Source organism: Salvelinus fontinalis, chromosome 3 (genome assembly GCF_029448725.1).
Source record: "Salvelinus fontinalis isolate EN_2023a chromosome 3, ASM2944872v1, whole genome shotgun sequence".
Classification (NCBI taxonomy): Eukaryota; Metazoa; Chordata; class Actinopteri; order Salmoniformes; family Salmonidae; genus Salvelinus; species Salvelinus fontinalis.
In genome coordinates, this window is record NC_074667.1 from 10,320,586 (window position 1) to 10,434,408 (window position 113,823).

Genomic DNA, 113,823 nt, shown 5'->3' on the forward strand with positions numbered 1-113,823 from the left:
AGTTGTGTCTCCAATAAACTGCCTAAGAAGAGACTGCCTGAGAACTCATTTGATCACTTTTATAAGCATGAGGTTTAAAGTTATATGGAGAATGAGAAATCAATTGTGAGTGTGACCATGCAAATCATAATGAATCCACTCTTTGTTACCCGGAACTGAAATGATCTGAGATCCACTGAGATCCATTGACAGACTGAAGATAAAACCACGTCCAGCACTCTCATCAAACACACAGCTGAGAGCTTGAGTCCAACCCATGCCCATTGTCCACTGTGGGCCACAGGTATTGCGTAACATGACTTCATTTGAGGATGTGCTGTTCTGAGCTGGATCTTTATGTAGCCATAGTCCTACATACAGGGCTATTGTGTGTGTTGAGAAGGTCATATATCTGACATAGAGCCTAATACCTTTTCTAATAAAAAAACAGACGCTATTCAAATGTTGGAGTTACATCATTATTGTAATGTTGGTCAAACTACAGACTAGATCACATGAAAAGCTATTCTGTGTCCCAAATGGCATCCTGTCCCCTGTATAGTGCACTACTTTTGACCAGGGCCCATAGGGCTCTTGTCAAAAGTTGTGTAGTACGAACCTTTATTTAACTAGGCAAGTCAGTTAAGAACAAATTCTTATTTACAATGACGGCCTACCAAAAGGCAAAAGGCCTCCTGCGGGGACGGGGGGTGGGATTAAAAATAAATTAAATAAAGATATAGGACAAAACACACATCACGACAAGAGAGACAACACTACATAAAGAGAGACGTAAGACAACAACATAGCATGGCAGCAACACATGACAACACAGCATGGTAGCAACACAACATGACAACAACATGGTAGCAACACAACATGGCAGCAGCACAACATGGTAGCAGCACAAAACAGGGTACAAACATTATTGGGCACAGACAACAGCAGAGACAACAGGGACAACAATACATCACGCAAAGCAGCCACAACTGTCAGTAAGAGTGTCCATAATTGAGTCTTTGAATGAAGAGATTGAGATAAAACTGTCCAGTTTGAGTGTTTGTGGCAGCTTGTTCCAGTCGCTAGCTGCAGTGAACTGAAAAGACGAGCGACCCAGGGATGTGTGTGCTTTGGGGACCTTTAACAGAATGTGACTGGCAGAACGGGTGTTGTATGTGAAGGATGAGGGCTGCAGTAGATATCTCAGATAGGGGGGAGTGAGGCCTAAGAGGGTTTTATAAATAAGGATCAACCAGTGGGTCTTGTGACGGGTATAACGAGATGACCAGTTTACAGAAGAATATAGAGTGCAGTGATGTGTCCTATAAGGAGCATTGGTGGCAAATCTGATGGACGAATGGTAAAGAACATCTAGCCGCTCGAGTGCACCCTTACCTGCAATTCTATAAATTACGTCTCCGTAATCTAGCATGGGTAGGATGGTCATCTGAATCAGGGTTAGTTGGCAGCTGGGGTGAAAGAGGAGCGATTACGATAGAGGAAACCAAGTCTAGATTTAACTTTAGCCTGCAGCTTTGATATGTGCTGAGAGAAGGACAGTGTATTGTCTAGCCATACTCCCAAGTACTTGTATGAGGTGACTACCTCAAGCTCTAAACCCTCAGAGGTAGTAATCACACCTGTGGGGAGAGGGGCATTCTTCTTACCAAACCATATATCTTTTGTTTTGGAGGTGTTCAGAACAAGGTTAAGGGCGGTGAAAGCTTGTTGGACACTAAGAAAGCTTTGTTGTAGAGCGTTTAACACAATTCGGGGAGGGGCCAGCTGAGTATAAGACTATCATCTGCATATAAATGGATGAGAGAGCTTCCTACTGCCTGAGCTATGTTGTTGATGTAAATTGAGAAGAGCATAGGGCCTAGGATCGAGCCTTGGGGTACACCCTTGGTGACAGGCAGTGGCCGAGACAGCAGATGTTCTGACTTTATACACTGCACTCTTTGAGAGAGGTAGTTAGCAAACCAGGCCAAAGACCCCTCATCGTCTACCGTATCAAAAGATTTGGCCAAGTCAATAAAAATAGCAGCACAACATTGCTTAGAATCAAGTGCAATGGCGACATCATCATCACCTTTCAGGTTGTGGTGACACATCCATAACCTGAGCGGAAACCAAATTGCACACCAGAGAGAATACTATAGACATTATTATTGGTAATTCTGTCACCATAGGTTGTTGGAGAATAACCTGTAGGCTAAGTAAATGATTTGTATCAGTTATTATTATTTATTTAATTCCAATTAGACCTAGGTTTTTAAGAAAAGCATTTTATTTGATCTGTATTTTTTTGTAGGCCTACATCTCTGTCATAAGGCCTATAACACTGTTATGGCCAAGTCAGGGCAAAGAGCTATGAACAGGCAGTCTATGGATGGTGGACACAAGAGTAATCAAAAACCGCTATTTAGGCCTAGGTAAAATAACACATGCTACTCAGGCTGCATAGTCGACTCATGTAGTCCAGTCTCTTGACGTGGTTGCAAGCACTTTCTCGGGAAGAGAATAGTTCAGGGTTGAATAGAACCCGAGACAATGCAAGGGAGAGTGAACTCTAATGTGCATGCTTTCACGCTCCTTGTTTCCTGTCCGCGTGGTTTGTGTTGGCTGCCTGTTTCCGTGGCAGCGACAAAGTAGTTCGTGTTGCATAGAGTGAGAAACGACAGTCAAAGGAAGAGCCCGTAGCGTTTGCTTACATTTTTTCACATCCTAATAGAGGACACCGCAACATAAAGCTAAGCCTTATTAAAGGAGACTGGTATGTGTAGGAACACAGAAGCGTGAGGAACAGCACATATTCGCCTAGCAGCCTATGCAAGGACCGACTTGACCCTCGCTTTTTTGTTGTTGTTGATAAACCTCGTTTTTTTTGTTTTTTTTGGTTTGAGAAAGCTGCAGTCTAAGTAATTTCACCGTTTTGTTATACCGCCCACTTCTGAAAGCAACATCTGCTTGGCAGATTTTCAATCGAATCTCATGTATTTCGGTGAGGCCATATCCTAGTTACGTCCTGTTTTATGCTTTTCATTACCCACGTCCTGTCCCAAATAAAAAAGGAGAGGCTCGTTTTTGAACGCTGCTCGTGAGAAATTCCTAGTTAAGATTCCATTCGTTCCGATGTGACAAGACAACTCACAGTGGTCATCTGTTTTCAAGGCAATCCACATGCATTTCCAAATTCTGCGTTTTTATTAGCTAAAGCTTTGGCGGTCATAACTTGTTAGACAGGCTACATTGTAAAGAAAAAAAGACGAGACTTATCAAAGATGTTGCTTAAGGAGTACAGGATATGCATGCCGCTGACTGTTGAGGAGGTAAGTGTACAAACATTTTTGTCTAACATTGTAACGTTAGTATGTAGTTATCTATCAATGCCATTGTTTGATGTTTAATATTTATTTTGACTTAATGAGATATTGTCAAACAACATGCAACTTGACTGTCAGTTAACTTTCTCGTAAGAGAAAAGGGCAGATAGGAAGGGCAGGGTGTAACATTTTAGAAAAATTATATGTTTTGTCTTACAGTAAGCCCGCCTAACCTATCCACCCATAGCCTTTATCGTCAGTCTATTTGAAAGTAAATTCCATGTCCATATGTCATAGGTGCCATGTGTGATGAACACACACAACATATCTTCTTATTAGACGACACCTGAGAAAAACAATAGACCGGAAGTAAATTAATCACTTATAATCTGCGATGAACATATAAACACCTACTTATGTGTTCAGCAATCTAAAGGCAATTGACTCAAACTTTATATTAAATAGTATATGAGTCTCGAGAGACTACTGTTATTTATCAATAGCTTTGATACTGTACCACTGGATGGGGCTGTTGTAACTACCGTTTTATAGCGTATAGCCTAGTAATGTATGGTGAATTAAAATCAATAAATCAAGAATGATGAAACTGTAATATTGCACCATAACCATAATCTTATAGGCGACTGTTATGAACATTCTTAATAATAGGTTGCTATCATTTGTGAACTATTTTGTAGGCCTAATGCTGTTTTAGGTTGCTGGTCTAGCATAATTCTGCTCCTCCTCGAGCGCTGTTTGGTGCACAATGCTCGTCTTTATTCAAAGGAATGAGCAGCACCTCCCCTAAGAATCTGTTTAGTTACACTTAATTCTCAGCCAGTCATCTCTGCATGCTTGTAGGTCTCGGTGACAAGGGGGGGATCATTCTTCTCTGATCAGTCAATGTGCCCGTTTGTCCTTCACCCCCACCGTTGCCGAGATAATATAGTTCTAGGCCTGCATAGCTGTCATGCCCGTGAGGTCTTCAATGTAAATTGTGGTCATAACACCTTATGTTGTTGTCACTCATGTTGATTGCATTTCTGCATTCCTCCTGCCTTCATCAATGCCACATTGTCCATTAGAAATGCTGGAGTGTTGATGGGTTTTCTGAGAACACTGCTATTCCAGAAATTAAAATGTTTCTATAAGCCTATTCCATTGCCTTTTTAGTTCAACACAACTACAAGCCTCCGGTCTTCTCAGAATTACAACCCAATGGAACTCGGGCCTCGTAAAAGAAACATGTACTTTCAATAAACTCCCTCAACATTTAATAAGGAGTATCAGCCAAAACACTTTATTTGGTATCAGCAGTTTCATAACAGAAGGACAGGTTCATAGGTTCATTGACTGAGGGCTCAGTTTCTCAGTTTGGCATGAAGCAAGACTTTGTCTTCCCGCATGGGTTCAATTCAGCACCCAGTTAGTCATTTCAACAGTCATTTTGACCTAGAGTATGGTCAAAGTGAAGACAGTGACTGAATCGTTTTTTTGGTTGTGAGCCTGGGAAGAGATTAAAAAGATAGGTTTGTTTGTTTTCTCTTCAATGATCTATTTATTACATCAGACACTAATAGCTTGCTGACTAATGTGCAAAATAGTGTCACTGAAGGCACTCAAGGTATGAAGGAGTACCTATTCCTAATAGGCCATTAGGACACGGAGCAGCACAACTATAAGATGTAAGGAAGTAACATATTTTTTATACTTGCTTCTGAACTTTGTGTGTATGGCTCAACTAACATTGAGCCTGTACTATGATATGTAAGGGCAGAGATAATATAAAGAGAGAGCTATCTTTGTCCCTTGAAGTTTTCTTGTCTCAGAGTCAACACATGTGAAGGAGACATTGGAAGGGCACATAACGTTGTCAACAATGACAGTTGGCACCCATTGTTACTACCATTCAGTTCTCACCTTGACGTCGAGAAGATTGCTTTCTTTCCTTCTCTCATTCAAAGAAATTGCGCTTATCGTGACTGCGTATTGAGTTTGGAGTCGTCCATGTCCCTGATAACATGAATGGCTGCTTCCTGACCGGGGGAGGGGTGTATTCGCTTGGGGAGGAAGTGTCCTCAGGCCAAATATCTTCTCCGGCCAAGTCTGTTTTGTCTGAAAACCCCAGGGCCACTGGGTTAATGAAGTGCGTGTGTGTGGGAGGTAATGGGGACATGCGAGGTCACCCCTCTCTTTGCATTGTCTCTTTCTGGGAAGTGATTGGCCTGGCTCCGGCCTCTAGTGACATGTTACCTCAGCATAGTGCAAATGGTAACACTGGAAATGTGACAAATTATTATTGTGGAATTTTACAACTTGTTTTTACGTCATGTTTCAATTCACGAAAGCATGTACGTTCATGTGTTACTACTGTGGGTTGAAAATGTTTGGATAACGTATAAGAAAAGTTCTGTGAACCCCAACTCCTATCTTATCCCCCATACCAATCAGATCCTGTCATCCATAGACACCGATCTTGGATCAGCTTACCCACCCCAAATCCTAACCTTAACCATTAGGGAGGAAATGCAAAATTGACCTTGGCTCATATTCTAGGTCGTTAACGTCATGCGTTTGCCATTTCCCATAGTAATTTATCAGCCACCACGCCTGTTTATTCCAGTCAGAGGATGGAATAGTGATTCATTTCAGAGGACACAGACCGACTAATGAACTATCTCTCTAGATGTCACTCCTCCCATCTAGTTCCTACAGATCTGTTGGCATTTAAAAGGGTGATGATTCATCATTCTTACCTAGGGCAACACACCTGATTTACACCATTACTCAACACTTGCTAATGTTGCAGATATGTGATACTTGTGAGTGTATGATCTTAGGCATTTAGGCCAAATTCACCAAACGCTGTCTCTTATTTCCTGAATCATTAGGAAATAAGATGAACTGACCTCAGAGCAGTGTCTAGGGCCAACTTCCGCCTACGCCAGAAACCTGTTTCCTTTACCCTGGACAGTGATTCAGGATCATGGACATCTTTAGAAAGACATGCTATGCATCCCAAACAGTATAGGGAATAGGATGCCATTTGTAATGGATCCGCAGGGAATCATTCAAACACACCTTGTGACCTCATAGCAGCCCGTTTCCTTTCCCGTTGTGAAGGTTTTAAAATAGCCCAGATGCAGTTTTCTCTATCCCTTTCGGGGATTTTATTTCATTTTTTTAAAATACGTTTTGCCGTGCTTGAAATTTCTCTGCTTTCCAGCTTCGGCAATAACTGAAGGGATTATAGCGCTGGTCTGACGGAAAAGCTTATAATCCTCACTAATGCTAAGGTTGCGGATGGCATTCATTGCAACAACAAAAAATAGAATCCAATTCCTTTTTCTGGTTTTGGGACATACGCTCGTATTCAGGACCATCTGTGTGAGTAGATGTGAGTAAAGCCCAAAGGTGTAACAATTGTCTATTTCTACCCCCTTTATCACCGACAGCCATCTCACTCTCTGGCAGAGAAGGTTATTTCAGGTCGTGGACTATATCTGTTGGAATTTGAATATGAATGGCTGCTAGCCATCACAGGGAATGTACTCTATAGAAGTGGATGATAGAAGCTCATTTGTTTTTGTGTATGTTATGTTAGTTGATGATGTGATATTCCCAAAACGGTGATATAGAAAGCGTCTGTGCCTATCAAAAGGCAATTGTAACGTTGATGAAATTCTCTGCTGACCCTTTGAGAGGTCATCTGTCTTTCTGCTTTAGTGGCACACACACACACACACACACACACACACACACACGCACGTTCACAATCACTCACTCCGTCAGTGTTGTGGGTAGGGATGTGTGATCAAACATCATCCACATGTGTTAGCTTGTCTTCTGACGATTCATCATTAGCAGTCATTTATGCAAAGTGATTTACAGTTCACACATTCAGTAAATATGTGGCCCATGTGGGAATCAAACCTCATAACTTCTGTTGGAAGCGCTACGGTCCAACCTTCAGAGCCAACAGAACCAATGCATTCCCGCTACGGTATGCCCTAATGAACATGACCCTGTCTTCATTTGAACTAACATCCCCTGAAATTAGCAAGGGGATTTCAGCTGGCTCCCATTCGGTGTGTCAAACGCTGCTCTCTGTGCCCCATCTGCTGTCTACGTTGAGTTAATCAGCCGCTCCTTTATCTGCCGTCTGAATTGGGATTTAGCCTCCCTCTCGGCAAGCTGCTGCATTTGCCTGATTGCGGTCTTGTCCCAGCCTGGCGTAGAATACGACTCCCCTGGGCATTGCCAATCAGCCCTGTGCTGATAACTAGCCACCACTTGTGAAACAAGTGTTATGTCTTCCATTGGTGCAATGTTACTGAACAAATTAAAAAGGAGTGTATTATAGGCATACAGTATACAGTTACCTCAAGGGACTACTTTGTCCAATGAGGCCTGTGGTGGTGGGGGGGGGGGGGGGGGGGGTTAATGTCTGGGAAGTAGTTCCGTGGCCTCAAGTTGCCTGATCATGATGTGTCTCCCTCCACATCAAGTTTCTGTAAAGACTTTGTTCAACTTCCTTTAAAGGCTCTTTAACTCGATGGCTTGCCATTGTTAGATCCCCCAGTCTGTTTCCATGACGCCGGGAGTTCATTTCACATCTCGCTGAGATGCTGCCGCTCCAGAGAGGCAAACAATAATAGAAACAGACATGAGGATAGAGAGAGAGAGAGAGAGAGAGAGAGAGAGAGAGAGAGAGAGAGAGAGAGAGAGAGAGAGAGAGAGAGAGAGAGAGAGAGAGAGAGAGAGAGAGAGAGAGAGGAGAGAGAGAGAGAGAGAGAGAGAGAGAGAGAGAGAGAGAGAGAGAGAGAGAGAGAGAGAGAGAGAGAGAGAGAGAGAGAGAGAGAGAGAGAGAGAGAGAGAGAGAGAGAGAGAGAGAGAGAGAGAGAGAGAATGGTAGATAGAGTGGTAGACAGAGAGAGAGGATCGTATTGAAATGGAAGTCAGTCTCTTTCATGGCTGTTGTCAGTTTACAGCACAAACTTGAAAAATATTATTGTTTACTGTCAGGGTGAGATGAGAATAGCGATATTGTGAACATCACAAGGTGTTGTCAAGCGTGTTCAGAAGTGTAAGAACCAAATTACCCCCCCCCACTACTCAAAATAGGTTGTCTGTCTTTCTCGCTGCTTTTTGGTAGTGTCTTATTTTTTTATTTAACCAGGTAGGCAGTTGAGAACAAGTCCTCATTTACAACTGCGACCTGGCCAAGATAAAGCAAAGCAGTGCGACAAAAACAACAACACAGTTACACATAAACAAACGTACAGTCAATAACACAATAGAAAAATCTATGTACAGTGTGTGCAAATGTAGAAGAGTAAGGAGGTAGGAAATAAATAGGCCATAGAGGTGAAATGATTACAATTTAGCATTAACACTGGAGTGATAGATGTGCAGATGATGATGTGCAAGTAGAGATACTGGGGTGCAAAAGAGCAAGAGGATAAATAATATGGGGATGAGGTAGTTGGGTGTGCTAGTTACAGATTGGCTGTGTACAGGTACAGTGATCAGTAAGCTGCTCTGACAGCAGATGCTTAAAGTTAGTGAGGGAGATATAAGACTCCAGCTTCAGTGATTTTTGCAATTCGTTCCAGTCATTGGCAGCAGAGAACTGGAACGAATGGCGGCCAAAGGAACTGTTGGCTTTGCAGTGAAATATACCTGCTGGAGCGCGTGCTACGGGTGGGTGTTGCTATGGTGACCAGTGAGCTGAGATAAGGCGGGGCTGTACCTAGAAAAGACTTATAGATGACCTGGAGCCAGTGGGTTTGGCGACAAATATGTAGTGAGGGCCAGCCAACGAGAGCATACAGTTCGCAGTGGTGGGTAGTATATTGGGCTTTGGTGACAAAACGGATGGCACTGTGATAGCAAACTGGATGTAGTCTGAGTAGAGTGTTGGGGGCTATTTTGTAAATGACATCGCCGAAGTCAAGGATCGGTAGGATAGTCAGTTTTACGAGGGTATGTTTGGCAGCATGGGTGAAGGACGCTTTGTTTGCGAAATAGGAAGCCAATTCTAGATTTAAATTTGGATTGGAGATGCTTAATGTGAGTCTGGAAGGAGAGTTTACAGTCCAACCAGACACCTAGGTATTTGTAGTTGTCCACATATTCTAGGGTAGTGAGTAGTGATGCTAGTCGGGCAGGAGGGTGCGGGCAGCAATTGGTTGAAGAGCGTGCATTTCGTTCTACTAGCATTTACGAGCAGTGTGTCCTGAGGCTGTGTGTATAAAGCGTCTCAGAGTAGGAAAACTGATGGTCATTTCCATGTAAAAGGATCCATGAGCACCAACCAGTTTATAGGACCATATCAAATTTGGTGTCAAATGAAAGCTATATTTTTTGGAAAGAAAGATATAGATATATTTTTCAAACATTTTTCGTTCCTGAAAATTTGGAATAAGCAAAGACTTTGATTTCTGGTCACACAAATGGAAAATGGGTCTTAAAATACTTGTACTAGATTAAGTCTTAAGGTATACTGAATGAAAATATAACGCAACATGCAACAATTTCAAAGGTTTTACTGAGTTACAGTTCATAGAAGGAAATCAGTCAATTGAAATACACGCATTAGGCCTTAATCTATGGATTTCACATGGTGCAGCCATGGGTGGGCCTGGGAGGGAAAAAGGTCCATCCACTTGGGAGCAAGGTCCACCCACTGGGGAGCCAGGCCCAGCCAATCAGAATCCCCAACCCCCCCCCCCCCCCCCCCCCCCAAAAAAAGGGCTTTATTGCAGACAGAAATAATCCTCAGAACCCCCCCCCCCCATCCCCCCACCCCCGCCGCAGACGATCCAGAAGGTGAAGAAGCCAGACGTGGAAGTCCTGGGCTGGCGTAGTTATACGTGGTTGTGAAGCAGGTTGAATGTACTGCCAAATATTCACATTCTTATTAAATTCTCTGTTGGAGATTCCTGCAGTCAGCATGCCATTTGCATGCTCCCCAAAAACCTGAGACATCTGTGGCATTTTGTTGTTACAAAACTGCAAATTTTAGAGTGGCCTTTTATTGTCCCCAGCACACGGTGCACCTATGTAATGATCATGCTGTTTCATCAGCTTCTTGATATGCCAGACCTGTCAGGTGGATTAATTATCTTGGCAAAGGAGAAATGCTCACTAACAGGGATGTAAACAAATTTGTGGACAAAATCTGAGAAATAAGCTTTTTGTGCGTATGGAACATTTCTGGGGTCTTTTATTTCAGCTCATGTTGTGTTTATATATTTTTGTTCAGTTGAGAGATATATCAAAACTCAATAATGTTGATAAAGGCACCTGCCAACTAATATCAACATTTTATATTTCATTTTGCAGAAATAGTTTGCTTTCTGTAAGTTTAAGAAATATTGCCCAGTGTCTTGTCATTCTGTTACCAAAACCCTGCATATCTTTAAGATATTTTCTAATCCTTCTCCCTCATGAGGAGGGAGGATGATGACAGTTCACAGAAGTAACAAGGAAAGGTAGACCTACCCATTAATTGTAGTGTTATATACTGATATAATTATGTTTATTAATTACTACGTGTTTAAAACGCATCACACCAAGTCGGTAACAGTGAATGAAAATCTGTAACAGAATGACAGCAATTGAATTAGCCACAATGGAGAAATCATAGTAGCCACAAACCACAGTTGCAGTAGAGTACAGTAGAGTACAGTAGAGTCGTTTTGTAGAGCTGTGGGGGGGCTGCCACACTGGGTGCCTGGAGAGATGTTGTGGAAGAATACGTGCCTTTCTCAGGGGCACGATGACAGGCAATGGCATCTAGGATTTGAACTGGCAAACCATCCGGTTGCTGGCTCACCTCCCTAATCGCTAGGCTACCTGCAGCCGACTGTACTGAGCTGTGCGGTACTGTGCTCTACTGTGCTGTACTGTAAAGTACAAACTTGTGAAACATAGACGTCTATGATTGGTCTATGATTGGTCCTGTCTGAACCAACCAAATGTGTTTTTTTTTGTGGGTCACTGCTCATTTAAATAAGGAGGATATTGCATTTTTCTACCTTTTTTGTGTACGTAATTAGGATACATCACCATGAAGAGAGTGACATTCATAATTATGCATTTCTGTTTAGTACAGATCAAGGACCCATGATGTCATTCTGCTACCGGGTGTTGATCCACTTCACTGACTGTCGTTCAACTCAAGTTGTCGTATCATAGCGGACACCCCATTCTGCAGACATCTTTGAATCTTAATTCAAAGTAGATATTTAACAGAGTTTTTGGAAAACGTGGTCACACAAAAACCTGAGGGAGATTTGGTGTTTTATTGACATTTTCAGTGGCCATTGTTAAAAGTAGACATCTGCATATAAGTGTTCAACTTTGTAATCAATGGTTTTTCCTTGGCATACATTATAAAGTGAGAAAGTGAGTTTCGGCATCACTCTGTTACCATGGAAGTGCCCTGATTTTAAGATCAGTTTGGCCTTTTAGATCATAATGAATAAGATGAAATGGACAGGGAGGGACCTGATCCTAGATCAGCACTCCTACTCTGAGACGCTTGACACACGCAGCGCCTGGTTTGAAATTGTCCATTTAATAGTTAATTGTGGATAATCAATGTTGTGTTGATGATGAGGAAATGGACCTAACATTTTTCCATGGGTGGATCGGTGCAAGACACAGTTGTCATCTGGTGTAGATGACAGTGTTGTGATTTGATAAGATGCCATTTGCTGCTATTTGCTGCTCCAGCAGAAGTACCATCATGGCTTTTGATAGTCCGTTATCCACGGACGAGGCCTCCTCTCATTTCCTCGATGGTGTGTGTTAGCGTAGCCTACGGAAGGCTGTTCCATAACCCCACTGCAACATGAGATCTTCACGCATTGCTGACAGTCACTCTCTCTTCCTTGGACAGAAGCCATTTCAATTAACTGGAGAGCGAACACACACACACACGCACACTATCACGAATGTATGCAATCTGTACAATCTGTACACATGTGAATGCACAAGTGGCCGTACTATAACGTAGCAGACACACTACACACATGTGCACACACACACATTCCATGACCCCACTGAAACATGAGATTGTCACGCATTGCTGACAGTCACTCTCTCTTCCTTGGACAAAAGCCATTTCAATTAACTGGAGAGCGAACACACTCACACTCACACACACACACACACACACACACACACACACACACACACACACACACACACACACACACACACACACACACACACACACACACACACACACACACACGTATGTTTGTACTTCAGTTTATTTAGTAAATACTTTCTTAACACTTATTTTTCTTACAATCCCTTAACCAACAAGGCAGTTTTAAGTAAGCTTTTCACTGTGAGGTTGTATTCGGCGCATGTGACAAATCCGATTTGATTTGATTCTCACAGATGCACATTCTTGTGGTTTCCCTACTCTGCCCATTCACCCTACAGTAGCTGTGGTCTGTCTTTAGCGTTTCCCTACTCTGCCCATTCATCCTACAGTAGCTGTGGTCTGTCTTTAGCGTTTCCCTACTCTACCCATTCATCCTACAGTAGCCGTGGTCTGTCTTTAGCGTTTCCCTACTCTGCCCATTCATCCTACAGTAGCCGTGGTCTGTATGTAGCGTTTCCCTACTCTGCCCATTCATCCTACAGTAGCTGTGGTCTGTCTTTAGCGTTTCCCTACTCTGCCCATTCATCCTACAGTAGCTGTGGTCTGTCTTTAGCGTTTCCCTACTCTGCCCATTCATCCTACAGTAGCTGTGGTCTGTCTTTAGCGTTTCCCTACTCTGCCCATTCATCCTCAAGTAGCTGTGGTCTGGCTTTAGCGTTTCCCTACTCTGCCCATTCATCCTACAGTAGCTGTGGTCTGTCTTTAGCGTTTCCCTACTCTGCCCATTCATCCTACAGTAGCTGTGGTCTGTCTTTAGCGTTTCCCTACTCTGCCCATTCATTCTACAGTAGCTGTGGTCTGTCTTTAGCGTTTCCCTACTCTGCCCATTCATCCTACAGTAGCTGTGGTCTGTCTTTAGCGTTTCCCTACTCTGCCCATTCATCCTACAGTAGCTGTGGTCTGTCTTTAGCGTTTCCCCTCTGCCCATTCATCCTACAGTAGCTGTGGTCTGTATGTAGCGTTTCCCTACTCTGCCCATTCATCCTGCAGTAGCTGTGGTCTGTCTTTAGCGTTTCCCTACTCTGCCCATTCATCCTACAGTAGCTGTGGTCTGTCTTTAGCGTTTCCCTACTCTGCCCATTCATCCTACAGTAGCTGTGGTCTGTCTTTAGCGTTTCCCTACTCTGCCCATTCATCCTACAGTAGCTGTGGTCTGTATGTAGCGTTTCCCTACTCTGCCCATTCATCCTACAGTAGCTGTGGTCTGTATGTAGCGTTTCCCTACTCTGCCCATTCATCCTACAGTAGCTGTGGTCTGTCTTTAGCGTTTCCCTACTCTGCCCATTCATCCTACAGTAGCTGTGGTCTGTCTTTAGCGTTTCCCTACTCTGCCCATTCATCCTACAGTAGCTGTGGTCTGGCTTTAGCGTTTCCCTACTCTGCCCATTCATCCTACAGTAGCTGTGGTCTGTCTTTAGCGTTTCCCTACTCTGCCCATTCATCCTACAGTAGCTGTGGTCTGTCTTTAGCGTTTCCCTACTCTACCCATTCATCCTACAGTAGCCGTGGTCTGTCTTTAGCGTTTCCCTACTCTGCCCATTCATCCTACAGTAGCCGTGGTCTGTATGTAGCGTTTCCCTACTCTGCCCATTCATCCTACAGTAGCTGTGGTCTGTCTTTAGCGTTTCCCTACTCTGCCCATTCATCCTACAGTAGCTGTGGTCTGTCTTTAGCGTTTCCCTACTCTGCCCATTCATCCTACAGTAGCTGTGGTCTGTCTTTAGCGTTTCCCTACTCTGCCCATTCATCCTCAAGTAGCTGTGGTCTGGCTTTAGCGTTTCCCTACTCTGCCCATTCATCCTACAGTAGCTGTGGTCTGTCTTTAGCGTTTCCCTACTCTGCCCATTCATCCTACAGTAGCTGTGGTCTGTCTTTAGCGTTTCCCTACTCTGCCCATTCATTCTACAGTAGCTGTGGTCTGTCTTTAGCGTTTCCCTACTCTGCCCATTCATCCTACAGTAGCTGTGGTCTGTCTTTAGCGTTTCCCTACTCTGCCCATTCATCCTACAGTAGCTGTGGTCTGTCTTTAGCGTTTCCCCTCTGCCCATTCATCCTACAGTAGCTGTGGTCTGTATGTAGCGTTTCCCTACTCTGCCCATTCATCCTGCAGTAGCTGTGGTCTGTCTTTAGCGTTTCCCTACTCTGCCCATTCATCCTACAGTAGCTGTGGTCTGTCTTTAGCGTTTCCCTACTCTGCCCATTCATCCTACAGTAGCTGTGGTCTGTCTTTAGCGTTTCCCTACTCTGCCCATTCATCCTACAGTAGCTGTGGTCTGTATGTAGCGTTTCCCTACTCTGCCCATTCATCCTACAGTAGCTGTGGTCTGTATGTAGCGTTTCCCTACTCTGCCCATTCATCCTACAGTAGCCGTGGTCTGTCTTTTTTCCATTACAGGTGTCCCTTTCACTCCCGCAGCCTTTCTTGTCAGACTTTAATTTAAAAATGACTTTATTATCAACCCCAATACAAACATCACATCATTCACATTTATAATTCAGCACTCTTGTATTGACTAAAGACAATCAAGCAGCCAACCAAGTTGTTATTTTACTTTACCTTAAATCACAGTCCACTTTGAGTAGCCATCTGATTTCCTTGTAATATTAAATGTGTCATACCATGCCCAATTTCATTATTTGTGCACCATGGTGAATTTTAACTGCCAACTTTCCCTAATGAATTACTGAGAAGAGTTTATAGGGGAGCTGGGAACTGAACAAGTAAACACACAGACACACACACACACACACACACACACACAGACACACAGACACACCCCACACAGACACACACACACACAGGCTGAATCCGTTGCTTTGGGATTGAAATGAATAGAATATGAGAAGACAAATGTATAAACATGTCCTCATTCTGAGAAATGTTGGCCCCAACCCGTAGCCATTGGCAGTGTAATTACAGTCGGGCTCAGCCACATCTTCAAAGAGTATTTTGGACAGGAGGGATGGGCCCTTTGGCTTGATGAGTTCATTTGGAGCGTCCATTTTGCCATTGTTTCCTCTCTGTTCTTTTGTTTTCGTTCTTGTTCTGTCTGTCTTTTTTGTCTCTTCTCGCTCATTTCTCCTTTTCTCCCTGTCTTTCTTTGCTTTTCTTTTAGGGCTGCCCCTGTTTAGTCGATTGTTTGGTCGATAGGCTGTTGGTCGACCAAGATGTAAAAAGAATTGGCATGCGAAACGCCAAACCCGGACGACGCTGGGACAATTGTGCGCCGCCCTATGGCACTCCCAATCCCGGCCGGATGTGATGCAGCCTGGAATCGAACCAGTGACTGTAGTGATGCCCCTTGCACTGAGATGCAGCGCCTTAGACCGGTGCGCCACTTGGTAGCCCAGTAGTACATTTACCGTTAATTCATATCATTTCTAATCTACAATGTTTGTTTGGTTACGGTAATTTCATTTAATACATTCAATATATTATTATTCCAGTCTTTTACCGTTATCATCGTCAGAGTGGACACGTTGTTTGCAGAGCGCCCAACCTATGCTACACTTGTGAGAAACGTTTTTGGTTTATGTCAATCCATTTACGAGTATTGCCAATTCAGTCATTGTCTTTTGTTTGTAGTGCTCATGTCAATGTTGAGTAAGGACACAGACATGATTACTTATAGAAGTAGGACTATAGGCTACCTGGCCTGCACGCAAATGTAGGCATATAAATATGCCCATATGGGGATCTGATAGTATTTCTGATTGATTTAATGCACCACCAGTAATGAGATGTGGAGCCTCTCCAAGAAATGTTTTCTTCATCTCAAACAACAAGCCAACAGAATGACAATAGATCCTCAATGTATTTGAAAAATGTCATGCTCTGGTCTAGTGGAAACGTCATAAAATACCTGATGATCTCATATCTCTTATCACAAATAGCCGACAGCTGTGTATGTCCTGAGCTCATTGGCACGGGAAACTCTGAGGGCCCAGAATATTTTATGCAAGTTTGCTAGAAGAGCTTCAGGCTGGACCCAAGTTGATAGTTGATACAATTTTTCAAGTTTATTGTAGACAACAGGCTGTATGTTGCCAATGTGATTTTTATAGGATATTTATTTTTCGGATGGTATTTTCTACCTGCAGGCTGCAATGTTTTTATTTGTTGCCTTTTTGTAGGCTATTTTTACATAGTTGGCAAAGGTAATAGAAGTAACTTTTTAGGTTTGCATAATTTTCATTTAGATTTGGATCTAATTTTGATTAACCACAGCACAATAATTTTGAGATACGAAGACGTTGTTATAAAATAAATGAAACTGTTCCACGAAAATGTGCATATGAAAACCATAACTGGCACGCAGATCGGTAGAAATGGGAAGATAAATTGCCATTCCACATGAGAAAGGTTTCAGACTCCTCGTGTAGCCTATTACTGGCAACTTCAGGAGAGTGATGGCAGAATCTGCCAAAGCCAGCAGGAGCGGCAGGAGGATGATCAGGTTGTTTCTTTTCTTCTGGTTATCTTGATCTCTGGGTCCCTCTTGAGTCATTTGTGTTTTATTTCATCACACAGTGAGCTTAACATCAGACAAGCTCAATGCATATAGTTGATTTTATTAAACAGACGACTTCCGGTCGACCAATATTATTTTTATTCGGGGACATCCCTATTTTCTTTTCCTTCCCTTTCTCTACCACCCACTTTCTATCACACATCTCTCTTCTTTGCTTTTTCTCTCACACACTTTCTACATCACATCTCTCGTCTTTCTTATTCTCTCTCACACATTTCCTCTCACTCACTTCCTCATCTCTCCCTCTACCTGAGCTTTGTTACCCTCTGCATATCCATTGTCCCCTTTCCTGTGTCACAATCACACACATACACACAAGGTGACCCATGTCTCCAGTGAGGCTGAATCCCCAAGGCTTGGTTTGTAGCACTGCTCTACTGCTGCTGTATTGTCCTGGTTAAGCTTCTCCCCACCGTTGCTAGAGGACTGTACTTGTATCTAGACCTAAGGACAGAGGGGTTATTGTTCCCCAGCTCTGGTGGAACTCAGCCCAGACCCACTCCCCACTCCTCCCCCTCCTCTGGATCTTAAAGGCTAAACCCAAGCACGGGGCTGGGTATTGTCATCGAGGCATCTTCTGGGAAATAGCCTCGCTACCCTTTCCTGTGTCGGGCTTTCATCGTGCGCGCGTGTGGTGTGTGTAAGCTTTGTCACAGTCATCCAGTGTTTCGACCTTCAGTTGGGGCGGTGAGAAAATGTTATCACTCTGCCCACGTGAACGAAACAAAACTTGGCGTCCACTGTAGCATAATACAACCATTATTCAACAACAAATGTCACATTGATCATTCTATTGGCTCAGAGTCAGCCCGAACCAATGCTTGGTCTTCTCTTCTATTTTGACACGGTGTCGACGTCAAGCTACTTGTTATGGAGTGTAGGCTACTGACTCCATTTGGTCCCCTGTTCTATCTTCGCCTATACTACCCAGTCGATTTAAAATCACGTGGTGATGGGTGTTTTGAAAGTGAAATGGGAGTGTGTTCCCCAGACTTAATGGGATTGAGAGAATCGTTGGTGTTTTTATAAGCCTCGCTGGTAGCTGTTGGTCTCCAGTTTAACCTGTGGAGGGAGGGAGAGAGAGCGAGGTAGAGGGGAGGGGGATTAGTTGCCTGCTATTCAGCTACCCTCTGTGGCTTTTCCTGCTTTTTAATCTCTCCGTCGAGAGAGGGAAAGAGATGGAGGGATTTAAGCAGATGCTCTCTAGTCTATAGAGCGACTGACAGAAAAAGGGAGGACGAGAGGGGGAGGGAAAGAGTGAGAGAGATTTTTGCAGATGCTGTCATAAATGTCGATTTACACAGAGAGAGAGAAAAGGAGAGAGAGAGAGAGAGAGAAAAAGAGGGCGAGTGGGAGAGGAAGATGCAGAGAATAAGCAGCAGTAAAAGGAGGTATTGAGCCCCAGAGCTTGGAGTGGAATGTTTGAGTATTCACCTGCCCACAGGCCCCATATCAGCTGTAAAGAACATCATCTGGCCTCTCTAGCAGCAGATGGGTCTGGCAGAGTGGCCATTAAACCAAATAGAAGCATAATTGTGAGAATGTTTCTCTGCACTCTGCTAGTGTGATGTTAACAACTGTAATGGACTCTGAGACAGTCGGTGTGTGTGTGTGTGCCGTTGGTGCATGTTTACTTTTGCGTGCGTGCGTGCGCCTGTGCAGGTTTGGGCCTTGGTCAAAAGTAGTACACTATATAGGGAAAAGGGTAACGTTTGGGCCGCAGTCAGAGTCACGCACACACAAACATACGTATGAACACACATACACACACATGACATGCTACTCTCATATGCTTCAAACCAATATATACAGTTGAAGTCGGAAGTTTACATACACTTAGGTTGGAGTCATTAAAACTCGTTTTTGAACCACTCCACAAATTTCTTGTCAGCAAACTATAGGTTAGAATATCTACTTTGTGCATGAGACAAGTCATTTTTCCAACAATTGTTTACAGACAGATTATTTCACTGTATCACAATTCCAGTGGGTCAGAAGTTCACATAGACTAAGTTGACTTTGCCTTTAAACAGCTTGGAAAATTCCATACAATTATGTAATGGCTTTAGAAGCTTCTGATAGGCTAATTGAGATAATTGGAGTCAATTGGAGGTGTACCTGTGGATGTATTTCAAGGCCTACCTTCAAACTCCGTAACTCTTTGCTTGACATCAGGGGAAAATCAGCCAAGACCCCAGAATTTTTTTTGTAGACCTCCACAAGTCTGGTTCATCCTTGGAAGCAATTTCCAAACACCTGAAGGTACCTTGTTCATCTGTACAAACAATAGTACGCAAGTATAAACACCATGGGACCACGCAGCCGTCATACCGCTCAGGAAGGGGACGCCTTCTGTCTCCTAGAGATGAACATACTTTGGTGCCGAAAAGTGCAAATCAATCCCAAAACAGCAGCAAGGGACCTTGTGAAGATGCTGGAGGAAACAGGTACAAAAGTATCTATATCCACAGTAAAACGAGTCCTATATTGACATAACCTGAAAGGCCGCTCAGCAAGGAAGAACCCACTGCTCCAAATCCGCCATAAAAAGCCTGACTATGGGTTGCAACTGCACATGGGGACAAAGATTGTACTTTTTGGAGAAATGTCCTCTGGTCTGATGAAACAAAAATAGAACTCTTTGGCCATAATGACCATCGTTATGTTTGGAGGAAAAAGGGTGAGGCTTGACCGTGAAACACGGGCAAACATGGCAGCATCATGTTGTGAAACATGGCATGAAACATGAAACATGGCAGCATCATGTTGTGGGGGGTGCTTTGCTGCAGAAGGGACTGGTGCACTTCACAAAATAGATGCCATCATGTAGAAGGAAAATTATGTGGATATATTGAAGCAACATCTCAAGACATCAGTCGGGAAGTTAAAGCTTGGTCGCAAATGGGTCTTCCAAATGGACAATGACCACAAGCATACTTCCAAGTTCTGGCAAAATGGCTTAAGGACAACAAAGTCAAGATAGTGGAGTGGCCATCACAAAGCCCTGACCTCAATCCCATAGAAAATTTGTGCGCAGAACTGAAAAAGCGTGTGCCAGAAAGGAGGCCTACAAACCTGACTCAGTTACACCAGCTCTGTCAGGAGGAATGGGCCAAAATTCACCCAACTTATTGTGGGAAGCTTGTGGAAGGCTATCCAAAACGTTTGACCCAAGTTAAACAATTTAACGGCAATGCTACCAAAAACGAATTGAGTGTATTTAAACTTCTGACCCACTGGGAATGTGATTAAATAAATAAAAGCTGAAATAAATCATTCTCTCTACTATTATTCTGACATTTCACATTCTTAAAATAAAGTGGTGATCCTAACTGACCTAAGACAGGGAATTTTTACTAGGATTAAATGTCAGGAATTGTGAAAAACTGAGTTTAAATGTATTTGGCAAAGGTGTATGTAAACTTCCGACTTCAACTGTAGGTGCATTTGGACAGCTACATTAGGTCAACCCACACCACAGACAGACGGGCTATAGATAGCTACTGTCTATGTTGCCTGGATCTGTTACCATCATTGCCGTTTCTATGGCAACCATCGGCCTTTATCCATTCCGAGAGTAGATGATAGGATTACACAGTTGATCATTTAAGACCATTTCAGGGATGTCAAAAAATGATATATTTAATAGTCTTACTTTCCCCAAAGGCAAGGATATAGTCGGGAGCTCTACTCTCCATTGGGGAGACTTGGATACAGAGTGATATCCATACTAACACTGTACCAGGTGGATCATGGAAGAGAACAGTGTTACTTATGGGTAAATTATTGTTCACATAGAGTTTTTGGCTCCTTCGACTCACGTTCTACAAAATATACATTTGTAAAAAATAAAATAAATAAATAAATAAAAATATGTATGTATTTGTCAGTATCCCCAAATACCCCATATGCTATCCAGTTTCATGATTGCCCCATGTAACAGTCCTGACCTATTTATGTTAGTTTTTATGTGTTTATGGTCAGGGCATGTGTTTTGGGTGGGCAGTCTATGTTACCTGTTTCTATGTTGGTTTCGGTTTGCCTGGTATGGCTCTTGATTAGAGGCAGGTGGTTTGCATTTTCCTCTAATCAAGAGTCATATTTAGGTAGGGCATTATCACTGTGTGTTTGTGGGTGATTGTCTCCTGTGATGTCTCTCGTGTTGTCGATGGTTTTTCACATATGGGACTGTTTGGCTGTTCGTGCGTTTTGATGTACGTTCCTGTTCGTGAGTTTACGTTTGTTGATGTGAGTTTATGTTCAGGTTCCGTTGTACGTCGTTTTGTTATTTTGTAAATTTTTGAAAGTGTTTGTTTTGTTTCGTGTTTACCATCTTCATCATTGTTAATCAATAAAGATGGCATATTTCCCTGACTCCGCATTTTGGTCCGAAGATCCTTCTCTCCTCACCTCATCTGAGGATGAGGAAAGCGACAGCTATTACAGAATCACCCACCAACAAAATGTGACCAAGCGGTATGGGAAAAATCGACGGAGCAATAAGGACTTTTGGACTTGGGAGGAGATTTTGGACGGTAGAGGACCTTGGGCTCAACCAGGGGAATATCGCCGTCCAAAGGAGGAATTGGAAGCAGCGAAGGCGGAGCGGCGCTGGTATGAGGAGGCAGCTAGGAGACGTGGATGGAAGCCGGAGATTCAAGCTCGTAACCGGAATTATGAGGGGACACGTCTTGCACGGAAGCCCGAAAAGCCCGTGAGTAACTCCCAAAAATTTCTTGGGGGGGGGCTAAAGGGTAGTGGGCCAAGGGCAGGTAGGAGACCTGCGCCCACTTCCCAGGCTAACCGTGGAGAGCGGGAGTACGGGCAGACACCGTGTTACGCAGTAGAGCGCACGGTGTCTCCTGTACGTGTGCATAGCCCAGTGCGGGTTATTCCACCTCCCCGCACTGGTAGGGCTAGATTGGGCATTGAGCCAGGTGTCATGAGGCCGGCTCAACGCGTCTGGTCTCCAGTGCGTCTCCTCGGGCCGGCATACATGGCACCTGCCTTACGCAGGGTTTCCCCGGTTCGCCTACACAGCCCGGTGCGGGTTATTCCACCTCCCCGTACTGGGCGGGCGACCGGGAGCATTCAACCAGGTAAGGTTGGGCAGGCTCAATGCTCAAGAGAGCCAGTACGCCTGCACGGTCCGGTATTTCCGGCGCCACCTCCCCGCCCCAGCCTAGTACCTACAGTGCCTATATTACGCACTAGGCTACCAGTGCATTTCCAGAGCCCTGTTCCTCCTCCACGCACTCTCCCTATAGTGCGTGTATCCAGTTCGGTGCCTCCAGTTCCGGCCCCACGCACTAAGCCACCTGTGCGTCTCCCAAGTCCTGTACACACTGTCACTTCTCCCCGTACTAGTCCTGAGGTGCGTGCCCTCAGCCAGGTGCCACCAGTGCCGGTACCACGCACCAGGTATAGAGTACGCTTTGAGAGTTCAGTGTGCCCTGTCTCTGCTCCACGCACTAGTAGGAAGGTGCTTATCATTAGTCCGGTGCCTCCAGTTCCGGCACCACGCACCAGGTCTACAGTGCGCCATATCCGGCCAGAGCCATCCGTCTCCCCAGCGCCATCTGAGCCATCCGTCTCCCCAGCGCCATCTGAGCCATCCGTCTCCCCAGCGCCATCTGAGCCATCCGTCTCCCCAGCGCCATCTGAGCCATCCGTCTCCCCAGCGCCATCTGAGTCATCCGTCTGCCAGGAGCCTGCAAAGCCGCCCGTCTGCCATGAGCCTGCAAAGCCGCCCGTCTGCCATGAGCCTACAGAGCCATCCGCCAGACAGGAGCCGCTAGAGCCGTCAGCCAGACAGGAGCCGCTAGAGCCGCCCGCCAGACAGGATCTGCCAGAGCCGCCAACCAGACAGGATCTGCCAGAGCCGCCAACCAGACAGGATCTGCCAGAGCCGCCAACCAGACAGGATCTGCCAGAGCCGCCAACCAGACAGGATCTGCCAGAGCCGCCAGCGAGCCATGAGCAGCTAGAGCCGCCAGAGAGCCATGAGCAGCCAGAGCCGTCAGAGAGCCATGAGCAGCCAGAGCCGTCAGAGAGCCATGAGCAGCCAGAGCCGTCAGAGAGCCATGAGCAGCCAGAGCCGTCAGAGAGCCATGAGCAGCCAGAGCCGTCAGTGAGCCATGAGCAGCCAGAGCCGTCAGAGCGCCATGAGCGTCGAGAGCCGTCAGCCTGCCATGAGCGTCGAGAGCCGTCAGCCTGCCATGAGCGTCGAGAGCCGTCAGCCTGCCATGAGCGTAGAGAGCCGTCAGTCTGCCATGAGCGTCGAGAGCCGTCAGCCAGCATGGACCTGCCAGAGCCGTCCAAACAGGACCTGCCAGAGTCCTTCAGCCGGGATCTGCCCCTTGTCCCGGTGTTGCCCCTTGTCCCGGTGCTGCCCCTTGTCCCGGTGCTGCCCCTTGTCCCGGTGCTGCCCCTTGTCCCGGTGCTGCCCCTTGTCCCGGTGTTGCCCCTTGTCCCGGTGCTGCCCCTTGTCCCGGTGCTGCCCCTTGTCCCGGTGCTGCCCCTTGTCCCGGTGCTGCCCCTTGTCCCGGTGCTGCCCCTTGTCCCGGTGCTGCCCCTTATTCCAGTGATGGTCCTTATCCTGGTGCTGCCCCTTGTTCTGGTGCTGCCCCTTGTCCCGGTGCTACCCCTTGTCCCGGTGCTGCCCCTTGTCCTGGTGCTAGCTGTTCATTTAGGGGAAGGTAGTGTTAGGGTGGGCATTAGAAGGGGTAGAAAGAAGAGGGGAGTGACTATGGTGGTGCGGGGACAGCGTCCTGAACCGGAACCACCACCGTGGTCAACTGCCCACCCGGACCCTCCCCTGGACTTTGTGCTGGTGCGCCCGGCGTTCGCACCTTGGGGGGGGGGGTACTGTAACAGTCCTGACCTATTTATGTTAGTTTTTATGTGTTTATGGTCAGGGCATGTGTTTTGGGTGGGCAGTCTATGTTACCTGTTTCTATGTTGGTTTCGGTTTGCCTGGTATGGCTCTTGATTAGAGGCAGGTGGTTTGCATTTTCCTCTAATCAAGAGTCATATTTAGGTAGGGCATTATCACTGTGTGTTTGTGGGTGATTGTCTCCTGTGATGTCTCTCGTGTTGTCGATGGTTTTTCACATATGGGACTGTTTGGCTGTTCGTGCGTTTTGATGTACGTTCCTGTTCGTGAGTTTACGTTTGTTGATGTGAGTTTATGTTCAGGTTCCGTTGTACGTCGTTTTGTTATTTTGTAAATTTTTGAAAGTGTTTGTTTTGTTTCGTGTTTACCATCTTCATCATTGTTAATCAATAAAGATGGCATATTTCCCTGACTCCGCATTTTGGTCCGAAGATCCTTCTCTCCTCACCTCATCTGAGGATGAGGAAAGCGACAGCTATTACACCCCATGTGAATGTGTGCTTTTTAAATAAAACAGTACAATTTAGTTCAAGTGTTTCATTAACTTCATCAGTTTGTGTTTGCTCTACGGGATGTTAGCGATAATGTCATACTGCTAGCACTATGATTCCCTATCCTTCCTAGAAAAGTCCTCGCATTCCCGATTACAGTTCCATTCCTTTCAAGCGACTGTAATCCCACAGTACCCCAGAGGCTGATGGGTAAAATGGACATCGCCACTGCAATCCCAAGTCCCTGGTTGGCTGGAGTCGTTGCCGTGTCCTGGACCCCTCTCCTGATAGGAGGGCATGTATAGGAGCTTGTTAGTGCCACTGCCTGCCTTCACAGCAGGGGCCAGCGAACCATAGCATTGTGTGTGTGTGTGTGTGTGTGTGTGTGTGTGTGTGTGTGTGTGCATCTTCACCCAGTCCCTAATGTCTTTGACAGCCAAGTGGTAGATATTATCTTCATGTCTTACACCTGAACTGTTTCTGCAAGTAGGCCATGATGGAGGTCTTGAGAATGAAATGCATCCATGCCACATTTAATCCTTTTTTTAAAATCAATCTTATTACATTTCAACAGTGAATGTTACGTTAAAAATGCTCCCAGTCCCAAATGTAGGCTACTTGTCACAAAACAAATGCCCGAGATTGGTTAGGACTAGAAATCATTACCTCCAATAGCTACAATTCATAGTCCAATTCATAGTCTTTCCTTCATCTCAAAAAAAGAATGCACACTAGCTTTCTGAACAGACGGGAGCTACAGGGGACCACTCACACTTATGCTTTTCAGTCAGGCTTCCTACAGAGAAATCAAGCCAAATTGAGTCTTACAATAACGTCAAAAGGAAAAAGTTATGCCTTTTGCTCTCGCTCTCGCCCACCTACCGTGCAGCAATTAGCGTCACAGCAGTGGTACATTTATTTCGCCCGCCGCTACAAAGCTGCCCAAAGCTCAATCGGTAAACAACTTTTGAGGACATTAGCAGTTGATGTGCTTGGATGTTTGTTGGCTCTGGGGGTAGTTTGTCAGGGTAAATATTTCCATTAGTCAGCTTATGGATGTCCTGATTTGTTCGCGGTAAAGATTGATGTATTTCGCTACACTGCCAAGCGTTTGGCTTAGATTTCTTTCACAAGGTCACAGGGTAAAGCATTGATAGAGATCTCGGTATCTGTGATAGACGCTTGGAAGGACATTTGATACAGACTGGAAGGAGAATTGGAAATGAATAGGAACAATATGCAGGCACTGACTAAAATGATTACATTAGACAGTCCCCATCTTTCCCATTCATTTACGATTGAAACATATAGCTCGATATACATATGGCTGGGACATGGACTCATCTCAATATACCCACCTTTTAAGGTCTGGGCACGTTTGTCAAGCGTTGATTTTGGAGTGAACTATCCCTTTCGACTTAGCTGTGGTTCATTCCGTTAGCTTGAGGAAAACAAATGGATTGTAACTTAGGAGCGGTAACATCATCATCTTCCTACATCCGTCCTGTCAGCCTCCTCAAATGGAGCTAATAGACTGTTAGTCTTAATTACTGCATAGCCGGGGTCACTGCATAGCCGGTCTCTCTCTCTCTGTGTGTGTGTGTGTGTGTGTGTGCGTGTGTGTGTGCGTGTGCGTGTGCGTGTGTGTGTATGTGTGTGTGTGTGTGTGTGTGTGTGTTCTCCCCTTAAGTGTCTGTGTGCTTGTGTGTGTGTGCATGTTTTCATGCTTGTCGGTCCATGTCCTCCCTAGCTGACTCAGCTGAATCATTGTCTGATTGGGAGTGTGATTTAGTGGGATTAGGGAGTGAAAACGCCTGCTAAGATTTATCGACTGAGAGGGAAGCAGAGAGAGAGGGAGCATTGCCTGTTTATTTATTCCGAAAAGAGGGGGGTAGAGGTCTCGCTAAGAAAGGTTAACTGTAAACTCTGTAGTGATCCTGTCCTTTAGAATAGTAATTTAGTATTTTATTAGGATCCCCATTAGCTGTTACGAAAGCAGCAGCTACTCTTCCTGGGGTCCACATGAAACATGACATAACACAGAACATTAATAGACAAGAACAGCACAGGGACAGAACTACATACATTTTGAAAATGGCACACGTAGCCTACATATCAACACATACACACAAACTACCGAGGTCAAATAGGGGAGAGGCCTTGTGCCACAAGGTGTTACTTTATCTGTTTTTTGAAACCAGGTTTGCTGTTCATTTGCGCAATATGAGATGAAAGGGTGACTTGTCCGAGCCAGAACGGCCCATAGGTCTGGAGCCTGTCTCCTGTTTCTGTAGCATGAGGCAGCTTGATGTACAAGTACACCCCCTGGACGCTGGTCCTGAATATAGTCAACTTAAAAAAGATCACAGTCTTCTATTGAGAATGGTTGTGGGATTCATTTTTCAGGTCCTTGATTGGTTCAGTGAGGCATGTTAGTGCCATTCCAAAGTCTTTACAACACCTTAATAAAGGCTACCTTTATATAAAGTGGTACCCAATTGTGTCAAGTACTGTCTGAGGCAGTTACTTTCTGGTGGCTTAGCTTTGAAACGGAACGGACAATGTCATTGTCTTGAAAGGCTTGGTAACCATGTTCCCATGGTAATGAAGGCAAAAAAAGTGTCTCGGGTAAATGTTTCCAGCAATCGGTCCGTGTACAGCTTGCATTTCACAGACATAAACAACTTTACGCGAGTGTGCATGCGTGCGGGTTTCTGACGAGGAAGAAGAGTTGTCCTATCTGGTCACTCTCGTTTGGGTTTGATGGATCCTTGTTGGTTCGTGGAGGAAGGATGTGTAGGCAGGAACATGCACTGTGGCGGAGAATGGGGTAAGTTGAGCCTTCTTTCTAGGAAACCATACACAAAATGTATCATTTGACCAAAAATGTAGGAAGAAGTCATCATTTCATGGAGTCTGTGAAGGATCAAACCACATGGAAAAAGTGTAATATTTTTTTTTTTTAAACAGATTGTTATATGCATTAGTTGGGGTCTCTAAAAGCTTCAATATGAGGTCCTAAACCTAGCATGAAAGTACATCCTTGTAGCTGTGTGGGATAATATAGTCAAAATGTTTGCTTTGTGCAAAGCCGCTGTGCAAAGTTGTCATTAAGGCAAAGGGTGGCTCGTTTGAAGAATCTCAAATATAAAATATATTTTGATTTGTTTAACACTTTTTTTGGCTACTACATGATTCCATGATGTGTTATTTCATAGTTTTGATGTCTTCACTATTATTCGACAATGTAGAAAATAGTCAAAACAAAGAAAAACCGTTGAGTGAGTAGATGTGTCCAAACTTTTGACTGGTACTGCATATATCTTTGTTAGAAAGAAAACTATATTTCCCTTGACATACCCTTGTAAAACTGACCATCCTACCAATCCTCGACTTCGGTGATGTCATTTACAAAATAGCCTCCAATAGCCTACTCAATAAATTGGATGCAGTCTATCACAGTGCCATCCGTTTTGTCACCAAAGCCCCATATACTACCCACGACTGCGACCTGTACGCTCTCGTTGGCTGGCCCTCGCTTCATACTCGTCGCCAAACCCACTGGCTCCAGGTCATCTACAAGACCCTGCTAGGTAAAGTCCCCCCTTATCTCAGCTCGCTGGTCACCATAGCAGCACGCGCTCCAGCAGGTATATCTCTCTGGTCACCCCCAAAACCAATTCTTCCTTTGGCCGCCTCTCCTTCCAGTTCTCTGCTGCCAATGACTGGAACAAATTACAAAAATCTCTGAAACTGGAAACACTTATGTCCCTCACTAGCTTTAAGCACCAGCTGTCAGAGCAGCTCATAGATTACTGCACCTGTACATAGCCCATCTATAATTTAGCCCAAACAACTACCTCTTTCCCTACTGTATTTATTTATTTTGCTCCTTTGCACCCCATTATTTCTATCTCTACTTTGCACATTCTTCCACTGCAAATCAACCATTCCAGTGTTTTACTTGCTATATTGTATTTACTTCGCCGCCATGGCCTTTTTTTTGCCTTTACCTCCCTTATCTCACCTCACTTGCTCACATTGTATATATACTTATTTTTCTACTGTATTATTGACTGTATGTTTGTTTTACTCCATGTGTAACTCTGTGTTGTTGTATGTGTCGAACTGCTTTGCTTTATCTTGGCCAGGTCGCAATTGTAAATGAGAACGTGTTCTCAACTTGCCTACCTGGTTAAATAAAGGTGAAATAAAAAAATACAAAAATTGACGGAGTGATGCTGATTGTAAAAATAAATGGCTCAACTTACCCCACTCTCCCCTACTGTAGAACATGTTTAAGTTGTCTATTATTCAATCCCACTTGAGTCAGTTCAGACCAGATGAATTGAACTGCAGTACATCAAAACCTAGACAGGAGAAGAAGACTTGAATTGGTTTTAGTGAACTTAGTAGCTGACAAACTGGTCAGCATACAATAGGCCTATCCCATCCCCACTGGTAGGTCCCAGTCCTTATAGAAGGTCAGAAGCAAAGAGGGAGCCTTAGCATTGCCCAGATGGCATTGGGCCTAGATTGTTCCTTGATTGAGCCTTTCATTGCGCCTCCCATTGAGCCTCTCATTGAGGCTTTTTACAAAGGTAATGAATGAAGATCCCCTATTAGTATGATGTGTATATCATGGCTTGTTAGGAGTGAATGAGGCCATGGATGACAGGAGGTGGGGGTTGGTTGATTAGTTGGTGGGCAGCTTTGAGTGGAATCATGATTGACAGGTAGAACATGCTTGGGTAGAACATGCTCATTAAAACCCAATTAAAACCCAATTCATTCGGTCAGTCTAATTCAGGACACATGCACGTACGCACATGCATACACTTGCTTGCTCGTACACACGCATCCACACACACGCACACACACACACTCACACACACTCGCAGACAAGAGAGACAAAGGCCCGGACTGACAACATTGGGGTTAGAGAGTTTGACCTCTTAACTCTTTACTGCCCTGGAAAGGCAAACAGGTGCTGCAACTGCTTAAATAGACTGCGAGAGGTCATCAATGAGGCACATTCACAACTCAAATTTGAGTCATGCTGCCCCTCGCAATGCCCTCACACAATAGGACCGCTTCAGACTGGGCTGGAAAAGAGACAAGGGGACATAATGCCAGACAGGACAGGCAGCCTAAGTAGACTGACTTATAGTACCGACAAACAGACACACACAGACAGACACTTACTCACTGAACACACCCACCAGACATACGGGATGGTGATGACGGTGATGACGGTGATGACGGTGATGATTATGACGTGGAAGGGTTGTAGTTATAGAGTAGAGATTGTTGCCCTCACATGGTTTTTTTTATGCGGTCACCGATATTGTTTGAGCAGAGTTTTTGAACGTGCCTCAGCAAACCTGCCCTTAACTCCGTCTGAGATCACAGTGACTGGCCAAAGACTACAGTTAAAAACTCTTGTTGCTGCTATCTCGACAAAGACCGGTCTTTAGACTTTCAAACCCACTGGATTAGTTACCTCATTCCAGTTGACCGCACGCACGCATGTACACACTCTCCCTCACTCTCTCACGCACACACACATACACACACTCACACACAGTCACACACACACTGATAAGACTGTAATCTGTGGTGTGCGGTTCCCTGCTCGATAGCATTTGAGATCCAAATCACTCGACAAACATTCACAGAGCCACGGGAATAGACCTCAATGCTTTGTGACGCACACGTTAAGTCTTCTAAAGCGCCTCTCAGCTCCTCTATGTGGGCCGTCTTGTTTTGAGCTGCTTTGTGTTACGATTCCAATTTATTCATGTCTGTACGTAGAAACATGACATGTTATATTATATGACAGATGCAGGGTTGTGGGTTGGAATGATAATGTGATCTAATATAGAGGTCCTGATGTACCAGTGCATTGACACAGCATGATGACTCATTAAACATTGATTATTCGGTGCAGTTTCCCGGTGCTCTCTGACCCCAAATGTATAGTTTTTGGACAATTTATTCCCTCCTGGGAGACGCTGGTATTTAAAGCCCTTGGCTCCCTGCCCAGCATGCTTAGGGGGTGTTGACCCCTCCCCCTTCTGCTTGATTACAGCCCAGCTCTCCGCTGTGTGAGCGTTGTCGTGACTACCTCAGTGACAGGCTAGCTAGCCTCCCTCCCAGACTCTCTCTCTGCAGATGTCAGCTGGGTCTCGCCACCACCCCATCATCATCCCCCCCCACCTGCTTTGTGGCAAGTGTGTGTGGGCAGGGGATGCACACACAGGCACACACATATACATGTACGGACACACACAGGGCTGTAATTATGATCCAATGGAGGGGTTTGGACACATCTCTCGCTGCCCACTTCACTCCCTCTTATTAGGGGTTGCAGGGTGGCATTGGGTACACAGCTGTGGAGCCCACCAACACCCTCAGCCCCCCACACCCATTTAACTTGTACAGAGGAGCTAATCCACTCACTTCCCCCCTTCATTTTGTGTGGCTGCTAGACATCCTCAATGGATCTCAGCCATTGGGCCCTCTGGAGAAGAGTAGGTAGAAGATGCCCCTAACCAGTAACCACAGAGCCTAGATCAGATTACCCTAGTTTGATCCTTGTGTACATCCTTATGGTTCACATGTAAACACTTTTTATGGACTTTGATCTACCAGGCATCAGTGTCCATGTCTCTGTGTTCTGCAGTTCTGCAGTATGCTTGTGTGTCTGGGATGTGTGTCTATTTAAACCTGGCAAATAAAACTGATGAGTCAGCGCTATAGAATACATCCCCTATGATCAATGGGCGGCTTTAGAGGATCTCATCCTTTGTCAATATTTACTACACTCTCCTATTGTCTCTGTCGTGGAGTTTGTTTGTGTGTGTGTGTGTGTGTGTGTGTGTGTGTGTGTGTGTGTGTGTGTGTGTGTGTGTGTGTGTGTGTGTGTGTGTGTGTGTGTGTGTGTGTGCTAGCTCCACTCAACTTTGCCCCTCTCCAATTTATCAGTCCTGACGTCCTGTCTAGTTCTGTCTGTTCGCGTCTCGTCCTTGGAAATTGTTGCTGAGAGAGTGAGTGAGAGAGAGAGAGAGCTCAGGGCTTCGACTGTGACTGTTGACTTCATAACTGCCGGGTTCTTCTCTCACTGACCGTTTTCCAAGCCAGGAATGTTTTGCTTGCTAATTAATAAGAGCTCTCCAAACAGACTCTCCCCCGCTTCCTTCCCCTGCGAACGCCGTGACGCCATCACTCCCGAGCCCGTCCAAGAAATACACACACACCCACACACACACTCGCATGTAGGGATACACAAACACACACACGTAGGGACACACCGACACACACACAGGGATTGTGGACAAGAGTCAACCTCCTCAAAGGACGTTTAAGTAGGGTGTTCTACTTATGTGGGTCAGTCTGGGTTTTGACGTCAGAGACAAACGAGACTAGACTGAAACAGCCCTTATTGGAGCCATGTGTGTGTGTGCTTGGAGGGTTTCTATGTGTTTTTGGCTGGTTTGAGTTGAAGGGGAATTTTTGAGGGCCAGAGGATATCTGACTGGCGTGACTGAATGAGTGAATTGTGAATCCCTCGCCTTTTTAAATGCCAACACGGTCGGTTAGTGTAAGGCCCAGCTGTTATTTGCGTAGACTGGCATTCCACGATGTTGGCAAAGGTTGGACATACCTGATCTAATGTAGAAAACGTTTGTGTGTGTGTGTGCGTGTATGTGCATGCCTGCGCCCTTAGTGTGTGTGTGTTCTTGGATTGTGTGTATGTGCGTCTGTCCCTGACCCGGTCAAGATGTGTGAAAAGCACATTTGGCTTGGTGTTTGCGATCGATGACGCAAGCCCCAGTTTAGGAAGTGGGAACTGGAGCTGTGTGCAGGGCCTTGTGTTACTAGTGGACGTCAGTTTATGTTCTCCTCTGCTGTGTGACATCACTGTTCCAAAGGGAGTTTGTTGTTTTAAGTTATTGTTCCTGCTAATTTGATGACGAAGATTGTTAATTTGATGACGATGAACAAATAGGAGAGAGGGCACTGAAGGTGAAGTGTGTGTGTGTGTGTGTGTGTGTGTGTGTGTGTGTGTGTGTGTGTGTGTGTGTGTGTGTGTGTGTGTGTGTGTGTGTGTGTGTGTGTGTGTGTGTGTGTGTGCCCAGTCATTCCACTGTTAATACTTTCCATTATTCTTGGCCAAAGGCCCTACAGCAGCTACTGTAACCAGGCCCCTCATATCACCTTGTCGACCCCTGGGAAGGGAACCAGGGTTGCGTTCCAAATGGCACCCTATTCCGTATATAGTGCACTACTTTTGACTAGGGCCCACTAAGGCTTTGCTCAAATGTAGTACTTTAAATAAGGAATATGCTGCCATTTGGAACGCACCCCATGACTAGACAACCAAGACCATGTAAAACACCATAGACAGAGACTCAACACCAAGGCTAGACTTACCTCTATCTCAGAAGTCTACGTACACTTTATCTCTTGGCTTAAAGGCCCTATTTTAGAGTGAAGGGTACAGTTGGCTTGTTTTTATGCACAAAGTCAACAGCATAGTGGGTGAATTTCTGCAACAACTAATTGTGTTGAAGCGCGAAGCTAAACTTCTCTGCTGTTTTGGTCCCGTACCTAGCACACCGTAACAGCGTGAAGTGAACCCGTGCACATGCGCAGATACTGTGCGTGACTGTGAGAGCGAAGTCTTGCATCACTTGTTCATCACAATATCTGCGGTGCGCCTCATGGTAAAGTAATTTCGCTGAGTCTTCCTTTTAAAAGTATACTACCATTGTCAGTTTTTTTCATGCTCGAGGCTTTAACATCAATCATAAGGCAAACATTAGTGGTCATACAGCTTTATTTCAAATCTGGCTATCAAACAGAACTCCCATATAGCCTATCTGTTTGTGCTAGCGCAGCATGGCTAGCCTCCTTTGAAGCTCTATTTGTTTAGCTTTATGACGCATCATAAAGCGCTGAATTGGCTCCCCATCATGGAAAATCAGCAGACTGTTTTGTACATCTGGCTGCCTCTGTCTCACCCACTTTACCTCAGCTTTTGGATGCTCAGTTATTGAGTTATTGTACTGCACTGCGCATTTGCCCTAAACCACAGATCTAGGATCAGATTACCTCACCCCCGAGCTTACCCTTACACATTGGGTGGACGAAAAAATATCTGACCCTGCATCAGTATCCTTACTTCCTTTCTCAGCATGGTTGCCATTTTGTTTTAGATGTATGTATTTTTTTCTCCACGGTAAACCCAGTTAGCTCTAAAGTGGGGCTGGATCTAAGATGTTCTAAATGTGAGTTTTCGTCTCAAAATAAATGTTTACCTTTTTATGTCCAGCGGTAATGCATCATTGACACACGCCACAGCGATAGTGATGAGCGAGTAACCCGACGTCGCCGCGGTTATATCCCCGGGGCGGGCGGGTTTAGGGTCATGAAATATTGTGTGGATGAAGGGCGGGTTGAATAAAGAGAAAACAATGGGGGGGGGAGACGTATTCTTGTGCATTTCATGTCTATAGGCTACAGGTTTTTCATTGTATTTATCTGTTGTTAGTGCATAAGCCTAAACGTTAGGGCCTAACTGTGCGCGAGTCCACTGAAACCTGACACAGTGGACGCTACTCTGTGCTGCAAAAGAAAGGAAGACAAAGTAGGCAATTATAGCCTCATAGCAGGACAGTGGGTACTTTGATTTTCAAAATTTTGTTGTATATATTTTTTTCTAGGCCTTTAAAAAATATATATATTCATATGCCGGTATAGGCTATTAGCCAACACAGGTGGTCTGCCTACAAGAGGTCCATTTTATTGTTTCACATTTTGTTTAGTTTCAGCTCAACTTGAGGCTACTGTTCAATAGGGCTAAATATGAAATCAATAAGTGAATAAATGTCAAAGATAAACTTCATTGTTCAATAATTGTTCAAGAGAGAAAAGGGAACTGTACGGAACATTTAGGGTCGGGTGCGGTCCTCAGATGTTCACTTCATCACACATCTAGTCGGGCAGTTGCGGATGGGTTATTAGCAATAGTGGGTGGGTGCGGGTGAACCCACCCTGCAGCACTACACAGCGAGTCTACAACAGCCTACAAACATCCAGGAGGCTAAACTGGAGCCAGCGGTCTGTTTTATTGTTTACTTGTCTAGAAGTATGGAAGGGAAATAGGTCCAGTGTACTTGGGCTTACGGTAAACAGGCTTTCCTCCCCTCCGGTTGATCCCTTGTTTTATCTTAGAGGGCGATGACGGCGTCCTGGCGTGATGATGCAGCGGGCCTGTGTGTGTGTGTGTGTGTGTTTGTGTGTGTGTGTGTGTGTGTGTGTGTGTGTGTGTGTTGTGTGGGTGGGTGGCTGTTTAGAGTTGCAGTCGTCTGCGGCGGTGGTTGTTTTGAATAGAATCTAACAAAAGTACATATTTCAAGGTCACTACTCACGAAGGCATGTGTTGTTATGGTAAAATGCATCAAACCAGAGTCTTGAAAGCAGAGTCGGGCAATTGTGTTTCTTTCAAAACACTTTTGAAATATTTTTTTACTACATCCACTCACTTTACCTGCTTGCTGCCTGACCTTTTCAGAGAATCTGTTTTGCCTTAGCCTAACGGTAGCTCTCGTCTGGAGTGTTTTGGAAACATTCTGTCCTATGCTGCCGTTTAGCCCTAGACAGAAGCCCTTTCAGTCTTATTTGGTCTGTCAACACGGCAGGGGCAGAGGTTGGACTGTTTCATATTTAGATGGTCCACAGTAGAGGGGTAGAGGGCAGGTGACTCGGCTGTACAGTGCTTGTAGCCCCAACACAGCGGGCTGACTCAGGTGGAGGGGCTTGAAGCACAGTGCTAGTCATTCAGAAGTAAATAGAGGGTAGACTCTCTCTCCCTCTGGCTCTGCCTCTCTCCATCTCTCTCTCCCCCTCCTCTCTCTCTCTCCCTGTGCGGCTTTCAATCACTCTCTTCTCTCTTCCTTCTCTCTTCTCTCTCTCTCTCCTCTCTTCTCTCTTCCTTCTCTCGTCTCTCTCTCCCTCTCTGAGAGAGCCACGTAGACAAAGCTGATATTTGCATTTGATCTCAGTGCACATTTATTTATAGTTTTATTTTGTTTCCTGTAACCTGAATTGTGACATGATGTTATTTGAAATTCTTAATTAGACAGTACAACCAGAAAATCGATTTTTTAAAAAGAAAAAAGATTTTGGCTCTGGAAACATTCTGAACAGCGCACACACCCTGTGCAGCATGGACTGTTATTCATGTGTTAAAATACTTCAACCCAGGGCCTCCCGGGTGGCGCAGTGGTCTAGAGCACTGCATCGCAGTGCTAACTGCGCCACCAGAGTCTCTGGGTTCGCCCCCAGGCTCTGTCGCAGCCGGCCGCGACCGGGAGGTCCGTGGGGCGACGCACAATTGGGCTAGCGTCGTCCGGGTAAGGGAGGGTTTGGCCGGTAGGGATTTCCTTGTCTCATCGCGCTCCAGCGACTCCTGTGGCGGGCTGGGCGCAGTGCGTGCCAGCCAAGGGGGCCAGGTGCACGGTGTTTCCTCCGACACATTGGTGCGGCTGGCTTCCGGGTTGGAGGCGCGCTGTGTTAAAGAAGCAGTGCGGCTTGGTTGGGTTGTGCTTCGGAGGACGCATGACTTTCGACCTTCGTCTCTCCCGAGCCCGTACGGGAGTTGTAGCGATGAGACAAGATAGTAATTACTAGCGATTGGATACCACGAAAATTGGGGAGAAAAGGGGATAAAAAAAAAATAAATAATAATACTTCAACCCTAAATGTATCTTTTTTTGGAACTGTATACTAATGTCTTGTAAACATCTTATATAAAACAACCCAAAAGCAAGCGAGGAATGAGTAACGTCTAGTACTGTACTTCAGTTCGCCGTGTGCGGCATTCGACAGGCAGACATATATTAGTTAGAACACCGTGGCAGCTCTGAGCCGTAGCGGGTCACGACAGAGCATGGTTCACCTGTGTTTCTGGTAATCACAAACGGGTAAAGGAAACTGATGAAACGTGACGTTAACCCGGAGAGACGAGTGTGACTGCTACTGTGTATGTGTGCGTGGTGCTTGTGTCCTACAGAAAATAGCATTTCATTGACAGCTGTAGAGCAACAGGAAATGTATTATAAAGCTTAGTGGGTTACAGTTACAAGGTACAACCAGTGCCAATACCATGTTAAGAATATTTACAATGTGCAGGGGGATACTGGAGTGGTAGGGTTAGATATGTATAGGAGTAAGGTGACTAGGCATCAGGATATATGATCAACAGAGTAGCAGCAGCGAATGTGGGCACCCGAGTGGCGCAGTGATCTAAGGCACTCAGTGCATGCGTCGTCACTACAGTCCCTGGTTCAAATCCAGGCTGAATCACATCCGGCCGTGATTGGGATTCCCATAGGGTGACGTCCAGGTTTGGCCGGGGTAGGCCGTCATTGTAAATAAGAATTTTTTCTTAACTGACTTGCCTAGTTAAATAAAGATTAAAAAGGGATTGTAAATGTGTGTGTGTGAGAGCCTAGAGTCAGTGCAAAAATCTAAAATTAAATAGAAGGGTCAATGCAGATAGTCTGTGTAGCCATTTTGTTCGCTATTTAGCAGTCTAATGGCTTGGGGATAGAAGCTGTTCAGGAGCCTGTTGGTGTCAGACTTGTAGCTCCGGCACCGCTTGTCGTGCAGGAAGCAGAGAGAACAGTCTATGACTTGGGTGGCTGGAGTCTTTAACAATTTTCACACCACGTGATATAGAGGTCATGGATGGCAGGGAGCTCGGGCCCCAGTGATGTACTGCATGCAGGGCAGTGGACCGCCTGGCTACAAGGTTAATATGGGTTAGATGTAGTCACACAGGCAAGGCCAAAACATACACGTGTGTATACGCACACACACACACACACAGTGTAAAGGTGAAGGAAAATGGCTGTGTGAGAATGGAACTCCACGAATCTGTGAGGAAAGGAGGAGGAAGAAAGAGAGGAAGAGCTAGAAGAGGAGAGAATCAGTGGTTTCAGATCATTGGTCATGGAGGAAAGGAGACAAGGAGAGGAAGCTCTACAATACTTTTTTCAGAGTGAATGGTCCACTTGTGTCAGTCATGCTATGTGCCAGTCTTCTCAAGAGGAAACAGCGGAAATTGTTGAGGATCTCGCATTAGTTTTCTCTCTGGACAGCTGAGGGATCTGTGTACAAAATACACCCTGCACACACACACTCAATCCCACCCAAATGTTACACCATGCATGCAAGCACACACACACACACACACACACACACACACACACACACACACACACACACACACACACACACACACACACACTCAATCCCACCCAAATGTTACACCATGCATACAAGCATACACACACACACACACACACACACACACACACACACACACACACACACACACACACACACACACACACACACACACACACGCTGAAGGTCTAAATGATACCCACCCCGACCCAATTGAATACAATAAATTGTGACTCAGCTCACTGTCAAGCCTCCTACAGTTTTACGTGCCCCATAGTGGACGTACTAGCATGTTGTTAACTGAGACCACAGCCAAAATCAATGAGTCATAGTCCTTCCACAGAGGCAACTGATGTCCTAGAAGAAAACACACGTCATGTAAGCATGTAAGGTGGCTCGTTCGAATCCTCTGTGTCCTTGATCAATGCACTTATTCCTCCAGGGTCGCCATTGTTAATGGTAGACCCTGGCCGAGAGTGGGATATGCAACAAAAAAAACATTTACAATTCACATATGCGTATTAAAGGTAGACTCAGCGATATGACACGGATGCATAAAGTAAACATCATAGTGGGGGAATTTACACAACAACCAAGAGCGCTGAGGCTAAACTCCTGAAAACCTGAAACCCCACCTCTTCAAGGAATACCTAGGATAAAGCAATCCTTCTGCCCCCCCCCCCCCCCCCCCCCTTAAAAGATCTGATGCACTATTGTAAAGTGGCTGTTCCACTGGATGTCATAAGGTGAATGCACCAATTTGTAAGTCGCTCTGGATAAGAGCGTCTGCTAAATGACTTAAATGTAATGTAAATGTAAACTTCTCCGCTGTTTTGGGTCCCGTGGCTACCACGGTGTGAACGGTGTGAAGCGTAAAACGATTGCACATGCGCGGATACTGTGTGCGACTGTGTGAGAGCGAAGTCTTGCATCTCGCTCATCTCATTATCTGGGTGCTGATCGTGGCACACACACAAACACACACACACACACACACACACACACACACACACACACACACACACACACACACACACACACCGCCGGTTACAGATTCATCAGAGGTCTGACAGTTCTACCACCATAGTTTCTACTCCAGGCTCCGTAGGGCAGCTGTGATTGAGGCTGAGGTGGTGTATCGATTGGTGCAGGTAGAGCTGAAAGAGTAGTATTACTCCACTAACCAACTCCTCTCCGCAGCCATTCTGGCTCTGCAGCTGGCCAGTTGCACAGACGGGGTGCCCCACAGAATGCATGTGACTGAAACTGACAGAGAGCACATGAGGAATTTCACAAGGGAATCTAGCTGCTTGGCATTCTTGACATAACTCAAGCTCACTGTCACTAATTTGCTGGCTGGGGGGGTGTATGGTTCTAGCGCTGTGCGTGCGTGTGTGTGTGCACTTGCATGTGCATGCTTCCATGTATGCCTGTGCATGTTTGTGTGTGTGTGCGCGGAGCTGAATGTGTGTGAGTGTGAATGGTGGAGTTGTTTGGTAATGAGCTGTGCAAGGTAATGGGCCCTGAAATGAGATGACACTGGACTTCTATCGCATCCCTCATCTGTCTCCAGCACTGAAGTCATTGTATCAATTTGCCATCCCTTAACTTCACACACGCGGTCGATTTTGGGAAAAGGAAATTGATTGTCGCCTCATTTCTTTCGAAAACTCAAATTGGACAATTTAGATGGTATTTCATTCCTTTCATGTGGTTCTTGTCGTTTTCGGCTGAGGAGCTCTCTCTTTCTCTGTCTGTCTGTTGTCGAAGGAGAGATGAATAAGGCACTGTTTTCAGTCTGGGTACAACACATTTTTATGTATTTTTTTCAGCGTCATATTTCTGCCATGTGTTCTTTGGTCAGATGTGGAAATTGATGATTGCATTTAAACCGTATGGATCCTCTCAGTCTAGGCCAGTGGCTTATTTTAATGTTTAGATTGTTGCTATTGATTCAGTCCTTGGCTTTTCAGGGGAAACAATTTCCTCTCTGCATCAGGAACAGTATACTCCAGAGATTAATTCAATGACCGTATGCGCTAATTGGCAAATTAGCCTTAGCCTCATTTGTGGCACTGCGATGATAGATTTGCCGTGTCAGAGAGAGGTACAGGCTTAAACGTGTCATCCATTGACTGAACTCAGACCAGTTCTTAGAATCACCTAAGAGTGACTCCATCGGAACCATTCTGAACTCAGAACAGTTCTGTGTCCCTTTTTAGTGTCACTTGTGTATTCAGGGTCGGTTTCAATTGTACTTAAAGTAGCACTTGTTTTCTGTTCTGACACTCTGGTGTTGTTGGCAACCCGGGTAATCGTTATGTCCCCATGACAACGGTCACTCCAGTGACCAAATTCCAGCCTACCAAAGCCCTTTTATTTCTCGTTACCATATTTTGATTGAAAAGGGGATTTCAGATGATACGGAATCTAGACATCTAAAACCATAGAACGTCAAAGGTTACGGCAAAAAATAGGCCTACTCTCGTTATCATAGCCATGCCACCCGGGATTGACTTTTTTATGTTCTTCCCAAGGGAAGAATGTTCTAGTGATGGGAAAGTTGACATATTTGTTCTGTCCCTGTTCTTCCCAGCGTGAGTTCCCAGATGGGGAGGTGAAGTCTTGCCCTTTGACCCAGTTCCCCTCTAAAGACCTCACCTATTTCTGTTTTTTCCTTAACGGTTTCACCCTTTCTCAGCAAAGGGAAACTGCTGCACATCCGTAGGGAATGTCGGAGGCACTAAAGAAAGACTGGGCACTTTTTGATGCATTAGGATAAGACCTATGTTGAACAAGCCCTCCCTACCCCCCCCCCCCCCCCCCCCCCCACACACACACACTGTGTCTGTGAGTCAATGAGTGAGTGTCCCACCCCTCGTTTCTGTTTAATGGAAAGCATCCAACGGCCACATGACGCAGCCCATCATCACTGTGCAGGGAAGCACTGTCAGCGGATAACCCCAACATTCACACAGATACACACACGCCGGCTAACCATCATGGTCACCAACATGTCACCGCTCTCTACCACAAACTCTCATTGGTTGGCCTAAACCAGGAAGTGAAAAGAGGATTCTTAATGGCTAATGTTTTTAGCAGTTAGCGGCCAACACGCTAACTCCTAGCGTCAAAGAGGCTAAGCAAGGTCGAACTCTTGGCTACCTGGCTAAAAGTTACTAAAGTATTTAATTGTCTCTGCTCTTTAATTCATAGCCTTTTTTCCTTACCTCCCCTTTAAAAGACTCATTATCTAGTCATTTGCATGTATCAAGGTCACCCACTTGTTAGCCGTAATGACCACGGCTTATTAATTTAATCTCTTGGCTTTTCAATAAAATCCAGGTTGTAAAACGTCAGGATGCCATTACGAGGGAAAGAGAGAGAGGGGAAGACAGGGAAAGGTAAATAAATAATTGAGGCTTTTTATGTCAGTGATCTTGGCCTTGGTCCACAGGACAGCTCACTCGGGCTCAGGCCATTTTAATGTTGTGGTAGATATTGAGCCCCATAAAATGGCCTCCAGTATAGCTGCTTGCAGTGATAGGTCTCAGGCCAACTTCATTCTTCCCCCTAAGGTCAGGTTTAAGATTTTCCCTGCCAATGGTCAGGATTGTGACTATAAGCGATGTCTATCCATGTGTTAGGGTGACTAGCTTAGTTTTGCTTATCCAATGCAAAGTTATGTTAATAGAAGCAAAGTGCAGCTCATGGTAACAGTATAAAATGTCACTGCAGGGGTTTGGGATGGGTGGGTGGGTGGGGGGCCGGGGGGGGGGAGTGAAAATGAGATGAAGTGAGGCAGGGAAGAAGGTATTGTATGTCGAGGGATGGAGTGAGACAGTGAAGTAGTGGGTGAGAGGGAAAGGCAGAGGCAGGGAGATAGGGAGGTAGATAGAGTAAGTAGGGGTAAGGAGGAGAGAAATAAAGGAGGATGGTGAAAGGGAGGGAGGATGACAGTTGCATAACAAGCCAGAGTCTAGAGCAACATGGCTAGAACATAAGACAACCTAGACTCAGCAATAATGAATGAGTTCTATGGTGTTCCAGCGTCAGTGGTACACACACACACACACACCTATCTGTTAAAGGGATACTTCAGGATTTTGGCAATGAGGAACTTTATCTACTTCCCCAGAGTTAGATACCATGGTGTTGTGGATTCCATTTTTATGTCTCTGTGTCCAGTATCAAAGAGAGGAAGTTGGAGCTAATTTCGTGAGCCAATGCTAACTAGCGTTAGCAAAATGACTGGAAGTCTACGGGTATCTGCAGCAATTGCGCTAGTTAGCAACTTCCTTCAAACTGAATGCAGAGACATAAAAATACTATCCACGAGTTAATCTGACTCTGGGGGAGTAGGTAAAGGGACTCATTGCCAAAATCTCGAAGAATCCCTTTAAACGTTTTACACGTACCAACCACGGGTGTGATCATTCCACAGTGGTCCCTGCAGAGTATGCTCAAACCGGTGTGATTAGAACGCTTATTTAGAACGTCCAGTTTCGATCCACGCAACAGTCAGTGGTTTTGATCTGGTCACACTTTTTTTTCACCGAATTTTCTTGCACAAACACAGTCCTTACAACGTTATGTTCTGAATGTGACCCAGTTTATTGTTGGATGCAGTGTTCAGACATTCACAGAAGTAGAGACAACATAACACAATTATCCAAACTGGAAAATGTAGGCTACATTAGACATATTAGCTAATAGCAATTACTATTTACAATTCACCACATCACAGGTGAGCTCACCATTGATCGAGATAATTGAGTAAAACACTTTCTAAAAATTGAAAGTAATCCGATGATGGGTAGTCTGTGCGCTCCACCATTTTTTTTTTTGTCATCCAAACATAAGAAGAGGAGACAAGATGACTTAGGTCTGTGTGCAGTATGCATGTTGAAGGGTGTGTCTTCTACCATCATTCACTTCCAGAAGTCTACTCGAACGATGAGTGAACCATCCCTTCACCTCATTTTGTTATAACATCTTTGGTCTGACAGACGTTTACGTGATACCCAGAATACATTTTACACTGTCAACAAACACGGCGCCACACATAGTTCAAAAAGTATTTTACACACATATTTAATGCATGATTTGTCACCAGCACTTGAAAACGTGAATAAAACAGTATATATGTTATGCTCTATGCTACAGTAGAAACGACAACACGATATACAGAAAATAAGGCACTTACTTTGATAGGAACGCGCACATTTGTCCAAAGTTATTAGCTATTTGTAAGAAAAACAACAATGAAGGTAATGCAAGCGCCATGCAGAAAATGTGCCAGGGGAAAACATTCGTGCAAGACTGCGCAAATGTCTGCATACTTGAACTGCGGAAACACTGGGGAAGTGCTCGGGCTCTCCTCGAAGAGAGAAGTTTGTCAGACTCAGTACAGCCTCAAACATAAATTGTCTGCAACAGTGAAATGGGCTACTTCTATGTGAATTAATGAGGAGGCGGAACATACCTCATTTCAAACTGTTGAAACATACTGCCTGCTAATTATCTATAGGCTAGCTGTCCTGTTGCGTAACCATCCCATTTTAGAACAGCGAGTGCATTCTGACATCCCACTCATAAAGAAACTCGCGCTGGGGGCGACCGTTAGAGATATTTGGAACTCACACGTGAAAGGTTAAGAATCCCAAGGTACATGCCTGCCTGCCTGAGCCCTTTCTCATGTATCATATATCTCTTTGTATCATTAGAGACCCAAGGTGAGTTATCACTGCCTAATCACGTTGCCATACACACACCATACACACACACACACACACACGCACACACTCATCATAAGAGGTAACCACCAGTCACAGCTCTGACTGAGTTCAATGTGTTGCTATCTAAATGGCCCGTTCATACAATACACAACGCTTTATTGTTGATTTTTTTTGGGGGGGGGGGAGTATTATTGGGCGTATGTGAATGCTGTGTTTGTACATCAAATAAGATAGAACAAGGTAGAATTGAATGGAGAGGATTACACTACGTAAGAGGAGGAACGTAGGCTGGGCGCCGTTGGGCATGACCATTTGTTGAGAAACCTGTTGAACTCTTGTAAAACGGGTAAGCAATGTGTTCGTTACAAGTGTGTAGTCGCTAGCATGTAATATTCGCAGCTTGCTAGTAAAACAATATGAATATACGATCTGTAAATGTTTAATGAAAGGTATAAAAACACACTGACATGTAATCATTTGATAAATCATTAGTAGATATGTAAAAATATACAGTTACAGTATGTTTCAAACATTTTGTACCTTACTGTACCAGTGACCGCAATTGCAATTACTGTAATGTTACGACCATAGACCATGTCTGCTGGGTGGGGATCACGTTGGGAGACGTTAATGTCAACAGACCATAAATCATGTCTGCTGGGTGGGGATCACGTTGGGAGACGTTAATGTCAACAGACCATAAATCATGTCTGCTGGGTGGGGATCACGTTGGGAGACGTTAATGTCAACAGACCATAAATCATGTCTGCTGGGTGGGGATCACGTTGGGAGACGTTAATGTCAACAGACCATAAATCATGTCTGCTGGGTGGGGATCACGTTGGGAGACGTTAATGTCAACAGACCATAAATCATGTCTGCTGGGTGGGGATCACGTTGGGAGACGTTAATGTCAACAGACCATAAATCATGTCTGCTGGGTGGGGATCACGTTGGGAGACGTTAATGTCAACAGACCATAAATCATGTCTGCTGGGTGTGGGATCACGTTGGGAGACGTTAATGTCAACAGACCATAGATCATGTCTGCTGGGTGTGGGATCACGTTGGGAGACGTTAATGTCAACAGACCATAGATCATGTCTGCTGGGTGGGGATCACGTTGGGAGACGTTAATGTCAACCGACCATAAATCATGGTCCTGGAGAGAGTTGTATTGTAGGGCCGTTTCTGGTCATGGTCAAGAGTGTTGACCGTAGCTGGCGGGAACTCTGCCGCCACACCGGTCTGTGTTTTAGACCTACACCACCTCATAGGGTAAGGCAGAGCGGGTCGTGGGAAAGAGGAGACAGGAGTGTGTGTGTGTGTGAGAGAATTGGTGCGTAGGATTACTGTGTGTGTGTATGTGAGTGACAGAATACATTTTTCTGTCCGTGTAAAAATAGCATCAGCCCCTGACCTCTCCTTGATTAATACAGCCCTTTGAGTCACACACACACACACACACACACACACACACACACACACACACACACACACACACACACACACACACACACACACACACCCTTGGGGATTTCCATCAAAGCTGCCATCATTGACCTTCCCCTTATACCTATGCATACACAATTTATAGCACTGACACATACACACACACACACACACACACACACTGTCAAACACATTCATACACACAGACTCTTACACAGCCTCGTAAACACACATTCTCAATTTAAAGTCAAGCACGCACAGTATAAACTATCTTTAGTGTTGAGGATGAGCCTTCTCCACCATGTAGGGATGTTCCCAATGTGAGAATCTTCACTACGTATGTAATTCTCCACATGATGTAATATTTCATGTTTAACGATGTCATGTTTTTCCATTCGCCAGCACTGAGCACGCCCTCAGGGTTAGCGTAAGTCTTCAGCGGACAGAGTTCTTTAGTGTTGCTCCCTCCCCACCAGCCACTTAAGGCTGCGTCCCAAATATCACCCTATTCCCTATATAGCGCACTGCTTTTGACCAGGGCTCATAGGGTTCTGGTCAAAAAGTTGTCCACTATTTAGGGAAAAGGTTGCCATTTGGCATGCAGCCCCCCTAAATGAAGGCCAGAGTGGTGTTATGAAGATGGCATGGCACGCTGCGGATTCTGATGTTTCTGACGTCTCTGTCTGTAAAGTACTGGCAAACCTGACGGAAACAGTTCAAGAATTGTGTGAGTGTGTGGAGAGGGGAGGGGAGAGAGGGATGGGGGAGAGAGGGACGGAGAGGGAGGGGGAGAGAGTTAAGGCTAAAGGGGCAGGGGAACAAGAGAAAGTGGTGGAACTCTGTGGGTGCAAAGGGAGACCCATGATTTTGACAAGATCTCTTGCAGTATGTCGTCACTGTTTCTTTCCTGCCTTATGGTACTTCGTGTGTGGCTGTTGTCTGTAAGCGGCATGAATTTGACACAACACCAGGGTATCTCAGGTTGCTGCTGTGGTGTACTTTTCGTCACTGTTTTCTGTGGCTGTTTGTGCTAACATTTCCAATGCCTCATTGGTGACACCTCTGAATCCAATAGCAGGGGTGATCGATGTAGCTTAGCTCTAACCACAGTGACACACAGGGGAGTTAAAATAGCAGTTTGGTCACTTGTTTGTTCGGCTCTGTATTCCGCTCTCACAACAGAGATAGTGGAGAGAGAGAGAGCGAAAGCGAGAGAGAACATGCAAGGTGAGATATACAAATGCTTCCTGACATCTATGTCCTTGACCACCTTTGGCCCGCTCTTGAAAAGACTCACATGATGTTTCTCTTATGTTGTGGTGTCCAAGCCCCTATCACAAGGTTTCCTTTATGTTGTGGTGTCCAAGCCCCATCACGATGTTTCCCTTATGTTGTGGTGTCCAAGCCCCTATCACGATGTTTCCTTTATGTTGTGGTGTCCAAGCCCCATCATGATGTTTCCTTTATGTTGTGGTGTCCAAGCCCCATCATGATGTTTCCTTTATGTTGTGGTGTCCAAGCCCCATCATGATGTTTCCCTTATGTTGTGGTGTCCAAGCCCCATCATGATGTTCCCCTTATGTTGTGGTGTCCAAGCCCCATCACGATGTTTTCCTTATGTTGTGGTGTCCAAGCCCCTATCAGGATGTTTCCTTTATGTTGTGGTGTACAAGCCCCATCATGATGTTTCCTTTATGTTGTGGTGTCCAAGCCCCATCACGATGTTTCCCTTATGTTGTGGTGTCCAAGCCCCTATCACGATGTTTCCCTTATGTTGTGGTGTCCAAGGCCCTATCACGATGTTTCCTTTATGTTGTGGTGTCCAAGCCCCATCATGATGTTTCCTTTATGTTGTGGTGTCCAAGCCCCATCATGATGTTTCCTTTATGTTGTGGTGTCCAAGCCCCATCACAATGTTTCCCTTATGTTGTGGTGTCCAAGCCCCATCATGATGTTTCCTTTATGTTGTGGTGTCCAAGCCCCATCATGATGTTTCCTTTATGTTGTGGTGTCCAAGCCCCATCATGATGTTTCCTTTATGTTGTGGTGTCCAAGCCCCATCATGATGTTTCCCTTATGTTGTGGTGTCCAAGCCCCATCACAATGTTTCCCTTATGTTGTGGTGTCCAAGCCCCATCATGATGTTTCCTTTATGTTGTGGTGTCCAAGCCCCATCATGATGTTTCCCTTATGTTGTGGTGTCCAAGCCCCATCATGATGTTCCCCTTATGTTGTGGTGTCCAAGCCCCATCACGATGTTTTCCTTATGTTGTGGTGTCCAAGCCCCTATCAGGATGTTTCCTTTATGTTGTGGTGTACAAGCCCCTATCACGATGTTTCCCTTATGTTGTGGTGTCCAAGGCCCTATCACGATGTTTCCTTTATGTTGTGGTGTCCAAGCCCCATCATGATGTTTCCTTTATGTTGTGGTGTCCAAGCCCCATCATGATGTTTCCTTTATGTTGTGGTGTCCAAGCCCCATCACAATGTTTCCCTTATGTTGTGGTGTCCAAGCCCCATCATGATGTTTCCTTTATGTTGTGGTGTCCAAGCCCCATCATGATGTTTCCTTTATGTTGTGGTGTCCAAGCCCCATCATGATGTTTCCTTTATGTTGTGGTGTCCAAGCCCCATCATGATGTTTCCCTTATGTTGTGGTGTCCAAGCCCCATCACAATGTTTCCCTTATGTTGTGGTGTCCAAGCCCCATCATGATGTTTCCTTTATGTTGTGGTGTCCGAGCCCCATCACAATGTTTCCCTGTGGGAAAAGTGCTATGGACTCACACACACATATAAACCACTTTACAGTACACACAAAAACACACACACACACATACAAACATACACACTCTCCCACCCCCTCGTTCTCTCTCTCTCTTCTCTCTTCTTTCTCTTTCTTTCTTTCAATCACACACAAACCAGGTTTTTCTCTCTAGCGAGGACAGATAGGTCTCAGGTGTGAAACAGGAGACTCGCGCGAGTGTCCCACTGTTCCCCTCTCCACTGGGGAACACAGAGCTGCTATTCAGCTGCCATTATCCTCCATGGTGAGATATAAAATGAGCTCCCTGATGACAATTGCCAGAGGAGCAAACTAGAAGGAAAGAGTGGCTGAGAAAGAAAGAGGGAATGGATGTGAGAATGAGAATAAATGAGAGTGGAGGAGGAGAGAGAAAGAGAATGAAATAAGGAGAGAACTTGAGAGGCCGAGAATTCAGAATGAATCAACGGTGAAGGAGAATGAGGGGAAAGCGAGATAATGGTAGAGAGAACGAAGAGATTGGAAGCGGAGAGAAAAAGAGAATGAAAGAACCGGAGGACAAGAGAAGGGAAAAGAGACAGTGAATAGGTTTGAATGAAAAATGAACGGGGAAGAGAGAGAGATGGTGAAAGACAGTGGAGGAAAGGAAAGTGAGACTGAGAAGACAGGACAGCATTGTCTAGTGTAATCCCAATGCAGCAGGTATCAGAGTGTCCCTGTGACACAGTGGACACACTGGTCCTCACAATGCTTTATGGCTTTTTAATGGGACTTTGTGTCCCACTAAGCGACCGGAGCATTGTCCTCGTAAATCAAGCGCTTTTTGTTTAAAGATGCAGAGGCAGCGGGCGACAGGAATGTAATGCTACTACATTTCTCTGAGGTAAATGGGTTCAGCAGCATTTGCGTCATTGAGTAGAAAGTCAAACAGAATGTCCTTTCCGTTTAATAAATTCACTCATTCTATTTTTACTTTTATCGGATTTCATTGTCAATGACATCATTGGGCTTCATTGTGTGCTACCTGATCCGACTGCAAGACGCATTGACTGACTGGTCCGTTTTGACAAAGCTCTTGAATGAAAATGAGAACGAAAAGGAGAATGGAATGGACTCAACCTACATGTCTATTTATCCTACTGTTTTTACGAAAGAAATGGCAATGATTTTGCAGAATGAATAAGCTCATAAACTTACTTAACGACAGTAATATATTTTCAAAGCCTTAGCTACTTATTTTGTTAATTCACTCGTTGCCTAATGCAGAGTATTTCGGTCATGTTTTGGCTAACACCAAATCAAGCTTAGTCCTGGATTCAAAAGCATGCCCAACGGAGAATCGCAATTGAGTTTGCTTTTTAGTCCAGGACTAGACTTAGTCTAATCTGATTCTGGGAACCCAGCCCTTAGAGTTTAATTGTATGACTAAATATGAAGAGAGTTGTGTGCATGACAGTTGTAAATTCAAAATATTCCAACTTCCACAATGATTAAATCTCCCTACAGCATAGCAGCATAGTAAACAACAATAATTTTGTGACCCAGTTGCCTTTAGTCCCTCTTGGCTCCCAGGTTCATGCTGAGGTCACCGCCATAGGTTCATGCTGAGGTCACCGCCATAGGTTCATGCTGAGGTCACCGCCATAGGTTCATGCTGAGGTCACCGCCATAGGTTCATGCTGAGGTCACCGCCATAGGTTCATGCTGAGGTCACCGCCGCTAACTAAGTTCATGTATTTTTCATCCTTCCAAATAAGTAAATCAAATCAAATCAAATTTTATTTGTCACATACACATGGTTAGCAGATGTTAATGCGAGTGTAGCGAAATGCTTGCGCTTCTAGTTCCGACAATGCAGTAATAACCAACAAGTAATCTAACATAACAATTCCACAACTACTACCTTATACACACAAGTGTAAAGGGATAAAGAATAAGTACATAAAGATATATGAATGAGTGATGGTACAGAACGGCATAGGCAAGATGCAGTAGATGGTATAGAGTACAGTATACACATATGAGATGAGTAATGTAGGGTATGTAAACATAAAGTGGCATAGTTTAAAGTGGCTAGTGATACGTGTATTACATAAAGATGGCAAGATGCAGTAGATGATATAGAGTACAGTATATACATATACATATGAGATGAGTAATGTAGGGTATGTAAACATTATATTAAGTGGCATTGTGCCACCTGGGCCTCCCGGGTGGCGCAGTGGTCTAGGGCACTGCATCGCAGTGCTAGCTGCGCCACCAGAGTCTCTGGGTTCACGCCCAGGCTCTGTCGCAGCCGGGAGGTCCGTGGGGCGACGCACAATTGGCATAGCGTCGTCCGGGTTAGGGAGGGTTTGGCCGGTAGGGATATCCTTGTCTCAGTATGTAAAAATGTAATAAAATGTATGCACTCTACTGTAAGTCGCTCTGGATAAGAGCGTCTGCTAAATGACTAAAATGTAATTGTTTAAAGTGGCTAGTGGTACATTTTTACATAATTTCCATCAATTCCCATTATTAAAGTGGCTGGAGTTGAGTCAGTATGTTGGCAGCGGCCACTAAATGTTAGTGGTGGCTGTTTAACAGTCTGACGGCCTTGAGATAGAAGCTGTTTTTCAGTCTCTCGGTCCCTGCTTTGATGCACCTGTACTGACCTCGCCTTCTGGATGATAGCGGGGTGAACAGGCAGTGGCTTGGGTGGTTGTTGTCCTTGATGATCTTTATGGCCTTCCTGTGACATCGGGTGGTGTAGGTGTCCTGGAGGGCAGCTAGTTTGCCCCCGGTGATGCGTTGTGCAGACCTCATTACCCTCTGGAGAGCCTTACGGTTGTGGGCGGAGCAGTTGCCGTACCAGGCGGTGATACAGCCCGACAGGATGCTCTCGATTGTGCATCTGTAGAAGTTTGTGAGTGCTTTTGGTGACAAGCCGAATTTCTTCAGCCTCCTGAGGTTGAAGAGGCGCTGCTGCGCCTTCTTCACAACGCTGTCTGTGTGTGTAGACCAATTCAGTTTGTCCGTGATGTGTACACCGAGGAACTTAAAACTTTCCACCTTCTCCACTACTGTCCCGTCGATGTGGATAGGGGGGTGCTCCCTCTGCTGTTTCCTGAAGTCCACAATCATCTCCTTTGTTTTGTTGACGTTGAGTGTGAGGTTATTTTCCTGACACCACACTCCGAGGGCCCTCACCTCCTCCCTGTAGGCCGTCTCGTCGTTGTTGGTAATCAAGCCTACCACTGTAGTGTCGTCCGCAAACTTGATGATTGAGTTGGAGGCGTGCATGGCCACGCAGTCGTGGGTGAACAGGGAGTACAGGAAAGGGCTCAGAACGCACCCTTGTGAGGCCCCGGTGTTGAGGATCAGCGGGTTGGAGATGTTGTTACCTACCCTCACCACCTGGGGGCGGCCCGTCAGGAAGTCCAGGACCCAGTTGCACAGGGCGGGGTCGAGACCCAGGGTCTCGAGCTTGATGACGAGTTTGGAGGGTACTATGGTGTTAAATGCTGAGCTGTAGTCGATGAACAGCATTCTCACATAGGTATTCCTCTTGTCCAGATGGGTTAGGGCAGTGTGCAGTGTGGTTGCGATTGCGTCGTCTGTGGACCTATTGGTCGGTAAGCAAATTGGAGTGGGTCTAGTGTGTCAGGTAGGGTGGAGGTGATATGGTCCTTGACTAGTCTCTCAAAGCACTTCATGATGACGGAAGTGAGTGCTAGGGGCGATAGTCGTTTAGCTCAGTTACCTTAGCTTTCTTGGGAACAGGAACAATGGTGGCCCTCTTGAAGCATGTGGGAACAGCAGACTGGGATAAGGATTGATTGAATATGTCCTTAAACACACCAGCCAGCTGGTCTGCGCATGCTCTGAGGATGCGGCTGGGAATGCCGTCTGGGCCTGCAGCCTTGCGAGGGTTAATACGTTTAAATGTTTTACTCACCTCGGCTGCAGTGAAGGAGAGCCCGCAGGTTTTGGTAGCAGGCCGTGTCAGTGGCACTGTATTGTCCTCAAAGCGAGCAAAAAAGTTATTTAGCCTGTCTGGGAGCAAGACATCCTGGTCCGCGACGGGGCTGGTTTTCTTTTTGTAATCCGTGATTGACTGTAGACCCTGTCACATACCTCTTGTGTCTGAGCTGTTGAATTGCGACTCTACTTTGTCTCTATACTGGGACTTAGCTTGTTTGATTGCCTTGCGGAGAGAATAGCTACACTGTTTGTATTCGGTCATGTTTCCGGTCACCTTGCCCTGGTTAAAAGCAGTGGTTCGCGCTTTCAGTTTCACGCGAATGCTGCCATCAATCCACGGTTTCTGGTTTGGGAATGTTTTAATCGTTGCTGTGGGTACGACATCGTCAATGCACTTTCTAATGAACTCGCTCACCGACTCAGCGTATTCGTCCATATCCCAATCCGCGTGATCGAAGCAGTCTTGAAGCGTGGAATCAGATTGGTCGGACCAGTGTTGAACAGACCTGAGCGAGGGAGCTTGTTGTTTTAGTTTCTGTTTGTAGGCTGGAAGCAACAAAATGGATTCGTGGTCAGCTTTTCCGAAAGGAGGGCGGGGGAGGGCCTTATATGCATCGCGGAAGTTAGTATAACAATGATCCAAGGTTTTACCAGCCCTGGTAGCACAATCGATATGCTGATAGAATTTAGGGAGTTTTGTTTTCAGATTAGCCTTGTTAAAATCCCCAGATACGATGAATGCAGCCTCAGGGTGTGTAGTTTCCAGTTTACAAAGAGTCAGATAAAGTTCGTTCAGGGCCATCAATGTGTCTGCTTGGGGGGAATATATACGGCTGTGATTATAATCGAAGAGAATTCCCTTGGTAGATAATGCGGTCAACATTTGATTGTGAGGAATTCTAGATCAGGTGAACAGAATGACTTGAGTTCCTGTATGTTGTTATGATCACACCACGTCTCGTTAATCATAAGGCATACACCCCCGCCCATCTTCTTACCAGAAAGATGTTTGTTTCTGTCGGCGCGATGCGTGAAGAAACCAGCTGGCTGCACCGACTCCGTTAGCGTCTCTTGAGTGAGCCATGTTTCCGTGAAGCAGAGAACGTTACAATCTCTGATGTCTCTCTGAAATGTTACCCTTGCTCGGATTTCATCAACCTTATTGTCAAGAGACTGGACATTGGCGAGTAGTATGCTAGGGAGTGGAGCGTGATGTGCCCGTCTCCGAAGCCTGACCAGGAGACCCCCTCGTTTGCCCCTTTTACGGCGTCGCTTAGGGTCGCCGGCTGGGATCAGATCCATTGTATTGGGTGGAAGGCAAAACACTGGATCCGCTTCGGGAAAGTCATATTCCTGGTTGTAACGATGGTGAGTTGACGTTGCTCTTATATTCAGTAGTTCCTCCCGACTGTATGTAATGAAACCTAAGATTACCTGGGGTACCAATGTAAGGAATAACACATAAAAAAACAAAATACTGCATATTTTCCTAGGAACGCGAAGCGAGGCGGCCATCTCGGTCGGCGCCGGAAGTAGAAGTAGAAGTAATGTTTTGAAGCAACGTTTCATTTGTTGTTGTTGTCATGCACGGGATAGACTTTAGGATGTAAGTATATTTAAATACATCCAGAAAGTCTATTTTATATAAATTAAATAATATTATTGCCTCTTAATCTCTTTTGAAAGTATATTGAAATGTGTATGTGCAGTATTAGGAGTTAGTTTGTACAATTAGTATTACAGTACAGTTAGTGGTACAGTTAGTATTACAGTACAGTTAGTGAAACAGTTAGTATTACAGTACAGTTAGTATTACAGTACAGTTAGTGAAACAGTTAGTATTACAGTACAGTTAGTGAAACAGTTAGTATTACAGTACAGTTAGTATTACAGTACAGTTAGTGGTACAGTTAGTATTACAATACAGTTAGTGGTACAGTTAGTATTACAGTACAGTTAGTGATACAGTTAGTATTACAGTACAGTTAGTATTACAGTACAGTTAGTATACAGTTAGTATTACAATACAGTTAGTATTACAGTACAGTTAGTATTACAATACAGTTAGTGGTACAGTACAGTTAGTGGTACAGCTAGTATTACAGTACAGTTAGTAGTACAGTACAGTTAGTAGAACAGTTAGTATTACAATACAGTTAGTAGTACAGTACAGTTAGTGGTACAGTACAGTTAGTATTACAGTACAGTTAGTGGTACAGTAGGAATTACAGTACAGTTAGTGGTACAGTTAGCATTACAAAACAGTTAGTAGTACAGTACAGTTAGTGGTACAGTACAGTTAGCATTACAGTACAGTTAGTGGTACAGTTAGCATTACAGTACAGTTAGTGGTTCAGTTAATATTACAATACAGTTAGTATTACAGTACAGTTAGTAGTACAGTACAGTTAGTAGTACAGTACAGTTAGTAGTACAGTACAGTTAGTGGTACAGTTAATATTACAATACAGTTAGCATTACAATACAGTTAGTAGTACAGTACAGTTAGTAGTACAGTACAGTTAGTATTACAGTACAGTTAGTGGTACAGTTAGCATTACAGTACAGTTAGTGGTTCAATTAGTATTACAATACAGTTAGTGGTTCAATTAATATTACAATACAGTTAGTATTACAGTACAGTTAGTGGTACAGTTAGCATTACAGTACAGTTAGTGGTTCAATTAATATTACAATACAGTTAGTATTACAGTACAGTTAGTGGTACAGTACAGTTAGTGGTACAGTTAGTATTACAGTACAGTTAGTGGTACAGTTAGTATTACAGTACAGTTAGTGGTACAGTACAGTTAGTGGTACAGTTAGTATTACAGTACAGTTAGTGGTACAGTTAGTATTACAGTACAGTTAGTGGTACAGTACAGTTAGTGGTACAGTTAGTATTACAGTACAGTTAGTGGTACAGTTAGTATTACAATACAGTTAGTGGTACAGTTAGTATTACAGTACAGTTAGTGGTACAGTTAGTATTACAGTACAGTTAGTGGTACAGTTAGTATTACAATACAGTTAGTGGTTCAGTTAGTATTACAGTGCAGTTAGTGGTACAGTTAGTATTACAGTACAGTTAGTGGTACAGTACAGTTAGTGGTGCAGTTAGTATTACAGTACAGTTAGTGGTACAGTTAGCATTACAATACAGTTAGTGGTACAGTTAGTATTACAATACAGTTAGTGGTTCAATTAATATTACAATACAGTTAGTATTACAGTACAGTTAGTGGTACAGTTAGCATTACAGTACAGTTAGTGGGACAGTTAGTATTACAGTACAGTTAGTGGTACAGTTAGTATTACAATACAGTTAGTGGTTCAATTAATATTACAATACAGTTAGTATTACAGTACAGTTAGTGGTACAGTACAGTTAGTATTACAATACAATTAGTATTACAGTACAGTTAGTATTACAGTACAGTTAGTATTACAGTGCAGTTAGTATTACAGTACAGTTAGTATTACAGTGCCGTTAGTAGTGCAGTACAGATAGTATTACAGTGCAGTTAGTAGTACAGTACAGTTAGTGTTGCAGTTAGTATTACAGTACAGTTAGTGGTACAGTTAGTATTACAATACAGTTAGCTGTACAGTACAGTTAGTAGTACAGTTAGTATTACAATACAGTTAGTAGTACAGTACAGTTAGTGTTACAATTAGTATTACAGTACAGTTAGTAGTATATTTAGTATTACAATACAGTTAGTGGGACAGTTAGCATTACAATACAGTTAGTAGTACAGTACAGTTAGTGGTACAGTACAGTTAGCATTACAGTACAGTTAGTGGTACAGTTAGCATTACAGTACAGTTAGTGGTTCAGTTAATATTACAATACAGTTAGTATTACAGTACAGTTAGTAGTACAGTACAGTTAGTAGTACAGTACAGTTAGTAGTACAGTACAGTTAGTGGTACAGTTAATATTACAATACAGTTAGCATTACAATACAGTTAGTAGTACAGTACAGTTAGTAGTACAGTACAGTTAGTATTACAGTACAGTTAGTGGTACAGTTAGCATTACAGTACAGTTAGTGGTTCAATTAGTATTACAATACAGTTAGTGGTTCAATTAATATTACAATACAGTTAGTATTACAGTACAGTTAGTGGTACAGTTAGCATTACAGTACAGTTAGTGGTTCAATTAGTATTACAATACAGTTAGTGGTTCAATTAATATTACAATACAGTTAGTATTACAGTACAGTTAGTGGTACAGTACAGTTAGTGGTACAGTTAGTATTACAGTACAGTTAGTGGTACAGTTAGTATTACAGTACAGTTAGTGGTACAGTTAGCATTACAGTACAGTTAGTGGTTCAATTAGTATTACAATACAGTTAGTGGTTCAATTAATATTACAATACAGTTAGTATTACAGTACAGTTAGTGGTACAGTACAGTTAGTGGTACAGTTAGTATTACAGTACAGTTAGTGGTACAGTACAGTTAGTGGTACAGTTAGTATTACAGTACAGTTAGTGGTACAGTTAGCATTACAATACAGTTAGTGGTACAGTTAGTATTACAATACAGTTAGTGGTTCAGTTAGTATTACAGTGCAGTTAGTGGTACAGTTAGTATTACAGTACAGTTAGTGGTACAGTACAGTTAGTGGTGCAGTTAGTATTACAGTACAGTTAGTGGTACAGTTAGCATTACAATACAGTTAGTGGTACAGTTAGTATTACAATACAGTTAGTGGTTCAATTAATATTACAATACAGTTAGTATTACAGTACAGTTAGTGGTACAGTACAGTTAGTATTACAATACAGTTAGTATTACAGTACAGTTAGTATTACAGTACAGTTAGTGGTACAGTTAGTATTACAATACAGTTAGTGGTTCAATTAATATTACAATACAGTTAGTATTACAGTACAGTTAGTGGTACAGTACAGTTAGTATTACAATACAGTTAGTATTACAGTACAGTTAGTATTACAGTGCAGTTAGTATTACAGTACAGTTAGTATTACAGTGCCGTTAGTAGTGCAGTACAGATAGTATTACAGTACAGTTAGTGGTACAGTTAGTATTACAATACAGTTAGCTGTACAGTACAGTTAGTAGTACAGTTAGTATTACAATACAGTTAGTAGTACAGTACAGCTAGTGTTACAATTAGTATTACAGTACAGTTAGTAGTATATTTAGTATTACAATACAGTTAGTGGGACAGTTAGCATTACAATACAGTTAGTAGTACAGTACAGTTAGTGGTACAGTACAGTTAGCATTACAGTACAGTTAGTGGTACAGTTAGCATTACAGTACAGTTAGTGGTTCAGTTAATATTACAATACAGTTAGTATTACAGTACAGTTAGTAGTACAGTACAGTTAGTAGTACAGTACAGTTAGTAGTACAGTACAGTTAGTGGTACAGTTAATATTACAATACAGTTAGCATTACAATACAGTTAGTAGTACAGTACAGTTAGTAGTACAGTACAGTTAGTATTACAGTACAGTTAGTGGTACAGTTAGCATTACAGTACAGTTAGTGGTTCAATTAGTATTACAATACAGTTAGTGGTTCAATTAATATTACAATACAGTTAGTATTACAGTACAGTTAGTGGTACAGTTAGCATTACAGTACAGTTAGTGGTTCAATTAGTATTACAATACAGTTAGTGGTTCAATTAATATTACAATACAGTTAGTATTACAGTACAGTTAGTGGTACAGTACAGTTAGTGGTACAGTTAGTATTACAGTACAGTTAGTGGTACAGTTAGTATTACAGTACAGTTAGTGGTACAGTTAGCATTACAGTACAGTTAGTGGTTCAATTAGTATTACAATACAGTTAGTGGTTCAATTAATATTACAATACAGTTAGTATTACAGTACAGTTTGTGGTACAGTACAGTTAGTGGTACAGTTAGTATTACAGTACAGTTAGTGGTACAGTACAGTTAGTGGTACAGTTAGTATTACAGTACAGTTAGCATTACAATACAGTTAGTGGTACAGTTAGTATTACAATACAGTTAGTGGTTCAGTTAGTATTACAGTGCAGTTAGTGGTACAGTTAGTATTACAGTACAGTTAGTGGTACAGTACAGTTAGTGGTGCAGTTAGTATTACAGTACAGTTAGTGGTACAGTTAGCATTACAATACAGTTAGTGGTACAGTTAGTATTACAATACAGTTAGTGGTTCAATTAATATTACAATACAGTTAGTATTACAGTACAGTTAGTGGTACAGTACAGTTAGTATTACAATACAGTTAGTATTACAGTACAGTTAGTATTACAGTACAGTTAGTGGTACAGTTAGTATTACAATACAGTTAGTGGTTCAATTAATATTACAATACAGTTAGTATTACAGTACAGTTAGTGGTACAGTACAGTTAGTCTTACAATACAGTTAGTATTACAGTACAGTTAGTATTACAGTACAGTTAGTGGTACAGTTAGTATTACAATACAGTTAGTGGTTCAATTAATATTACAATACAGTTAGTATTACAGTACAGTTAGTGGTACAGTACAGTTAGTCTTACAATACAGTTAGTATTACAGTACAGTTAGTATTACAGTACAGTTAGTATTACAGTACAGTTAGTATTACAGTGCCGTTAGTAGTGCAGTACAGATAGTATTACAGTACAGTTAGTGGTACAGTTAGTATTACAATACAGTTAGCTGTACAGTACAGTTAGTAGTACAGTTAGTATTACAATACAGTTAGTAGTACAGTACCGTTAGTGTTACAATTAGTATTACAGTACAGTTAGTAGTATATTTAGTATTACAATACAGTTAGTGGGACAGTTAGCATTACAATACAGTTAGTAGTACAGTACAGTTAGTGGTACAGTACAGTTAGCATTACAGTACAGTTAGTGGTACAGTTAGCATTACAGTACAGTTAGTGGTTCAGTTAATATTACAATACAGTTAGTATTACAGTACAGTTAGTAGTACAGTACAGTTAGTAGTACAGTACAGTTAGTAGTACAGTACAGTTAGTGGTACAGTTAATATTACAATACAGTTAGCATTACAATACAGTTAGTAGTACAGTACAGTTAGTAGTACAGTACAGTTAGTAGTACAGTACAGTTAGTGGTACAGTTAGCATTACAGTACAGTTAGTGGTTCAATTAGTATTACAATACAGTTAGTGGTTCAATTAATATTACAATACAGTTAGTATTACAGTACAGTTAGTGGTACAGTTAGCATTACAGTACAGTTAGTGGTTCAATTAGTATTACAATACAGTTAGTGGTTCAATTAATATTACAATACAGTTAGTATTACAGTACAGTTAGTGGTACAGTACAGTTAGTGGTACAGTTAGTATTACAGTACAGTTAGTGGTACAGTTAGTATTACAGTACAGTTAGTGGTACAGTTAGCATTACAGTACAGTTAGTGGTTCAATTAGTATTACAATACAGTTAGTATTACAGTACAGTTAGTGGTACAGTTAGTATTACAGTACAGTTAGTGGTACAGTTAGCATTACAGTACAGTTAGTGGTTCAATTAGTATTACAATACAGTTAGTGGTTCAATTAATATTACAATACAGTTAGTATTACAGTACAGTTAGTGGTACAGTACAGTTAGTGGTACAGTTAGTATTACAGTACAGTTAGTGGTACAGTACAGTTAGTGGTACAGTTAGTATTACAGTACAGTTAGTGGTACAGTTAGCATTACAATACAGTTAGTGGTACAGTTAGTATTACAATACAGTTAGTGGTTCAGTTAGTATTACAGTGCAGTTAGTGGTACAGTTAGTATTACAGTACAGTTAGTGGTACAGTACAGTTAGTGGTGCAGTTAGTATTACAGTACAGTTAGTGGTACAGTTAGCATTACAATACAGTTAGTGGTACAGTTAGTATTACAATACAGTTAGTGGTTCAATTAATATTACAATACAGTTAGTATTACAGTACAGTTAGTGGTACAGTACAGTTAGTATTACAATACAGTTAGTATTACAGTACAGTTAGTATTACAGTACAGTTAGTGGTACAGTTAGTATTACAATACAGTTAGTGGTTCAATTAATATTACAATACAGTTAGTATTACAGTACAGTTAGTGGTACAGAACAGTTAGTCTTACAATACAGTTAGTATTACAGTACAGTTAGTATTACAGTACAGTTAGTATTACAGTGCAGTTAGTATTACAGTACAGTTAGTATTACAGTGCCGTTAGTAGTGCAGTACAGATAGTATTACAGTACAGTTAGTGGTACAGTTAGTATTACAATACAGTTAGCTGTACAGTACAGTTAGTAGTACAGTTAGTATTACAATACAGTTAGTAGTACAGTACAGTTAGTGTTACAATTAGTATTACAGTACAGTTAGTAGTATATTTAGTATTACAATACAGTTAGTGGGACAGTTAGTATTACAATACAGTTAATATTACAATACAGTTAGTGGTACAGTTAGTAGTACAATACAGTTAGTGGTTCAGTTAGTATTACAATACAGTTAGTATTACAGTACAGTTAATATTACAATACAGTTAGTGGTTCAGTTAGTATTACAATACAGTTAGTGGTTCAGTTAATATTACAATACAGTTAGTAGTACAATACAGTTAGTGGTTCAGTTAGTATTACAGTACAGTTAGTGGTACAGTTAGAATTGCAGTACAGTTAATATTACAATACAGTTAGTGGTTCAGTTAGTATTACAATACAGTTAGTGGATCAGTTAGTATTACAGTACAGTTAATATTACAATACAGTTAGTTGTTCAGTTAGTATTACAATACAGTTAGTGGATCAGTTAGTGTTACAGTGCAGTTAGTGTTACAGGGCAGTTAGTGGTGCAGTGCAGTTAGTATTACAGTGCAGTTAGTATTACAGTGCAGTTAGTGTTACAGTGCAGTTAGCGGTACAGTACAGTTAGTGTTATAGTGCAGTTAGTGTTACTGTGCAGTTAGTGTTACTGTGCAGTTAGTGGTACAGTGCAGTTAGTGGTACAGTGCAGTTAGTGGTACAATGCAGTTAGTGTTACTGTGCAGTTAGTGGTACAGTTAGTATTACAGTACAGTTAGTATTACAGTGCAGTTAGTGTTACAGTGCAGTTAGTGGTACAGTGCAGTTAGTGTTACAGTGCAGTTAGTGTTACAGTGCAGTTAGCATTACAGTACAGTTAGTAGTACAGTTAGTTTTACAATACAGTTAGTGGATCAGTTAGTATTACAGTACAGTTAGTAGTACAGTTAGTATTGCAGTACAGTTAGTGTTACAGTGCAGTTAGTGGTACAGTACAGTTAGTAGTACAGTTAGTATTGCAGTACAGTTAGTGTTACAGTGCAGTTAGTATTACAGTACAGTTAGTAGTACAGTTAGTATTGCAGTGCAGTTAGTGTTACAGTGCAGTTGGTGGTACAGTGCAGTTAGTGGTACAGTGCAGTTAGTGGTACAGTGCAGTTAGCGGTACAGTACAGTTAGTGTTATAGTGCAGTTAGTGGTACAGTGCAGTTAGTGGTACAGTGCAGTTAGTGGTACAGTGCAGTTAGTGGTACAATGCAGTTAGTGTTACCGTGCAGTTAGTGGTACAGTACAGTTAGTATTACAGTGCAGTTAGTGTTACAGTGCAGTTAGTGGTACAGTACAGTTAGTATTACAGTGCAGTTAGTGGTACAATGCAGTTAGTGTTACCGTGCAGTTAGTGGTACAGTACAGTTAGTATTACAGTGCAGTTAGTGTTACAGTGCAGTTAGTGGTACAGTGCAGTTAGTGTTACAGTGCAGTTAGTGGTACAGTGCAGTTAGTGGTACAGTGCAGTTAGCGGTACAGTACAGTTAGTGTTATAGTGCAGTTAGTGGTACAGTGCAGTTAGTGGTACAGTGCAGTTAGTGGTACAGTGCAGTTAGTGTTACAGTGCAGTTAGTGGTACAATGCAGTTAGTGTTACCGTGCAGTTAGTGGTACAGTACAGTTAGTATTACAGTGCAGTTAGTGTTACAGTGCAGTTAGTGGTACAGTACAGTTAGTATTACAGTGCAGTTAGTGGTACAATGCAGTTAGTGTTACCGTGCAGTTAGTGGTACAGTACAGTTAGTATTACAGTGCAGTTAGTGTTACAGTGCAGTTAGTGGTACAGTGCAGTTAGTGTTACAGTGCAGTTAGTATTACAGTACAGTTAGTAGTACAGTTAGTTTTACAATACAGTTAGTGGATCAGTTAGTATTACAGTACAGTTAGTAGTACAGTTAGTATTGCAGTACAGTTAGTGTTACAGTGCAGTTAGTGGTACAGTGCAGTTAGTATTACAGTGCAGTTAGATTTACAGTGCAGTTAGTATTACAGTGCAGTTAGTGTTGCAGTGCAGTTAGTGGTACAGTGCAGTTAATGGTACAGTGCAGTTAGTGGTACAGTGCAGTTAGTTTTACAGTGCAGTTAGTATTACAGTGCAGTTAGTATTACAGTGCAGTTAGTGTTGCAGTGCAGTTAGTGGTACAGTGCAGTTGATGTTACTGTGCAGGTGGTGTTACTGTGCAGTTGGTGTTACTGTGCAGTTGGTGTTACTGTGCAGTTGGTGTTACTGTGCAGTTGGTGTTACTGTGCAGTTGGTGTTACTGTGCAGGTGGTGTTACTGTGCAGTTGGTGTTACTGTGCAGTTGGTGTTACTGTGCAGTTGGTGTTACTGTGCAGGTGGTGTTACTGTGCAGTTGGTGTTACTGTGCAGTTACTGCCCCATCCTCCTGCTGCGTGTAATGGCTGGATGTCACAATGGGAGGAGGAGAGGTGAGGAGAGCAGGGCCGGCTAATGCTTTGTTTACCTTCTCTCATGTTTCTGGGGATTTACAGTCCCAGGGCCAGCTCCCTCCCCCAGTCCATTACTCTCTTGTTCTGTCTCTCTTTCTCTCTCGTTCTAGAACTCTGTCTCTCGCTCACTCTCATTTTCCTCATCTCTCTCTTGTTCTCCCTGTTCTCGCTTTCATTTTTGTTCCCTCTTCCCTTTCGGCCCTCCACCCAAGTCTCTCTCTCCCTTTCTCCCTCGCTAAGAGTGATGTTTTTTTTATTGCCGTCTATCCACCTCCACTGTTGCTCTCCAAGCAAACATAACTTCTCCTGTTTCCCTCCATCCCCAGTTCTATTTCTTCCTTTAATGTGCTCTGGGCTCAGCTCTCCTTCTTTCTCCTGCTTCCCTCACTCCCCTCCTGTGTTGTTAAACTTCAACCCAGCACAAATTTAGGCCCCTCTTTTCACATCTTGTAATCTTTCGAGAGGTTATGAATAATTTTCACACCCCTCCTCCTATTTCTCGTTCCTTCCCTGGGTGTGTCAACTTGTGTAGCGGTGTGTGTAATTAAGTTTTGCGTGACGGTGTTACAACAAAATGTGTCCCCCTGTCCTTTCCTGTCTGTCTGCCCTTTTTAAAAGGGCAATGTTAAGGCTTTTATGAGGACGTGAGCTCACGAACACAAGCATAATTGGATGTTGAGACGTCTATTCAGCTTCGACATTAGGCAGATTCTTTTAATAGGGCTCTTAAGATTTACAAGGCCTGACAGTTTCAAAAGAGAGGAATGGAAAGTATGCATTTGCTCTTCATGAAATGGTTCTGTAATATCAATAAACAGTGAATAAATGTGAGGACAAAAGTACAAAGAGAGAAATGGTGGAAGTTGAACACAGTCCTGTCAGAGAGGTGCATTAGGGGTAATTGACTGATTCAAATCCAAAGCACTGAGGTAAACCCACACTGAGGTATTGATTTAGACATTGTTGTGACAAGTACCATGTGGACGTGTGTGTTCTGAGGCAGAACGAAGGAGTGTGTGTTAAACAATGAATGAACAAGACCACTAGAGGAAGACACTTTCTGACACAGATACACACACACACACACACACACACTGTCTCTCTCCCCACCTCTCAACACACATCCAAGAGAAAGAGAATAGACTGAGTGCATATGTCAGGGCCTCTCCCGCAGCACGGCGCCATGTTTCAGATTGCTCTTCACGCTGCTCCTGTGCGCCCAACACACCGGCCTCAACAGCTGTGGGTGTGAATTTGCAATTCATATACGCTCACTGTGACCTTCTTCTCAATGTCGACATGGCAGTCACTGCTGAGAAATATGCTTCTGATGCCTATCTGTAGAGGTTGCGTACCAAATAGCCCCGATTCACTATGTAGTGTACTACTTTTTTTTTAAACTTTTTTTTAATGTATTTTTTTTACCCCCTTTTCTCCCCAATTTTCGTGGTATCTAATCGCTAGTAATTACTATCTTGTCTCATCGCTACAACTCCCGTACGGGCTCGGGAGAGACAAAGGTCGAAAGCCATGCATCCTCCGAAGCACAACCCAACCAAGCCGCACTACTTCTTAACCACAGCGCGCCTCCAACCCGGAAGCCAGCCGCACCAATGTGTCGGAGGAAACACCGTGCACCTGGCCCCCTTGGTTAGCGCGCACTGCGCCCGCCCCGCCACAGGAGTCGCTGGAACGCGATGAGACAAGGATATCCCTACCGGCCAAACCCTCCCTAACCCGGACGACGCTAGGCCAATTGTGCGTCGCCCTACGGACCTCCCGGTCGCGGCCGGCTGCAACAGAGCTTGGGCGCGACCCCAGAGACTCTGGTGGAGCAGCTAGCGCCCGGGAGGCCGTAGTGCACTACTTTTGACCAGATCTCTATGGGCCTGGTTCTGGTCAAAAGGAGTGCACTATAATGGGAATAGGGTGCCATTTGAAACATATCCCGTGATGGGCTGCCTGGATGTATCCTCACCTTCCCTCCTGTCATTCACATACATAGTAATCTCCCTTCACAGGGTGCTTATCTAATGCAGCAATAGGTTTATGTCTAAGTGGAGGCTGTGGTGGTTTGATGGATGGAGGATGGAGGGAGTTTGTACAATCTTTGGTTTACCCTCTCTCTCTCTTAACTACATAATTATATCCCTCCATCTCTTCCTCCTGTTCCATCATCCCATTAGAATGACCACGGCCTTCGTCACAGGAAGTCATCCATCCCAGAATGCCCCTCTCCACTGACTCAGGGTGGCCTCAGCCGCCGGCGTCCCCTGGGCGCACGTATGATGACGAATAGTCAACGCTGTGACGATGAATAGTGATTACGGTGGTGATATGTTTTCTGGGCGTGCGACTCAGCTGGGATGCTTGCCACTTAATCACATTTAGGCCAATTAAGCGTGTGGAAAGTGGCAGGGCTTAGACCCGGGCCGGATCCTGGGCAGCAGGTAGACAAGTTTGGCCCTGTTTGTCTCACTCCAGCCCAGACAAGGCCACAGCCTGGTCCCACTCCACTTCTATCCTCCATCTTCCTGGGGTATCAGCTATAGTCAATTTCATGGACTGTGGGTAAGGCCTGACCAAAATGGATGTACTGGTGTCAGAGAGTGTGTGTGTGTGTGTGTGTGAGAGAGTGTGTGTGTGTGTGTGTGTGTGTGTGTGTGTGTGTGTGTGTGTGTGTGTGTGTGTGTGTGTGTGTGTGTGTGTGTGTGTGTGTGTCCGTGTGTGTGTCCGTGTGTCCGTGTCCATCTGGTGGGCTAAACCATATAAATAACCATGTCGAAGATCATGAAGCATGTCTGGAAAAGACACTATTGGCCCGCTGAGCCAGAGTGATGAATTATGGGTAGTGGAGTCATTATAGCGTTCATTGACACTGCTGTATAATGATGTCAATCCACCTTCTGCGAAGCATCTGTTGAGGCAGACTTCAGAGCCGGGTAGACTGTAAATACATATGAAGAGAACTACAGGTAATACATGCTAAATGCTCCCTTCAAACATGGGTGCTACCGTGATGTGTGATTCAGGTGGTTTGCTTGCTGTTCCTATCTGGCTCGAAGGACCATGAAAAAGAGCTATACAGTCAGAGTCGGAGGGGCCGACTGAGAGGGTTGTATACACAGGAAGTTAATTCGGGGTGGTTGTACTCTTGCGACACCAGGGTTGTGGGTTCGATTCTCATGTGTGCCATTACGTTCCATTGGATATGCTAACTGTGAGTGGCTTTGGATAAAAGTGCCTCGTTATGTTGTATGCTAATGGCTGCTTTGGCTTCCGAAACAGAGACCATATTCAAAACCCCATTTTAATAATTAATATTGGTTTCTCTGTGTTTGCATTCATCATAGACCAATTATCATCTCTCTCTCTCTCCTCTGTATTTCCTCACTCATTCTCTCTCTCCTCTCTCCCTCTGTATCCAGCCCCCCCTCTCTCTACCTCTCGCAGCCCAGTGGTGGTAGTGTTACATGAGCTGCTGGCTCAGGCCCTAATCTGGTCCTGTCATTGTGTCTGTGCTGAGGCTCATGGGATGTGTGCATTGTGTCTGAGATGAGAGGAGCAGGGCAGAGAAACCATCATCGAGAACGACTCTCAGTGCAGCTATGTTGAGTACATGAGAAAAGGGAAATGCTGTGCTTCTCTCTCTCTCATTCACTCCCTTCCTCACAAACTTAATCAAGCCTTCATCTGGCTCAGAGCACCCTCCCTACCGACATGTTATCACACTGATGATACCCTGATTTACACACACACACTAATTGAGCCCCCTGCACCTATTGACTCAGAAGCACACAGGGATAATCTTATCTTGAGAGAGCAGTACCCCCTGCGCGCTGCACAATTGATTAAATGTGCACATCAATGTGGAAGTGTATGGAATATATTGCCCATCTGAGTGAATGAGGCTGCTAGGGAGTGATGGGGCCATAGCTGAGACAGCAGTATCTGGAAGCGGAGGGTGGGAGGTGGGAGGAGGAGGGGGTTACGGTATGGCATGTCGTAAGGGGACTATCAGTGTAATCCTAGCCAGGCATTCTCCACAGGGAATAATGGGTGTTTGATGCAGCACGCCACGCCGGTTCAATGGCGTGTTGATCTCTGTGGTCAGCATGATCTATACTGTGTGTATGGAAGGGGAGGGTGTGTGTTTGGTGGGGGGGGGGGGGCGTGCTTGTGTGTGTTGTTCCAACCTGTGAGAGTGTATAGATGTGTGTGCTCTGCCACTGCCTCTCCCTCTGCAGTGGGAGCTGAGAACAGATCTCTATCAGGCTGGGGTTATCTCCACTGAGCCAGCTATATTCTCACCATGCCTTCTTTTTTTCAATGGAGGTAGGCTATTACAGGCAATCTGATCTAATCATGTAGCCTATCTCCCCCTTTTATGTTGTCTCCCATTGTGGCTTTGCTAATCCATCAGTTTAATTGTTGGCAGTGCTCATTGTTGTCTATTGGAGGGGGGTTTAAGAGGCCCATAGAGAATAAAATGAGCCGTACATTGTTTGTAGATTATCTCTTGGCAGTATTAGACTACTCTGAAAGAGAATACAAGGATTGAACTGGTTCTGATGCCTACCTTTTAGAATGTACGCTGCACCTGGAATTTCCTACACTCTCATATTCTCTCTCTCTCTCCGACTCTCTCTACCTGCTCTCCCTCTGCCGACAGAGACCCATTCAAGCCTTAATGGAGATGAGAAAACTTGAGAAATTGGAAAACAGAAATGAATAAGGAGCTAATTCATATGAACTGTCTGCCTTTGGGGCAGGGGAGAGATTTATTTTGACATTCTCTCTCTTTTGTCGCAGCTATTCTCTGGTTGGGAGCGTGTATTTTTTTGCTACCTGCCAGGGCTAGCGGTCGCGGTAATGGATTCTTCCCATGGTTGCTATGGAGCTCCTTGGGGGTCGACAATAATGTCTGGTTCACGAGGTGGAACAGCACAATTAGCGTAGCTATTATAGCGTAGCTATTAGCGTTAGCGTGAACCAGAGGGGCGCAGACTAGAGGTGTAGGTAGCGTTGGATAATTGGATTAGAGGCAAGAAGGTTCACTGATCGCCTACTTTGTAGTCTAGGCTAGTCTTCCAGTGCTTTCCGTGACTTTCAGCAATATACACACACAGACAGATACATATTCATTGGTATTCAGCAACTGTAAGACGCCATCTTTTGCAACATTATTTGCTATGTCAACAATGACACGACCAACTCTTTATTGCCTTGTGTGGGCTATTCTAGATGCATCACAAGTGTGCCTTACAGCTGTTGTGTCGTTTAAACATATTAGTGCACAATATCTCCCTTTCATCTTGAGCCCCAATATGAATATCAGTCGGTGTTTACTTTTTTAATTAAAACAACTGTTTAGATGTTCAGAAACGGGCAAGAAGACGAGTTTGGCTCTGGGCCAAGCGTCCGTTAACACACCCAATTAAAAACAAGCTGCTGGCGCTTTTAGCACGTCTATTTGTGAAGACGCATTCGACCTGGAGGCCCGTGTGTTTGATGAGCAGCGTCCAAATAGAATAACGAGTGGAAATAATCTCTGGGTAGAATTCCTCCACCCAACCCTCCCTCTTTTACCGCCCTCAGCCTCTCATTTCCCTCTCTCCGACCCAGGCGATTTATGGTGAGCCCGTCTGCCTCCGGGCTCACCATAAATCGCCTCCCTTTCGCTTCCTTGGCGAAGAGTGCCGCATCGACCCTACATCATCACCAGGGGAATTCTGATACTAGCCACCATCGATTGTTGCCGCTTTAATGCAGCTTTTGTTTATTCATATCTTCTCTGTCCACTCGGACTGTGGTTGTCTGAGAAGTAGTATAGGCCACACGACCGGACAGTTTTTCCTGGTCAAGTCACATTGTCAGGAACACTTCTGGTTAGCCCTTAGCCCGAAGGCTAGCGTCATACTGTACTCTATAACCCGATCCCATAGTTTTTCCTGGTCAGGTCACCCTGAACATAACCTGACCTCTAATAACACACGGTCTATACCGAGGTATGGTCTAGGCCTAGAGATATTGCCCAGCTGGTTGTTTTTGAATCCATGGTATTGACCGAGCAGCAGCGTTCTAATCTGGAGCCGTATTGATAAAGCTGTTGTTCAGTGACAGAGACTAATGGGGACAGTGTTCTCAGTTGCATTGTCATCAGGCAAATTGCATAAGCAGGCCGGGGTTGTTGGTTGGGGCTCTTCTGCTTATTGAAGCTTTGATTCATCTTTATTCTTTACATCTCCTGAGACTGCACAGATGCCAAAGAAACTAGGGCTGCTTTCCAAATGGCAACCTATTCCCTATATAGTGCACTACCTGTGACCATGGCCCATAGGGTACACTATAGGGAATAGGGTGCCATTTGGGATGCATCCTAGATGAAGTGGGTTTGATCAAGTAGCATGTTTTAACGCCGATTCCGTAGACTATCAAAGCGCTCCATTTTTTATTGACCGACAGAATGATGATATTGAAATGATCAACGCCAAACGTTGTTTGTCCTGCAAACAATTCCAACCAGCCTGCGAACACCACTGCTTTTCTCAGTTAATAATTCAAACCAGTGGTGGCTGGTGGGCGGAGATATCGCAGGAACGGGATCAAACATATGGAAGCCATGTGTTTTATGTTTTTGACACCTTTCCATCTATTCCATTCCAGCCTGTCCTGCTATATCTCTCCCACCAGCCTCCTCTGGTTCAACATGGATCCCCTGCCCCTCATCACTGTTTCAAATGAGAACATGGACGATGGCTTATTCAACCAATACAAGATACTGTATGCTCACTCTCTCTATATTTAGAAACTGCTGCCCCTCGTCAACAAAGATTATGAGGAAGTGAATGAAGAGGATGTGTCATTTCCAAAACACGACAAATTCGTTTTCAGACCCTTTGTGACTCTCTGTCGTCACAAGGGCTGTTGCGGTGACCTTTATTACCGTCACACCGGCAGTCCTGACCGCAGTAAAATTCCACATTCCACGTTGAATCACGGTAATCTCCTCTTATGGACTCTGGACATGTGTAGGTAGTACCCAACTTGCTAATGATCATCAGGTCACTGATGGGCTGGTTCTCAGGGCTCTGTTGTCCCTCTAACCGCTTCATGAAATGGGTTTCCATGGCCAAGCAGACGCACACAAGCCTAAGATCACAATGCCAAGTGTTGGTTGGAGCAGTGGAAACCCCTTCTCTGGAGTGATGAATCACGCTTCACCATCTGGCAGTCAGACAGACAAATCTGGGTTTGGCGGATGCCAGGAGAACGCTGCCTGCCCAATGCATAGTGCCAACTGTAAAGCTTGTTGGAGGAGGAATAATGGTCTGTGCATACAGAAAGGGTTTGTCAAGATCGGTGTAGATGAACTTGACTGGCCTGTACAGAGCCCTGACCTCAACCCCATCGGACACCTTTGGGATGAATTGGAACGCCGAGTGCGAGCCAGGCCTAATCGCCCAACATCAGTGCCCGACCTGACTAATGCTCTTATGGCTGATTGGAAGCAAGTCCCCGGAGCAATGTTCCAAAATCTAGTGGAAAGCCTTCCCAGAAGAGTGGAGACTGTTATAGCAGAAAAGGGGGGACTAACGCCATATTAATGCCCATGATTTTGGAATGAGATGTTCAATGAGCAGGTGAGAGAGAGAGAGAGACCACACTTAATGCCCCATAGATTGCAGTATATACTAAGCTTACAAATGAAATTGTTTTAAGATGGTCCTAAAATTTATTATTTACCCATTTGATTTGGAATTTTAAGGCCCCTGTAGCCTTTACTGCTATAGCCCATAGAAGCGCATTGAATATAGCACATTTGTACAAAACAGACAATCCAAAAAATAAATAATAAGGAATAAGATGTTGAAGTGTCTGTCCTATATCTGAGAGATATAAGAACTCAGAGATTTTGTTTTTTACCCATGTTTGGTCACGTTATTCTGTTCACGGATCTTCTCATTTGTAGAAAAAGACTGCTTTCACACGCCCCATGTTATGGAATAAGCACAAACTTTATATCAGCAGAAAGAGGGGATTGAGCTAAAGCCACAACGGTACGTCTGTATCTTAAACACACGGGGAGCTCTTCAATATTCAAAATGACGTCACCGTGTGATGCAGGGATGTGTCATTCGACTCATTCAGATGAAGGACATCCTCTCCGAGGATTCTCTCTGTTCCTGTCAGACATCCAGCCAGGACTGCTTCCCCACTTCCCACCCCCCAAAGGGACACTCCTTGCCCTGGATGATGACATTGCAGTGTCTCCCTCCGCCCCGTCCGCCCTGTCTGTGTGACAAGTCTCGCCCACGCGGGCGCACCGGTCTTAATAATTGATTGCGTCTCGGGCTGCAATGTGCAGAAATGTGCTACTGTAGGTGGTTCCTGGGTGCACTTTTGTGCTGAGGCATCCATTTCTGACACGAGCCCACTCTCCATAGCCCTGGGAGACCTTGGGTTCCGGCTGGTGAGGAATGAGTGAGTCACTCAGTGAGTGAGTCACTCAAGAAATGCAGTTTCCATTTTTTTGTAAGGTTAAAGGAGAAACCAGCTGACTGTGGAGGACACGGAATGGAGGGTGAGACGTGGTTGTAGTTTAAAGAGCTGTACAAAGTGGCTTCTACACTGCAATGTGAGAAACTTTCAGATTATTGCTATTGGGCAGTGTGTATCCTGAAAACTGTGACACTCGAGGACCCTTGATGATCCTTGACACCATTTTGGGCTTTTGGGGTCAATATGAGGTCAATCCTTCACAGTTTCCTCTGAAGTCACTTAACATCTTAAGTGCCAAGGCTGATGGAAAAGTTAGAAACATCAATTCCCCCCCTTCATCCACTACACCCCCCCTCTCCTCCTCTTCCATTTCCCCCTCTTCCCCCCTCCTCCTCTTCTCCAAAGCTTTATTTTGCAGCAGCCCGTCAGGTCATGTGTGGAGAATGAGTGGAGAGAGGGATGCAGTAGAGGAGTGACTCAGCAGGGGATGAGTAGAGGGCTTCACTTGTTCTCAGCTGGCCATGGATAAGAGGATTAGCGTCGTTCAGTATCATCGCAGTGTGTCCTCTACCTCTCCCCCTCTTTTTCTCGTGCTACCGCTCTCCAGCTTCACCCTCGCTTTTTCCTTGCTCTCCTGAATAATGTTCTCTTATCTCTCTTTCCCATTTATCATCCTCTCTCTCTGCCTATCCTGGTTCTACATTGATCCCCTCTCTCTGCCTCTCTCTCTCTCTCTCTCTCTCTCTCTCTCTCTCTCTCTCTCTCTCTCTCTCTCTCTCTCTCTCTCTCTCTCTCTCTCTCTCTCTCTCTCTCTCTCTCTCTCTCTCTCTCTCTCTCTCTCTCTCTCTCTCTCTCTCTCTCTCTCTCTGCCTATCCTGGTTCTACATTCATCCTCTCTCTGCCTATCCTGGTTCTTCATTCATCTTCTCTCTCTCTGCCGGCTCTCTTTTTCTCAATCCTCTCTCCCTCTTTATCTTCCCCCTCTGTCTTTCTAATGCATTCCCTCTTCTCCCAACCTCTCTCTGCCCCCTCTCTTTTCCTCTGTATCTTTCCACTCCTTTCCCAGCCACACCCTCCCTCTCGCTCTCTCTGGCTGTCCTTTCTATCTCACCCTCTCTCTCTCTCTACATTCCTCCTCCCACCTCTCTCTTTCCATCCTTTGTCTCTAGCTCTGGGACAGCAGCTTAACTCTGATCAAAAGACAGTCTTTGTGGATTAACCTTGAATTATTAAAGCCTCAATAGATTGGTCAGGAAGTCTCAGATGCACTTCACTGGTGGTCTTTCTTTCTAGTAGTCTTCAAAGGAAAGGGCAAGAGCCCAGGAAAACAATGACTTCAAAATGTTGGTGGTGACATCCTGAAGGGTGAAATTAAATCTACCTCAAACTCAACTGTTTAATAAAGCATTTGTGACAGATGAAGCGCATACAAAATAACTGTCATTTATTTGACGTTTACGTGTCATAAGAGATTATTATATCTGTGTGTTTCACTTTTGCATTGCTGTGTGGTTGTCGTTTGAACTCTTTGCTTCTGCTGCTGGCATAAGCTCACCCATCTCTGGTCTGGTCCCCCTCTCTGTTTCCTTCAGACAAATCCACTTTTCAGCACGACAATAACCTAAAACGCAAGGCCAAATATACACTGGAGTTGCTTACCAAGACGACATTGAATGTTCTTGAGTGGCCAAGTTACAGTTTTGACTTAAATGGCCTTAAAAATATATGGCTTGACTTTAATACATTTTTTTTTAAAGAATAATGGGCAAATATTGTACAATCCAGGTTTACAAAACTCTCGCAGACTTACTCTAAAAGAAACAACTGTATTGCTGTCAAAGGGGATTCTCATATGTATTGACTCGGGGTTGAATACTTATCGAATCAAAATATATCAGTTTATATTTATTTTTATTATTTTTATTACACAGTATTTTGTGTAGATCGTTGACCCAAAAAAATGACAATTAAATCAATGTTAATCCCACTTTACAACACAACAAAATGTGGAAAAAGTAAAGGGATGTGAATGCTTTCTGAAGGAGCTATATATGAGGTCATATGTGTTCTTCCTGTTCACGCCTGTGCTTGTTAATGTTTGGGTTCATGCTACAGTCATGGGCGGGTCCACCTCTCTGTTTCCTCCGTTACAGGACTGATCAGCTGTATTCGATTATTTTGTTTTAAACGGAACGTGTTCATGTTGCGATCGTCCCCTGAACATCCTGCGGTCTTGTCTCCCTCTGTTCTCTCCAGTACAGGATTGGCCAGCTATATATGATCAGCAAGCACAGCCATGAGCAGAGTGACCGCGGTGAGGGGGTGGAGGTGGTCCAGAATGAACCGTTTGAGGACCCCGCCCACGGTCAGGGCCAGTTCACCGAGAAACGTGTCTACCTCAACAGGTGAGTGAGTGACCATCATCCACCCATGTTAAAGGTACAATCTGGGATCTGTCCAATGGTTGTACACTAAAACAAGATGCGGGGCTGCTGTTTTACTGAGTATAAAATCCCAGATTGTAGCTTTAACTCTTCCACTTTTACAAGTGGACATTATTTATAGGTTTAGTGCACTATATAGGGAATAGGGTGCCTTTTTGAACGCAGGCAAAGTGTTGTTCCTCACACACTCGACGCTTCGCATGGCAGACTGCTGCTGTCATGTTGCCCCGAGTTACTTCGCCCTCACAGCTGTGCAACACACAATACTCCACCCCCTCACGTCTTGGCTCTCAGCCGTGTGTGTGTGTGACCTCTCCCAGCGCATCGCTGAGCATCCAAGGACAGAAACTTCCCAAGTCGGCAATATCTAGAGAGAGAGGGACAGAGATAGCTAGATTTCATCACAAATGCCTGCGTCAGCGATCGGGATGCCCGGGACCTAAAGGTGCTGAGTCAGCAGGGTCTGCCCTGCCGTACCGCTAATCCTTGAGAGAGAGAGACGGAGAGAGAACAGGGGAACAGTAAGGGAACAGAGGGACACAGAGGAGAGAGTGAATGGGAAGGAGAGAGAGAGAGAGAGAGAGAGAGAGAGAGAGAGAGAGAGAGAGAGAGAGAGAGAGAGAGAGAGAGAGAGAGAGAGAGAGAGAGAGAGAGAGAGAGAGAGAGAGAGAGAGAGAGAGAGAGAGAGAGAGAGAGAGAGAGAGAGAGAGAGAGAGAGAGAGAGAGAGAGAGAGAGAGAGAGAGAGAGAGAGAGAGAGAGAGAGAGAGAGAGAGAGCAAAAGAGGGAAAGAGAGACAGGCATATCCAGAAGGAGACATATTTTAACATTATCAAAAAAACCTGCTGCAGGCTCTTCAAAACAACACATCTTGGATCAGGTCTTATCACACTCTGTCCCACTTGAATCTGTCATGGCATACATGATGTTTTGTTTGAATAAGGACTGGCTATATAATAACAAATGTCACTACCCAACTCCCATTAGGGAAAATGTCACCATTCATTATTGTAAGAGAAGATGTGGACACAGTTCATCAGAGGACACAGTATGACGATGAGGGAATTATGTAGTGAGGTTGAGCAACAGCAGGGACACTGTGTGTTTTTGAGAGTGTGTGTGTTTGTGTGCATATGTTAACTCGCCACTCGTTGTGCAACCACGGCTACAGTCACCTAAGCCCCTACCACCTCTTAAACACACTCCCGCTGCTCTAGTTCTTCACAGCAGATGGGTGCCTCTCAGCCATGTGTGTGTGTGTGTGTGTGTGTGTGTGTGTGTGTGTGTGTGTGTGTGTGTGTGTGTGTGTGTGTGTCCAGCTGACTACTACAAGTACAACCTCTCCATAAACATCCATCTCAGGTTTAGTGAACCTGGTGTCTGCCTTATGTAAGGAGGGAGAGAGAGGAGGAAAGAAAGAGAGAGGGAGACTACTCCGAGACACAGTGAATCCGCCAGCTCTTCTCAACCTTCCGTGTAAACCAAGGCCTTTCTGTCATGAAAATATAAATGTCATGAAAATAATTTAAGATGAGAATAACGTTGCAAATGGAATAGAAGACATTTAGTTTAGGGCCAGTTATGTATCGTGCGTCACAACAGAACAGGACAAATATGATTTATTTAATAAAAAATACATTGGCCCTAATATTCCAAAGCAAGCAGGAAATTGAAGCCAGTGAGCATTGTGTCATGGTCCCCAGCACTCAATCACCTTTCTGATTCGCTAGATTATTGTTCTAGTGCTGTTCTGGCATGAATAGCTTGAATAACCTCTGAACTTTCAAAAAGTTTCAAGAAGTTCCTTTCCTGAGGATGGCTCACCTCTCACAGTTCTGGGTGACTTTAACCTCCCCACGTCTACCTTTGACTCATTCCTCTCTGCCTCCTTCTTTCCACTCCTCTCCTCTTTTGACCTCACCCTCTCACCTTCCCCCCCTACTCACAAGGCAGGCAATACGCTTGACCTCATCTTTACTAGATGCTGTTCTTCCACTAATCTCATTGCAACTCCCCTCCAAGTCTCCGACCACTACCTTGTATCTTTTTCCCTCTCGCTCTCATCCAACACTTCCCACACTGCCCCTACTCGGATGGTATCGCGCCGTCCCAACCTTCGCTCTCTCTCCCCCGCTACTCTCTCCTCTTCCATCCTATCATCTCTTCCCTCTGCTCAAACCTTCTCCAACCTATCTCCTGATTCTGCCTCCTCAACCCTCCTCTCCTCCCTTTCTGCATCCTTTGACTCTCTATGTCCCCTATCCTCCAGGCCGGCTCGGTCCTCCCCTCCTGCTCCGTGGCTCGACGACTCATTGCGAGCTCACAGAACAGGGCTCCGGGCAGCCGAGCGGAAATGGAGGAAAACTCGCCTCCCTGCGGACCTGGCATCCTTTCACTCCCTCCTCTCTACATTCTCCTCTTCTGTCTCTGCTGCTAAAGCCAATTTCTACCACTCTAAATTCCAAGCATCTGCCTCTAACCCTAGGAAGCTCTTTGCCACCTTCTCCTCCCTCCTGAATCCTCCTCCCCCTCCTCCCCCCTCCTCCCTCTCTGCTGATGACTTCGTCAACCATTTTGAAAAGAAGGTCGACGACATCCGATCCTCGTTTGCTAAGTCAAACGACACCGCTGGTTCTGCTCACACTGCCCTACCCTGTGCTTTGACCTCTTTCTCCCCTCTCTCTCCAGATGAAATCTCGCGTCTTGTGACGGCCGGCCGCCCAACAACCTGCCCGCTTGACCCTATCCCCTCCTCTCTTCTCCAGACCATTTCCGGAGTCCTTCTCCCTTACCTCACCTCGCTCATCAACTCATCCTTGACCGCTGGCTACGTCCCTTCCGTCTTCAAGAGAGCGAGAGTTGCACCCCTTCTGAAAAAACCTACACTCGATCCCTCCGATGTCAACAACTACAGACCAGTATCCCTTCTTTCTTTTCTCTCCAAAACTCTTGAACGTGCCGTCCTTGGCCAGCTCTCCTGCTATCTCTCTCAGAATGACCTTCTTGATCCAAATCAGTCAGGTTTCAAGACTAGTCATTCAACTGAGACTGCTCTTCTCTGTGTCACGGAGGCGCTCCGCACTGCTAAAGCTAACTCTCTCTCCTCTGCTCTCATCCTTCTAGACCTTTGATACTGTGAACCATCAGATCCTCCTCTCCACCCTCTCCGAGCTGGGCATCTCCGGCGCGGCCCACGCTTGGATTGCGTCCTACCTGACAGGTCGCTCCTACCAGGTGGCGTGGCGAGAATCTGTCTCCGCACCACGTGCTCTCACCACTGGTGTACCCCAGGGCTCTGTTCTAGGCCCTCTCCTATTCTCGCTATACACCAAGTCACTTGGCTCTGTCATATCCTCACATGGTCTCTCCTATCATTGCTATGCAGACGACACACAATTAATCTTCTCCTTTCCCCCCTCTGATAACCAGGTGGTGAATCGCATCTCTGCATGTCTGGCAGACATATCAGTGTGGATGACGGATCACCACCTCAAGCTGAACCTCGGCAAGACGGAGCTGCTCTTCCTCCCGGGGAAGGACTGCCCGTTCCATGATCTCGCCATCACGGTTGACAACTCCATTGTGTCCTCCTCCCAGAGTGCTAAGAACCTTGGCGTGATCCTGGACAACACCCTGTCGTTCTCAACTAACATCAAGGCGGTGACCCGTTCCTGTAGGTTCATGCTCTACAACATTCGCAGAGTACGACCCTGCCTCACGCAGGAAGCGGCGCAGGTCCTAATCCAGGCACTTGTCATCTCCCGTCTGGATTACTGCAACTCGCTGTTGGCTGGGCTCCCTGCCTGTGCCATTAAACCCCTACAACTCATCCAGAACGCCGCAGCCCGTCTGGTGTTCAACTTTCCCAAGTTCTCTCACGTCACCCCGCTCCTCCGCTCTCTCCACTGGCTTCCAGTTGAAGCTCGCATCCGCTACAAGACCATGGTGCTTGCCTACGGAGCTGTGAGGGGAACGGTACCTCCGTACCTTCAGGCTCTGATCAGGCCCTACACCCAAACAAGGGCACTGCGTTCATCCACCTCTGGCCTGCTCGCCTCCCTACCTCTGAGGAAGTACAGTTCCCGCTCAGCCCAGTCAAAACTGTTCGCTGCTCTGGCACCCCAATGGTGGAACAAACTCCCTCACGACGCCAGGTCAGCGGAGTCAATCACCACCTTCCGGAGACACCTGAAACCCCACCTCTTTAAGGAATACCTAGGATAGGATAAAGTAATCCTTCTAACCCCCCCCCCCCCTAAAAGATTTAGATGCACTATTGTAAAGTGGTTGTTCCACTGGATATCATAAGGTGAATGCACCAATTTGTAAGTCGCTCTGGATAAGAGCGTCTGCTAAATGACTTAAATGTAATGTAAATGTAACTTAAACATTCATTAGGAATTCATTATTTCAATGGTCTTCATTACACATCGACTCGGATGGTTTATTTTGTGATGGAATAAAGTGGGGCTACTTTGCGGACACGCAAACACCACACACAAACACACACACACACACACACATACTAGTCCACACTTTCAGAACTGTAGCGCAGATGACTGGTTTCTCTGCCAGAGTCTGTTATTACTGTGGGAATTTGTGAGGTGTGAAAAGTGTGGGATGGAGAAACCTTACCACCGCCTACAGAGCTTGGCGGGTGCAGTGTGAAGTGCCATAGTGTGCCAATGCGCACCACAGTGTATCAATGCGTGCCACAGTGTGTCAATGCGTACCACAGTATGTCAATGCGTACCACAGTGTATCAATGCGTGCCACAGTGTGTCAATGCGTGCCACAGTGTGTCAATGCGTGCCACAGTGTGTCAATGCGCGCCACAGTGTGTCAATGCGCGCCACAGTGTGTCAATGCGCGCCACAGTGTGTCAATGCGCGCCACAGTGTGTCAATGCGCGCCACAGTGTGTCAATACGCGCCACAGTGTGTCAATGCGCGCCACAGTGTGTCAATGCGCGCCACAGTGTGTCAATGCGCGCCACAGTGTGTCAATGCGCGCCACAGTGTGTCAATGCGCGCCACAGTGTGTCAATGCGCGCCACAGTGTGTCAATGCGCGCCACAGTGTGTCAATGCGTACCAATGTGTTGACGAGCATGAAGGATTGTTTAAAAGAAGAATGAGAGACATTGAGCAGATGGAGGAGTGTCTGTCATTTGCTTTTGGGGGATAGGTTGTCAAAACTTGGCCTGTCAACATTATCACAATGTTTCTTTGGCGTATCGGTTTATTTTTATATCAGCTGTCACCATGTGTTCACAGTCATGTAGCTAACTTCTTTATCAATGTGTGATCAAAGAAAATTGAATATCTAGACTTTTATCAGAAATTAAAGGCTTACATGCACGCGCGCACACACACCAATCTCTATGCTACACTGCAGACACACACACCTTTATATGCACTGTTACACTCACTAGAGCCTTTGAGTAAATGTCCCTTCAGCTTTCTCTGCCACGGCTAGTGTGCTTCTGTTTCGTTGCACCTGTGTGTAGAAGAGCTCTCAACCTCTCCAACAAAACCATGGCGTTGTAATCAAAACCACAAACCCACTGAGGTCGTGTTGCGAGGCTATAGATGGCTCTTTTAAGTGCTGCTCTCTCTTATCTTTTTCAATCTTCTTTGTTTCATTTTCAAGTTTATTTTTATACCGCCTTCAATGGATAGGGCTTTTAAACATGCCCACTCACCTTGAGAAAGAAAGGAGGGAGGGAGGGAGGGAGGGAGGGAGGGAGGGAGGGAGGGAGAAAAACGACTCAAGCTTTAGAAATTATTAATCAGACCAATTACTCAGACATGATGTATCTCTCTCTCTCCATCTCTTTCTTTTTCTCTCGCTCTCTCTCTCTCTGTCTCTCTCTCTGTCTCTTCTCTCTCACCCTCTCTCTTTTTACAGTAAATTGCCCAGCTGGGCTCGAGCAGTGGTGCCCAACATCTTCTACGTAACAGAGAAGGCCTGGAACTACTACCCCTATACCATAACAGGTGAGCACACACAGACACACACACACACACACACACACACACACACACACACACACACACACACACACACACACACACACACACACACACCGATGTGTTATTGTAGAACCTGGATCCATTCATACCAGGCACCACAGACGGTTGTGTGCGGTCAGAAATGAGCTCTGACCACGTATCGACCGTAACCCTAGCGGAGAAGTACCAGGCTAACCTCAACCTAATCTGGTTACTGTGACACAGCTCATAGCATAGCCAGGCGAGCTGAGTCACGTTATGCTATAGTGCACACAGCTAACCAAAAAAAAACGTTCCGAGAACATTCTGGCAACATTTCTGTCTGGTTATGTAAGACTATCAGTTCAGTCAGCATCAGTTCCCAGAAATGTTTCTTCAAAAGTCAATGGGAAATGTTCAGCGGCATTCTGGATGTGTGAGCTGTGTTGTTTCTTGTGTCATGTTGTGCTCCTTCACGTTTGTATCCCATCGTAACCGGTTTCTGTTTCTTCTGTGTTGTTGCGTTATTGAAGCCCTAACTGTGGTGTGTTTTCTCCCCTCGGCTCCCACGCGTCCCTCTGGGCCTGCCCCTGTAGAGTACACCGTAAGTATCTCTTCCTTTTATTGATCACAGAGTTGTGATGAGAGCCACCGCAGTTCAATAATGTACAGGGTGTCAGGATGCATTTAATGCAGCCACATGGAAGGACCAGGAAAGAACGTCACATCTCTCTCTAACCATTTTCTTCTGCTTCACTGGTTGTTTTAGTTAGACGTTACGTAAGGAGTCAGTGTTTTGGGATATGTGTATATAGAAGGCTTGGGTTGTGTTGTTTTCTTTTTGCAAATGTATTGTGTCATTTTTGGATTTATAGAAAATGTAAGTGGCTTTGTTAGAATGAAGCTTCCCCCTATGGAGACATTAGTATGGCTCTCCATAGCAACAGGTTAGCGTCAGTGTGTGTGCGCGCTTGTGCATTTCCGTGTGCGTCTTCTGAATTGCAGCTCTCTTCATGGCGGTGTATGTCTGTAGCTAGGCATGCACTCTCCAGAGATAAAGACATATCCATTCCCTTGTTTCGCTCACGAGAAGCGTCATACATTTTTACTGCCCTAAGGATTCAACTGCCTTTGAGGTGTCAAGTGATGTCCATTTGCTTTGCTTTGCTGCCATAGCCAGAGCTTTCTTAAATACTTTTCTCCGGAGCTTTCTTAAATACTTTTGACTTGGTATTAAATGCTTTTAAAGCTACAGTGTGTCACTTTTTGGGCGACCCGACCAAATTCACATAGAAATGTGAGTTATAGATCTGTCATTCTCATTGAAAGCAAGTCTAAGTAGCGGTGCTTGTTTTGTCACATAAACTGAAATTAGGCTAACTATTGGAATTTTAGCAGCCAGGAAATGGTGGAGCGATTTCTGCCTAGTTCATCTTTAAGTAACGTATTTTCACCTGTCCATATCTTTTTGAGGTTTAGGTATCCTCTATTTGTGTGGGTGGGTTTGCTGTTGTGTTTATTCATGACTCTATACAACTATTAGCTGTTAATGATGCTTATAGCAAGTCTTATAATGTGTTAGAAGGCATCATAATAACCGATGCAAGCAGTAGAATCAGATTTAAAAAACGGATACAACAAACCTTATGGAACAGGGGGAACTGTGAATCAACAGAAACATGCATACACACACACATGATAACATACGCACTATACACACACGTACACATGGACTTTGTGTTGTAGATATGTGGTAGTGGAGTATGGGCCGGGGGGCACACACTTAGTGTGTTGTGAATTCTGTAATGAACGTGTTTGTAATGTTTTCTTTAAATTGTATAACTGCCTTCATTTTGCCGGACCCCAGGAAGAGTGGCTGCTGCCTTGGGGATCCATAATATATACAAATACAAATAATGCTTTATACACTGGTAGTTCACAGCAAGTGTTTCCAAGAACTCTTTACAACCAACATCAGTCTCAACGTCGTTATCAAAACATTACTGTAGCAGTGTTTTATGTCAAAGGGTTCAAGATTGATGACGGTCTTGGAAACCTGCCGGTGGGTGCCCCCTGTAACAGACTGTCTGAAACTTCTAAAGCATTTGAGCTGTGGCATTTTGAAATTCTCCGAAAGTGATAAATGCCACCACCGTGAGTCATATGGCTTTATATAGAGAGGAGCAGCAGGAGCGGATTGAGGAGAGGAGGAGGGGTGAGGAGGGAAAGGGGGATGAGGGGGAGACATGGCTTTGACAGTGACAGAGTTTCGGGCTTGATAAAAGGCTGTGTGTGAGTCATAGGAGGGGTACATGCACGCACGCGCGCACACACACGCGCGACGCAGACACACACAGATCACACTCGGACACAGACACGAGCACATGGACATGCATACAGAGCACACTCCCATTCATTCATCTCCCCTTTCTGAACAAAGCACCAAACACATCAGTTGGTGGGGATACTGGTACAAGAAGTCTAGAGACTAAATGTCTCGATGACACACAAACAATTATACAACTAAACACCAGTTTCAGGTGACAGACGTTGTTTTCCCACCATTTTCAAATGTCTCACCTGATACGTCTCATCTGTTTTTGTTTCGCAGTGTTCTTTCTTGCCCAAGTTCTCCATTCACATAGAGACGAAATACGAGGACAACAAAGGCAGCAATGACAACGTGAGTAAAGACCGTGTGTGCGTGTGTGTGTGTGTGTGTGTGTGTGTGTGTGTGTGTGTGTGTGTGTGTGTGTGTGTGTGTGTGTGTGTGTGTGTGTGTGTGTGTGTGTGTGTGTGTGTGTGTGTGTGTTGCACTGAGGCCTTCAGTATGATAAAGTAATTCCATAATAGGGGCCTTATGACCCCCTCAGTGTCTGCCAAGTGCAGCTCTGCTAATTGAAGAGCCCATTTCATTTATACTCTGGCCTTCTCTCTCTCCCTCTCTCCCAATTCACAAACTCGTTTCTCTACAGAATAATAGTTCTACTGCTATGTTAGCATAATAATATGTTAGGATGAAGGGTGTGTGTGGGTGTGTGTGTGAGGAGTTGTCAGTCTTGGTCTTAGAATAGTCCACTCTCTCTTAATGTTGTAAGAGTGAGTAGATGGGTATCAACCTGTCTGGTCATTTATCATGGTGTGTGTGAGAGATCCACTTCCATGGCCAGACAATGTTAGTGAAAGTCCTGCAGATGTGAAAAGTAAAGGAGAGGATGTTATTATCAGACTGAATGTAAAGGAGAGGATGTTATTATCAGACTGAATGTAAAGGAGAGGATGATATTATCAGACTGAATGTAAAGGAGAGGATGATATTATCAGACTGAATGTAAAGGAGAGGATGTTATGAATGTAAAGTAGAGGATGTCATATCAGAATGAATGTAAAGGAGAGGATGTTATTATCAGAGTGAATGTGAAGGAGAGGATGTTATATCAGAGTGAATGTAAAGGAGAGGATGTTATTATCAGAGTGAATGTGAAGGAGAGGATGTTATGAATGTAAAGGAGAGGATGTCATATCAGAATGAATGTAAAGGAGAGGATGTTATTATCAGAGTGAATGTGAAGGAGAGGATGTTATATCAGAGTGAATGTAAAGGAGAGGATGTTATTATCAGAGTGAATGTGAAGGAGAGGATGTCATATCAGAGTGAATGTAAAGGAGAGGATGTTATTATCAGAGTGAATGTAAAGGAGAGGATGTTATGAATGTAAAGGATAGGATGTTATTATCAGACTGAATGTAAAGGAGAGGATGTTATTATCAGAGTGAATGTAAAGGAGAGGATGTCATATCAGAGTGAATGTAAAGGAGAGGATGTCATATCAGAGTGAATGTAAAGGAGAGGATGTCATATCAGACTGAATGTAAAGGAGAGGATGTCATATCAGAGTGAATGTAAAGGATAGGATGTCATATCAGGGTGAATGTAAAGGAGAGGATGTTATATCAGACTGAATGTAAAGGAGAGGATGTCATATCAGACTGAATGTAAAGGAGAGGATGTCATATCAGAGTGAATGTAAAGGAGAGGATGTCATATCAGACTGAATGTAAAGGAGAGGATGTCATATCAGAGTGAATGTAAAGGAGAGGATGTTATTATCAGACTGAATGTAAAGGAGAGGATGTCATATCAGAGTGAATGTAAAGGAGAGGATGTCATATCAGAGTGAATGTAAAGGAGAGGATGTCATATCAGAGTGAATGTAAAGGAGAGGATGTCATATCAGAGTGAATGTAAAGGAGAGGATGTCATATCAGACTGAATGTAAAGGAGAGGTTGTTATTATCAGAGTGCATGTGAAGGAGAGGATGTTATATCAGAGTGAATGTAAAGGAGAGGATGTCATATCAGACTGAATGTAAAGGAGAGGATGTCATATCAGAGTGAATGTAAAGGAGAGGATGTCATATCAGACTGAATGTAAAGGAGAGGATGTCATATCAGAGTGAATGTAAAAGAGAGGATGTTATATCAGACTGAATGTAAAGGAGAGGATGTCATATCAGAGTGAATGTAAAGGAGAGGATGTCATATCAGAGTGAATGTAAAGGAGAGGATGTCATATCAGAGTGAATGTAAAGGAGAGGATGTCATATCAGAGTGAATGTAAAGGAGAGGATGTCATATCAGACTGAATGTAAAGGAGATGATGTTATTATCAGAGTGAATGTGAAGGAGAGGATGTTATATCAGAGTGAATGTAAAGGAGAGGATGTCATATCAGACTGAATGTAAAGGAGAGGATGTCATATCAGAGTGAATGTAAAGGAGAGGATGTCATATCAGACTGAATGTAAAGGAGAGGATGTCATATCAGAGTGAATGTAAAGGAGAGGATGTTATATCAGACTGAATGTAAAGGAGAGGATGTCATATCAGAGTGAATGTAAAGGAGAGGATGTCATATCAGAGTGAATGTAAAGGAGAGGATGTCATATCAGAGTGAATGTAAAGGAGAGGATGTCATATCAGAGTGAATGTAAAGGAGAGGATGTCATATCAGACTGAATGTAAAGGAGAGGATGTTATTATCAGAGTGAATGTGAAGGAGAGGATGTTATATCAGAGTGAATGTAAAGGAGAGGATGTTATTATCAGAGTGAATGTGAAGGAGAGGATGTCATATCAGAGTGAATGTAAAGGAGAGGATGTTATTATCAGAGTGAATGTAAAGGAGAGGCTGTTATGAATGTAAAGGATAGGATGTTATTATCAGACTGAATGTAAAGGAGAGGATGTCATATCAGAGTGAATGTAAAGGAGAGGATGTCATATCAGAGTGAATGTAAAGGAGAGGGTGTCATATCAGAGTGAATGTAAAGGAGAGGATGTCATATCAGAGTGAATGTAAAGGAGAGGATGTCATATCAGACTGAATGTAAAGGAGAGGATGTCATATCAGACTGAATGTAAAGGAGAGGATGTCATATCAGACTGAATGTAAAGGAGAGGATGTCATATCAGACTGAATGTAAAGGAGAGGATGTCATATCAGAGTGAATGTAAAGGAGAGGATGTCATATCAGAGTGAATGTAAAGGAGAGGATGTCATATCAGAGTGAATGTAAAGGAGAGGGTGTCATATCAGACTGAATGTAAAGGAGAGGATGTCATATCAGACTGAATGTAAAGGAGAGGATGTCATATCAGACTGAATGTAAAGGAGAGGGTGTCATATCAGACTGAATGTAAAGGAGAGGGTGTCATATCAGACTGAATGTAAAGGAGAGGATGTCATATCAGACTGAATGTAAAGGAGAGGATGTCATATCAGAGTGAATGTAAAGGAGAGGATTTCATATCAGACTGAATGTAAAGGAGAGGATGTCATATCAGACTGAATGTAAAGGAGAGGATGTTATATCAGACTGAATGTAAAGGAGAGGATGTCATATCAGACTGAATGTAAAGGAGAGGATGTCATATCAGACTGAATGTAAAGGAGAGGGTGTCATATCAGACTGAATGTAAAGGAGAGGGTGTCATATCAGACTGAATGTAAAGGAGAGGATGTCATATCAGACTGAATGTAAAGGAGAGGGTGTCATATCAGACTGAATGTAAAGGAGAGGATGTCATATCCGAGTGAATGTAAAGGAGAGGGTGTCATATCAGACTGAATGTAAAGGAGAGGATGTCATATCAGAGTGAATGTAAAGGAGATGGTGTCATATCAGACTGAATGTAAAGGAGAGGATGTCATATCAGAGTGAATGTAAAGGAGAGGGTGTCATATCAGACTGAATGTAAAGGAGAGGATGTCATATCAGAGTGAATGTAAAGAAGAGGATGTCATATCAGAGTGAATGTAAAGGAGAGGGTGTCATATCAGACTGAATGTAAAGGAGAGGATGTCATATCAGAGTGAATGTAAAGGAGAGGGTGTCATATCAGACTGAATGTAAAGGAGAGGATGTCATATCAGAGTGAATGTAAAGGAGAGGATGTCATATCAGACTGAATGTAAAGGAGAGGATGTCATATCAGAGTGAATGTAAAGGAGAGGATGACATATCAGACTGAATGTAAAGGAGAGGATGTCATATCAGACTGAATGTAAAGGAGAGGATGTCATATCAGACTGAATGTAAAGGAGAGGATGTCATATCAGACTGAATGTAAAGGAGAGGATGTCATATCAGAGTGAATGTAAAGGAGAGGATGTCATATCAGAGTGAATGTAAAGGAGAGGGTGTCATATCAGAGTGAATGTAAAGGAGAGGGTGTCATATCAGAGTGAATGTAAAGGAGAGGATGTCATATCAGAGTGAATGTAAAGGAGAGGATGTCATATCAGAGTGAATGTAAAGGAGAGGATGTTATATCAGAGTGAATGTAAAGGAGAGGATGTCATATCAGAGTGAATGTAAAGGAGAGGATGTTATATCAGAGTGAATGTAAAGGAGAGGGTGTCATATCAGAGTGAATGTAAAGGAGAGGGTGTCATATCAGAGTGAATGTAAAGGAGAGGGTGTTATATCCGAGTGAATGTAAAGGAGAGGATGTCATATCAGAGTGAATGTAAAGGAGAGGGTGTTATATCCGAGTGAATGTAAAGGAGAGGGTGTTATATCCGACTGAATGTAAAGGAGAGGATGTTATATCAGAGTGAATGTAAAGGAGAGGATGTCATATCAGAGTGAATGTAAAGGAGAGGGTGTCATATCAGAGTGAATGTAAAGGAGAGGGTGTTATATCAGAGTGAATGTAAAGGAGAGGGTGTTATATCAGAGTGAATGTAAAGGAGAGGGTGTCATATCAGAGTGAATGTAAAGGAGAGGGTGTTATATCCGAGTGAATGTAAAGGAGAGGGTGTTATATCAGAGTGAATGTAAAGGAGAGGATGTCATATCAGAGTGAATGTAAAGGAGAGGATGTCATATCAGAGTGAATGTAAAGGAGAGGGTGTCATATCAGAGTGAATGTAAAGGAGAGGGTGTTATATCCGAGTGAATGTAAAGGAGAGGATGTTATTATCCGAGTGAATGTAAAGGAGAGGATGTTATTATCAGAGTGAATGTAAAGGAGAGGATGTTATATCAGAGTGAATGTAAAGGAGAGGATGTCATATCAGAGTGAATGTAAAAGGCAGCCTCATTATGGTCTCTACATCTGTAATCCAACCCCAGCCTACCTCTCGTCTATAACAACTGCTGTGGCCAGTGTCCCTGTGCGTGCACACACACAACACACACATGCGCGCTTAGAGTCATATCACACACACACACACATATTACGTACACATTTGTTGTTGCGTACAGACACACGGATGCAGACACACGTATGTGTTTGCACGCACAAGTTCCACTAAAAAGCTCCCATGTGAATCTATCCGCGGACACTGCAGCTTCAGGGCTGACCAGCAGAAGCTCTGGTCTTTTACAACCCTGTATAATCTGGTCCAAATTTCAGAGTCTCCTCTGCCAAGCTACTGTACGTTGTGAAACAATATGCAGCCCTGTGTTTCTGTGCTCACGATGATATGAAAGATAATGTCAGGTTGTAAAAATGTGTTTTCACGCTCACAATCCTGTTTCCTGACAGAGAAGGGGTTTAAATGTCTGTTTGAATGTAATGTGTGTTTGTGTGTCTGCCTGTGTGTACATCCATACAAGGAAGTGCGTCTGTGGAAATCTCTGAATTACAGAGTGTGAATGAAGTAGTGTGTGTGTGTGTGTGTGTGAGCAGACTGAATGAATGAATGGAGGGTGTGGTTAGATGATGTGATTGACAATTCAACAGTCGTAGCAGACCGTGACAGGGCAGGGCTGCCGTTAGGTTTGGAGAAGAGCCATTGCTTAAATACTGTCCCTAATGGTTCATGGTTGTCATTATCTCTCTCTCTCTCATTCTCTCACTTTCTCTCTGTCTTGTTCTCTCACTTTCTCTCTGTCTTGTTCTCTCACTTTCTCTCTCTCTCGTTCTCTCACATTCTCTCTCTCTCGTTCTCTCACTTTCTCTCTCTCTCTCTCTCTCTCTCTCTCATTCTCTCTCTCTCTGTCTCCTTGAGACTTCACCATTAGACAGTTGCATCGTTTCTTTCTCTCCCTCTGCCTCTTGCTTGTTTTCATTCATTCGTGCACGCTCTCTTTCTTCTTCCCTCCATCTTCCTTGTCCTTTCTCCCTCTCTTTCTTACTTCTCCCCTCTTCCTAACGTTCCTCCTCTCTCCCCTCATTATTTATGACACGTTCTCTCTCCCTCATTCTCTCTCCTCTCCCCTCATTATTTATGACACGTTCTCTCTCTCTCATTCTCTCTCCTCTTCCCTCATTATTTATGACACGTTCTCTCTCCTCTTCCCTCATTATTTATGACACGTTCTCTCCTCTTCCCTCATTATTTATGACACGTTCTCTCTCCCTCATTCTCTCTCCTCTCCCCTCATTATTTATGACACATTCTCCCTCTCTCATTCTCTCTCCTCTTCCCTCATTATTTATGACACGTTCTCTCTCCTCTTCCCTCATTATTTATGACACGTTCTCCCTCTCTCATTCTCTCTCCTCTTCCCTCATTATTTATGACACGTTCTCCCTCTCTCATTCTCTCTCCTCTTCCCTCATTATTTATGACACGTTCTCTCCTCTTCCCTCATTATTTATGACACGTTCTCCCTCCCTCATTCTCTCTCCTCTACCCTCACTATTTATTACACGTTCTCCCTTTCTCATTCTCTCTCTCCTCTTCCCTCATTATTTATTACACGTTCTCCCTTTCTCATTCTCTCTCCTCTACCATCATTATTTATTACACGTTCTCATTCTCTCTCATCTTCCCTCATTATTTATGACACGTTCTCTCTCCTCTTCCCTCATTATTTATGACACTGTAACAGCTGTCTTCGGGTGAAAGAGAGGAGGACCAAAATGCAGCGTGATGATAATCCATATTTTAATTAGGATATTTAAACGACGAACAAAAACAACAAACTGACAGAAGGAACCGGAAACGCTACAGTCCTGAACATGGGAACAGAACAGATGAACACACGAACAGGAACAATCACCCACAAACAAACAGTGAAAACAGGCTACCTTAATATGGTTCCCAATCAGAGACAATAACAAACACCTGCCTCTGATTGAGAACCATATTAGGCCAAACAACAAACCCAACATAGAAACACAAAACATAGAATGCCCACCCAGCTCACGTCCTGACCAACTAAACAAAGACTAAACAAAGGAAATAAGGTCAGGAACGTGACAGACACATTCTCCCTCTCTCATTCTCGCTCCTCTTCCCTCATTATTTATGACACGTTCTCCCTCTCTCATTCTCTCTCCTCTTCCCTCATTATTTATGACACGTTCTCCCTCTCTCATTCTCTCTCCTCTTCCCTCATTATTTATGACACGTTCTCCCTCTCTCGTTCTCTCTCCTCTTCCCTCATTATTTATGACACGTTCTCCCTCTCTCGTTCTCTCTCCTCTTCCCTCATTATTTATGACACGTTCTCCCTCTCTCGTTCTCTCTCCTCTTCCCTCATTATTTATGACACGTTCTCCCTCTCTCATTCTCTTTCCTCTTCCCTCATTATTTATGACACGTTCTCCCTCTCTCATTCTCTCTCCTCTTCCCTCATTATTTATGACACATTCTCCCTCTCTCATTCTCTCTCCTCTTCCCTCATTATTGCACTTTCTTCTTCTTACTACTCCCTCCCTCTTTTTTCTGTCCCTTGGCTGCGCTCATCCATGATGGCATGTCACCCCCAATGTGCCAGCAGGACTCTTTCACACAGCTTGTGGCAGAAGGGCCCCTTAGAGGGAGAGGGGTGAGAAAAAGAGCGAGGGAGAGAGGTGAAGAAGTAAAAGAGAGGATACGTAGAGGAAGAGATAAGGATAGAGAGAGGGCGATGAAGATAGGAGATGGAGAGAAGAAAGGAAGATGAGAGAGAAAAAGAGAACAGAGATGGACAACAAGATAAAGATAGAGATGACAGGAGACAGAGTGAAAGGGAGAGCAAATGTGCATGTCCACGTCTCTCTGTCTGTAAGCACTGAACCTGAGGATGTCGACCTCCCACCTCCTGAGCACAGCACTACAGCTTCACACCCTGCTATAAGTCACAGAGGGCAACCAGGCAGCGGTCAGAGTCCACACCTCAGTCGACTGTATCGATTGGAGAAACGTGTGTCTGGCCCCGATGGAGGGAGGGAGGGAGGGAGGACCACTTTACCAACCCATAAGGCATCTTGATGTTTTGGTATTTGAGACTAGTCCAAATATAGCACATGATCTGAACCAAAACAAATCTACTGATCATATTGCTTCCAAATATGATATTTAATTTACATTGTCATACAACATCATTTGACATTTTTCTTAGTGTAGATATTATACATCAATAAATAAGGTGGAAATATATTATAAATGTGGCACCATCACAGCCACTATGTTCTCGTTGGACTCCTTTTTATAATCATATTTGGCAGCAAGGCATACAATATTCATCCATAGCTACGAGCATGAAGCCTACATATCTCTCTTAGGTTGTAATCCGTGGTGTGAAGTACTCTTTTCAATGTTCTTTCTTGACATTTGTGCAATATTTATCCGTACGCTGCAGTTTCAATACGTCCGCCGGTAGCTCGAAGCATGATGTGTAACGTAGACGTTAAAACACACTTTGAAATGTTGCACTCTGCCCTGGCTGAGGATTCGTTCGCTCATCCCCTGAGGCCTAGCGTAATGGACTATTCCTCTCTCTAACCGAGCCTATCTCTCACACACACACACACACACACACACACACACACACACACACACACACACACACACACACACACACACACACACACACACACCTCTAGCTCTTTAGATGGAAACAGAGAGTGGCTAATGCTATTGGTGTCTGTTTGCCCTGCGGCTATATATGAGGTCTGTCTGTCTGTCTGTCTGCCTGTCTGTGAGTGTGAATGGGAGATAATGACAGTGAGAGTACTGTACAGTGGAAGTCAATCAACACAAGCTTAGAGCTCTCCCTTCTGGCTGCATTGCGCAATGACGTGTCCCTGCAGTAGCCTAGTGGAGTAGCTAAGTCTAAGTGGTCCATAATCAAAGATCTAAGATCAGGGCCTGTATATATCAAACGTCTCAGAGTAGGAGTGCTGATCGAGGATCAGACCCCCTCTGTCCAAGTAATTGTATTCATTATGATCTAAAAGGCTAAACTGATCCTGGATCAGCACTCTGGCTATGAGCTGCTTAGTGACTACGGGCCCTGCTAAATCAAATCAAATATCTGACCCTGTGGGTATTCTGACCACTCTGGCTGAAATAGAATAGACATTGAATAGCTTCTGTCAAATAACAAACAGATGACAAATGTCTGTAAATGAAGGGCCTCGAATTATAACACAAAGAAGATACTTTGGGAGGCCCAATCAACATCATTGAGCTGTGTAGTTTTGTAAAGCGAGGATATTGTTGATGCCTGAAGTGATAGATGACTAACTGCACCTCTGGGAATTTTTGTTTGTTTTCAGATCTTCTCAGAAAGTGAAAATAAAGACCAGGAAAGGGAAGTGTGTTTTGTGGATATCGCCTACGACGAGATCCCTGAGAGATACTATAAAGAGTCAGAGGTGAGTGCATGCGTGTATCTGCATCTCTCTCTGTGTGTGTGTGTCTCTGTGTGTGTGTGTGTGTGTGTGTGTCTCTGTGTGTGTGTGTGTGTCTGTGTGTCTGTGTGTCTGTGTGTGTGTGTGTGTGTGTTGTTTCATTAGAGCTAATGGGGCCCAGGCGTTATTGTAGCCACAGGCTGTCTCTGTAGTCAAACACTGGTGATTAGAGTCTTATTATTAGTCTAAAAATAGAACCAGCAACATAGTTCAGACATAACAATGACAGTGGATAGAAGGACATTCACCGATACTCGGTGATACTGAGTGATACTCGTTGATACTCATTGATACTCAGCGATACTCAGTGATACTCAAAGATACAACAGACTGACACCATTTCAGTCTATTGATTTTGCCCTAAGCATCCTAGTCATCCAAACTATTTCATTGGATTGGAATTTTATTCAATTAAGTTTACGTTTAGTTATATTCCCGAATTGAGTTTGTATTGCAGGTAAAGCCACGAAACACCCCGGAATACAGCTCTGACCAGATAATGCTAGCTAAGCTAACTCTAGCATCACCTTCTAATTCTCTCCCCATACACCTCTTCCTTATCTAATTTTCAGTGTTAGAAAATAGCATGTTAGCATATAGCATCTGTGTAAGTATAGTTAGACTGTTGAGTATAGTAGATGCAATAAGCGGTGGTTGAATGATAAATTGCCTCAGCCCCTGAGATTTAGCGAAGAGTCTCTGGAGGGAAGGATTCCTATTTAACGTTGGCGTTCTATTTTTAGCTTTCCCGCAATGCATTTCTCTCAGGGCACAGAGGTTTGGATTAATGACTGAGATCTACGTTTGTGTGTGTGTGTGTGTGTGTGTGTGTGTGTGTGTGTGTGTGTGTGTGTGTGTGTGTGTGTGTGTGTGTGTGTGTGTGTGTGTGTGTGTGTGTGTGTGTGTGTGTGTGTGTGTGTGTGTGTGTGTGTGTGTGTGTGTGTGTGTGTGTGTGTGTGTCCACCCCAACAGGACCTGCGGTACTTCAAGTCAGAGAAGACGTCGAGGGGCATGCTGCAGGAGGGCTGGAGGGACACCCAGGAGCCCATCATGTGCTCCTACAAGCTGGTCACCGTCAAGTTTGAGGTGTGGGGCCTGCAGACGCGCGTAGAGCAGTTTGTACACAAGGTCAGAGGTCACTCACATACGTACACACAGCCATTCTGTCCTCCACTAAACCCTTCCGCAAAAGGCTTTATACTCAGTGCGTGAGTAGTATGTGACTTAGTGTTCACTTTTTAAATAGCAAATAGCAGCCGCTTACTCCATAGATTGTGCCGGTACATTTTTGTAGATCTGCTCTGAGATCAGTGTTCTCTGACCCCCTCTATTGCCTCTCCCTATAGGTGGTGCGTGACGTGCTGCTCCTGGGCCACAGGCAGGCTTTTGCCTGGGTGGATGAGTGGATCGGTAGGTCGACAAGCACTGCTCTATTGGTCCTCTCACTAACTAATCACTGGGTAGTGTTCAGTAGGGCAATTCTCTTTGATGTGTTGAAAGTTAAAATTAGTGTTTCTTATTGGACAAGTATAGGTAGTCACTCCCAGTTTATTCTGTACCTAATGAACACACCCCAAGTTTAACACTGGGACCTATGAAGTCAGTCTTTCCTTAGAATGGTATCAATAAGAAAGGACTTCCATTTAGATTTGACTCCTTTTGGGAGTTAAGTGGTTACTGTTGATGCTGTCTCTAATCTACTGTGTGTGTCATTGTGTGTAATAGAACTAAATAAGGCATGTGAACCCCTAAACACCATCCAATTCCCCATCACTGCATCTAACCCTGCTCTATCTTATACGCTGGGTGACCTCTCAGATATCAATAATCCTACTTGGAACACGTAACCAAGGGAGCAGATTCTAAGCCCAGGTCTGGACTAAGAAGCATGCACAATGGAGAATCTCCATTGAAAGTTATTTTTAGTCCAGCAATGGGCATAATCTGTGTCTGGGAAAATCGGCCCTTAGAAGTACTGTCATGTCCAGGGTTGGTCTGTGTTCACTAGCTCACTACTTCAGTCATACACAGACAGCAGCCCCTGGACTGCAGTTCCTTCCATGTTTATCTGTAAAACCAATTCCTGCAATCCTGTGTTGGCGTTCAATCAAACAATATCCCTCCTGTACACTGGTCTGTTTCTTCTTGTGTCAGCAATATTTGTCATTCTTTTTGGCATCATGGCTTGTAAGATGTTGGCATCGATCCTTGTACGATGTCCATAGTAAACACAAATGGCTGTATTTGCTACAATTTCCTAACAAAATAATAGAAATTGCTGAAATATCAGGAGATATTACACAGAAGATATTGCACTCATTGAATCATGAAAGCTGTGTGTATGTGGGTCGTGACTGCATGGCAATAAGAGCAGCAGTAATACTAGCAGGACTCTTATTAGCACTCAGCTTTTTCCATGGCTGCAGGGTAAGTCCATAACAAGCCATTACTGCTGTAATGGGACACCGCTACTCACTCTCTCCCTTCTCCTTCACCTCTGGGGGGTAGAAAAAAATAACTTTCCCTCCTATGCACTGTTTGGATGATTCCCCCTCACCCAAATCCTCCTGACGTATTTGGGATGACCTTGCCTAGGACTGTTCTTTGGGAATGTATTTTTTTTTCCGGTGATGCTCCCAACCCTTCCCGTCTGACTCGGAGGGTTCTGGATCATTTATTTTCCCTCTCCTTTCCCTTCTCCCTCTATCCCTCCCTTTCTTCCTCTTCCTAACCCGGCTTTGGCCTGACTAGCTCTCTCCTCTCGACACCAACTCTTTTCGGTCGTGGGAAGCTAGCTCTGCCCTCTCCACCTCCTATTGATTGTGCTTGAACTTTGACCTTTCAGCCCCTCCCAAAAGCGCTAATCACCACCCAGCGCTCTCTACTCACCCACGGCGCGCTCCTCCTCACTTAACCCCTCCTCTACCTTCGTCTTGAGTGTCCTAACGGGGAGACGCCAACATCTCGACCTCCCTCCTCCCCTCTTTGCAGATATGAACTTGGATGACGTGCGGGAATACGAGAAAAGTATGCATGAACAAACCAACATTAAGGTTTGCCATGAGCAGCAAGAGCATTCCACGAACTCCCCATCACTGGATGACATAGAGATTCATGACAAAGTCAGCGTATGTGTCGTTTCATTTCCTCTTTTTCTGTTTCATATTGACGTGTTCTGTTGTTCATGTCGACGTGACTCAGGAGGGAACCAATCACTCTTTTTCTATGCGAAATGTTTTCTGAAATAAGTGGTTCGTTCTTGCAAGCTTTAGTTGTTTCTATATCGGGAAAACATGAAGAACAAAAATATTCACATCTTGAGAAAATATCTAATGACTTTTGATTTGAAAATGTTTGATCATTTTGATTATGACATAACTAGTAGTGATGCCAGGCTAAGATTAGAAAGAAGCATTAGAATGCTTTGGAGTGCTGTCTCCCCCCCTCATTCTCTCTCTCCGTGCAGACATGACGATGGATGAGGTGAGAGAGTATGAGCGCACCATCCAGGAAGCCACCAACGAGAAGATCGGAATTTTCCCCCCGTCGATCTCCATCAGCGAGATGCCCCTGTCCTCCTGCACCCTCTCTGGACCCGCCAGTGCCCCCACCACCCCCCTCTGCACTGATGCGCCCGAGTTCCTCTCCGTCCCCAAGGACCGAGCCCGCAAGAAGTCCGCCCCTGAGACCCTCACCCTGCCCGACGCCGCTACCCAGAACCAGAGTGGAGTCCCCCAGGGCTCTATGCTGGTGCCAGTTCCAAATCAAAATCACTCCCCCTGGCCCTCCTCTGACTCTGACCAGGCTGAGTTAGGGGGGGAATAGGAAGGACGGGATGTTCTTTTCCCCCATATGCCCCGCCACCTCACTGTCTTAGTAGCCCAGCAAGACTAGCCTCTACGCCCCAGTGCCCAGTCCTACAGGCCCAACTAACCATATCCCAGAGTTCAGTTCTTCTTACACATATCACCAGAGGTGAAAGGTCTAACCACCAGTTTCCAATCTCCTACATCCTCAACATAAGTCGGTTTTGTCAGCCTTCAATGGATGGCTTCCTCTTCCTGAGATCTAGCCAATCAGATGTCTGACCAACTGTGACAACCACCTAAGCTGTCCATCAAGAGAACATATCCACAAGGGGTTTTGTGTCCTGTCCTCAATTAGCGATCCCTGTGTTTGTCTTAAAATACGTTATTGACAAAATGCCAGATGATAGATACTCTTCTTTTTTTTTTATATTTCAGGTCAGCTGATGATCCTTATGAAATGTAAATGTAGTTGCCATAACACCATGAAATTAGAGATACAATGATATTAATATTGTTTTGTAAACCTCTTTCCATGGAATTCTCAGCCTACAAATATATCGAAATATCATTTTGACCTTGAAATAAATACACTTTTTAACAAACTGGAAGTAGAAGTACTGTAGTATAGTTAGATTTTATAACCACATTGACTCACTAAAAAGACACCACCTTTCACCTGGACAGAGGACAGACCATTCAAAACTGAACCCAGATCTGTGTGTGTTCACGTCTCCACTCCACACTCCTCCTGAAACAGATGCAAGATCAGTACAATCACAGAAAGAGATCCCTTCTCAGGTCTCCAGAGCTCTGCCTCAGCCCTCTTTAGGAAGGGCAGGGAACGTAACCATTCTCTCCTTGCTTTAAAACACCATTTTTATACCTGCACAGATATATCTATATACTATATCTATACTCACCTGTCTACTTAACTAACCTTTGGAACGTTTACACAACATTAGATAAGCCATGATAAAATACATATTGGGCATCAAGTTTGACATTGAGGAGTGATGCAGTCAGTTTAATCAAATTGGTATAGCAACAGAACAGATATGACTAGGAAAAATGCCATTTGGGGGATATGCTGTAAATGTAAGTGAACATTGAGCACAGTGGAGTTGATAAGAAATTCCATGCTTTCGCAGGGCACTCGCTTCAACCTGGCCTTATTCTATGTACTCGGTTACCTTTGCATTGTGCGCATTGTGTTTTTAGGAATACCGATAATGTTGCTTGCCAATGTTGGTATTGTACCTGTTTTGGTGGGATCAGAAAGTTATTTTGACGCAACAACGTTAGCGGCGGCCATCTTTTTCCCCCCCTGCGCTAGCCTCACCACAGTGTGTCATCAGAAACTTTTGGGGGGGAGAAACATTGAGGACTGACGGTTTCTCTTTGTGTAATGCTCTAGCTACTGTTTTATACAATCACATAAATGCATCAAGGGGTCTCATATGCCGCATGAAATGTTCACAAACATGTATACATATGTGTATATAAATGGCAGGATATACTGTTGATGCGAAATTGTGGAGAAAGCGAATGTGATGTTGTCCTAGGCTCTGTAGTGTAACCATTGTATAGTAAAGCGGAGTTTTAGCAGAGACTGAAACTGAGCATGTTCTGAGAAGACAACTCTCTACTCAGTGCCTCTGCATGCAAAAGTCTATATTGTCTCGTCTGTATACAAATCCAAAACATTTCAATAAAGAAAAACATCCCATTTTGTTGTAACGTTAAAGGGCAATTGCACCACTTTTCAACCTCATTTTCATGATCTCCAGCACAATGCCAGTGTCTGCATATGTGAAAATGGCACAGTTCTACATTTCGTAGAAAGAAATATAAAGTTACAAAGTTCTACCCGATGACATCATCAACTATTTAAAAAAACTGATTTTCAGACACTGAGATTCACGGTGACGTGGAGCAATATAAATACCCTCCCTCTGGCTTGAAACTCGTTTCAGGTTTTGAAAATCCCAGTTTTTCTTACTTTTAATCCTACCTTGTGATGTCACAGAGAAGCATTTAGGACCTTCTTATCTTTGCAACCACAGATCATAGAAACACAGCCTTTTCACATATCTAGACACCCATATGGTGCTGGAGATAATGAATATGAGTTTGTAAAGTGGCTGAATGGCCCTTTTAAGCCTACTATTCAATTTATTGCAATTTAAAAACAATGATTTGAAATACAGCTTCGTGTTAGTTACTTTCATCATCGAAATGTATAAGATTTTGAGAGAAATAGCTGAAGTTTGTAGTACCTGGTGACCATTGTTTTGTCCTGAAGACGTCACATTACATTACATATGTGGGCATTTGCACTTTGTGATGAGAAACCGTTAACAAACGTGTACTGACTGTTATATCTCTGTTAGGGTTTTGTTGGACCGAAGTTATACAAGCCTACTTGTTGGTCAGATATAGACCACTCTACACTATAGACCACTATAGACCACTCTACAGTGTCTAACCCCAAAATGTCTCATCTTTACACAAGATGCTCACTATCATTCTAAACTGTACTTGTCTTTGCTGTTAAATTTCCTGTGGGACACGTGTTAAATGATATTGACTATCAGGAATTAAAAAGATCCAGGGACATGTTTGAGTGCCAGTAAGCTAATGGCTATATCAAAACGAAGGCAAAATGACAAGCATAACATCCAGGGTCAGTTACTTTTCAGAGAGAAGGTCTAGGTTTTCTAAATAGTCAACTCTTTCATGGTCGGTTGCATGCTCCTCGTAAGTTCATGAAGACTTTTTGAGTGAGCTTATGTGGAGCATGGAACAGAAAGTGAATGAGTTTACTAGTTACGAAACCTAGTCCTTCACTCTGAAAAATAACCGACCCTTGAGATTATACTTGTCATTTTGCGTTCGTTTTGAGAGTGCAACTGTTTGGTTTGAATCTATAACATTTAAGGTGCAATGTCCCATTTGTTAGATCTCTTTATCGAGCTGTTGAAAAATCCACAGTAGAAAAGACCATTGTAACTACATACTGTACGTTACAACCCTATGTGCAAAATACATTTAAAAAATGTATTTTTGGTTGAAAGGACATTGAAAATAGGAATTTTTCAACATATTGTGCTCACTGTGAAAATATTTACTTTGAATTTGCAACCTCCCCATTGTAGTGTGCATCATCGACGTTCCAGTTGCTTTTGGTGATCCTATAGCTCTTTGACCTAATGACACATTATCTATAAAAACAATCTTTGAATCAATCTTTTTTTTTTTTATTATTGGGGGGACTGTGTTTACTTTTGAATTTTTACAATATACCTTGACTCGGAGGTTGGTTTTCTGTTATAATTTTCACAAGTGCTGTAGTTTGATTTTGTGGTTTGCTGTATTTCAAATGGCATCTGTTCGTTCTAAGAAAAGGACCAAGCTTTTGTTGTGTCCCTCCTGGTGCGGCTTGCCAGGCTGTCGTGCTGTCTCCCTAGCTCTGGTCCAGGTTGTCACTGCTGCTTCCTGACACTGAGCCTTTTAAGCAGGACGAGCGTTAGCAATCCACACTAACACCCTGGACCAGAGCTACTGTCTCCCTATCTGAAGTGCCATCCTTGTTCGGCTACTGGAAGTCGCTCTGGGTTCTTCCACTGATTATATTTGTTATATTTTTACTGCCCTCCTTGAGGTACATTTGGTTCTCTGTTGTAATTATTGTTTCACTTTTTTCTTAATTCTTGTAGTAAATAAAGTTTACTTGCTACTACACTTTGCCATTGTCGGTTGTCAGATGTGGTGCCTCTGAAAGTTTGTGTGTGTGTGTGTGTGTGCGCATGTTGGTGTGTGTGCGCATGGGAGTTTGTGTGTGTGAGAGAGAGTGAAAAATAAAGAGCAAGGGGAATGAACATTTTGCTATATACACTACATGACCAAAAGTATGTGGACACCTGCCCGACGAACATCTCATTCCAAAATCATAGGCATTAATATGGAGTTGGTCTCCCCTTTGCTGCTATAACAACATCCACTCTTCTGGGAAGGCTTTCCACTAGATGTTGGAACATTGATGCGGGGACTTGCTTCCATTCAGCCACAAGAGCATTAGTGAGGTCGGGCACCGATGTTGGGCGATTAGGCCTGGCTCACACTCTGCGTTCCAATTCATCCCAAAGGTGTTCTATGGGGTTGAGGTCAGGGCTCTGTGCAGGCCAGTCAAATTATTTCACACCGATCTCGACAAACCATTTCTTTATGGACCTTGCTTTATGCAGGGGGGCATTGTTATGCTGAAACAGGATAGGACCTTCCCTGTTGCCACGAAGTTGGAAGCAGAGAATCGTCTGGAATGTCATTGTATGCAGTAACATTACGATTACCCTTCACTGGAACTAAGGGGCCTAGCCGAACCATGAAAATAGCCCCAGAACATTATTCCTCCACCACCAAACATTACAGTTGGCACTATGCATTGGGGCAGATAGCGTTCTCCTGGCATCCACCAAGCTCAGATTCGTCTGCTGGACTGCCAGATGGTGAAGGGTAGTTCATCACTCCAGGGAACGCGTTTCCACTGCTCCAGAGTCCAATGGCGGTGAGCTTTACACAACTCCAGCCGACACTTGGCATTGTGCATGGTGATCTTAGGCTTGTGTGCGACTGCTCGGCCATGGAAACCCAATTCATGAAGCTCCACTAAACAGATATTGTGCTGACGTTGCTTCCAGAGGCAATTTGGAACTCAGTTAGTGAGTGTTGCAACTAAGGATGATAATTTTTAGCACTCGCCAGTCCCGTTCTGTGAGTTTGTGTGGCTTACCATTTCGCGGCTGAGCCATTGTTGCTCTTAGATATTTCCACTTCACACCAATAGCACTTACAGTTGACCGGGGCAGCTCTAGCAGGGCAATTATTTTACGAACTGACTCGTTGGAAAGGTGGCATCCTATGACGATGCCACGTTGAAAGTCACTGAGCTCTTCAGTAAGGCCATTCTACTGCCAAAGTTTGTCAATGGAGATTGCATGGCTGTGTGCTCGATTTTATACATGTGGCTGAAATAGCTGAATCCACTCATTTGAAGGGGTGTCCACATACTTTGTATAAATAGTGTATATTGAATATAACCACAGGGGCATAGACCGCTACATGCATCACACAATATTACCACAACTCAATATGAAATACCATAAACTAGTCACAGGGGGCGCTGTCTGATCTCACTGAAGTTTTTCCATCCATAAACCTTACACTGAATACTCTATGGTAGCCGTGAGTAAGTCTCGCGAGGTTTGCACTTCCTATTTTCTTCATCCAGCATGGCCACGCTGAATGAGGGATTCACGTTGTGCGGACTTGTACAAACTCCAAGTGCTTCAGATTCTGCAATTCAGGGAATTGAACTGGATGGAGACAGTGACCATGTCGTCGTCACCGATTCCACGAGATCTGTCACTTTATACAAGGTAATGTTGACCAATACAAGTGGCTGAAATGTTGAACCAGCTCAGCTGATGGGATGATGGCACACTCGTGTCCATTGACATTGCAGTGGGGGATCCGACGCGTTTCAAAATATAGCTAGCTACATATAAAAATTGCTCACTCTCTTACCAGTATTGCAATGGTGTTTAACAACTATCTAGCTACACATCTGCGTATTCAGACGGTTTACTTGAATCAATCGACGTGCACGTAGGTGGACGTTATCACACGTACTGTTTCAATGAGAACAGTGCTACTAGATAGCTGCTTGGCGTGGGTTTGTTTGGTTAGTTGACGTTGGTGCCACTGTCATAAAGGTAGTCACACTCGTCTTGTGTTTGAATATGAACTTAACTTACCGTAATAATATGACAAAGGTTGTGTTTGTGTTGAAAAATGACTAGTGTTTACGTATGAGGTGCTGTGTTGACAGGTTTCAGACCAGAAGCCTCTGGGTAGCTGGACGGTGAAACAAGGACAGCTGTTGACTTGTCCTGCAGTGTTCAACTTTCAGACCAAGGAGTATGTAGTGGTCTCCGACAACAAGGTAACACTTGTGGACACGTCCCACAAACATGGAAACTAAACGCATTTAAAACATCTGGATTTGACCGTTGGACTTGATTCTTAAAATAACGTTTCTGTCTTCATGTTGTTCGTGGTCAATAAATGTTTACTCGCTAGGTCATCAGAGTTTGGAAAGATGAAGACCTCAGTTTAGACAAAGCATTTAAAGCAACTGTGAGTATGAGCTCTCTCTTGCTCCCTCTCACACACAAACAATTTCACTTTGTCAATTATGGTGACATACTCTGCAAATTAACATGACCTGTGCCAGTGAAGTCATTGTACCATAATCAAATCAAATTATGCCATACAATTCCTTTTTATCTCAGGCTTTCCTCTGACTTTGCAGTCATTTTGCGATGTCTCGCAGTTATTGGTCTTAAAACTACTTGTGTGTCTGCATGTCTTTTAGGTATCTGCTGATGTATGGAGGGTCCACTCTGCCCCTGGGAGAGAGCCTGTGGTGCTGTTTCAGAGAGGGGCAGTCAGACTCCTGGACTCCTTACTCTCCGCCCCCCAGCAGCCCATAGAGGACATCCTGTCAGAGGAGGAGGTCATAAGGTCAGACAATGGACACTAGTCTGGATTAGCGATCCATAACCTTCGGGTTGGTTGGCTTTAGTCCCATCACTATAGAGGCCGGTTGGCTTATTCTCCTTCAGAGCCATGGATATTATATATATTTTTTTAAAGTAGTCTAAAAAAGACTTGCAACCATGTTAATTTACAGTGAGACAATGATAATGTTGTCAGTACTTGGCTCGTTTGGTTAAGCAGTATTTTATTGTGTGAGATGCACACAGTTGACAATGTCCTCATGTTACCCCATAGATGGAGCACCAACATCGTGGCTGAGAAACAACACTTTGTCCTCTTCACGACAGAGCAGGTAGAAAGAATATTCTTTCCTTGCGGTACAACGGTACACTGAATAGCCGTGTACTCAATGACCTGCCAATGAGCAGGCATAAACCTGGTGCCATTTGCAACATGCTATATTTTGTGCAAGTATGAATTCGGTGCCACACTGTCGTGCTTAACATGGCTTCCCTGTTGTCCGTCACAGAAAGGGGAGCACTTCCTGTATGCGCAGAGGTTCAACTCCAACACCCTACAGAAGTATAGGCTGGAGGGAGAAGTCTCTGGAGCTCCCCCATTGAGTTTCTCTGCCTCTCTCCGGGACAAACACATCAACCTGCTCTACCTGTGTGAGTACGGCCGTCACTTCCATACCGGAGTAGTATGTTATAAATGTTAATGTAGCGATGTTAATTCAGCTTTTAAGGTGCATTATGCAGAAATCGTTCTGGCATTTCCTGGTTGTTAAAATTCTAATTGTTTTGTCACAAACTGAAAATAACTAACTTATAGTGTAGAGAATCAATGTGCTGTGAAATGCCTTTTTAAATAACCAAAAATATTGTATTTTCAGCTGTTTGAAGCTGGTGTACAAAACCGAAAGTAAAAGACGGGAAAACAAAACTTAAGAACAGAAAGCATAGAAATAGAACATATGTACCACTTCTTAGACTTGCTTTCAATGAGTGACAGATCTATAACTCATATTTCTGTGTGAATTTGGTCAGGTCGCCCAAAAAGTTACATAGTTCAGCTTTAACGGTCCCCCCCAGATAACTAGAATACTGTTGAAATGGTAGTGCATTCGATATCAATGAAGCACTTCACAAACAATGAAAAACGGTGGTCGGTCGTCGTAGCTCCAGCCTCGTGATAAACGTATGGTTTTCCTGAGAACCTTGCTCTCTCAATTATGTGATGGTGTCATAAGGCTATGATTGACCTGACTTGCATCTCTGTCTTCTATCTCACTCTCTCTTTTCTCCAGACCCTAACGGCTGTGTGTACCAGAGTGTGGTGGCGGTGCGGGGGCCTGTGGGGCTGGAAGGGGTGCAGGACCTGCCTCGTAGTCTGCGCCTGAGGCTGCCTGTTGGGGAGGGGGAGCTGGGAGCTGCTTCGGCGGTGGCCCTGGACGAAGCTCATGTGGCTGTGGTGGGGATGCCCCATCCCTCCGCCAGGACGGGCAAAGGTAAATATCAGGGTTGGGATCAATGCCATGTCAATTCAGGAGCTAAACTAAAATGTTGATTTTCCTCATGTGGGAAATTGGAATTGTAGTTCATGAATTTGATTGAATTATGATTATCACACACATTCACCCAATCCAACATCAACCCATAGATACGTACTTTTCGAAGTTCTGATTTGATGCCGCGTAAACATGGTGATATCTTCTCCTTGTATGCTTGGGAGCTTTAATCCTATTGCTGACATCCATCCAATCCTTTTTTCAATCATTTCTTTACATTTCAGATTTCCTCTGCATCTGGAATACTAATTTCCAGACTCTTCAGGCTGGCAGGGAGATGGTGGGAAGAATTCATGGACAGGTAGGAATACTGCGAATTTTGAATGTTTGCCTCCCAACTCTCATGACTATACTTGTATCTTGCACTAAATAAGACCCGCTTCACTCCTATTTATATCAATGATCATTCCTTCATTTCCCCTCAGGTCTGGTGTTATTTAGGAAAGCTGTTTGTCCCTCATGGCAAGGCCCTCTCCGTCATTCCCTACGAGTGTCAGAAGTGCTCCCTGGCCTCGGCCCTGGGGAAACTACGATGCGCCGGGATCGCAGGTAACGCGGCATTTACTCAGTAAAACAGTCACCAGAGTGGCGTTAGTCGTCCTTGACAGTGCATGGTTGAATCTAAAATGGCACCCTATTCCCTAATATAGTGCACTGCTTTTAATACAAGCCCTGGTGTCCCTGGTCAAAAGTAGTGAATGGGAAATGGGAAGCCATTTTGTATGAAGCTATATCACTCCTGTATCACACTTCATTGCATATGTTTCCCTCACCTATCTGATGTACTAAATCTGTAAATTACTGTTGACATTTCATCTGAATTGCATCCCTTGAAATGTAAACTAGCAGTTTAGTGAGTGGGATTTTATTTCATTTGCGGTTTTGTAGTGTCCACGTCGTCAGTGGCTGTGCCCTCTTGGAACACCCTACTGCACGGGGATCAGCCACAGGGGCCCACCAAAATAGTGGATACCAGGAAGAGTGTAAGTTAACCTGACTTCGTGAATTGGTTGACCCTAACCCTAATACTTTACCACCAGAATGGAGTCATGTTAATTTCACCTGTTCTGATTGGTCCTCCCTTGTACAGAAGCTGAGACGGAAGGGCCAATCAGCGCCTGCCCTCACAGTGGACCAAGTACTGGAGCTAATCAAGGTATTTTAGATCAACTGCTCATTGTGCTCTTCTGTTTTAGTCTCAAGCAGGTTTTGATGTTGTACATTGTGAGTGAACCACAAATGACCAGTCCCTTTCATAGTATATTTATATCAAATATAATTGTCCTCGAGGAAATGTCAAGTTAGGTGTTGACTGTGGTCAATCTCCAACCCCTCCAGACTGGTCCAGTAGAGGAGGTCCAGAGGGAGGTGGAGGCCCTGGTCTCCAGAGGCGATGCCCAGGACCTGCAGCTCTCGGTGGGCCGGCTGGCCTGCCACCTGGTGGCCCGAAGCCAGGTTGAGACAGCCTTCTACGCTCCCGGGGCCTTGGCACAGCTGGTGCAAACACAGTGCCTTTGCCACAGGTGAGGGTGGCATTGGGTTGACCCTACAGCACGGGAGTATTGGTCCTTTGGAAAGGGCTATGGGCTATGGGCTAATGGGCTATGTTGGATGCATGGAAAGGGAATGTGAACAGGGTTGTCAGTTTGTAGTAGTGTTGGTGCCAGGCCAAATATATACACTCTTTTCTTGAAACAGTAATACCTGAAGTTTTGATCTATTATAGACCTGTTTGCGCAGTGGTGAACCTATAGACCTTCAGTGTGTGACAGGTTAGTACAGTGGTGAACCTATAGACCTTCAGTGTGTGACAGATTAGTACAGTGGTGAACTTATAGACCTTCAGTGTGTGACAGGTTAGTACAGTGGTGAACCTATAGACCTTCAGTGTGTGACAGGTTAGCACAGTGGTGAACCTACAGGCCTTCAGTGTGTGACAGGTTAATGATGCTGAAAGGACAACAACAATAATACCAGCACACGTAGGAGAGTGTACTTTTTGGAAAAGGGACAGTGGTGTAGTAGTTGTTGCGAATACTCCCTTAATCCCCACTGATGCAAAGTAGTGTAGTGGATGTATATACGACGTATCAATTATGTAGTACAATAGAGAAATCAGTCACAAATTAGCCTACACAATCACAAAGCACGCAAAATATATGAGTATGTTCACCCATAGCCTAGTTTCAGCAGAATATCATCTGCAGGCAGCTAGAGCACACAGTTCTCGACTGGTTTTGGCATGGAGCAGCTCAGAAGAATGACGTCGATAGCCGGTAGGGTAGGTAGGAAGGATGTTTCGAAGTATGACCTCTACCAGTAAATGGCAACACTGGGGATGCAAGCCATGTATTGGTCTGAAGCCTTGGTGTGTAGGCTATTTGTGATGCGCAGTTCAGTCGTCATGCCCTGTTTGCATCGGGGGGGTGGGCATGGGTGGACGCAGGCCCACCCAATCAGATTGAGCACAAAAATAATACATTCTTTTTACAAAAATATACTCCTCAGTACCCCCCACAAATATAAATAAATACAGTTGAAGTCGGAAGTTTACATACACTTAGGTTGGAGTCACCACTCCACAAATGTCTTGTTAACAAACTATAGTTTTGGCAAGTCGGCTAGGACATCTACTTTGTGCAGGACACAAGTAATCTTTCCACCAATTGTTTACAGACAGTGAATTATAAGTGAAATAATCTGTATTACAATTCCAGTGGGTCAGAAGTTTACATACACTAAATTGACAGTGCCTTTAAACAGCTTGGAAAATTCCAGAAAATGATGTCATGCCTTTAGAAGCTTCTGATAGGCTAATTGACATAATTTGAGTCAATTGGAGGTGTACCTGTGGATGTACACTGCTCAAAAAAATAAAGGGAACACTTAAACAACACAATGTAACTCCAAGTCAATCACACTTCTGTGAAATCAAACTGTCCACTTAGGAAGCAACATTGATTGACAATAAATTTCACATGCTGTTGTGCACATGCTGTTGTGGCAGCATCATGTTGTGGCAATGCTACCAAATACTAATTGAGTGCATGTAAACTTCTGACCACTTCTGACCAAACTTCTGACCACTGGGAATGTGATGAAAGAAATAAAAGCTGAAATTAATCATTCTCTCTACTTTTATTCTGACATTTCACATTCTTAAAATAAAGTGGTGATCCTAACTGACCTAAGACAGGGAATGTTTACTAGGATTAAATGTCAGGAATTGTGAAACTGAGTTTAAATGTATTTGGCTAAGGTGTATGTGAACTTCTTACTTCAACTATATATATATATATATATATATATATATATATATTTATTTTTTTATTTTTTTGTATTTCTCTCAGACCTCAAATGGTCTCCTGAACATCCTAGAACATCACATTTGTGTTTTTCTATAATAAAAGTTTATTTTTTATATATATTTTATTTTTATTTTGCTCATCTGAAAAATCTATAGGACAACACATTTTTCTAAATGTAGAAAACAGGGTTTTTCACACAGGGTACCTTTCCTTTGCTGGGCAGGCCCCTTGGGATTTATTTTTTAGCAAAATGTGAGTATACCCACTTTACCAGGCACCACTACCACCACCGCATAGGGCCAATGGAAAGACAGCATGATGTTAAAGGATAAACAGTCTATAAACTTGGACATAATAAGCCAGTAGGTCCCAATCATAAGAATAGGAAAAACACAAACATTACGCTAATGTACAACTATTACTTCCCATTGCGTAAAACATTTTATGTTTAGCACACAAAGTAACCAGTGACCTAAAGTTTAAATGCAACAATATTTCACACGTTATTTTCAAAGAGATTGCTAACAGCAAGCGTGGTGCAATAAAAAAAAAACATTTCCACTCACCAGATGATCATTTGAAACTTAACTTCTTGTTGAAAGTTATTCTTGAAAAGGGAGAAGCTAACACATTTGCAACAACATCCTCTGCAAACTAGTCTGCAACAAAAGATGGCTAGCTAGACTATGGGGAAACTACTGCTCCCTATTGCGCAGTGACCTGTTGGCCTTTGAGAAGGCAGTAGTTAACATGTTTTTTTGTCGAAACGGTCCCACCTATTACAAGTCAAATTGATTGGTAGATTAAACTGTCACTCCAAAATGTTACTCTAATACAGTTGAATGGCAGATGCCATCATAAGCTAGATAGAAGGCCTAGCCAATGGCTGTCTTAGCTAGCTAGTTTTATCTCCCAAGAGACCACTCAAAAAGAATCATGATTGCATATTTTTTTTCTCTTCAGTGTTAACCTTTCCTTTCCAACAAATTCTGTAGATATTCAATCAGAACATAATTGAAAAGAATAATGTAATTTATAATTATTGTTATAATTATTGAATAAATTCTCTGAAGTTGTAGAAGGCCCTCATTGTTTTTCACTGACTTTGGTTTAGTAATAATTTGTAGTGTCTCCATTTTCCCTCTGGTTGCATTTTTTTTCACTATTCTGAATGTCTAAAGAACCCATGTGTTCTGGAATATGAACACTGAATTACTGGATATGTTGAACTCATTATTATGGTGGCCTTATGACAAAATTACAATCATGGTCTTGAATTGGACTTTTTTGTGGCTCGATCTTGACTCTGTCTCGGACCGCTTGTCACCCTCCCGGTCTCGGTCTTGACTAAGTCCCCGTCCCCCACCCCCCCACCCCATCTGGTTTTGGTCTTGACCAACTATATTTCCTCCGGTCTTGGTCTTGAATCTGTCTCGCTTTAGGTGGTCTCAAACACTGCCAGACATCATAGGTGAAGACATGTTGGGTGGGTACCTATCCTATTTCTTCGCTTATCAGTAGCAATGAAGGAAAGGAGACTAGGAAAGGAATCTTTTTTTATAGTATTTTCACATCCCCCTCTTCAAAGGGGGGGACACTCTTGACCCAAACAGCTACAGACCTATATCTATCCTACCCTGCCTTTCTAAGGTCTTCGAAAGCCAAGTCAACAAACAGATTACCGACCATCTCGAATCCCACCATACCTTCTCCGCTATGCAATCTGGTTTCAGAGCTGGTCATGGGTGCACCCCAGCCACGCTCAAGGTCATAAACGATATCTTAACTGCTATCGATAGGAAACAGTACTGTGCAGCCATATTCATTGACCTGGCCAAGGCTTTTGACTCTGTCAATCACCACATCCTCATCGGCAGACTCGACAGCCTTGGTTTCTCTAATGATTGCCTCGCCTGGTTCACCAACTACTTCTCTGATCGAGTTCAGTGTGTCAAATCGGAGGGTCTGTTGTCCGGACCTCTGGCAGTCTCTATGGGGGTGCCACAGGGTTCAATTCTTGGACCGACTCTCTTCTCTGTATACATCAATGATGTCGCTCTTGCTGCTGGTGAGTCTGATCCACCTCTACGCAGACGACACTATTCTGTATACTTCTGGCCCTTCTTTTGACACTGTGTTAACAACCCTCCAGGCGAGCTTCAATGCCATACAACTCTCCTTCCGTGGCCTCCAATTGCTCTTAAATGCAAGTAAAACGAAATGCATGCTCTTCAACCGATCGCTGCCTGCACCTGCCCGCCTGTCCAGCATCACTACTCTGGACGGCTCTGACTTAGAATATGTGGACAACTACAAATACCTAGGTGTCTGGTTAGACTGTAAACTCTCCTTCCAGACTCACATCAAGCATCTCCAATCCAAAGTTAAATCTAGAATCGGCTTCCTATTCCGCAACAAAGCATCCTTCACTCATGCTGCCAAACATACCCTTGTAAAACTGACCATCCTACCAATCCTCGACTTCGGTGATGTCATTTACAAAAATAGCCTCCAAAACCCTACTCAATAAATTGGATGCAGTCTATCACAGTGCCATCCGTTTTGTCACCAAAGCCCCATATACTACCCACCACTGCGACCTGTACGCTCTCGTTGGCTGGCCCTCGCTTCACACTCGTCGCCAAACCCACTGGCTCCAGGTCATCTACAAGACCCTGCTAGGTAAAGTCCCCCCTTATCTCAGCTCGCTGGTCACCATAGCAACGCCCACCCGTAGCACGCGCTCCAGCAGGTATATCTCTCTGGTCACCCCCAAAACCAATTCTTCCTTTGGCCGCCTCTCCTTCCAGTTCTCTGCTGCCAATGACTGGAACGAACTACAAAAATCTCTGAAACTGGAAACACTTATCTCCCTCACTAGCTTTAAGCACCAGCTGTCAGAGCAGCTCATAGATTACTGCACCTGTACATAGCCCATCTATAATTGTAGATTGTATAAAGACTTATTTTTCACTGTATTATTGACTGTATGTTTGTTTTACTCCATGTGTAACTATGTGTTGTTGTATGTGTCGAACTGCTTTGCTTTATCTTGGCCAGGTCGCATTTGTAAATGAGAACGTGTTCTCAATTTGCCTACCTGGTTAAATAAAGGTGAAATAAAAAAAATAAAAAAATAAACAGACTGTTGTTGAAACCCTTGGTTTGGTTCTGATCTGTTCTATGTCTTTCTGCAGCGTGTGTCCCGACCTCCTGCTGCTGGCCCTGGAGCACAAGGACTACTTCCTTTGTCAGCTCTGCCTGCAGCTCTTCCTAGACATCCCTGAGGTGGTCACGTGTGCCTGCCTCAAAACCTTCATCAGGTCAGTCTAACTCGATGGTGTATGGGGCGTCTTGTGTAACGACCTATACGTTGTGAATAAGATTCACTCTGGTGAAGTTCAGGATAGTGTTTCCTACCAGTGCTGGAGCTTGATTATGTATTTGTTGGCCTAATTGTTGTGCTCTCTTTTGATGGTTGAAGTTTCTACTCATTGTGTCCAATGCATATTCTTTCCACCACATTGTAAACCAAGCGGTCTCTTTGTGGCTGTGTATTGATTTTTAAATAGTTTATTTTTAAGTTTGTTTATTTCTAGAACTTGTTTTGTTTGAACCATTTCCAATGCTTCCAAGTGTTGTTACTGCAAATACATAGTTTGTCAATTCATATAAATAGCCTGAAATCAGGATCGTTGTTGTAACGGCTGTGTGTCGCTCTCCCTCCAAGTGTGCCAGACGGCGACGTGGAGATGGTCAGTCTGGAGCCGGACAGCGTGTCCTTCATGGAGGGCCTGCTGGCGGCGGGGGCCCGGGGGGGCCAACAGAACGGCTTCAGCCCCCCTCTGTTTGAGGAGGACAGCTGTGACCCCCACCACCAGCCCAAACCTCCCCAGCACCAGGATAAGAAGAACCCCACACTGCAGCTGGAGGTCTGCCCCGTGGGTCTACACAAGGCTGTGCTACTGTATCCTTGTGTGTAGTCTGGACAACCATTACCCTAAACACTATTCCATTGCAAGACTTCAGTAATATCTGATAATGTCATTGTTGATTAAACCGTGTAATTGATTTTTCAATCCATCTGACTATTGATGATACTAACACAAGGCTGTGTTACTGTATCCTCTCACTATGGGTTTGTTTGATTGGTTGATTCGTTCAATTGTTCATTAATAGGGATAGATACACTGACACATTTCATTGTCAACAGTCGGCTGCAAAGCACCATAATGTTTACCATGCGCTAATATACAGCACCAGTCCGTAGAGATTACTCTTAAACATGTGTGGAGGTATTATAACTTAACTGTGCTGCTATAGTAATGAGGTCCTGCAGACGCCGTACAGTGACAACCTCCTGCTCCCACACCTGAAGGACCTCAACGCTCAGCAGGTTATTGTGAGTAGCTACCTGTCTCTCATCTCCTTGACAATATGCCATAGTTGGGATCAATTTCATTCAAGTCGATTCAGGAAGTAAATTCCAATCTTCCCCATTTTGAAGAATTATCACATTTGTTTACTTCCTGAATTGAATTGGAATTGACTGTAATCCTGCAATATACCATGGTGTTTTTTTTTCTTCTATTGACTTCCAATGTATTAACTGCAGTTAGCTATGAGGATACGTTGAAAGACTGATGGCTGCATCCTTCTGTTTCCTTTCCTCTCCTAGCTCTTTCTTCAGTACCTCCAGTTCGTCTATTTGAAATATTCCCAAGACGTCTACCCACAAACGGCAGGTTTGAGATCGCCCACAATGACACAGGTTGGTACATGGAAGCATTAAAGTTATACAAAAGGTGAATGCATGTAATTATATTGTATAGCATTAACTTAATGTGTGTGTATTCTGAATTTCCTTTTTCTTTTCTAGATCATTGACTGGGTGTGCTTGTTGTTGGATGCTCATTTCATGGTCTTGGTCATTGCTCCTGATGCCAAAGGATTGTTGTCAAGTCTCCAAAGCTTTGTCAAGTCCCAGGTATGTGCTTTCTCTCTGGTCCTCACCGCAAATGATAGTTGAGCATTTTTGTCATAATGGTTCCCTTGATGATAACTAGTGTAATTTGTTTTTATTGCTATGATAATGAAACCCACTTGAGGCACCCAGGGAGGAATGTTTACCTCTTCAGTGGTTCAAACTGGAAAAGCAAGTGGTGTTGCGATTGTAATTGCTAGCCGTTTTCTGTCACGAGCAGCATCGACGATATTAGGATGAGCACGATGCAAGACTTTGCTCTCACACAGTCACACAGAGTATCTGCGCATGTGCACTGGTTCGCTCCACTCTGCTAAAACGTGCCCGCTTCGGAACCAACCCAGCGGAGGAGTTTAGCCATACGCTTCAACGCTCGTATTTGTTGCGTAAATTGACACACTACTGCTATTTACTTTGTGCATCTACTTCATCTCGCTGTGTATGGTTCTACGTACTGTGTATGGTTCTTTGTTGTAAGGGTTCATTTAACGTCTATACCTATCTACCCATTCCAGGTGAAACTATTCTCTGAACTGGGGAAGATCGAGGGCTGCCTTCAAGAGCTCCACAAAAGGAAGCCGTTGAATGACATCAGCCAGTACTCCATAGAAGTCATTGAGCTGTTTTAGACCATATTTACAGATTATTTCTAATTAAACTCTGCTGTTGACCTTCTCCCCATTTTTCTCTTGGTCAGTTGCATCAGTGTTCCACTTTGTATTTGGTACGCTACCGAAAGGTCCATGGTTAAACTGCTATATCATACCTATCTACTGTAGATACCTACACTGGTCCCAGATCTGCTTGTGCTTTCAACGATGAACATAGGAGTTGGCTGTGCAGCGCCCAAACAGATCTAGGATCAGTCTAGTTGATTCCCAGATGTGTAGAGCAAATTATTCTCTAGTTCTGAACTGTGGCATTGCCGAGGCCTCGGTCCCTATAGCCATGTGATTTGTATTTGTATAATCTGAGGGCGGGTGTAGTAGAAATATTTGTTAATATGAATTATGTAGAAAACTATAGTCCCATGAAATTTCATCATGGCATAGATACTTTTAACCTATGGAACATACTGCCCCTTTTTTTTACAGGAATATACAGAATACTGACATGTCTAAAAATGGAAATGGGTCTCAACCTTCCATATGGTTGACAGTCTTGTGGTTAAATGTTGTATTTCATAAAGGCGATTTGGACAGTGAATGACATCTCCCAATCACATTATAGTAGCACATGTTTTCTATAGATACATTTTGTGTTGCATTCTAACAAAGTCCATTCTGAATTCATATGACAGTATTTGTATTAAAAATACCCTATGCACAAAATGACCCTCGCCTTTGTCCCATCATGATGAGTTGTATGGTTATCGTATGTATGTCTAAGTTAAGATTACATGGTACCATATACACAATGCGGTTGAAAAAACAAAATTCACAAATTTTGGACACCACTTTAAATTTGTGAATTTTGTTATTTCAGCCACACCTGTTGCTGACAGGCACGGGCGCAAGTTAGGTTTTAAAATTAGGTGGGGATCTTTTTTTTTTTTTTTATCCAGTCGGATAAAGACTCCAAACGGCCTACCCGACCACTCTGTTTTAACACTGACTACCAAGTTCCAAACTGCCTCTGGGAGCAAAGTCAGCACAAGAACTGTTTGTCGGGAGCTTCATGAAATGGGGTTCCATGGCCAAGCAGCTGCACACCCAAGCCTAAAATCACCATGCTCAATGCCAAGTGTCAGCTGGAGTGATGTACAACTCGGTGCCATTGGTCTCTGGAGCAGTGGAAACGTATTCTCTGGAGTGATGAATCACACATCACCATCTGGCAGTCCATGGACAAATCTGGGCTTTGGTGGATGTCAGAACGCTACCTGCCCCAATGCGTAGTGCCAACTGTAAAGTTTGGTGGAGGAGGAATAATGGTTCGGGCTAGGCCCCTTAGTTCCAGTGAAGGGAAATCATAACGCTACATAATAAATATAATCGAATTGTATTTGTCACATACAACCTTACAGTGAAATGCTTACTTACAAGCCCTTAACCAACAATGCAGTTTTAAGAAAAAATGTGTTATGTAAAAAATAGATAATTAAAAGTAAAAATAATTAAAGAGCAGCAGTAAAATAACAAT

The 113,823-nt window shown here is 44.0% G+C and overlaps 2 protein-coding genes across 2 annotated transcripts; both read left to right on the forward strand.

The window, feature by feature from the left end:
• Positions 1-2,565: 2,565 nt before the first annotated feature.
• On the forward strand, positions 2,566-99,002 carry LOC129838337 (cytoplasmic phosphatidylinositol transfer protein 1-like). The gene is made up of 9 exons (XM_055905275.1): positions 2,566-3,311; positions 73,136-73,284; positions 79,231-79,319; positions 79,910-79,917; positions 81,925-81,996; positions 91,318-91,416; positions 92,425-92,580; positions 92,799-92,862; positions 94,919-99,002. Exons 1-9 carry the CDS (start codon positions 3,264-3,266, stop codon positions 95,275-95,277), a joined length of 1,044 nt encoding a protein of 347 aa, XP_055761250.1. The 5' UTR covers positions 2,566-3,263; the 3' UTR covers positions 95,278-99,002.
• Positions 99,003-100,533: 1,531 nt separating this feature from the next.
• Positions 100,534-113,015, forward strand: LOC129838347 (nucleolar protein 11-like). Its single transcript, XM_055905287.1, has 18 exons — positions 100,534-100,696; positions 101,149-101,262; positions 101,400-101,456; positions 101,695-101,843; positions 102,114-102,171; positions 102,349-102,490; positions 103,129-103,329; positions 103,614-103,690; positions 103,815-103,938; positions 104,278-104,372; positions 104,480-104,545; positions 104,728-104,912; positions 109,895-110,020; positions 110,428-110,664; positions 111,021-111,099; positions 111,376-111,468; positions 111,577-111,684; positions 112,197-113,015. The coding sequence occupies exons 1-18, from the start codon at positions 100,550-100,552 to the stop codon at positions 112,308-112,310; spliced, it is 2,172 nt and encodes a 723-aa protein (XP_055761262.1). The 5' UTR covers positions 100,534-100,549; the 3' UTR covers positions 112,311-113,015.
• Positions 113,016-113,823: the final 808 nt, after the last annotated feature.

Coding starts and splice junctions, on each gene's coding strand:
- LOC129838337 (XM_055905275.1), top strand. CDS start 3,264: ATGTTGCTTAAGGAGTACAGGATATGCATGCCGCTGACTGTTGAGGAG. Junction 3,312..73,135: donor TGCCGCTGACTGTTGAGGAG/GTAAGTGTACAA, acceptor TGTTCTCTCCAG/TACAGGATTGGCCAGCTATA. Junction 91,417..92,424: donor GATACTATAAAGAGTCAGAG/GTGAGTGCATGC, acceptor CCACCCCAACAG/GACCTGCGGTACTTCAAGTC.
- LOC129838347 (XM_055905287.1), top strand. CDS start 100,550: ATGGCCACGCTGAATGAGGGATTCACGTTGTGCGGACTTGTACAAACT. Junction 104,546..104,727: donor AAGTACTGGAGCTAATCAAG/GTATTTTAGATC, acceptor CAACCCCTCCAG/ACTGGTCCAGTAGAGGAGGT. Junction 110,665..111,020: donor CTACACAAGGCTGTGCTACT/GTATCCTTGTGT, acceptor GTGCTGCTATAG/TAATGAGGTCCTGCAGACGC.